This window comes from Rutidosis leptorrhynchoides, chromosome 1 (genome assembly GCF_046630445.1).
Source record: "Rutidosis leptorrhynchoides isolate AG116_Rl617_1_P2 chromosome 1, CSIRO_AGI_Rlap_v1, whole genome shotgun sequence".
NCBI lineage: Eukaryota > Viridiplantae > Streptophyta > Magnoliopsida > Asterales > Asteraceae > Rutidosis > Rutidosis leptorrhynchoides.
In genome coordinates this window covers 534,296,424-534,440,162 of record NC_092333.1, presented here as the reverse complement: position 1 = coordinate 534,440,162, position 143,739 = coordinate 534,296,424, and the positions used below count along the sequence as shown (strand labels likewise).

The window sequence follows — 143,739 nt, the reverse complement described above, 5'->3', positions numbered from 1 at the left end:
GATGTGGATTTTATAAATCCCGAGATCGTGGGTTTTGATTTGGGAAGTGAATCACGTGTGGATGCGGATTCACGATGACGCGTGTAGTTCGGTCATCTTATTGAGGTAGTGATCTCGTGTGGTTGCGGATTTACTAAGGCTCGTGTAGTTCGGCCAACCTCGATGTTGTTGTGTTATTGAAGATAGTAGTCTCGTGTGGATGCGGATTTACTAAGGCTCGTGTAGTTCGGCCAATCTTCATTTTGGTATTTGGTAGTTTGTTTCGGTATTGGGTTAAAGGGTTAACCTTGGGCGGTTTATGCTTTGTTATATATATAGATATATATATTGTCGTATTGTTTTGATGTAGCTAACCCTCCGGGTGTAGCTTGATGGCGTTGTACATATCGTTGTTGGTGTACTTACATTGTTGATATTACTAGCTTGTTGTATAGCGATCGTACGGTATACTTAGTTATACTAACCTTTATACTTGGATGCTCCGGTATGTGCTATTTGATTATTATTGTGTGGCGTGTCCATTTTATGTATATATATGTATGTAGTATATTCTCACTCACTAAGCGTTAGCTTACCCTCTCGTTGTTTACATTTTTATAGATTCGCATGTTGGCGGTGTCTCGGGTAAGCGTGGGGACTAGTGGGCTTGCGTAGTTGCTTAGAAGACGTGTTTTTGGATTGATTAGGATTGGGTAGCGTATCCCCAATCACTATGCTCGGTCTTTATTTTGTGTTAAAATCATGTGGTCGAAAATTGTATTTTGTACGTAATTCGTAAAACGGGCTGATGTGGGCCCGGTGTCGTAAATCTTGTTTTATTATAAAAATGTGTTAGTTTTACTTATTATAATGTGTGGTGAAAAACGTTTCGTCTAAAAGTGTCGGGAAGTGGGAGATCTTTAAATGAAAATTAGAAAATTTGGACAGCAAACTGTCAGGCCTTGTGCGCGCCGCACACATATGGGGTTGTGCGCCGCGCACCCTTTCTGTATAAAAAAAAAATAAAAAAAATTGCGTATTCGGTTGAATAACGGTTTGGGTCGTTACAACACAAGATGAAAACAAAACGATGCAAGTAAACTCAGAATCAAAACATTCAATCCATTGAATGTTTTAATTTTTTTCTTCGAGCGTTTTACCGCCAAAATTATAGCATTCATCACAAAGTGTCTTTTTTAAATGTTCATATTTTCACCTAAACTTGATGCCCGAAAAAAAAATTCGAAAAAGTTGAAAAAAATTTACCTCCCCCATTTCTCCCAGAAAAGTGCTTCCCTCTTGATTATGACCCTACATACCCCTACGTTTTTCATATAAACTATACATTATGTTACAATCTGTTTCGTCTCACTAGATGTTCCTTCTGATGAATCTGTACTTTTTATTTGAGATACATGAAATTAGGAAGTTCATTATTACATGGTATATGATTTAGATGTCCTTGTATCCTAGTGTAAATCCTAAGAAGATTGGAGTGAATAAGTGGTTTTAATTCTGTGAAGAACGTGACTAACCCGAGATCGATTGAGGGATACGATTAGGGTGGTTAGAGAAAAATTGCCGACCGATTTGGCGGGGTTGATCACAGAGGCGTAACTAGATTTTTTTTTTCCACCGAGGGTGGAAAATTTTTTAAAAGCGTAGCAACGGTTTTTTGGGAAAAATATGGAAGTTTTTGAACAAAATATGAAGGTTTTTTAGCGAAATAAGGAAGTTTTTTGGGCAAAATATGGAGTCTTTTAGACAAAATATGGAGGCTTTTAGACAAAATATAGAGACTATCACTTTTAGGCAAGAAAAATATTCACCGGGGGTAAAATATGAAAAAATCCAAAATTTTTGCATTAAAAATTACAAATTCACTAGATGCAGGTGTTGTTTCGCCCCCAGTGGGTTGTTCGCCCATAAAGCGGTACGTGACGTGAGCTGGGTATAGGCTAGTGGGGTCACCTCACTATAAAATCAATATATATATATATATATATATATATATATATATATATATATATATATATATATATATATATATATATATATATATACTGGTAGGATCATGGGGGAAGTAACCAATTGGGGGAAAGCGGGGAGAAGCAAATTTTTTTTTTTCATTTTTTGAAAAAACTTTGTTCACGAACATTATAGATTGAATGAAAATATGAACATTTAATAAAGACACTTTGTGATTGAGGTTTTTATTTTGGCGGGAAAACGCTCGAAAAATTAATATATAACAATTATTGTCTCTTTCGAGCGTATTTTGATGTTTTAGATATTAGGGTTTAGAAATTTAGGGTTTAGGGTTCAGGTTTAGGATTTAGATTGAGTTTTTTAACACGAACGGTTTGGAGTTTAGTCCCTAAACTCAAAACCCTAAACCCTAAACTCTAAATCTGGCTAAATTTTGACAAAAAGTACTTCACAAAACATGGAAAAAAAAAAGCGTTAACATTTTTCACGATCAATATTATCTTGAACGTTATTTTTGTCGATCGTTTTCCCGTCTAAATAATAACATTCATGACGAAGTGTCTTTTTTAAATGTTCATATTTTCGTGTGATCTCGATGCCTGAAAAAACAAATTCCAAAAAAACGAAGAAAAAAAATTGTTTTCCCCCGATTGGTTACTTCCCCATTGATCCTACCCCGACATATATATATATATATATATATATATATATATATATATATATATATATATATATATATATATATATATATATATATAAAAGCTATGAATTCATTTTTTTCTAAAGATCAACAGATTTTATTAAGAGAATATATTTTTTTTACATACAGATGAGAGCCCTATGATACATGGTGTATAACCGAAGGAGGAAACAACTACAAAATATATAAAAGAACACGAAAAAAATTGCACGGGCAGGAAAATGCTCTTGTCACTCATAAGCCACAAGGTAGAGATTGACTTGAAATCTCTAAGCTGGAGAGGAAGGGAAATGCAGTGTTGAATTAACAGCTACAAAGCAGTTCGAACCACCCTAATTAATGTCTTGCCTAAGCGAGCCTGTGAGGGAAGGAGCAAAAAAACCCTCTACTAACCGATTCCTTCTTTGGATCTAGGATTTGCATCATAGATCTTAGGGTTGGGTAACCATAGTTGCCATTCTAGATTAACCTTTTTAGCACGATAATTAATCCTCTCGAAGCTTTTTGTTTGGATGTTAGATACAATCTTTTCACAGCTTAATTTACTTTTCCCTATAACGTACTCGTTACGATTTTTTCAAATAAAATAACTCGAAACCCTCATTATTTCCTGCCAGATGGACACGCCTTCCACCAATTAGCAAGATGTTTAAGTGATCAAGCTTCCACCAATTAGCAATTATGTTCCAAATATATACTACTATTTTGCAATTTAGGAGTGTGTTTAAGTGTTTCAATTCCATCGTCGCACACCGGACACCTGGTTGAATGTAGGTCAATACCCCGAATATCGAGTTCGGATCTTACAGGGAGTTTATTTTGTTTCGCTCGCCATATATAAATACCAACCTTTTGAGGTAGCATAGGGTTGACCAACGTTGGATCTGGTAAAGGAGGGTTCACCAGGGATAATTCATAATTCATTGAGGATATTCACGAGAGATTTAGTGGAGAAAGCACCATAAATATTGTGCATTAAAAAATGAGCAGGGGTTACACTCATATTCCTAAAGAGTAAGTGGGTTGTAACACTAAAATTTAAATGGGCTTATCAAATAAAGGATTCATTCGTTCATGTATGTGTGTGTGAATACTGTATAAAGTTTACATAAAAAAATTATGATTCATTCATTTTTTAATAACCATTCATATTCACCGAGAGTTAATATAAGGGACTAAGGACAACCGAACTTTTTATCATCACCAAATTTTAAATCTTGACATTTGGAGTTCACTCAAGGAAATTATCTATAAGTTTCTTATGTATCAACGAAAGAAATAGCGTAAGAGACATTTGTGTTAGAATGTAACTTGATTGTGTTATAGTTTTTAAGCAAATTTTTGTGACCCGATATATTTTTGGTAATTTTTTTTTTTTTTTTTTTTTTTTTGCATCATCAGCAATTCTGACTTTGCCCTTGACCAAGCTAAGTGAAAATTCGATAGATATGTGTGTCACTAATTCCTCAAATTCAATATGACATGTTCATGTATGTAACATAAATTTTTAATAATCGCTAAGTGACTAATTTGAATGATTAAAAGGTTCTTAATGAATTTGGTTGTAAATGACAATATTTTGTTTGATTAATATTTATTTAGAATGAATAACATAAAATTAGATAAAATTACTTTATTAACGTTTTACATGAATAAAAATTCAATATAGTTGTTTGATAAGTATTATTAATATAATTTAAAGATGATATTTCAGAAACTTTACGGTTTTAGTTATTGAGTCGACATCAAGCGTCGATTTATTGGCGACTTGACTGACTCTTAAATTTCAGGCATGATTTAAAACACATGAAAATTTGATTTTACCATTTTCATAGCGTCTCAATTTCACTTTTAATTTAATTTAATTTTTTAAAATTTACTTCCTACTTATTGGCCGGAAGTCCACTCGTAAGCAATCTCTCTATCCGTCGAATAGAGAGAGGGATGAATTTTTCTACTTTTGAGAGTGCTTTCACTCTATGTGGAGAAATGACTTGTCTTTATTCTCGGATAGAGGAAGAATTGTCTACATCTCACCTCTCTCATACATCACTTATGTGGTATTTGATTTTGTTGTTGTTGTATATTTCAGAAACTTTATGTGCTTAACTTAAGCATCATATTTTATTCATATGTTAAAAATAAACGTGTTGAATGTTGAATGTTGAATGTTGAATGGTTTAACATTAACACAAACACACTCTAACTATAGGTCAACATAAATATTCAAAAGCTTGTTGCTTCATATTTTAAACGAGTAATATATAACTAACAATATAAAAACTAATCGAAAGGAACATTTCCATACATACTAACCACCGCATGGGATTTGGTCGTTCCACCCCACCCCCGCCTAAAAAATACCCGAAACGACATGCGAACAAACTTCCACCAAAAATATCCAAAAAAACCCCTTCACTATAACTCTACATACTAACCACCGCATGGGATTTGGTCGTTCCACCCCACCCCCGCCCAAAAAATACCCAAAACGACATGCGAACAAACTTCCACCAAAAATATCCAAAAAACCCCCTTCACTATAACTAACTTAAAAAAAATACCCTCAAATCCAGGGGGGTAAAACGCCGCTTTCCTAAATTAAAAAAAAAGCTCCACCCAAACATTTCGACAGTCCGTATCTTCCTCCTCGCCCCGAGTTAAATTTCACCGACCGCACCGTTAAACTCGAAATATTTCTGTGAACAAAACGAAACTAACTACGTTCAAAACGGACACTTTTTAAAAAACGCTAAATACACAACAGCCCGTATCTTCCCGCTCGCCGCGAGTTAAATTTTCCCGAAAGCAGCGTCGTACTCGAAATAATTTTATGAACAAAACGATAAAAGGTACGTTCGAAACGGACACCTTTTAAAAAACGCTAAAGACAACGACAGCCCGTATCTTCCTGCTCGCCGCGAATTAAATTTTTCCGCCAGCACCGTTAAACTCGAAATATTTTTGTGAACAAAACGAAACTAACTACATTCGAAACGGACACTTTTTAAAAAACGCTAATCACAACGACAACCCGTATCTTCTCGCTCGCCGCGAGTTAAAATTTTTCGACAGTAGCGTCTTACTCGAAATAATTTTATGAACAAAACGATAAAAACTACGTTCGAAACGGACACTTTTTAAAAAACGCTAAACACAAAGGCAGCCCGTATCTTCCTCTAGGACCGTTAAGCTCGAAATAATTTTATCAACAAAACGAATAAACACAAACACAAACAGAGCACCCACAATATGACCAGAACGCCACCGCCGCAACGCGCGGTCGATACCTTTCTAGTTTGGAATCAAAACGTAGATTTATTAGGAAATTGCGTCAGCCAAAGAGTTCACAATCAAAGAAAATACTTTAATCTATTTTTCATGTAACGTGAAATGTATCTTGTTTAATTTAAGACCGAGTATAAGAATTAGTAGAACGTTCATGTCACGAATTTATAAAAAAGAACAAAAAGACAATAGTTAGAGAAGACTAATAGTCACAAAAAGCTACGGAAGACTTCAAAGTCTCCTGATAGGCTTTTATTTATATGAATATTTTCTTTTAAAAAACAAAACAATATTATTTATAATGAATATTTTTATTTTTATTTATATGAATAGTTAGTCAAGAACGGTAACAACGTACATTATTTCACTTAATCATAACATAGACTTGAGAGTTGAGAGGCTTCTAATTGTCTTGTAATATATAGCACTACTAGTAGGTTTTTGAGCTCGTGCGTTGCACGGGTATGTAAAAACACAGCAAAAATTTAATTTGTAGTTCATATTGATATGTAAATAGCGATACTAAAAAAAATAAGAAAACGATAAGAATAATTTAAGAGCCCTTGGTGTTGACAAATTTTAAAAATTCTTTTGAGTTTAAAAACCCCAGGTGTTGACAAATTTCAGAATTCCTTTTGAGTTTAAAAGTCTGTGGTGTTGACAAATTTTAAAAGTTCTTTTGACTTTAAGAGCCCATGGTCTTGACAAATTTTAAAAGTAGTTTTGAGTGGTGTTAATAACTTAATGTCTACAATTTTTTTCCTCACCATTAATATCTTTTTAATAAATAAATTATATACTACGTAATATTTAGAACCAGTAAATGAGCCCCCGCGCTTCGTAGCGGAAGGCCAGAATGGATACTAAGGGAAAACATAATATTAAAAAAAACAATGTGTATGAATAATAGGTCGAGATATTTAGCGTTTTTTTGAAAAACGTCCATTTTGCGTATAGGTAGTTGCATTGTGTTCGTAAAATTATTTTGAGTTGAACCGTGGTTTCGGGAAAATTTAACGCGTGGCGAGCGAGAAGATGTGGTCCGTTGAAGATTTGAGTGAGTTATTTAAGTTTTTTTATTTAGAAATATGTAAGTTTTACTATAGCTCTTGAAGTTTGGGGTGTTTAACATTTGTTAGTAAATGGTGCTAGTGGGTACGACGATTTAAGCGGAACATACAACTCCTCTAAGCATGGAAGTGGGCTACTATTCATCAATAGTAACCCACTTTTGCTCAAATGTAATAGTAACAAGGTGGTGGTCAGCCGCGCGTTGCGGCGACGGCCACCACTCTGACGCGTACAAAAAGCCTTTTGTAGTCGCAACCATTATCGCGCTGCTTCGAGCACACTATTACATACAATTAACGTGTAAACTAAACACTTATTATAATTACCAACGCTATCTAATATTTTAAATTACTAAAGTATAAATGCAAGGAGTGAAACAAAGTATCGCTTCAGGAAACATGTGTATTGAAAATCTTAAAAAGTTGTAGGTTCCCAATTTTAAGAGAAATTTTCTACGTTCAGTCAATCTACGCAGAGTGAATCGGTTCCTAAGGAACCCGCGAAAGGGATGCCGTCCGATGGGTACATGAAAGTGCCGAAGTTGCTTTGACTACGGAAACATGCAAGTCTGTTGGAGCGAATTGGATGATCGTTAATTTAACGTATAAAAAATGGCTATCTGCCCGTTAATTGAACATGTGAAAAAAGAAAGTGAAAGAAAGTTGTAAAAAAAAAAATTTACTGCAAGATGGTTTGATCGGTTAATTTTTTGTTAATTCAGCGTTTAAAAAAAGATTGATGGTCACGAAATTCTATATGTTTATTTATTAAATGTGTAAATAATATATATTAACCTGCACCATTTGTCCATGTGGAAGTGATAATCAAAATAAGTTGATTAATATATGTAAAAGTTTATCATTTGTAAGTGGTAATTAGTTAGGAAAAATAATATGATCGAATATCACCTATTACCTCTCACCTATATATATATATATATATATATATATATATATATATATATATATATATATATATATATATATTTGTTAACCCTTTAACATTTAAGAAAATAAAATTAAATAAGTTGTTTGAAGTAATCTTGGGACCACAAAAACAACTACACCGTTAAAAATACGGAGCAAACATATTTCACCAATGTAGTTTCATCATTGAACCATGTGCCATTTCATGTCCATCATGCCTCTTCTTCTGCAAAATTTTCTCCCAAAATATGAAGCAACACCTTCATTACTATCATATCTATATCTATTCCCCTAAAAAAGCAATTTCATTTTTCCTCCCAACCATGGACTCTGAGACGACCCGTCCAAATCCATAAGGACGAATACAATAACATATGATTACAATGCGAGATATATGACCTCTATATGATATATTTTACAAACATTGCGTTCGTTTTAAAAGACAAACTTTCATTTCATCGAAAGTTGACAAGCATGCATACCATTTCATAATATCCAACTATAAATGACCCAATCTGTCATTTACTTAATCATAATCTTTATTTAACTCAACGACTTGAATGCAACGTCTTTTGAAATATGTCATTAATGACTCCAAGTAATATCTTTAAAATGAGCAAATGCACAGCGGAAGATTTCTTTCAATCCTGAGAATAAACATGCTTTAAAGTGTCAACCAAAATGTTGGTGAGTTCATTAGTTTATCAACAATATTCATTTCCATCATTTTTAATAGACCACAAGATTTTCATTTTCATTTCTCATAAATATACATCCCATACATAGAGATAAAAATCATTCATATGGTGAACACCTGGTAATCGACCTTAACAAGATGCATATAGAATATCCCCATCATTCCGGGACTCCTTTCGGACATGATAGATTCGAAGTACTAAAGCATCCGGTACTTTGGATGTGGCTTGTTGGACCCGATAGATCTATCTTTAGGATTCGCGTCAATTATGGGCCGGTTCCCTAATTCTTAGATTACCAGACTAAAAGGGGCATATTCGATTTCGATCATTCAACCATAGAATGTAGTTTCGATTACTTGTGTCTATTTCGTCAAACATTTATAAAAGCGCATGTATTCTCAGTCCCAAAAATATATATTGCAAAAGCATTTAAAAAGGGAGCAAATGAAACTCACAATACTGTATTTTGTAGTAAAAATACATATGACGACATTGAACAATGCAAGGTTGGCCTTGGATTCACGAACCTATATTAAGTATATATATTTATATAATGGTCAATATTTGTCTAACAATTAAGGTCAAGTCATAGTGTATCACAATCCTAATGCTCGAGATTATCATGCAAAAGTCAACAAAAGTCAATTTGACCCTAAAATGTCTTCCAAAATTTATACACGTTTATTATATAATTTAAATAGTCATTTTATATATATAAATATATTTATTAGATTTTATTAGAGTACAAGTCATTTATTAATAATAGTTTATATTAAAATTTATATAAAAAAATATACTTTGTGTTAATATCTTAAGTAATATAATTTATAAAGTTCATTTAATATCATAAAAAAAATATAGTAGTATGTATTATTAATGTAATTATATTGCGTGTGGTAAAAATATCTTTGTATCACGTATTTATTTGATAAAATAATATTGATAATAATAATAATAAGTAAAAGTTGTATTATTTTGTAATAATAATAATTATTATTATTATTATTCTACTAACAGTAATAATATTATATATAAAAATAATAATTCTATTCAAAATAATAATTTTTAATAATAATAATACTAAAATGATAATAATAATGATATTTTATAATGACAATGATATTTCTATTAAAATGATAATTTTTAATAAAAATGATAATTTTAATATTAACGATACATTAATAATAATGATAATGATAATTTTCAATAATATAATTTATCTTAATAATATTTATTATATATATAATTATTATAATAAGAATAGTAATAATAATATTTTATAAAAATAAACCTATCAAAAATGATAATTTTTAATAATAACCCTATAATGATAATGAAAATGATAATTTTATTAGAAATGATAATTTTAACAAAAGTGATAATTTTAATATTAATGATACTTTTAATCGTAACAATAATGATAAAAATAATAATTTAATAGTTTTTATAAAAATGTTAACTTTTAATAATAACTATAGTAATAATAATAACAATAACAATTTTAATGGTAATACCTATATTGATAACGATAATAATAATAATAATAATAATAATAATAATCACGACGATAATAACGACGATAGTAATAATAATAACCATTTTTAATAACAATACAAAAATTAATGATAATTCAGTTGGTCATATCTTTTAGTCCGTTCATCGAAACCACACGACTTCTAAAGGAAAAGTTATTAATTTTTCGACAGCTTTTCAACGACATGCATATCATATACCTTATCTCAGCAGCATATGTATTAAATTCATGATTTATCATAACTTATATAACGACGAAAATAAACATTCAAGCATGCATAATCATATATACTCAAGCACTAGTCAGTGATACACTATTAATATATAAAAGATAAGATATGAATGCTCACGTATCAATATTGAGATTCAATATTGCAGAAAAGTACGTAGACGCAACGGAGATGATAAACACTAGTTTGACCTCACGAACAATACCCCCGAATAATACTCATCACCTCCATAGCTATAACTCATAATTTCCTTAGCTCTATCCCGCTCAAAAAACCCGTTTGAAATAACTCGCTCATGACCTCGTCGTAGTATTTTATGTATAATAATACTAATAGTAATACTCATACTTCTAATAATAATAATAATAATAAGATTAATAATAATAATATTAATTATAATTATAATAAATATAAATATATATAGAGAGAACTCGAGACAGACATATGAATGAATGAAGTTGAAACTGAAATTGCTCGTTTTAAAGGGATGTGGCTGCCATCAACCCCCCATGCGATCGCATGGGGGTTGTGCCTTAGAGCCATGCGATCGCATGAGCTCTCAGGCCAGCTCACATTCGATCAATCATATTTGCCGACAATTTTATTTATATTATATATATATTTAATTAAATTATATAATTATATATATATTATATTATATTTACGAGCATAGGTGACTTGTAACTTTGATTCGGAAAACTTGTACGTTAACGTTCGACTTATGTCTCGGTTCCGGTTTTTCGAACGACGTTTCGTACGCTTAGAAAACTAGCTCTTAACGTTTCGCTATGTGTACCATTATCAAAAAATTAGACTTAATCATCGATGAATCATATTATAAGAAATGTAACTTATAAATTTGAGGGTTGTGGTCATTCGCTTCTTTAATTCATCGTTTGGTTATTCAATAACATGATAATATTAATTAAAATCCAAAACGTTTTTGTATCCATTTAAAATCTTATTACATTGTAAAATATATATATATTTTAAAATAAAATTTGTACATTTATATATAGTTGAAATATTTATATAATATTTAGTTTTTCAAAAACAATTATATTTCAAAGTGTCATTTAGATCGTTTACGTAATAGAAAATATTATATCATATAACGTTTTCATTTTAAAACTTAAATAGATATAGTTCATTTATGTACTAGTGTTTATTTTAATTTCTCAAACGTACAAATTAACATATATAAATATCAATCGCATCACTAAGCGAGTGTTACTATCGTTTACTTAACTAATTTGAAAACATATATATTTAATATACATGAACACGTTTTAAATACATGTTGCAAGTTATTTATATATTTAGTTCTAATAATAGATCTTCCAACATATTGTATATATTCAAATTATGTTATTTAAACAAAGCATTTTAATAATTAAATTCTATTGAATCGAAAAACGTTTCCGCACGTTTGAAACTAAATCAATTAAATATAATGAACTTTAGTTTTCCACTAACTTTTGTCTAACTATCGTTATCTGACATTTTGTTCTCACTTGTAAATCACTTTACCATTTTCCGAATATCGTTAAAAAGAATGATTTCTCAAATCAACGTGGACCTCGTAACAGAGACCCGTAACAACTCATCATGTATCTGATAATTCAATCATTTGATATTATCTTTAATCCCGTCGATAAATATATTAAACATATAATGAAACAAATATATTCATGTAAAGTATTATACATCTAATACTTTGTTAACGTTTTCAATTAATATGCCTATATCTTATATATATACATGTCTATACACATAAATGTTTGTGAATCGTCAAGCACAGTCCAAGGGTAATTGATTACATGAACTCAGTTCAAAGTTTTTGAGATTTCAACAATACAACATTTGCTTATCGTGTCAGAACATATGAAGATTAAGTTTAAATTCAGTCGGAAATTTCCGGGTTGTCACAGACTCCGGCCATTTTTCAGATCTATTCCTACCTTCTTTTTCAGATCTACTCCAATTTACAAAAAAAATCATCAGACACCGCCTCCACGCTCCACCACTCTCTGCGCCGGAGTTTTTTCCTTAGATTTTTTCAGATATGAGGTTTTTATGTTTCTTTATCGCTTTTTTTTCCTCTCACACTGAAGGTTTTAAAGTGGCCAATCGACTTTTTCTCGTTTTTTAAAGTCGCAGCTGAAGGTGGTGGCCGATGGAGGTGGCCGACGATGGTCGTTGGTGGCCGACGGTGGTTGTCGATTGCTTGTCTATAGTTTTTGTGAGGTAACTTGCTTATTTAAAAGTAACAGAATTAGTGATGGTTAGAAGTGGTGGTAAACGTTATGTGACCGTGGCAGTGACAGGTGAGTGAGGGTGGTGGTGACAAGTGTTTGGTGGCGGTGGAGTGGTGGTGTTGGTGGCAGGAGGTGTGGTGGTTGTGGTGGCAAGAGGTGTTGTGTGGTTATAATAGTAATTAATAGAGGTTGGGAGTGAATAGATGAAAATGTCCTCCTATGAGTTACTATTCATGAATAGTACTCAAAATTTGCTCTATTGTAATATTATTAATAAAATAATACATTGAAAATTTTTAGGTACGTAATATTAGTAAAGTATAAATTATATTATTTTAGAATTATTATATACAATTATTTTTTGAATAAAAGTGTAACCCGCGAGTTTAATTTTAGAAAAGTTGTAAGTCATTTCAGCAAAATAATGGTACTTGCGGAATCGACATGTATAATTAATATTATAATAGTTATATTTGTATTTTCATAAATATTTTAAGGACTTAAACTGTAAATTCAAATCACATTCATATTTATTGTTAAAAAGAAATGCTTCGTTAATAGTGTATCAAAGCTCCGTTTCGAATTCAGTTTATTGCATTTTGTTCCTAAAATTATTTCGAGTTGAACGATGATGGCGGTGGAACCTAACTCGCGGCGAACAGAAAGATAAATCCGTCAAAAAATTTTGGTGGGTTTTATTTGGTAGGTTTATATTAAGTAATCCAATCTTGATAATATTTAATGTATTATTTTAATATTAAATGACATGTAGGACAATTTAAATTTGATTAATTGAGAAGATGACACGTAAGTATTATAGCACGTGCTTTATAATAATGTATGTATAGAATAGAATAGAATAGATATAGATAGATAGATATTTTTTGTAGTGAAATCACTATTTGTCTTTTTTAATATGTCTAACTATTATTATTAATTAAATTTTACTCGATAGAAAAAAATAACCTATAACATGTGTAGTAATTATTAAACGTAATTACAACGGAATAAAACATACACATAAATGTTAAGTAGAAACTAAAAGATATTTAAAAATGAGGGACGACGTAAAGAAACGATCAAAAATGAAACACATAAATGCAAGATGGAAGTAAACAAATTTGTATCAAGTTCACCAATTCGTGTTTTTTCTAAGGGCCAAAATTTTATAAACAACCGACTCTCTAAAAAAATTGTAGAGCAGCCGCAAAGCAACCAATTACAACAGATTAATGAGCCAAGATGCCCAAAATACATTACATTTTCCTCTATATCTAATTCAATAAAAAGAAAAAATACAAATAGAATCAAACAACTCGGACTTCTTCACCATTTGATTATTGAAAACGATCTCATTCATATGCCTCCAAATGAACCCAAAAAATCCAGCAGTGATCACGTAAACCTTAGTCTTGACTTCCTCTGAACAGCTCTAATGCTCGAACCAAAGCACCCAATCTGACCAAGAGGTAAAAACCGGCATGTTGCAGTCGAGCCATCTTCTAACTTTAACCCATTTTTGAAACGCCACTTCACAATCAAATAATAAGTGATCTCTTGATTCCACACTATGGGAACATATAGGACAAGCTATAGAAATGATCTCTAATCCACGAACTAATAGATTTAACCGCATAGGTAACCTATCAACACCTACCCGCCATAAGAACACGTTAACTTAAGGCACACCAATTCGTGTGCCTTAAATTAAGATATAAATAAACAAACTTATCTTGTAATAATAATACGGAGTATAAGACGGTTATTAGCAGAGCGTGATGGATATATTTTTATACCATCACGCCACCCTTAAACCAACTAGTGCGGCGTGATGCAAACAAAATATCTTCGCGTGAGTGATGCTGTCACGGGCAGAAAATTAGCATAAAGGAAATATTAACGAATCACATTTAACCATTTTAATAACAAAATAAAAATAATAATATACATATCCTCATTTACACTACAAATGGTGGGACCTACTCTGTATCACACAACTATCGCCACATACCATTACAAACTTCATCACGTTGTCACACCACACACTCTTGTCACATAAGCACTATACTCCACACACAAAAAAAAAAAAAAAAAAAACGATATCAGACTCTATCACGCCATCACCATTAATAAGTGTCTAAATAAACTTGATTAGACATACCAATTATGCGAGGTGAGAGAATAATTAAATGTCACATGGCATAATCTTATATGATTATGAGGATTATTAGGATATTGTTTGCGAGAAATATATTATTCTACAGATAACTAAACTCTCAATACTTTTTGAGTGACTTAAAGGTTGAAATTAAGTTACCTATTGACTTGTATTGCAATAACAAATCAACAATGTTGAAGGTTGAAACTCTTTTCTACATAAAAGATCAAAACATTTGAAATTGATTATCAATATATCGAAGAAAGAATAGCTTTTGGGTATATTTTAAAGTGCAAAGTAAACACCAAGATATTTCTCAATATTGTTTACATTTTTGGGGTTGTTAAAACTATGAAGTTATATATATATATATATATAAATATATATATATATATATATATATATATATATATATATATATATATATATATATATATATATATATATATATATATATATATATATATATATATATATATATATATATATATATATATATATATATATATATATCTCCAAATTTAGTAAATTGAAGTTTGTGCTCATTTGTTATTGTAAGTATGTTTCAGGGGTAGAAGTTGTTATTGTGGTTTCCTGAAGGGTTGCTGTGTTGATTTAGTGAATCTTTTGTGGTTAAAGTCTAAAGGGTCAAAAGGATTGATGGCATATTGTTGAAGAAAGAAAGTTACTGCTGACCAATTGTATTGTATACCCATTCAAATTAAGCATCTTTGATTTAGGGTTTGCATTCGATCGTCTAATATCTTTTTTTTTTCCGAAAAGCCAAATATATTACTCGAAAACAAGGGCAGCACTCAGTACAACACGAAGGCCCCAATCAGTTTGGGCCAGGAAGCTACAACATTAAGCAACTAGTTGCGGAGAAAGCAACTAGTTGCAGAGAAAGTAACTTATACACCTATATAACTCGAAAACAATCACAACAGAATGAACAAATGGACTACGCATCTACACGACTCGACATACAATTGCAAGTAAACAGGAACGAACACAGTGAGGATCACATGGCATATACCAACGGGTCAGAGATCCATTGCATCCAATCGATCTTCGATTTCTTCCAACACGAAGCGATCCATTCGAAAGACTTGAGCTGAATTTCCATTAACGCAGTAGGACCACTCCAACTTTTATTTGCGAAGACTTTGAGATTTCGGTTCTTCCATATTAAATACAAACACACCCATTCCAATGCTTGCCAAAGGAGACAACCGTTACGAGACATAGGTGAATTGCTATTTCCCCGGCACGCTTCGTTGATGCTTAGATTTGACACCGGACCCAACCCCCACCATTTGTACACCCTTTCCCATACCTCGATCGTCTAATATCTTCCTTCTTTAAGATACTGGAAATCATGCCTATAAAAGCTGCTATCCGCTCACGTTGAATGTTATACAATCAGTAGACAAAAATTGGTTTTATTCTCTTAAATTGATCTTATGCAAAACATTCTGTCACGTGGACTGAATGATTCTGAAGTGTTTAATTGTTCTTATTTCAGTCATTATATAAAATTCAGCTTGTAAGCATTTGATTATAAATTGTTCTGGGCATTTTTGCATTATGTTCGTTGAATGAATCTGCTCCTGTTCGATTGATCAACTCTGCTTGTGTTGAGAATTATTTGGTTGCTTGTCATTTGCCATAATTATATCAGTTTTAGCCTTTGTTAATTGAGCTTTTATAAATAGAACACTCATACTGCTTAGTACATAATACAGTACTATTAAACATCAGCTATCAAGCAACATGAGTTCACATGTAATTTTCTTACATGATTTAAAACTGAAAATTACATAGAAGCAAGATATGCTATTATTCATTTCATAAACACCAATCATCAATAGACTTAGTTTCTCCTTTGGTGACCTAGTGGCCTTACCCATGTGTCCTTCCTCATCCCAAATCGCTCAATGAACCAATCGTGATACCTTCCATATAGAAAGTTCCCCAAAAGAATCCCTATTACCAACCCACTTCCACAGCCTGAGAATACGACGACCCAATCGATTATGTCACTTGGGAGAAGAGACTCGTACTCATCGATTGTATTCAAATGTGTTGATGTGGTTGAACCTAGACAATCATTGGATAATGGTTTTCCACACAGTAGAGGATTACCCACGTAAGAGTTGTTCTCAAATGTATTGAATTGTTCTTTAGTTGGTATGCGCCCTTTAAGATGGTTGAACGACACATTGAACATGGAAAGGAAGCCAAGTTGTAACAATTCTTGAGGAATTTCCCCTGATAGGTTGTTACGGGAGAGATCCAAAGATTCAAGATTCTTTAGGTTACCCAATGATGATAACACATAACCCGTAAGATGGTTGTTGGAAAGATTAAGTGATTGAAGGCCTTGAAGATCTGTGAGTGATTGTGGGATATCTCCTTCAAAACTGTTACACGAGAGGTCAATTGCAGTAAATATGTTTAAAATCTTTGGGTACTCTGTTTTGACACCTTTGTTGGTTAACGTCATCGAGTATGGAACCTCACTGGGTAAAAATGTATAAAAGGAAATCTCGAATCCCATAGTAGACGAATTGCTGGAATAAACAGATTTCATTGCCTTCCAAATCTTGAAGTACTTGTCAGGTAGTCGACCACTGAAGCCATTATTTGAAAGGTCCAAGATGCGTAACTTGGGGAACTCCGCGCTAAAAGTAGACAGATCTTGAATTGCACTGGCAAATTTGTTGGCCCTTAAGATTAATACTTGAAGCTCAGTAAGAGTTCCTAACCAAAATGGGAAGACACCATCAAAAGAGTTATCTCCAATGCTGAGAACCTCCAAGTTATTACAATTAGCTAATGATTTTGGTAACGGGCCCGAAAATTGATTTTCACTTAAATCAATCATCTTCAACTGGCTTTTATCTGTAAAGGTATTTGGAAATTTTCCATGAAACTTATTTCGTTTAAGATTCAAGGACAGCAGTGGGTTGCTAAAGTTGACTAAACAAGTAGGAATGGTTCCGTTCAAGCTGTTAGAAGATAAATCTAGCAATCGAAGGGATTCTGCTTGACATATTAATGGTGGTATCTCTCCGATCATCTTATTCCCTGAGACATCATAATAAAGTGTGGTCTTTGGAGGAATTGGGAGTTTCCCTCGTAGCTGATTATCAACAATAAAAAATGATTCCAAATGAACCCAAGGCAGAAAAAGAGGAAATCCAGAGATAAGGTTGTATGAAAGATCAATATACAACATTGTTTCATGATTGTTGTTTAAAATCCACGAAGGTATGACACCGCCAATTTCGTTGTTGTCAAGATCAAAACCGATCATTTTGTTTTGAAAGCGTAGGAAGGCAGGGAACTCCTTCAACTCACATGATGATAGTTGCAATTGTTTCAGTGCAGGTAGGGTGCCATCAGTGTAGTTGTCAGTGGTGACAACTGATATTCCTGATAAATGCAATTCTTCAAGATTTTTGAGTCCCATGAACGTGTCTAGGTCTACACTGCCGATAAAGTTGTTATCAGCTAGAGCAAGTTTGTTTAGCGTTTTGAAGTTGGAAAACGCACTGGGAATTGGACCGTTCAATGTATTGTTGTGAAGGTCTATACGTGTTAGTTGAGTGAGGTTCATAAATGAAGATGGAATACGACCTGGAATAAAATTTCCGACTACTGAGACCACTTGAAGTTTGGTTAAGTTTGCAAGAGAGGGTAGTATTTCGTGGTATATGTTGTTACGATTAAGATACAACTCATCAAGGTTTGTAAGTTTTCCAATCCATTCGTACTTACATCCCTTCTCAAAATTGTTATGACTAAACTCCAAAACAGTGAGTTTCGATAGACTTGCTAATGAAGGAACTGGGCCCGTGAAATTGTTTTTTCGAAGACTCAAGAATGTGAGTTGTGTCAAATTAGAAAGTGAACCTGGAATGCTACCCGAGAAGAAGGAATCTACAAGTGCCAAGAATTCCAAGTGATTTAGCTTACTTATGGATTCTGGTATTATCCCAAAAAAACTCGTTGTATACAAATTCAAATACTCGAGTAATGAGTTGTTGTGAAACTCGGGCAAGGAACCAGAGAGGTCAGGATTCAGTTTCAAGTTAAGATACTTCAGATTCGGTAAGTGAAGTATTGCAGCTGGAAATTTTCCTTGAAGGTGACAATCTTGGAAATTTATTGACGTCAAGGAAGAAAAATTGGCCAAGAAACGCGGTACGGAAGAACTGATGTTCACCTGTGAGAGATGGAGTTTGTCGAGCCTGGTCAAGTTTTGCAATAAGCTAGGAGTTTGAAGCTTTAGTGAATTCAATGACAAATCTAACAAAGACAACCATATTAAATGCGAGATTTTGTTTGGAACTTTGCCACTGAATCCTGAATCAGAAAGATCAAGGCTTCTTAGCTTCTTTAGTCGAGCAATTTCAGGTGGGATTTGAGAATCAGCGAAATTGTTTTTGGAGAGGTTGAGTTTAAGAAGATGAACAAGGTTAAATAGAGTACTGTTAGACGTGAGAGGTCCATGGATCGCGCTTTGGCTCAAATCAAGTTCGATCACATGACCCTCATTTCTGCTACACACCACACCATCCCACAAACAACAATCAGAACCATTATCTGACATGTTGCTAATTGTGGGTCTTCTACAAGAATCTAGCTTTTGAAAGCCATTAAAAGATGTAGTAATGTAATCTTGATGAAGAGTTGTTTGCTTAAACTGAAACAAAGCTAAACACTCTTCATCATGGCTTATTAATAATGATGATGATGATGATGATGATGATGCAGCAGTGGATGTGATGAGGACTAATAAGTATACATAGGAAATCATAGGCATTGAGTTTAAAGCCATGGAGAGATGATGTAATTTAATTTACTTTAATTCTTTTTGCAGCTATACGATGTTCCGTATAGATAGATAGCATACGTATGCATAACATGCAAGTGCACAACCACAAAAGAAATGCACGGTGGTGGGCTAATGAAAAAGCTTATGGTCCCAATTATAGATAGAAATGGATAAGATATTGATAGGATTTTTTTTCCCTTTTTTGAACGTCAGTTTGGGATCACATGGTTGAATCATATTAAAGTGTTGGCTTATGAATCATATTTGATTACTTGGTTGAATCACACGATTGCCTTATTTATCATCATAAAGTTATAGTGATTTACAATCACATGTGATTGGAATCACTACAAGAAAAATGAGCTTTAGTGACGAAGACTATTGGTCACTAATAACACTAAAATGGTCACTGAATCAAGTTAGTGACCAAAATAGGTTGGTCACTTCTCGTCACTATAGATCCGTCACAAAATAATTTTAGAGACCAAAATACTAAAATTGGTCACTATAGTGACCATTTGTTTGGTCACTAATATCGTTTAGTGACCAAAATTTAGTGACCACTTTTTTAATGGTAACTAAATAGCATTATTAGTGACCAAATATTGAGTCGTCATTAAAAGTTAGTCACAAATGAGCAATTTTCTTGTAGTGGAATGCAGAATCACATGTGATTGGTATGTACTATCATGTGATTGGCATGTAGAATCACAAGTAACTGGCATGTAAAATCACAAGTAATAAGCATTTAGAATTACAAGTGATTGGCATGCAAAATCACAAGTGACTGGCCTGCAGAATCACAAGCGATGGATAAGTTAAATCACAAGTGATTGTGATGTAAAATCACATGTGATTGGTATGCACTATTACATATGATTGGCTTGCAAAATAATTTGTAGCTGTTTAATAAATTTAATCAACCATCAACAATCAAACCATCAACCATAGTAGAAAAAAAGAATACATAAATTAACATCTAAACCATTAGCATGTCATTTATCATCCAACAAAACATATATATATGTTAAATATCATGTACCAAATGACATATATGTTAAAACATAAGACGTAACTTCAACTAAATAAAATATGGAGTTTTTTGCATAAAACACTTCACTTTTTTTGTGCTAAGGACTCTTTTGATTTTTCAACACGGGCGTATCTCGATTTTTGTGCAGAAACAACAACCTTCCTATAGTCTTCCTTCTCATGAAATCTGTTGAATAGTCTTCTATTTCGTACCATCTTGTCGGCATGTTTGTTTAGAGGATGCGTTAAAATCTTCAATGCATACCGGACTCTCAACTTCCGAAGCTGATTTTTTTGTGCTGAACATTCAGCTGCCAATTCCTTAGCCCAGTCACTTTCGGGTGTGGCTTTACACATGTCCATGTGGTACATCGCAAAAACACCACAATCAACGATATTATCCCTTGTTCTCCATGGCATCTTCATTTGAACAGGCTTCAGTTTTTCAATCATGTATGCCAAAGGATGCTTATGGAGTTTGAGATGCTCCGCAAAGACATATTGCTGGAAAAACAATTCAGAAAAATAAACATGAGCTTGGTTTTCAAAATCACATGTGCTAACCTAACATAACCTCATTTTAGTTCAATACATGTGATTGAATGATATAATCACATGTGATTGAATAGTCTACTGACATATAAACATTTAATTGAATGGTATAATCACATATGATTGGCTTGTTACTGAAATATAAAGTGCTAATACGTATAAGCAATGATATTATGGGGGCAACAATCGGTGGAAAACTTATTTAATATACAATAAGTAACATTTTTTAAAAGGAAAACTAACCACAAGGTTGCAAACTTTCGCGTATTTTGATTGAAAGCTGTAACTATTGCAGAGTTGTCGATTATATGAAGCTTGGGAATAGTCAAGTCAAACATCAGGACAAAGAATTGATTGTGTCTGCATATGGTGAAAATACTTGTTGCAACGAATTAAAAAAGAATGAAATTTTCAGAACATAAATAATTGATTCTGATATTATAGAAAAAGGACATAAAAATGTAAACTAAAAAAACATACAAGATCAACTTTGCGGAAGGAGACAAGCTTAGGGTAAAATTTAAACAAAACTTCAACATTTTCTTGAAATATCTGCAGCTTCATTTTTTTCTGTAAAGACTTGTTGTCATACAAGTAAGACCACTGTAAATAAAAGAAAAAGTGTTAAAAACTGTAACAAATAAATGCAAAACAGATAACTTATTAGTACATAAAAATTTAAAAGTTAAAACTTATAATGACTGAGGTTGAGATGAAAAACTTTGATGAGCTAGCTGGATCTCTATACTGTTTTTCTTGATTGAGTATATAGCTCCAGACATCAATCACACTAGCATCAACGTATAATTCTGGACAAAGTGATTCCAAGCTAATGCGGTGAACGATGCAAGCACTCTTTTTATCTTCAAAAATAATTTCACTAAAAAAATACAATAAAAACAGAATTACTATATGTCGAAAGTGATTCTATGTTTAGTTTAATCACGTGTGATTGAATGACATAATCACGTGTGATTGAATGACATAATCACGTGGGATTGACTGATATAATCACATGTGATTGAGCAGTCTAATGAAATGAACATTTAATTAAATGGTATAATCACATATGATTGGCTGTTCTGCATCATGTTGTTTTTACTTAAATATAAAGTGCTAATTATGTTAAGAAAAGGTTTAGAAAACTCACTTTGGGTTATTCTTCATTGAAAACAACTCCATAGCCAAAGAAGTTTTGGAGTCAGTCAAAATGTCAGACACAATAGTCAATATGTTGACATATGGAGATTTAAGAACGGTTGTTAATTATCTTTTTATAACTTCTTTATAAAACTTCTTTGGCCGAGATCTCTGTGGGCTGGCTGCCAAATTTTCAACTTCATCATACTCCTTCTTCTCATTATTCTCTAACATTTTAACAGCTTCATCATACTCCTTCTTCTCATTATTCTCTAACATTTTAACAGCTTCATCATACTCCTTCTTCTCCTCAATAACCTCCTGAGATAAGAGATAAAAAGTTGGAGGGGTTAAACTCTTAAATGTTGGTGTATTATGAAGAGATAACACTGGAAGGCTTTGTGATACTGTGGGTACATAAAGTAAAGAAAGAATTTCACAACATTCAACAACCTCATTAACGTTGATATCAAACCATTGTGTCAAAGAAGCATTCTCTTCTACATTTACATCTACTTCAACATCTTCATTAGCAGCATCTTCACCTTTACCAACTTCTTTAGTTTCAACTAGATCAACTGCATCGACGGAACCAAGACAGATTTCTTAATCATCAGACTTAGCTTTATTCTCAACTTCATCACCCTTAACCTCATCATCTTGATCATTTTTATCAGACTCGATCGTTTCTTATTCATCATCATCATCATCAGACTTAGCTTTACCCTCAGCTATTTTATCAGAATCGACAATAAAATCAAAATCATCATCCTCAACATTTTCCTCCGACTCAGCCTGTTTATCATCATCATCAACATCAAAATCATCATCATTAGCTTGCTTCTCACACTCAACCTTCTTCTCGTCATCGTTACCCTTCATCTTGTCATCCACACCCTTCATCTCGTCATCCTCATACTTCTTGTCAAACTCCTCATCACCCTCATCGATTCTAAAAAATTCCTTCATTTTCCTTTGATAAGATATCAAAGTCTTCCCATTTGGATATTTTGATAACCCTTCATTTATTGTCCGTGACAAAAAGTGCTTCAAGTCATCAACCATTTTGAACTTCTCGTCAATAACTTGACAATAGCCCTGCATATAATGTGCAAAAGGTTAGAATAAGTATGAAAAATCATGTGATTCTGTAAATTCAATCAAACGTGATTGTAAACATAAATCATACTTGCACATTATGATTAAATTAGTGAAAACACATGTTTAAATTATAAAAATTGAAAAAAATACCTCAACTAAAGCAACATTATCCTTTTTATCTTCAACTCTTAAAAACCCCTCTCCATCTTCTGCTTCTTGATCATATTCCGGTGCAAGTTCCAAAGTACCAAATGATTCAAGGGAAGCCTCTTTCCTTGCAAGAATAGGAATGACTCCTTTCCAGTTTTTAAAAACTGGACGTCCGCGAACAACAGGAATGACATCGAACTTGGTCCGGTCCAGATAGAGCAGCTAAGATAGAAACACAAACAGGAAAAAAATCACAAGTGTTGTAGAACCATTTTGTTAGAATTATCTTTGTTATTTTTTTTTAACGGCGAATTTGCATCAGCGGATCATTTATTTCAACGACCCTCATCATTTGCACCCACACACGCTAGAAGGAAACTCATACCCGGGTTGCTTGGCAACTAATCGCGGGACCTGGGTTGCTTGGCAACTAATCGCAGAAAATTGGAGAGAAAACCTTCCGCCCCCAGGAATTGAACCCGGGTTGCTTGGCAACTAATCGCGGGCCCTTCCACACTGAGGCTTGATACCGTTGAAGCAAACGTTCATTGGTTTATCTTTGTTATTAATGCTTATATCACATGTGTTGGCTTATGAATCATATTTGATTGCTTGGTAGAATCACATGATTGCCTTGTTATATCATCATAAATTTATGGTGATTTATAATCACATGTGATTGAAATGCAGAATCACATATCATTGGTATGTACTATCACATGTGATTGACATGCAGAATTACAAGTACTTGGCATGTAGAATTGCAAGATGAACATTGAGTTGTAATCACAACTTAATGTGAAAAAAAACAAAGTTATCAACCAATTTGTCAAAAAAGATATAAAAAGCATAAAAATAATGAAAAAGATAACTCACAGTAAGAAAAGTAGCAGGACCATTGTAGTAAGACTCCGGATTGCTTCTGTCCCAAATTGTTTTTGCTATATTTCAAGCTTGTAAGAACAAACTGACACCAATTGACACTTGATATAGCAACACTATCACCCAACCTTGTCAAGACAAACAGACTCACCTTCCCGTTTCTTTCACATGAAACCATCATGTTTGCAAACAACATTATGAAATTCATCTCAAACATACTATCAGCTTCAGATGATCTCAAAATCAACTCACTAACTGCCGATGCACAAGTAAGCTTATCTCTTGGAAACTAATCAGCCCAACTTTGAACAAATGCACTATAACTCTTAAGTTCTAAAGTATCTATATCAACACCAGCATCTTCTATGCCAAAAACATCTTGGACTGCTTGAGAATCAACTTTAATATCCCCCTTCCGAGTAATTATAACCATATCAGTACCATCAAAATTATCTACAACATAGTATGCAAGATTACCCGACAATTGTTCTATGTTGACATCTAACAAAGAACGTAAGCCAAGCCTGTTCACACATTCTCTTTGTGCAGGTGTAAGAGAAGACATGACACTTGCAAACTGCTTAAGTGTGGTCCTAAGCCTGAGGGAAGGAAACGTATTAACTACTTCTACAACATCATCTTTCTCGACACGTACAACCTTCCATTTTAGTTTCGGTTTAACATCATCATTGCTAACAGCAGGTTGTTTTCTTTTAACTGTAAACATACATTTTACAAAAGTAAATCACTAACATTAAATCAATAAATCATAGGTGATGGCATTTGTTAACATCTAAATGTGACTTCTAAGTAATTTCATTGTATGATCACAGAGGATTGAAAAACAAATCACATACTTGAATACATACTGATTTTTTTAACAAACAAATATGCATATACTCATAACACAAATAAAACAATCACAACAAAAAACATGTGATTAGAGAAGCCAAAAACACATATAACAATATTGTATACGTACAAACAACAAATCACATGTGATTATACAACAAATGCAAATACTCATAAAACAAATAGAAAAAAATCAGAACAAAAAACATGTGATTAGAGAAGCCAAACACATATACCAATATTGTATACTTACAGCACATGTGATTATACAGAAAATACAAAGAAGAACTATATCACGAAACCCTAAAAATTAAAAAAAAATGTACACAAACACACTTGATCGATTATAAACAATCAACAATAAAACATGTTAAAATCACCAGAAGATTTGGCCGGAAGACGTTTTTTGACCGGTAGTTGTTTTTTAGCCGAAGGTACCACCGGAGGTACTTTTGTGACCAGAGAATCGTTTGAGATAGCCATAGGTTACATGTTGATCGATTAATGTTGATTGTTGTTGATGATTGTTTGATCTCTGGGGAATCATATGTTAGAAGGTGAAGAGCGAATAAGGTTAGAAGGTGAAGAACGAAGGTGAAGAACGAGATGTAAGAATGAAACCCTAATTTGGTAGAATGTTAGTGTATTGTGTATGATATAATTGTGACTGAATGGATAAAAATACCCGCCCTTTATTATTTTGTGTTTTAATCTTGGCCATTGATGAGATATGATCTAAGGGTTGATAATAATCCCCTTATGAAAGGACCCGTTCATATACATTATAAACGATTCACAATAGTTGATTACATCGCGAGGTATTTGACCTCTATATGATACATTTTACAAACATTGCATTCGTTTTTAAAAGACAAACTTTCTTTACATCGAAAGTTGACGGCATGCATACCATTTCATAATACATCTAACTATAATTGACTTAATAATAATCTTGATGAACTCAATGACTTGAATGGAACGTCTTTCAAAATATGCCATGAATGACTCCAAGTAATATCCTTAAAATGAGCTAATTCACAGCGAAAGATTTCTTTAATACCTGAGAATAAACATGCTTTAAACTGTCAACCAAAAGGTTGGTGAGTTCATTAGTTTATCATAAATAATCATTTTTAATATTTTAATAGTCCACAAGATACTCATATTTAGAAAACAATCTGTGCAGGTTTACTCCTGCTGTAAAATCATTCATATGAAGAACACCGGAACCTTTCAAAACAACTCACCAACGGTAGCTAGTGCGTCGTGCAATGCAAAATCATCTCACCGTGGTAGTTAATACAATATAATTTTACAACGGTAGCTAATGCGTAGTGCAATGCAAAATCATCTCACCGAGGGTAGCTAAAACGGTAGCTAATGCGTGCGTGCAATGTAAAATCATCTCACCGTTACTAACTACTAAATCGAATACAATACAATACAATACAACGGTAGCTAATGCGTCGTGCAATGCAAAATCATCTCACCGAGGGTAGCTAAAACGGTAGCTAATGCGTAGTGCAATGCAAAATCATCTCACCGTTACTAACTAGTAAATCGAACCATTTCGGTAGCTAATGCGTGCGTGCAATGCAAAATCATCTCACCGATGAGCGATAATACAATCTTTATAGAAATCGAACCTCTGAATCCAAATAATTCTATCATAGAATGTAGTTTTGAATCTTGTATCTATTTCGTCAATCATTAATAAAAAAACAGTTCATGTATTCTCAGTTCAAAAATATATCTCAAAAGCATTTAATAAAACAGTTATAAAAACAGCGCATGTATTCTCAGTCCCAAAAATGTAAGGAGTAAAAGGGAATCAAATGAACTCACTATACGATATTTTGTAGTAAAAATATGCATACGACTGAACTGAACAATGCAAGGTTGACCTCGGATTCACGAACCTATATCATTTGTATATATATTAAAACATATACTTATAATCAGACAGTTATATACATTATTATTAGTGTTATAATTTTTATATTAATAAACTATATATCTTATTAAGTATATTCATTTTATATATTTTAATAAATAAGATATTAATATAGTTTTATGATGTGTATTAAGTATATTGTTATATGAATATCATTTGTTAGTTAACTTTAATAAAATATTAAAATAAGGGTAACAATACTATTAGATTTGATAATAATAATAATTATGAAAATTTTATATAAATTGATAATTTTAATGATACTTATAATGTTAATAATAATGATAATTCTAGTATTAATGATAACGGTAATAATACTGATATTAATAATAACTATAAAAATAACCATTTTATTACTAAAGATAATAATTTTAGTAGTAGTTCGTTAAATGATAATTATGTTATTAATAATAATTCTAATATTTATAAAATAACACCAATACTAATATTTATGAAAATAATAATAACTTTCATTATCTTTATAAAAATTAAGATGATAATAATCATAATCATATTAATAATAATAATAATAATAATAATAATAATAATAATAATAATAATAATAATAATAATAATAATAATAATAATAATAATAATCATAATATTCGTAATACTTAGTAATAATAATACTAACAATAATAATACTAATACTTAATAATAACAATACTAATAACAATAATAAGATAATAATAATAATAATAATAATAATAATAATAATAATAATAATAATAATAATAATAATAATAATAATAATAATAATAATAATAATAATGATTATGATATAAAAATACAACCTTTGAAGAAAACAAGTTCCAAAAAAAGTACGCCACTGCCCGGGCTCGAACCCGAGACCTCTTGCCCATCCATCAACACTCTCAACCATCTCTCTGAATCGTCATATCTAATTAAAACCCCGTCCCATATTTTTTTAACTTAGTATTTCTGTTTCATCTTTTTCTTCTCTAACCCAAAAACTGAATCGACCAGGGAACCACTTAATTATACAGAAGTATCGTTTATTTGTTTTGAGCTGTGAAAATTATACATAAACGATTTATAATCGTGTTTTTAAATCAACAGTCGCGTAAAAAAATACAGAACAGCAATAGCTGTTCGTTTAAAAAAAATAAGAAACCCAAACTTTATTTCCAAGATTTAGACGTTTTTAGACTAAAATTTCTTCATGAAATAGATAGTAAATCGTTCCTGGAAACTTTATGAATCATCAATTTCAACAGAAACATCATCACTGATTCGAATTTCTCCAAGAACCATTCGTTTGACTTTTTTAAATTTAATCTTTGACTCGAAAATTCGAACTTGATATAATGAATTGGATTTTGAAACTTAGCAGATAGTTTTCAATAAAGATTCCTAACAACTCTGCAATTCTAGATTTTAACAAACACTTCGATTTCAAGTTTTGATAAAAATAAAAATGAAACAGAGGTATCGAGCTGAAAGACAAAAAGAAAAAAAATAAGTAATTCTATTTAATTTCAATTGAATTGACATTGTTTCTGTAATTGCAAAGTAATATAAATGTGGAAGAGTTGTATGGTTTATGATCAATGAAATAATCGGATATAAAAAGATTCAAGAAGTCGACAGGTTAAATTAACCAGTACAGAAATATAGAAAAATAATAAAAAATTGAAATTGACTCTAAACAGATTTTGTTTTGTTCTTGATAAAGGATTCGATTAGCAGACAACACTAATAGTACAGATAACGATTTAAAACTGATTAAATTCCTAAATTTGTGGATTAATTAAAAATAGATATTAATAAAAAGAATTCTATTAATTTTAATAATAATATTTAATAATAATAATATTAATAATTATTAATAATAATAATGTTAATAATAATATTATTAATAATAATATTTATAAAGAATATAATGTTATGCTAATAATAAAATTCTTTTAATTTCATAATATCACTAAAAATAAAGGTACTAATAATAATAGAAATAATGATAAAAATAATAAATATAATGATAATAAGAATCTTACATGAAAATGATAACTTTTAGTAATAACAATAAAAATCATAGAAATGATTATAATTTACTACTAATTATAACGATATTAATAATGATAACAGTTGTATTATTTTCTAATATATAATAATAATAACACTAGTATAACAAATCACATGTATTAAATTTTATTTCTACATATAATATTCATAATAGATTCTAATATTAATATTAGTATTTATTTTGATGAAAGTAATACTAACATTTTTAATATAATAATTATGTTTTAACTTGTAATTACATTTACAATTTATTAATTATGTAATATTTAATAGTTATATAACATGTATATAATAACATATATTTAATATTTAATAATTTTACATTACAATATATATATATATATATATATATATATATATATATATACTAGTAATAATAACAATCTATTTAATAACATTATTAATAATATTACTTACCAAAAATACTAGTAATGATGATAATATTAATATAACAATTATATTCAAACTTGTAATTAAATTTATTATATTACCATTTATTATATAATATCTATAATTTATTAAATCTTTAATATTTATTAATTATATATATATTTATATTACAATATTACTTATGTATAGAATTTATATATATTTATATATTTATTTACGCACAATTTGTTCGTGAATCGTCTGGAATAGTCAAAGGTAATTGAATATATGAGCATAGTTTCAAAATTTTCGAGACTCAACATTACAGACTTTGCTTATCGTATCGAAATCAAATAAAGATCAAGTTTAAATTTGGTCAGAAATTTTCGGGTTGTCACAGTACCTACCCGTTAAAGAAATTTCGTCCCGAAATTTGATTGGGATCGTCATGGCTAACAATAAAAATGTTTTCATGACGAATATGAGTTGATAAATAGAGTTTCATCATTATTGATAAAATGATTCGATTATGTGAAGCGTACGAGTGAAGCTGTCACAAAAGAGTGAAATTAGGAATCAAAGATTTGTCTTAACTTTTGACGTGGTAACGGTTGAATTCCGGAATTCAAGGGATTTAGAGAAAATTTTCGTAATAAGATTTGGTTCTTCGGTAATTAATGAAATTAGAATCCTCTTTGGTTAAATGAAATGATCTGGTTCGATTACTCTGTCGAATGTTTCACTATAAATCCACTCCCTTCATTTCCTTTATATTTTTGGAGTTCCATACTTTTGTTTTTCTCTTCCCGACTTTATATCAAGCGAATAATGGTCTAGAATTCGTAGGTATGAAGTTTTGAATGAACATGACTAATGTTCTAAGAGAGATTGTAATAGCGCGATTTTGATTGGTTAAATTACCAGAATTCACAAGAAACGATAGAACTATCAAGAAGATATGTTCTCGATATGTTTGGAGATTAGGTAGAATGTAAGAGTCATGTAACATGGCACATGATGACAGTATGGTCTGTGAATCATCACGTTTCATTAGAAACTCAGCATGACTTACTGTAATATAATCACGTTGATCAAGTGTCATTATATTATACTAACTCATGCATCAGTTCCCAACACTTCTTCAAAAGCATTCATATTTTAAATTCGAATCTTTCAGAGTTTAGAAACTAAAAACAGTTTCCTTTCTGATGTAACACTGATATCGTGAAAAGATAAATGATTTCAGATAATAATAGTTATGAAAATATCTTCAGAAATATCGAGGATATTTACGATGATATCTTAGAATTTCTAATATCGATGGATGATGAATAAGATTTGTTCGTAAAGGTTTAGAGTCAGAAGGAAGGTATTCATTAATAACTTTAGCAGATACTGAATCATTTGGATTCTTTGAAGGCAGGTTTAGTTTTTGTGAGTTGTCCACAGTCTCCCTCATGGTTTGCTCAATCCGTTTTCCAGTACCAAATTTTCTTTTGAGCTTTTCCAACGTATCCTTCTTTATCATCAAACTTTTGACTGTTAAAGTCATCTATAGTTTTTGCTGCTTCATTCAGTTTTTTTTTTCTTCAAAATTTAGAGTATTGATTCGTAGGCTAGGTGCTTTTCAGAATTTCAGAATCGGAAATCATAATTCTAAGAGATAAATGTTATATGTATACATATAACTGTTGATGTAGAAACGCTGCGAGATTCAAAATATTGTTTTGCTAATTCCAGTAATTGGTATGACATTTCTCGTTACAAGATGCGGCTGGGTAGATGATAGGGTTTCAATAAATAATATAATGACTTTTCGGAGAGGCTAAAGTCAAAGAGTAATGAAGTTGCTGGTACATATGCTGATAATGTGGTGGAATGTAAAAGGTTCCCCGGTAACGATGGCGAAAAGACAACGTGTATATCAAGGTTATAATAAGGTTGTTTCGAACGAAAAGTCGAAGTTGACTTGCTGGAGCTGTGACAAAACTGGCTATCTCGAACAGGAGTTGCAAATTTATTTTCGGTAATAATAACGCTAAAGGAATTAGCACAGCTACGTGTTAAACGTTCACTCAGTTTCCGAGTGTTTTCAGGTGCATAACTATATGCATCAATCTTTTCTTCCGTAGATGAAGTGCGGTTGGTTCATCCTCTAGATTGAGGTGTTTTCAAGAATCATAAAAGGTTTGAACGCAGATTGTAATTGTTAAGATACAAATGAGGTTTAAGATGAAATCAAGTGGCAAACTTGAAGAAATGTTTAGTTTCATATGTTATAATCAATATTTTAATTCATTTTAATTGTCCAATGTTATTAGTCCACAGTTAGTAGTCCACAATTAGTAGTTCAACAATTCCTATATAGTTTAATATATAATATTTGAATTAATTAATACATGTCGTGACCCATTGTATACATGTCTCAGACTCGATCACAACTCAAAGTATATATATTATTTAGAATCAACCTCAACCCTGTATAGCTAACTCGAGCATTACCGAATATAGAGTGTCTATGGTTATTCCAAATAATATATATAGATGACGTCAATATGATATGTTAAAACATTGTATACGTGTCCCGATATTTAAAGTGCGTAAAATAAATAACAGAAATTAAATGACGATAAATAAAATTGCAAGAATTAAAATTGCGATAAATAAATTGCGATAAATAAATGTAATAAGGAATTAGCAGTTAGCTAGGATTTGTTAGCATGGATTCTTAACAAAATTTCTCATTGTTAATTTGTTTGTTTCTAATAATTTTTATTTTGTCAAATGTTTTCTTCATTATGCCACTTGTTGGATTCTGATATGTCAAAATTCAAATATAAAATTGAATGAAAATGGTTATTCTGCAGTGAACGGATACGTATATCTGTGGATGTAAGTAGGATAGTAAATGACTTGTTGAATCAGGTTCGAAGAATGTACAGTGTAACTTATTAATGTGAAATCTAAATATTCCTCGGGTATTACCTACCCGTTAAAATATTTTCACCATTAACAGTTTGTACAGAAGAATTTTTAATTACAATCTTTATGAAAACATATATACATATATATTTTCTTCAGATGTAATCATGGATTTAATGAGTTAATATGATATTAATCTCATTTGATTTACTGTTAGAACTAGAATACATAATCTCTAAAACATTAGCGATTACATAATCGCCATGAAGAACGAAGATAATTGATGTAGAACGATACTTAGAACGATGATTATACTCAAGGTACAGAAAGAGATGTTGAGGCATGGATTGTTGATGATACTGGTGCTGTTATTGATGGTACTGTTGGTGCCGGTGATGTTGCTGAAGCTGGTAAATTTTTACACCATATTCTCCAAATTGATTACTCGAGGGCGAAGTTCGTTGACTTCTTCTATTATTCCGGGATGGTTGTCGGTCGGAACGAACGGGTGAATAAGATCCAGAATTTGAGATAGTATATAATCATGACGAGATACTCTGGAAATGAGAGAGAAAATGGTATTATGAACAGGTTCGCCGGTAAGTGCTTCAGGTTCTTCGCCAAGAGTGCAGTATGGTGGGTGGAAAGGATTACCTTCTTCTCGTCTTCATTGGTTTATTCGGCTACGAACCCATTCCCAATTCATCCAGAATTGATGATGACTGATTGGTTGATCCATTCCGGTTACACTGCTTTCGGAGCTTGAGTGGAATTCCATATCTGAATAGCTGTCGGAATCCGAGGGACTTGAATTGTGGCGAGTTCCATTTCGTACGATTGAATAAAGAGTTTTTCGATATTAAATGATTTTCGACTATCGAATAATATTCTAACTACATAGAATATTTATATATATAGAACAAAAGATTTCGTAGATTACGGAGGAATTTACGGAATATGTCAGACAAAGTTTACAGTAACAGATACGCTAAGATATGAATTTTGTCTATATACTATCATGCAATCAATGCAGTAAGATGTGTCTAGACTAGGAATGATAAACAAGTGATTCACTAAGAATGATAAGTAGGTAATTTTCGACACGAAATGATAAGCAAAAATTTTGACATGCAGACACGGTCGAAGTCCAGACTCACTAATGCATCCAAGCAACTATCAGTTAGACACACTATTGCAAGACCTGGTTCGCTAAGACCACCGCTCTGATACCAACTGAAAGGACCCGTTCATATACATTATAAACGATTCACAATAGTTGATTACATCGCGAGGTATTTGACCTCTATATGATACATTTTACAAACATTGCATTCGTTTTTAAAAGACAAACTTTCTTTACATCGAAAGTTGACGGCATGCATACCATTTCATAATACATCCAACTATAATTGACTTAATAATAATCTTGATGAACTCAACGATTCGAATGCAACGTCTTTCAAAATATGCCATGAATGACTCTAAATAATATCCTTAAAATGAGCTAATGCACAGCGGAAGATTTCTTTAATACCTGAGAATAAACATGCTTTAAACTGTCAACCAAAAGGTTGGTGAGTTCATTAGTTTATCATAAATAATCATTTTTAATATTTTAATAGTCCACAAGATACTCATATTTAGAAAACAATCTGTGCAGGTTTACTCCTGCTGTAAAATTATTCATATGAAGAACACCAGAACCTTTCAAAAAAACTCACCAACGGTAGCTAGTGCATCGTGCAATGCAAAATCAACTCACCGTGGTAGTTAATACAATATAATTTTACAACGGTAGCTAATGCGTAGTGCAATGCAAAATCATCTCACCGAGGGTAGCTAAAACGGTAGCTAATGCGTGCGTGCAATGCAAAATCATCTCACCATTACTAACTACTAAATCGAATACAATGCAATACAATACAACAGTAGCTAATGCGTCGTGCAATGCAAAATCATCTCACCGAGGGTAGCTAAAACGGTAGCTAATGCGTCGTGCAATGCAAAATCATCTCACCGTTACTAACTACTAAATCGAACCATTTCGCTTGCTAATGCGTGCGTGCAATGCAAAATCATATCACCGATGGTCGATAATACAGTTTTTATAGAAATCGAACCTCTGAATCCAAATAATTCTATCATAGAATGTAGTTTTGAATACTTGTGTCTATTTCGTCAATCATTTATAAAAAAAACAGTTCATGTATTCTCAGTTCAAAAATATATCTCAAAAGCATTTAATATAACAGTTATAAAAACAGCGCATGTATTCTCAGTCCCAAAAATGTAAGGAGTAAAAGGGAATCAAATGAACTCACTATACGATATTTTATAGTAAAAATATGCATACGACTGAACTGAACAATACAAGGTTGACCTCGGATTCACGAACCTATATCATTTGTATATATATTAAAACATATACTTATAATCAGACAATTATATACATTATTATTAGTGATATAATTTTTATATTAATAAACTATATATCTTATTAAGTATATTCATTTTATATATTTTAATAAATAAGATATTAATATAGTTTTATGATGTGTATTAAGTATATTGTTATATGAATTTCATTTGTTAGTTAACTTTATGAAAATATTAAAATAAGGGTAATAATACTATTAGATTTGATAATAATAATAATTATGAAAATTTTATATAAATTGATAATTTTAATGATACTTATAATGTTAATAATAATGATAATTCTAGTATTAATGATATCGGTAATAATACTGATATTAATAATAACTATAAAATAACCATAAAAATAACCATTTTATTACTAAAGATAATAATTTTAGTAGTAGTTCGTTAAATGATACTTATGTTATTAATAATAATTCTAATATTTATAAAATGACACCAATACTAATATTTATGAAAATAATAATAACTTTCATTATCTTTATAAAAATTAAGATGATAATAATCATAATCATATTAATAATAATAATAATATTAATCATAATATTCGTAATACTTAGTAATAATAATACTAACAATAATAATACTAATACTTAATAATAACAATACTAATAACAATAATAATATAATAATAATAATAATAATAACAATAATAATAATTATGATATAAAAATGCAACCTTTGAAGAAAACAAGTTCCAAAAAAAGTACGCCACTGCCCGGGCTCGAACCCGAGACCTCTTGCCCATCCATCAACACTCTTAACCATCTCTCTGACTCGTCATATCTGATTAAAACCCCGTCCCATATTTTTTTAACTTAGTATTTCTGTTTCATATTTTTCTTCTCTAACCCAAAAGCTGAATCGACCAGGGAACCACTTAATTACACAGAAGTATCGTTTATTTGTTTTGAGCTGTGAAAATTATACATAAATGATTTATAATCTTGTTTTTAAATCAACAGTCGCTTAAAAAAAATACAGAACAGCAATAGCTGTTCGTTTAAAAAAAAAAAAGAAACCCAAACTTTATTTCCAAGATTTAGACGTTTTTAGACTAAAATTTCTTCATGAAATAGATAGTAAATCGTTCCTGGAAACTTTATGAATCATCAATTTTAACAGAAACATCATCACTGATTCGAATTTCTCCAAGAACCATTCGTTTGACTTTTTTAAATTTAATCTTTGACTCGAAAATTCGAACTTGATATAATGAATTGGATTTTGAAACTTAGCAGATAGTTTTCAATAAAGATTCCTAACAACTCTGCAATTCTAGATTTTAACAAACACTTCGATTTCGAGTTTTGATAAAAATAATAATGAAACAGAGGTATCGAGCTGAAAGAGAAAAAGAAAAAAAATAAGTAATTCTGTTTAATTTCAATTGAATTGACATTGTTTATGTAATTGCAAAGTAATATAAATGTGGAAGAGTTGTATGGTTTATGATCAATGAAATAATCGGATATAAAAAGATTCAAGAAGTCGACAGGTTAAATCAACCAGTACAGAAATATAGAAAAATAATAAAAAGTTGAAATTGACTCTAAACAGATTTTGTTTTGTTCTTGATAAAGGATTCGATTAGCAGACAACACCAATAGTACAGATAACGATTTAAAACTGATTAAATTCCTAAATTTGTGGATTAATTATAAATAGATATTAATAAAAAGAATTCTATTAATTTTAATAATAATATTTAATAATAATAATATTAATAATTATTAATAACAAAAATGTTAGTAATAATATTATTAATAATAATATTTATAAAGAATATAATGTTATGCTAATAATAATATTCTTTTAATTTCATAATATCACTAAAAATAAAGGTACTAATAATAATAGAAATAATGATAAAAATAATAAATATAATGATAATAAGAATCTTACATGAAAATGATAACTTTTAGTAATAACAATAAAAATCATAGAAATGATTATAATTTACTACTAATTATAACGATATTAATAATGATAACAGTTGTATTATTTTCTAATAATAATAATAATAACACTAGTATAGCAAATCACATGTATTAAATTTTATTTCTACATATAATATTCATAATAGATTCTAATATTAATATTAGTATTTATTTTGATGAAAGTAATACTAACATTTTTAATATAATAATTATGTTTTAACTTGTAATTACATTTACAATTTATTAATTATGTAATATTTAATAGTTATATAACATGTATATAATAACATATATTTAATATTTAATAATTTTACATTACAATATATATATATATATATATATATATATATATATATATATATATATATATATATATATATATATATATACTAGTAATAATAACAATCTATTAAATAACATTATTAATAATACTACTTACCAAAAATGCTAGTAATGATGATAATATTAATATAACAATTATATTCAAACTTGTAATTAAATTTATTATATTACCATTTATTATATAATATCTATAATTTATTAAATCTTTAATATTTATTAATTATATATATATTTATATTACAATATTACTTATGTATAGAATTCATATATATTTATATATTTATTTACGCACAATTTGTTCGTGAATCGTCTGGAATAGTCAAAGGTAATTGAATATATGAGCATAGTTTCAAAATTTTCGAGACTCAACATTACAGACTTTGCTTATCGTATTGAAATCAAATAAAGATTAAGTTTAAATTTGGTCGGAAATTTCCGGGTTGTCACACCTTAATCTCAACTTAAAAGTTGGATTCATTTGAATATTTCACTAAAGTTATATATTAAAATTTATTAAATTGAAGTTTGTGCTCATTTGTTATTGCAAGTATGTTTCAAGGGTTGAAGTTATTATTGTAGTTTCCTGAAGGGTTGCTGTGCTGATTTAGTGAATCTCATGTGGCTAAAGTCTAAATGCTGAAAACGATTGATGTCATCATATTTTTGAAGAAAGAAAGTTACTCCTAACCAATTGTATTGTATTGTATACCCATTCAAATTAGGCATCTTTTCTCATCTTTGATTTAGGGATTTAGGGATTGCACTTTTCATTTCAAGATTACATATGCTCCATTCTCCCGTTAGCCGATCGTTTAATATCTTCCTTCTTTAAGATACTGGAAATCATACTTATAAAAGCTGCTATCCTCTCACGTTGAAGGTTATACAGTCAGTACAAGAAACTTGGTTTTTATTCTCTTCAATTGTTCTTATGCAAATCATTCAGTCACGTAGAATGAATGATTCTGTAACTGTTTAATTGTTCTTATTTCAATCATTATTAAAGATTTAGCTTGTAAGCATTTGATTAAAAATTGTTTGAGTATTTTGCATTCTGTTTGTTAAATAAATTAATCTGCTTCTGTTCGATTGATCAAATCTACTGGTGTTGAGAATTATTTGGCTGGTTGTCATTTGCCAAAATTATAACAGTTTCAGTATTTGTTAATTGAGTTTTTATAGATAGAACACTCATATTGCTTAATATTAAACATCAGTTATCAAGCAACATCACTTATCAAGCAACATGAGTTCACATGTACTTAAATTACGTGATTTAAAACTGAAAATTACATAGAAGCAAGATATGCTATTATTCATTTCGTCAACATTAATAATCAATAGACTTACTTTCTCCTTTGGTAATCGAGTGACCTTACCCATGTGTCCTTCCTCATCCCAAATCGCTCAAAGAACCAATCGTGATACCTTCCATATAGAAAGTTCCCCAAAAGAATCCCTATTACCAACCCACTTCCAAAGCCTGAGAATATGACAACCCAATCGATTATGTCACTTGGGAGGAGAGACTCAGACTCATCGATTATATGTGGATGTGTTGATGTGGTTGAACCTTGACAATCATTGGACAATGGTCTTCCACACAATAGAGGATTACCCACGTAAGAGTTGTTCTCAAATGTATTGAATTGTTCTCTTGTTGGTATGCGCCCTTCAAGATGGTTGAATGAAACATTGAACATGGCAAGGAAGCCAAGTTGTAACAATTCTTGAGGAATTTTTCCTGATAGCTCATTATGTGACAGATCTAAAGATTCAAGATTCTTTAGGTTCCCCAATGATGGTAGCACATAATCGGTAACATGGTTGTGGGAAAGATTAAGTGATTGAAGGCCTTGAAGATCTGTGAGTGATTGTGGGATCTCTCCTTCAAAACTGTTACAAGAGAGGTCAATTGCAGTAAATATGTTCAAAATCTTTGGGTACTCTGTTTTGACACCTTTGTTTGTCAGTGTCATCGAGTATGGAATCTCACTGGGTAAAAAAGATGTTAAGGAAATCTCAAATCCCATAGTAGACGATTTGCCGACATAAACCGAGTTCATCGCCTTCCAAATCTTAAAGTAATTCTCGGGCAATTGACCAGTGAAGCCATTATTTGAAATGTCTAAAATTCGTAACTTTGGGAACTCCGAGCTAAAAATAGATAAATCTTGAATTGCGCCAGAAAATCTGTTAGACTTTAAGATAAGTACTTGAAGCTCAGTAAGAGTTCCTAACCAAAACGGGAAGAAACCATCAAATGAGTTAGCTCCAATGTTGAAAACCTCCAAGTTAGTGCAATTAGCTAAAGATTTCGGTAATGGACCCGTAAATCTATTCACTTAAATCAATCATCTTTAACCGGCTTTCATGTGTAAACATATTCGTCATCGTTCCATGAAATTTATTTTATTTGAGATTCAAAACAATTAATGATTTACTTAGGTTGCCTAAACATGTCGGAAGGGTTCCATTCAAGTTGTTAGAAGACAAATCAATATACTGAAGGGATTCCAGCTGACATATCAACGGTGGTATCTCTCCTATGAAGTTATTGTTCGAAACAGAATAATAAAGTGTGGTATTTGGAGGAATTGGGAGTCACCCTCTTAACTGATTATTATCGATAAGAAATGCTTCCAGACGAACCCAAGGGAGAAAACGAGGATGTTGATGAAATCCAGTAATAAAGTTTTTTGAAAGATCAATGAGCACCATTTGTTCTTGACTATTGTTAAGAAACCACTCAGGTACGAGACCACCAATTTTGTTGTTGCTAAGATACAAGACAGTTATGTTCTTTTGGAAGCGAAGGAAGGAAGGGAATTCCTTCAAGTTGCAAGATTACAGTTGTAATTGTTTCAATTCAGGTAGGGTGCGATTGGTGTAGTTGTTATTGGTGACAACTGATATTCCTTCTAGGAACAAATATTCAAGTTTGTTGAGTCCTAAAAACGTGTCTAGGTCCACCCTGCCGTTAAACTTGTTTGCACTTAAGCCAATAACATTTAGCGTTTTGAAGTTGGAAAATTCACTGGGAATGGGTCCGTGCAATTGATTGTCGCCAAGCACTACATATGTTAGTTGGGTGAGGTTCATAAATGAAGATTTGATACCGAAAATAAAATTGTCATACATTGAGGCAACACTAAGTTTGGTTAAGTTTGCAAGAGAGGGTAGAAATTCTTGGTGTAGGTTGATACGGTTAAGATACAACTCTTCAAGGTTGGTCAGTTTGCCAATCCATCCGTACTCACCCCTTTTCGAAAAGTTTTCACTAAGCTCTAAGGTCGTGAGTTTTGATAGACTTGACAATGAAGGAACTGGGCCTACAAAATTGTTTTGAGGAAGACTTAAAAACGTGAGTTGTGCCAAGTTAGAAAGTGAACCTAGAACGCTCCCCGTGAAGAAGGAAGAAGCAAACGTCAAGATTACTAATTCATTTAGGTTGCTTATCGATTTTGGTATCAACCCAAAAAAACCTGTTGTTTCCAGATTCAGATACTTGAGTAAGGTGTTGTTATGAAACTCGGGCAAGGAACCAGTGAGGTCGGGATTCAGTGCCAAGCTGATATATTTCAATTTCGGTAAGTGAAGTATTGCTGATGGAAATTTTCCTTGAAGCTGACAATCTTGGAAATTGATTGATGTCAAGGAAGAAAAATTGGCCAAAAAACGTGGTACCGAAGAACTGATGTTCACCTTTTCGAGATTCAGTTCTTCAAGTCTGGTTAAGTTTTGCAACAAGCTAGGTGTTTGAAGCTTTAGTGAATTGAATGACAAATCCAACAAAGAAAGTTGGTTTAAACGTGAGATTTCATTTGGGATTTCACCACTGAATCCGGAACCGGAAAGATCGAGGCTTCTTAATTGCTTACGACCAATTTCAGATGGGATTTGAGATTCTGCGAAGTCGTTTTTCGAAAAGTTGAGCTTTTGAAGATGAACAAGGTTAAAGAGAGTACTATTAAACTTGATGGGTCCACGGATTGAACTTTGGCTCAAGTCAAGATCGATCACATGACCCTCATCTCTGCTACACACCACACCATCCCACAAACAACAATCAGAACCTATTCTGTTATCTGAAATATTTTTTAATTGTGGATTTTCTGCAAGAATCTAAGTTTTGAAGGCCACCATTAAAAGATGTAGCGGTGGAATCTTGATTAAGAATGGTTTGCTTAAATTGAAACAAAGCTAAACACTCTTGTTCATGGCTTATAAGCAATGATGATGATGATGATGATGCAGGGAATGTGATCAGGACTAGTAAGTATACAAAGGAAATCATAGGAATTGAGTTTGAAAGGACCGGTTATAGCCCAACAAGCACCAAACATATAAGCCATGAGCTCTCAAATTACTCTAAAACCAATTGGTAGTAGAGAGAGACACTCATGAGCTTATATGTTGATCTTGACATTTATCCCCAACCAATGTGGGATTGGGTTTGCACCCAACAATCCTCCCCTCAAACCGAAGACCACATCACCAGGCCTCCCCTTCAACGATATTCCGCACAGGATCCATTCATCTTATATCGCCGGCCATTACCCGCAACTCTCAACCTGACCAAGGCCAAATCAGGGAGATCTTTTGATATAAGGCACACACAATGATCCATTATCGTTGGCGAACTAGGGCGATTAATCCACATCATAATTTTGGGCTAACCCGCTCTGATACCACTGAAAGGACCGGTTATAGCCCAACAAGCACCAAACATATAAGCCATGAGCTCTCAAATTACTCTAAAACCAATTGGTAGTAGAGAGAGACACTCATGAGCTTATATGTTGATCTTGACATTTATCCCCAACCAATGTGGGATTGGGTTTGCACCCAACAATCACTCGTAAGCCACTTAATGTTCACTATCATCAACAAGGAGAGCAATACAATAATCCTTCTCTAGATCAACTAGAGGTATACAACATCATCATACTCTTGAACAACAATAATCAACAAGTATATGAAGAAATTAAAGACAAAAGATGAATGATTCACCCAACAATCTGCCCTCTGTTCCAGCAGCGAGAACACGAGCTACAGGCCTCTTTAGACGAATTCAACGGTTGAAAACCTTGGCACTGATGTCAGGAAGACACAGCCCAAATTTGATGAAGATCCAACGGTTAGATCTCCGGGGATCGTCTCTGTTATGACCTGCTATTTTCAAATCCGGGAATGGAATATCTCACACTTTTTCTTGATCTCTCTGATCTCTCTTATGACCAAAAATAGATGCACACTTGAAGTTTAAAATGCCCTAGAATGATTGACTAAGTCAACTAGCATCTTGGGCCTATTTTGTTGGGCTTGGGCCTTTCTCATTAATTGGAAACCAATAACCCAACAAATCTCCCCCTTTCCAATTATGAGGAAGGAATCGCCATCCCGGCGATCGAGCAACATACCTTGAGCTTCTCACTTGCTAAAGCCTTTGTGAACATGTCGGAACCATTATCATCGGTGTAAACTTTATCAAGTTCAAACGAACCATCTTCAAGACGTTCTCTAATCCAATGATACCGCACATCTATATGTTTTGTCCGCTTATGATACATAGAATTTCTAGCCAAATGAATCGCACTCTCATTATCACAAAGAACCACATATCGTGATTGCTTAAACCCAAGGTCTTGTAGAAACCTTTTCATCCACAATAGTTCTTTACACGCTTCTGTTGCTGCCATATACTCAGCCTCGGTTGTAGACAATGCAACACACTTTTGTAACCTTGATTGCCATGAAACTGCTCCCCCTGCGAAAGTCATCAAATATCCAGAAGTGGATTTCATGTTATCTTTGTTTTCTGCCATATCTGAGTCTGTATAACCAACAAGCACCGGCTCTCCATTTCCGAATGTGATACCTAACTTTGAAGTACCTCGTAAGTATCTCATAATCCATTTAACCGCTTCCCAATGCTTCTTACCCGGATTTAACATAAACCGACTAACAACACTTACCGCATGAGCTATATCTGGCCTAGTACACACCATAGCATACATCAAGCTACCAACTGCTGACGCATATGGAACTATATCCATCTCCTCAACATCCTCCTTTGAAGTAGGACAATCTCTTTCTGTTAGCTTAAAGTTGTTTGTAAGAGGGGAACTAACCACTTTAGCATTCTTCATGTTGAATCTACTTAGCACCTTTTCAATGTATTGCTCTTGTGATATATGTAACGTCTTAGCACCTCTATCTCTAGAAATTCGAATGCCAAGAATCTGTTTTGCTGGTCCCAAGTCTTTCATAGCAAAAGACTTGCTCAATTCTCGCTTCAACTGCGCAATTCTTTTAATATTTTTACCAACAATCAACATATCATCAACGTATAACAACAATATGATGAAATCATCATCACCAAACCTCTGAAAGAAAACACAATGATCTGAAGTTGTCTTTCGGTAGCCTTGCTTTCCTATAACCGACTCAAACTTCTTATACCACTGTCTCGGTGCTTGCTTCAACCCATATAAACTTTTCTGAAGTCTACAAACATAATTTTCTTTACCCTTAAACCGAAAACCTTCAGGTTGCATCATGTAGATTTCCTTATCCAAATCACCGTGAAGAAAAGCGGTCTTGACATCCATCTGTTCAACCTCAAGATCAAGACTAGCAGCTAATCCAAGAACCACTCGAATAGATCCCATCTTCACAACCGGTGAGAAAATCTCATCAAAATCAATACCCTTTTTCTGGCTGAATCCTTTAACGACTAACCTAGCTTTGTACCTTGGTTGTGAAGTAAGCTCATATGTCTTCACTTTGAATACCCATTTGTTTCTCAAAGCTCTCTTGCCTTTAGGTAACTTCACCAGCTCATAAGTATTGTTCTCATGCAAGGAATTCATCTCATCTTGCATAGCTTCACCCTACTCTTTCTTATGCTCATCTTTCATTGCTTCTGAATAACATTCTGGCTCTCCCCCATCAGTAACTAATACATACTCATCAGCAGAATATCTAACAGAAGGATGACGGTCTCGGGTAGACCGCCTAAGTGGGACAAATGGGGGCACATCTGGTACTGGAATCTCTACCTGCTCCGGAGCATAATCATCATCAGTACCATGTTCATTATTATGAACATCATCTCCAACATGTTGTGGAGTAACTGGATCCAAATCAACAAGATCAGCACTAGGTTGAGGAACTGAATCTGTCTTATCAGCATCTTTTAACATCTGATCTTCTGTAAATACAACATCTCGGCTTCGTACGAGTTTCTTCTGAACTGGATCATATAACCTGTACCCAAAATCATCTTCACCATAGCCGAGGAATACACATGGCTTAGTCTTCATATCAAGCTTTGACCTCTCATCTTTGGGAACATGAACAAAAGCTTTACATCCAAAAACTCGTAAATGACGGTAAGAAACATCTTTGCCGCTCCAAACCCTGTTAGGAACATCAAAATGCAAAGGAACACAAGGGGTTAGATTAATAATATGAACTGCCGTATTTAAAGCCTCACCCCAAAAGGAATCGGACAACCCTGCATGTGAAAGCAAACATCTAACTCTCTCAACCAAAGTTCTGTTCATCCTCTCTGCTAAGCCATTCAACTGAGGTGTCTTTGGTGGAGTCTTTTGATGCCGAATACCATTCTCCTTACAATAAGCATCAAATCTGCCAATGTATTCACCGCCATTATCAGTCCGAATACACTTGAGTTTCTTCCCCGTTTGCCTTTCAACTAGTGTATGAAATTCCTTAAACTTTTCAAATACTTGATCCTTTGACTTTAAGGTATAAACTCACACCTTCCTGGAATGATCATCGATGAATGTAACAAAGTAGGAACATCCACCAAGTGTCCTAGTCTTCATAGGCCCACAAACATCCGAATGAACTAGATCAAGTATGTTCTCCATTCGAAAAGGAGAATGACTCTTAAACGCAACTCTGGTCTGTTTCCCTGCCAAACAGTGAGAACACTTACTCAAATCAATACCACTAACACCCGACAACACATTCTTCTTGAACAAGATAGACACACCCTTTTCACTCATGTGGCCAAGTCTTTTATGCCACAACTCAGTAGAATCAACATTGTCCACTGCGTTAACAATGTTCTGGATAATCTTCGGACGCGTGATGTATAATCTTGAGTCTTTCTTGCCTCTTCCCACTATCATAGAACCAAGAGTTAGTTTCCAAATACCATTACCAAAACCGTTATAATAACCATCATCATCAAGAATGCCTGTTGAAATAACATTAAGTCTCATATCCGGAACATGTTTTACATTATGCAAAACTAACTCCATTCCCGTGTCAAATTTCAAACAAACATCTCCAATACCAACGATCTTTGATAACCCGGCATTACCCATCCTAGCAAATCCATAGTCACCTGGAGTGTAAGATGAGAAGTGATCTCTACAAATTGCAACATGACATGTAGCACCACTATCAACAATCCAACTCGTGTCATCATGAGTAAGATTGATCATATCATAATCAATACAAACAAAGAACGCATCTGTGATAGCGTTAACTTCAACCTTATCATCATCACCACCATCTCTTTTCTTTTGTTTATTCTTGTCATATGCCTTTTTCTTCTCATTCTTCAACTTTGGACAATACCACTTTGTGTGCCCCTTTTCATGACAATTATAACACTCAACGTTAGCAAATTTGCCTTTGCGTGAGCTGCTACGATGATTGCCTCTTTTACCCTGACCTCTACTATGACTTCTCCCCCGCGTTTCTGTGACCAAGATATCTAACTGTGAAGAGGAACCTTGTGACTTTCTTCTCATCTCTTCATTCAAAATACTACCCTTAGCCAATTCCATGGTGATAGTACCATTCGGTGCAGAGTTGGACAAAGATGTCCTAAAAGTCTCCCAAGAGTCCGGTAATGTACCAAGTAACCAGAGACCCTGAATCTCATCCTCAAACTTGATACCCATACCTGCAAGCTGATTTATAATACCCTGATATGCATTTAGGTGATGTGTAATAGGAGTCCCATCATGGTACTTCAAAGCCATCATCTGCTTAATTAAGAACAACTTGTTATTCCCAGTCTTTCATTCATATAACTGCTCAAGCTTTTTCCATAAGGCTTTAGCATCAGTCTCCCCAGTAATATGGTTCACTACATTATCATCAACCCACTGCCGAATATACCCACATACTTGTCTATGCAAAATTTTCCATTGAGCATCAGATTTTTCCTCAGGTTTATCCTCAGTAAAAACAGGCAAATAATAATCTTTTACATAAAGAAGATCCTCCATCTTGCCTTTCCAAACATGATAATTTGAACCATTTAAACTAATCATCTTACTTGTATTAGCTTCCATCTTTCACACAAGTCAAATCAAATAACCTAGCTCTAGATACCAATTTGATGGGAAAATGGTCACAACGGGCAAACTACAAAGCGGAAACAAACCCGTTTGACAAGCATTTCCCGACCCGTATGAACCCGTGAGGAAACTAACAAATAAGGTATACCACAATCACCACAAATCAGCCCCAATTCTGTCCCAAATCAGCAAATACGAAATAACAAAGCACACACAATACACACGAGACTTTTTACGTGGAAAACCCCTCAAAATCGAGAGTAAAAACCACGGGACTCGTAAGCCACTTAAATTCCACTATCATCAACAAGGAGAGCAATACAATAATCCTTCTCTAGATCAACTAGAGGTATACAACATCATCATACTCTTGAACAACAATAATCAACAAGTATATGAAGAAATTAAAGACAAAAGATGAATGATTCACCCAACATGAAGAATGCTAAAGTGGTTAGTTCCCCTCTTACAAACAACTTTAAGCTAACAGAAAGAGATTGTCCTACTTCAAAGGAGGATGTTGAGGAGATGGATATAGTTCCATATGCGTCAGCAGTTGGTAGCTTGATGTATGCAATGGTGTGTACTAGGCCAGATATAGCTCATGCGGTAAGTGTTGTTAGTCGGTTTATGTCAAATCCGGGTAAGAAGCATTGGGAAGCGGTTAAATGGATTATGAGATACTTACGAGGTACTTCAAAGTTAGGTATCACATTCGGAAATGGAGAGCCGGTGCTTGTTGGTTATACAGACTCAGATATGGCAGGAAACAAAGATAACATGAAATCCACTTCTGGATATTTGATGACTTTCGCAGGGGGAGCAGTTTCATGGCAATCAAGGTTACAAAAGTGTGTTGCATTGTCTACAACCGAGGCTGAGTATATGGCAGCAACAGAAGCGTGCAAAGAACTATTGTGGATGAAAAGGTTTCTACAAGACCTTGGGTTTAAGCAATCACGATATGTGGTTCTTTGTGATAATGAGAGTGCGATTCATTTGGCTAGAAATTCTATGTATCATAAGCGGACAAAACATATAGATGTGCGGTATCATTGGATTAGAGAACGTCTTGAAGATGGTTCGTTTGAACTTGATAAAGTTCACACCGATGATAATGGTTCCGACATGTTCACAAAGGCTTTAGCAAGTGAGAAGCTCAAGGTATGTTGCTCGATCGCCGGGATGGCGATTCCTTCCTCATAATTGGAAAGGGGGAGATTTGTTGGGTTATTGGTTTCCAATTAATGAGAAAGGCCCAAGCCCAACAAAATAGGCCCAAGATGCTAGTTGACTTAGTCAATCATTCTAGGACATTTTAAACTTCAAGTGTGCAGCTATTTTTGGTCATAAGAGAGATCAGAGAGATCAAGAAAAAGTGTGAGATATTCCATTCCCGGTTTTAAAAACAGCAGGTCATAACAGAGACGATCCCCGGAGATCTAACCGTTGGATCTTCATCAAATTTGGGCTGTGTCTTCCTGACATCAGTGCCAAGGTTTTCAACCGTTGAATTCATCTAAAGAGGCCTGTAGCTCGTGTTCTCGCTGCTGGAACAGAGGGCAGTTTATTGGGTGAATCATTCATCTTTTGTCTTTAATTTCTTCATATACTTGTTGATTATTGTTGTTCAAGAGTATGATGATGTTGTATACCTCTAGTTGATCTAGAGAAGGATTATTGTATTGCTCTCCTTGTTGATGATAGTGGAATTTAAGTGGCTTACGAGTCCCGTGATTTTTACTCTCGATTTTGAGGGGTTTTCCACGTAAAAAGTCTCGTGTGTATTGTGTGTGCTTTGTTATTTCGTATTTGCTGATTTGGGACAGAATTGGGGCTGATTTGTGGTGATTGTGGTATACCTTATTTGTTAGTTTCCTCACGGGTTCATACGGGTCGGGAAATGCTTGTCAAACGGGTTTGTTTCCGCTTTGTAGTTTGCCCGTTGTGACCATTTTCCCATCAGAGTTTACAGCTATGAATAGATGATATTTTGTATTTGTTTGATTAGAAATATACAATGTTCCTTATATACAAAAAGAGAGTGCATGCGCATGCTTGAAGTTCAATTATAACCAAATAAGAAATGAATAGTGGAGAAAGGAATCGTAATTCTTTATCAGAGATGTGCTTTTTCTTTGACAAAAGTCAATACATAGGAGCCATAATGGAAGGACACACCACTTCAGAACTTTACCCGGCCGCCACTTCCAAACTATCAATATGGAGAAATGTATATTAAAGTAAGTGTGAATTTCTAAATTTTATTAACAAAAAATATAATTTTTGTTTAAAATTCGTACTCAAACTAGCTAGACACATAATAGCCAAATATTCCAATTCCACATATTTAAAATTCAAAATACGAAGTAAAAGACAATGGTATTTGGATACGTATATTAAAATTATCAGATTCTAGTAACGGTACGTAAGTATTGAGGTGCAAGTATTGTGTGCTGAAGACCAAGTCATAATGATCCACATGTGTATGTCTTGAGGTGCAAGGTCTATCCAAACTAAGAAAGTAACGAAGAAATTAATAGAGAAAAAAGACACCATGGGCCATCGGTGCACTATATATCGATCATGGAAGAATAAACAAAGATCTCAAAATAGAATTAATAGTCGGTTAAACAATGGACAACAATGTCAAAGGTGACGGGCGGAAAAAAAAAACCACTACTTATAATCTTTTAGGTGGTCTTATCATGGTAGTGGAGCTAGGGTGTTTATCTTAATTTATAGGAAGTGATTTAATATTTGCACTTTCATTTTTTATAAATCCACTATAATTTTTATTTAACTTCTTAAAATACCCCTGTGTCGGTATTGTTAACATAGATTACATTTTGAGAAATTTATGCACAAACAATGTCAGAAACTATATACTCCTCCCTTTCTAGACCACTCAACCGCGGGAATACAAAACTAACTGGCGACCTGGCGTGACATTTAAATCGAAACACATTTCTCGAAGGATTTTACACACATCTTTTTATTTTGTTTCTCCACCTTTTTTACTGAAGTGTGATGTGTTTTACACATCTGCGTAGTCTTGTAGGTTTGCAAAGGTTGTTTCCGGATTTCAGTTCTATTTACCGGAGCAAATACGGTCTTGTTACCGGTGTGTTGAAAATGAAACATACGTCCGAAGATTAAAGAATCGGGCACGTGTTGGTAGTCGGCCCACAATGCCTCTGTTCTATACTAAAATACTATTTCGGATGAATGGGGAATTCAGTCGCTCTTCGTGGTTGGCTTAAAACACATTTCTATGAGAGGTTGATTTTGCAAAAACAAAACTAATTGTGCATATCCCCGATTTACAAAATTTTCGGGTATATCAATGCAAGCAACCCGATTGTTTGCAGGCACTTTAACATCTTTATCCCCTTTAATAGGTTTAGCCCTGTTCATGTTCATTTTTACAGTAGGGATAAGAACATATGGAATATATTTCACCATGTTTACTTAAAATCAAGAACGTTTAAAGAATTAAAAGAAGAAAGTATACAGACACAATACTACACAGAGAGCAATAGCAAAATCAGAGAACTTGAGAATGAATTAAGATGATTAAGTATGCGAAATGATGAAATATGTGTCCCAATCAAGGTTGAAAAAGACGTGAGACGGGGCCGAAACGTTAGCGATCTCAAAACGTCGCAACGGAAAAAACGGGGTCGAAACGGATGTTGACTAACGTTGACTTATATATATATATATATATATATATATATATATATATATATATATATATATATATATATATATATATATATATATATATAAAGTTGACCGTTTTTTTCCGTCTTTGACCGTTTTTTTCCGTCTTTGACCTTTTTTCCGTCTTTTACCGTTTTTTAGCGTTGTTGACCGTTTTTTAAGCGTTGACCGTCTTTTTGCCGTTTCAAGGTCCGTTGCAACGATAGTAAGACAAATCCGTTGCGGCGTCCGTTGCGGCGCCCGTTTCAGCCGTCTTTTACAACACTGGTCCCAATGGTACAAAGAAATTATTTATACGTGTTAATTTTAACCCTAAACCGCCAATTTCGTAGATTGGCCTAAAAAGGTAGCGTTTGAACTGATTTTACCGTTTTACAAAACGTTCTAAAATTAATAATCATAATCATTATAGACACACATAATCTACTATGAGAAATTACAAAATTCTTTTGGCATAGTTCCTACATAAGTAATGTGGACTTGATAGCCAGGAGGAGCATTTTCTGCCGGTGATCCAAAACTTGAGCTTGCTGGCCTCACATCAGGAAACGGTGTGAAGCTATCTTCACTTTTAGTAGTATGAGGCAAGCTTTTGTCGGGTCCGTAGTCCCAGTAACTTTGTGTTCATGTATTAGATGGTTTAGTCGATATTTGTCGAGTATTGACTGACCCAGATACAATCATAGTACTTGCTGGAGGCTTCGTCGTACCCTTACCCGGTGCAACAGGTGTTTGTGGGGTTTTCGACGTGCCTACGGGTGTATGAGATCTTGATCCTGTTGACGAATCTTTAGCAGTTTGCGGCAATTTTGAGCCCTTATTACCTCCAGCCATTGATGATAATCAAAGATTTTTCGTTAAAAACCTAAAAGTAACCGATTAATTAAACAAAAAAATTTATGGAAATAACGTCATATAAAACACATAAACGTAAATTCCAAGTGTATTTGTTCTATAATCGGTCCCACGGATGGCGCCAAATGATCAAGCATATTTTCACGAGATTAGGGTGAACCTACGCTTGAGTGCTATAAATAAGGTTTAAGGACAAACTACATTCAAACCTCCGACGATAGTCGTGGATAACCCACATCGGAGCCAGTATGATTCCGGTAGGGTACTCGATCGTAAGTTCACCAACAACCTAGCATACAAGGTTGAGTGGCCCCAAGACATGAAGGATTCATAGTTCGATGAACTTAACTGAAAGTCTTGAACAATGATGAAGATTGTACGAATGTAATTCGTACGTGAGAGTATGCTATGTGTTACGTAGAATGTAACGTCGTACCTTTTAGGGTTTTAGAGTCATGCATTTTTAGGCTAATGATTAGGGTTTGAATAGGATTCTATCCCCATATAATCGTTATATCCTTTCCTAACTAACATGAGTTATTTAAAGAAACCGAATAAGGTTGGTCTTATCATTTAGCTTAGCGTGCAAGGTAAACAGCTTGACCAAGTCATTAAAGACCGCATCCATTGGTATAGGCGCATAGTGACCGCGGCTATACCCTTAGTTTTATTCATTGCGTACGTGGATGGTGGCATCTAGTATGCAGGTTAGTACTTGGATGCATATTCCGCATAAGCATGAGGATATGCGTATCATTAGCATGTTTAGCAACCTAACAACAGATTCGGAATGGGCATAAAATGTTATTTTCGTGTAGGGTGTGTTGTGTGCCAGGAGGGGCGGTCTTAAATTTGTTAGCCGATATTATTATCATTATTATTATGTTTATGTTTTGTAAGCCCATCTCTATAAGGGCCCAGTTTCTTGTGTTAGCCCATTAAGTTAAGTTGTCATCTATTTATATGTGGTATTGATCATTCATGTGGACACAATCAAATTATCAATAATATTCCAAATTAACATGGTATCAGTCGCTAGGTTTTTCCAATTAAAATCCAAAATATTTACATTTTTTTTGATCCGGCAACGGTGCCCACCTTTGAAGATTATCTGCATCTCATCACAAAAAAAAAAAAAAAAAAATCATCGTGTTCATCTTTCTTTAATCTTTGAAGATTATCTGCATCTCATCACAAAAAAAAAAAAAGCATCATCAACACTAATTATCATTCTCTACCTATTTTATTACGGAGTATTATTATTGCTTATTTATTTTTGGATCTCGTGCATCTTTGTGCACATGTAATCGGTCGGCAAACATATTTGTTATTAGCAAACCTCTACAAATTTCTAACATTCAAGGTTGAAAAAAAAAATCATTCTTCTCACTTTCAATTGGTCAACAACTACGGCTGTTGTTAATTATTTATTTTACAGAAGGATATCATTAGACTTCAAATTTTCTCAATGTTGAACGTCGCTCAAGATTTCCAGTCGCAACAACTCTTGAATATTATTGAGGCCAACCAAAGATTACTAGCCCAATTTGAAACAAGACGTGCCCAGTCACAAGCCCAAGAAAATTATAATACTCCAGGTTACATCAATCATTCAAATGGGTCTACTAATTCTAGGCAACACGATCTTGGAACTGGTGAGTGGAACATGAATACAAGAAACAATTACTGGGCCTCACATTCTCAACCCAATTGGATGTACATTAGTGGGCCAGAATTGAATGCATCTAATATGCCAATATTACAAACCAATTATTGGCCTCCACGTCTGAAGCTGGTAATTCTCTGAATAGGCAAGCTACAACAACTCTACCACATGCGTTAAACACATTGACTGTACAAGATATTGGTAAAGCGGGTTGGAACATGGATACAGGTGCAATTTCCCACCTTACATATAGCATTAATAATCTTAGTACTGTCTTTAATCATTGCATATATCCTTCTGTTGTTGTTGGCGATGGGAATGCTATTCCTGTCACTAACACAGGTCATAGTGTGTTGCCTAACATCCATCGACCTCTTCACCTTAATAATGTACTTGTTACCCCAAATATTGTCAAAAACCTCATATCCGTACGAAAATTTACCCGTGACAATAAAGTTTCTGTTAACTTTGACGAGTTTGATTTTTCTGTGGTTGATTATTTTACTCGTCAATTACTCCTCCGATGTGATAGCACCGGAGATCTCTACCCATTCACAACTCCAGTATCGCAACATATTCAACATGCGCTCCTCACTACCTCCACTACCTGGCATCAACGTCTCGGACATCCTAGCGTTGAATCATTTCGCCGTCTTGTTTCTAATAACTACATAGCTTATAATAAAACGAAGCCTCCCGAGTTCTGCCATGCATGCCAACTTGGAAAACACGTGAGACTTCTGTTCAATAGTTCTAGTTCGCATGTTAATTCTGCATTTGATATTATTCATTCTGATTTATGGACTTCTCCAGTTTTAAGTCTTAGTGGTTTTAAATACTATGTTATCTTCTTGGATCATTATTCGCATTACTTATGGGTGTTTCTGTTACGCAATAAATCTGAAGTATTCAATATATTTGTACAATTTCGCACATTCGTTAAAACCCAATTCAACACTGAAATTAAAGCTTTTCAATGTGATCAAGGGGGGAATTCGATAACACCCATTTTCACCAGCTCTTCCAATCAAATGGCATTCAACTTCATCTATCTTGCACCCAAACTTCCCAACAAAACGGAAAATCTGAAAGAAAGATCCGCACCATAAATAACATAATCCGCACCCTCCTATTTCAAGCAAACCTACCTCCAACTTTCTGGACAGAGGCACTACACATGGCCGCCTACCTTCTAAATCTTCTTCCATCTTCCGCCATTAACTACGATATTCCTCACACATGACTCTACAAAAATCCACCAAACTATTTCACACTACGTGTCTTTGGTTGCCTCTGTTACCCTCATCTAAACACAACCAACAAACTCGCTCCCCGTTCTACTTCATGCATCTTCCTCGGATACCCATCCAATCATCGAGGCTATCGATGCCTTGATCTCTCCACCAACAAAGTCATATTATCACGCCATGTTACCTTCTATGAAAATTCGTTTCCATACGGTTCCTCTCTTCCCTTGCCTGCTCCTACCACCACTACCACTGCCTACGACTTTCTAGATCCACCACCTAACTCGTTCTCTCGTAGCTTCGCCGAAAATAACACCCCCTCATCACTACCTACCTCCAATCACACAACACCACCCTCACCCGAAAATGCCACACCTCCTTCACCACCACTACAACCACCCGAGATCCCAGCAAATACACCAAATCCAATCACTACTAACACTTCCTCCACTCATCCTATGGTCACCCGTCACCGCCTTGGCATCACTAAACCCGTAGACCGTCTGAATCTTCACGTATCCACCACCTCTCCCATTCCTACCTCTTACTCTCACGCGTTTAAGGACCCTAACTGGCAACACGCTATGATCGAAGAGTATAATGCTTTAATTAAAAATAATACTTGGACCCTTGTGCCCCGCCCTTCTGTAGCGACCCGTCCAAATCGTCATTGACGGCGCCGTCTACTTAGGTCCCGTTACGTGGTCATAAGTCTTTAAAACAACGTTTGACCAAAAGATATGTCGCCTTCATTTCAAAATAAAGATTGTTCCCAAAGTTTACAAGAATTGTTCAACCAATAGTTAAGTTACAACGTTATAATACGAATGAAATCTAGGCGACACGGTTTAAAGTAAGGTCAAAAGACGCTCCATGAAATGCACATATACTCGACATCCAATGCAAGTATCAAATAATGAGCGGAAGCATGTATCATGTATCGTTCAAGGACCTGAGAAAAACATAGAAATCTGTCAACGAAAACGTTGGTGAAATCATAGGTTTAAGTAAGTAAGTACAAGTGAACCACAAGATTTGCATCAATGAAATAATAGTAATACATTCCAAAAGTTTGTTTCACGAGCACCCAATTATCAATGCTTAACGTTTCCTTCCATTGAACCCCATCACTTAGTGCTAGAACATACACTGTTTCTCGAAAATATATTTCATTCGTAAACGGTAGCGAACCGTTTGAATGAGGGTTTGTCAAACCCATATGGATCCATACAACATAAGTTCTCGCTTACACCCGGCAAGTGTAACTAATGATAATCGAATTGAGGATTTTGTTCTAAACTCGTATGTAGAATGTTTGTTTTTCCTGTACTTGTGTTCACTTAGTAAAGAAATGTTTATGTTTTCTCATCCCAAATGTAAGTTCAAAAAGAGTAAAAGTGGGACTATGATCTCACCTTGAGTGCAAGAGTAGTAAAGTACTTCAACAAGTAAACGTGTGCAAAGAACAATGCTAGTCTTGACCTAAACAATAAGTTGTATCAATAACGGTAAACACGATAGGTCAAAGATGTTCAATTAGTCCTATGGCTCGTTACGACTCGATTATTTAGCATGTGAAATCAAATTGCCAAGTTTCATGCAAGATACAAGTATACAAATAAGTTAGGAAGGTTGCATAATCATTTGGTTAAGTTTGACAAAAAGTCAAACTTTGGTCGGTCAAAGTCAACGAAAGTCAACACGTTCGGGTCGGGTTCCGAACTATTTTTCTAATCTTAGAAATCATATATGAGCATGTTGGCCAAGTTACATGTTAATCGGAGGTGCGTAGCATGCCAAACATTATTCGAAATTTGACCAATTTGGACAGAATTCTGGCCAGGCCATTGGCGCGCCGCGCGGGGTAGGGGCGCGCCGCGCCACCCTGCTGCTTCAGCTATTTTTCTGCTTTTTAAATGTGCACGAACCAAAACCAATTCTAACACAATTCTTGACCCGCAAACGCTTATAACGCCTATCATACATCGTTGGAAAGGTATTTTGACAAGGAATGCAACTAAACACATATCATCAATCAAGCTTGCACTTATGACAAACAAAAACCGTAATTAAACGTTCATAATCAAAGTTCAAGTTCCAAAAACGCATTTTATGATTCGGGCAACCAATTTACATGAATGATATGCCGTTTCGAAGGTAATCAAGCATACAATCCAACTAAACACTTATCAATAATAATCCATGGCATTCAATGCATCAAAAGTTCATTTCAAGTTCATCAAACCCTAACCCAAATTCACCAAAATCAATAATCAAGTTCATGAAGTTTTTCTAAGGCAACCTACACATCAAATTGAAGCTAGTGATGCTAGTAACACAATTAAAACATCAACTTTTAACATCTAACAACATATGATCATCCAAAATTCAAGAATAACACACCAAAATTCAAGTTCATGCTAGTTACACTAAAACAACGAGATCGAGCATATAAATCATATATTCATGTTAGACTTGAGCCATAGACACTAATTAACACTTTTATAAATTAAAAACCTCAAGAACACAAGAATTAGTGATTTTAGAAAGTTACCCAAAATTGATGAAATCGGTATGGAAACGAAGAGGAGATCACGAGGAGTTCAAATATGTATTTTGTTTGGCAAGAAGATCACTAGCTCGGTTTTGGATGATGAATCCTTGTTCTTGAAGTTGAGAGGAAAAGTTGAAGTATTAAGAAATTGGAAGAGATGAATGAATGGATAGAATGAGAGTTTGACTCTTGACCTAGTCACAAGTTTCAACATTTGGCAAGATTGGTCCCTCAACTTAAATCGGGTGCGGGAATTACCTAACAAGATAATTCAAACGCGTATTAACGAGATGTGTTGTAAACATATAACGGAACTCAAATAGTTAAACGGAAAAGTAAATGGAAAAAGGCGGGATGTTACATTACCTACACCTTAAAAGAAATTTCGTCCCGAAATTTAAGTAGGCGTAGTAGTCGTTGGTTCTTCCTCGAGATCTTGCGTTTCCGAATTCACGAATAGATGAGGATACTTCCTTTGCATTTGATCTTGTCTTTCCCAAGTAAACTCGGGTCCTCTTTTGGCATTCCAACGAACCTTGACAATCGGGATTCGGCTTTGTTTCAATGTCTTGACGGAGGTGTCCACAATTTCAACCGGTTCCTCCACAAAATGAAGTTTGTCATCAATGGTAAGCTCCTCGAGAGGAATGACGATATCGGGTTCGGCAAGACACTTTTTCAAGTTGGATACATGGAAAGTAGGATGAACGGAGCTCAATTGAGGCGGAAGATCCAAACGATAAGCAACGGTTCCAATACGCTCCAAGATTTCGAAAGGACCAATATACCGCGGATTTAGCTTCCCGCGTTTCCCAAAACGGATTACACCCTTCCAAGGTGCGACTTTTAACATTACTCGGTCCCCGACTTGGAATTCAAGATCGTTGCGTCGTTTGTCGGTATAGCTCTTTTGACGACTTCGGGCCGTCCTAAGCCTATCTCGGATTTGAACGATTTTCTCGGTGGTTTCGTGAATGAGTTCGGGTCCGGTGATTTGCACGTCGCCTACCTCGGCCCAACAAAGAGGTGAACGACATTTACGGCCATATAGCGCTTCAAAGGGTGCGGCTTTAATACTCGCGTGATAACTATTGTTGTAAGAGAACTCGGCGAGAGGTAAGTGCTTGTCCCAAGCTTTTCCGAAATCAACCACGCAAGCTCGTAACATGTCCTCTAAGGTTTGAATTGTACGTTCGCTTTGTCCATCGGTTTGAGGATGATATGCGGTGCTCATGTCTAAACGCGTTCCCAACGCTTCTTGCAATGTACGCCAAAATCTAGAAACGAAACGGCCATCTCGGTCGGAGATGATCGATAAAGGTACACCGTGTCGGGCTACGATCTCCTTAATGTAAAGTTGTGCAAGTCTCTCCATTTTGTCCGTTTCTTTCATGGCAAGGAAGTGTGCGGATTTGGTGAGACGGTCAACAATAACCCAAATGGTATCATAACCGCCCGTCGTTTTTGGTAGCTTGGTGATAAAATCCATCGTTATCCTTTCCCACTTCCATTGCGGGATCTCGGGTTGTTGAAGTAGTCCGGACGGTCTTTGGTGTTCGGCTTTGACTTTGGAACATGTCAAACACTTGGAAACATAAGTAGCTACGTCCCTTTTGATGTTCGGCCACCAATATAGCTGTTTAAGGTCGTGGTACATCTTATTGGCACCGGGGTGAATCGAGTATCGTGATTTATGGGCTTCATCTAAAATAAGGCTTCGTAGGTCCCCATAACTAGGCACCCAAATTCTTCCGGCGAAATATCGGAGTCCGGTCTCCCTAATTTCGAATCGAGAGACGAGAATGTTCAAGAGCTCGTGTGAAAGGTTTTCATCCTTGAGAGCCTCATCTTGGGCTACCCGAATTTGGCTATTAAGGTTTGTGTGGATAGTGATGTTTAAGGCTCGGACACGAAGAGGCACCGCTCTTTCTTTTCGACTTAAAGCATCGGCTACTACATTTGCCTTCCCGGGATGGTAACGAAGCTCGCAATCGTAATCGTTTAAGGTTTCAATCCACCTTCGTTGTCTCATGTTTAGTTGCTTTTGATCGAAAATGTGTTGGAGGCTTTTGTGGTCGGTAAAGATAGTACTCTTGGTTCCATAAAGATAGTGTCTCCACATTTTAAGTGCAAAGACAACGGCTCCGAGTTCGAGATCATGTGTCGTATAGTTTCGTTCATGAATTTTGAGTTGTCGAGAAGCATAAGCAATGACTTTCGTTCGTTGCATCAATACACACCCAAAACCATGTTTTGAGGCATCGCAATATACAACAAAGTCATCATTGCCTTCGGGAAGTGACAAGATAGGAGCGGTGGTTAGCTTCGTTTTCAAGATTTGGAATGCGGATTCATGTTCGGTCGCCCAAATGAATTTCTTTCCCTTGTGAGTCAATGCGGTTAGAGGACGTGCAACCAAAGAGAAGTTTTCGATGAATCTACGATAGTACCCGGCGAGACCCAAAAATTGACGAATGTGAGTAGGAGTAGTAGGAGTCTCCCATTTGCTAATGGCTTCGATTTTCGATGGATCGACTTTAATACCTTGGTCACTTACAACATGACCAAGAAATTGAACTTCCTTTAACCAAAATTCACACTTGGAGAATTTGGCATAGAGTTGTTCTTGTCTTAAAAGTTCAAGCACAAGTCGGAGATGTTGTTCGTGCTCTTCTTCATTTTTAGAATAGATCAATATGTCATCGATGAACACAATAACGAATTTATCGAGATACGGTTTGCACACGCGGTTCATAAGATCCATGAATACCGCCGGTGCGTTAGTGAGACCAAATGGCATGACAAGGAATTCATAACTACCATAACGAGTTCGGAAAGCGGTTTTGGAGACATCTTCCCCCTTAACCCTCAATTGATGATAACCCGAGCGGAGATCGATTTTCGAATATACACAAGACCCTTGTAGTTGATCAAAGAGGTCATCGATGCGAGGAAGAGGATATCGGTTCTTAACCGTCAATTTATTTAGTTCGCGATAATCAATGCACATTCGTAGGGATCCGTCTTTCTTTTTAACAAACAAAATCGGAGCGCCCCAAGGTGAATGGCTAGGTTGGATAAAACCACGATCAAGTAGTTCTTGGATTTGACTTTGCAATTCTTGCATTTCAGATGGAGCGAGTCTATATGGTGCACGCGCTACGGGTGCGGCTCCCGGAATAAGATCGATTTGGAATTCAACCGGTCGATGAGGCGGAAGACCCGGCAATTCATCGGGAAATACATCGGAATAGTCACTAACAATTGGCACATCATCGATGTGCTTCTCATCGGACTCGACTTTCTTAACGTGGGCAAGGATCGCAAAACAACCCTTACGAAGTAGTTTTCTAACTTTAAGGCACGAAACGAGGTTGAGTCTGGTGCAACTCTTATCGCCATAAACAATCAAAGGTTCACCATTCTCGATAGGAATTCGGATTGCGTTAAGATCACAAAGAATGTGAGATTTCGTTTTGACTAACCAATTCATACCGATTATTACATCAAAGCTTCCTAGTTCCATGGGTATCAAATCAATTTCAAATTCCTTACCCAAAATGTTTATCGTACACCCCCGGTAATATGTGTCGGCACTTAATAGTTTTCCGTTAGCCACTTCAATGGTATAAGTGGTATCTAATGGAAGAGGTGGAGTGCTAAAAGAATGAGTCAAAGTCTTGGATACAAAGCATTTATCGGCACCTGAATCGAATAAGCAAGAGACATAAGAATTGTTGAGAAGAAACGTACCCGTGACTAGTTCAGTGTCATCCCGGGCTTCCTCGGTGTTTATGTTGAAAGCTCGGCCGCGCGTATTGGGGTTATCTTTCTTCTTTGGGCATGCATTTCTATAATGACCCGTTTGGCCACATTCGTAACAAGTGCCCGTCTTTGGTGCATTGGGCCACTTTCGAGCGACGGGAGTGGCACTTTTACAATCGTTGGCCTTATGACCAACTCCTTGGCACCGGTGGCAAATTATCTTACTACATTCGCCAAAGTGATGTTTGTTGCATTTGTTGCAAAGAGGTAGGTTCCCGGCATAACCTTTCTTGCCGTCGGAGGTGTAAGGCTTCTTAGCAAAGTTGTTGTTGCTTGATTGGGAGGGTTCCCACTTTCTTTTGTTGCCGCCCGATTTATCCTCGGCTTTAGGTGCCGAAACTACGATTTCGTCAACCGTTTCAATTAGTTGGCGAGCCATGTTCATAGCGGCTTGATGAGTAGTGGGTTTGGATGACATCACCCCTTGTTTGATGCTTTTTGGAAGACCGAGCATGTAGAGCTCAATCCTTTGAGATTCGGGGTTAACAAGATTAGGACACATCAAGGATAGTTCGGCGAAGCGTTGATTATAAGCTTTAAGGTCGTTTCCGACCGCTTTCAAAGCTCTTAGTTCTTCCTCAAGCTTTCGGGTTTCTTCGCGCGGAAAATATTCAACAATCATCTTTTCCTTTAGGTCGGCCCAAGAGAGGGCATGAGCTTCATCGGTACCCACCGATTGAACATAGGTGTTCCACCATGTTAGAGCAATTCCGGAGAAAGTGTGAGTGGAGTATTTGACCTTGTCTTGGTCCCGACAACCGCTTATGCTAAAGACGGCTTCCGTTTGCTCAAACCATCGGGTGAGCACGACCGGTCCCCCGGTTCCATCAAAAGTGTGAGGTTTGCACCCCATGAAAGCTTTATAGGAGCATCCCTCGTTTGAGTTTCCGGCTCCATTGTTGTTGTTGTTGTTGTTGTTGTTGTTGTTGTGGTTGTTATTATTATTGTTGTTGGATGAGTGACCGGCCATGGCCGCATCTACGGCGGTAGCTATCATCCGTTCGAGAGCTTGTTCGGGAGTTTCATTGCGGCGTACACGACGAGGAGCCATTGTTCCTTCAAGACACAAGAATATCATTGATTAGTATTCTCAATAATACTAACCGTGATATAGAATAAAGATAAAGAGAAGTTTTTTTTTTTTTTTTTTTTTTTTTTTTTTTTTTTTTTTTTTTTTTTTTTCGACTCGCCTTAAATTCTTTATGTCATAATGTCGGAACGTTCATACGAGTCACCGTAATATAATCCCGGAAATTATATTACCCTAATTCATATGTGCATTCGACATCATTTCATATAGTCAAGGTGGCGTGTCAATCAAATTAAACAACGTGAGATTAAGATGAACTAAGAGTAGATATGAGTAGAAACGTTCGAGTATAAATGCACAAGTAGTCAAGTAATTCCTACTTCAAGTCTATATGCCGGTTGTAGTCTAGACTCACCAATGTACCCTATGACTCGGGGTTGACACTAATGAACTCTAAATCCCTACAACCAACGCTCTGATACCATCTGTAGCGACCCGTCCAAATCGTCATTGACGGCGCCGTCTACTTAGGTCCCGTTACGTGGTCATAAGTCTTTAAAACAACGTTTGACCAAAAGATATGTCGCCTTCATTTCAAAATAAAGATTGTTCCCAAAGTTTACAAGAATTGTTCAACCAATAGTTAAGTTACAACGTTATAATACGAATGAAATCTAGGCGACACGGTTTAAAGTAAGGTCAAAAGACGCTCCATGAAATGCACATATACTCGACATCCAATGCAAGTATCAAATAATGAGCGGAAGCATGTATCATGTATCGTTCAAGGACCTGAGAAAAACATAGAAATCTGTCAACGAAAACGTTGGTGAAATCATAGGTTTAAGTAAGTAAGTACAAGTGAACCACAAGATTTGCATCAATGAAATAATAGTAATACATTCCAAAAGTTTGTTTCACGAGCACCCAATTATCAATGCTTAACGTTTCCTTCCATTGAACCCCATCACTTAGTGCTAGAACATACACTGTTTCTCGAAAATATATTTCATTCGTAAACGGTAGCGAACCGTTTGAATGAGGGTTTGTCAAACCCATATGGATCCATACAACATAAGTTCTCGCTTACACCCGGCAAGTGTAACTAATGATAATCGAATTGAGGATTTTGTTCTAAACTCGTATGTAGAATGTTTGTTTTTCCTGTACTTGTGTTCACTTAGTAAAGAAATGTTTATGTTTTCTCATCCCAAATGTAAGTTCAAAAAGAGTAAAAGTGGGACTATGATCTCACCTTGAGTGCAAGAGTAGTAAAGTACTTCAACAAGTAAACGTGTGCAAAGAACAATGCTAGTCTTGACCTAAACAATAAGTTGTATCAATAACGGTAAACACGATAGGTCAAAGATGTTCAATTAGTCCTATGGCTCGTTACGACTCGATTATTTAGCATGTGAAATCAAATTGCCAAGTTTCATGCAAGATACAAGTATACAAATAAGTTAGGAAGGTTGCATAATCATTTGGTTAAGTTTGACAAAAAGTCAAACTTTGGTCGGTCAAAGTCAACGAAAGTCAACACGTTCGGGTCGGGTTCCGAACTATTTTTCTAATCTTAGAAATCATATATGAGCATGTTGGCCAAGTTACATGTTAATCGGAGGTGCGTAGCATGCCAAACATTATTCGAAATTTGACCAATTTGGACAGAATTCTGGCCAGGCCATTGGCGCGCCGCGCGGGGTAGGGGCGCGCCGCGCCACCCTGCTGCTTCAGCTATTTTTCTGCTTTTTAAATGTGCACGAACCAAAACCAATTCTAACACAATTCTTGACCCGCAAACGCTTATAACGCCTATCATACATCGTTGGAAAGGTATTTTGACAAGGAATGCAACTAAACACATATCATCAATCAAGCTTGCACTTATGACAAACAAAAACCGTAATTAAACGTTCATAATCAAAGTTCAAGTTCCAAAAACGCATTTTATGATTCGGGCAACCAATTTACATGAATGATATGCCGTTTCGAAGGTAATCAAGCATACAATCCAACTAAACACTTATCAATAATAATCCATGGCATTCAATGCATCAAAAGTTCATTTCAAGTTCATCAAACCCTAACCCAAATTCACCAAAATCAATAATCAAGTTCATGAAGTTTTTCTAAGGCAACCTACACATCAAATTGAAGCTAGTGATGCTAGTAACACAATTAAAACATCAACTTTTAACATCTAACAACATATGATCATCCAAAATTCAAGAATAACACACCAAAATTCAAGTTCATGCTAGTTACACTAAAACAACGAGATCGAGCATATAAATCATATATTCATGTTAGACTTGAGCCATAGACACTAATTAACACTTTTATAAATTAAAAACCTCAAGAACACAAGAATTAGTGATTTTAGAAAGTTACCCAAAATTGATGAAATCGGTATGGAAACGAAGAGGAGATCACGAGGAGTTCAAATATGTATTTTGTTTGGCAAGAAGATCACTAGCTCGGTTTTGGATGATGAATCCTTGTTCTTGAAGTTGAGAGGAAAAGTTGAAGTATTAAGAAATTGGAAGAGATGAATGAATGGATAGAATGAGAGTTTGACTCTTGACCTAGTCACAAGTTTCAACATTTGGCAAGATTGGTCCCTCAACTTAAATCGGGTGCGGGAATTACCTAACAAGATAATTCAAACGCGTATTAACGAGATGTGTTGTAAACATATAACGGAACTCAAATAGTTAAACGGAAAAGTAAATGGAAAAAGGCGGGATGTTACACCTTCGGACACGAACATAGTTCGCTCCATGTGGTTGTTTAAGCACAAGTTTAATGCTGATGGGACTTTGAGCAGGTATAAGGCTCGACTAGTTGCTAATGGTCGCAGCCAACAGGTTGGTATTGATTGTGATGAGACGTTTAGCCAGGTTGTTAAATCGGCCACCATTCGGACTGTTCTCAGTCTTTCCATTTCTCGACACTGGCCCGTTCATCAGCTAGATGTCAAGAATGCTTTCCTTCACGGCCATCTTTCTGAGACTGTCTATATGCATCAACCTCCAGGTTTTCGTGACCCTTCACGACCGGATCATGTGTGTCTCCTGCAGAAATCCCTTTACGGATTGAAGCGGGCTCCACGCGCATGGTACTAGCGATTCGCAGGCTATGCTCAGAGTGTCGGTTTCCAGCAAAGCCGATGTGACACTTCCTTATTTATTTATCGACATGGTACTGATACTGCATATCTCTTATTATATGTGGACGATATTATTTTGACTGCATCATTGACAGAGTTTCTTCAGCGGGTTATTGCCTCTCTTCACCGGGAGTTCTCCATGACCGATCTTGGCCCGCTGAACTATTTTTTGGGCATTTCAGTTACTCGTACCTCTTCAGGGATGTTTCTATCTCAGAAGAAGTACGCTACTGAGATTCTAGAGCGCGCAGATATGATGGGGTGTCACCCGAGTAGAACCCCGGTCGAAACCAGCTCCAAGCTTAATACTTCAGGTCCACCGGTTGCTAATCCAACATTGTATCGCAGCCTAGCCGAGGCTCTTCAGTACCTCACTTTCACGAGACCAGACATTGCTTACGCAGTACAGCAGATATGCTTATTCATGCATGACCCACGAGAGCAGCATTTTTCCGCACTTAAGCGGATTCTCCGGTATATTCAAGGTACACTTGATCTCGGTCTACAGCTCTTTGCATCATCTACCACGTCTCTGACAGCCTACTCAGATGCTGACTGGGCTGGTTGCCCTACTACTCGCCGCTCAACCTCAGGATATTGTGTTTTTTTGGGTAATAACCTTCTGTCGTGGTCCTCAAAACGACAGTTGACGCCATCTCGCTCCAGTGCCGAAGCAGAGTACCGCGGGAATGCTAATGCTGTTGCCGAGACATGTTGGCTTCGTAATCTACTTCGCGAGCTTCATTGTCCTTTGTTTTCTGCCACTGTTGTGTATTGTGATAATGTGAGTGCAGTATACATGTCTGGTAACCCGGTTCAGCACCAGCGCACGAAACACATAGAGATTGATATTCATTTCATGCGGGATCTTGTGACGCAAGGACATGTGCGCGTTCTTCATGTTCCATCGCGATATCAGTATGCCGACATCTTCACCAAAGGCCTTCCTACTGTTCTTTTTGATGAGTTCCGAACCAGTTTGAGCGTTCGCTCAGCTCCCGCTCCAACTGCGGGGGGATGTTAGCCGATATTATTATCATTATTATTATGTTTATGTTTTGTAAGCCCATCTCTATAAGGGCCCAGTTTCTTGTGTTAGCCCATTAGGTTAAGTTGTCATCTATTTATATGTGGTATTGATCATTCATGTGGACACAATCAAATTATCAATAATATTCCAAATTAACAAAATTTTCATTTTAGGGGAATGGCTACCGGCTACTTGTGAGTAATAGTGACTTGCAATGCAGCAACACAAATGAACTCAAAATTTAATCATGTGAATCTTTCTTTAATAGAAGGCACGATGAGAAATTAGACTTACCTCATAAACTTCGTTAACAAACTCGAGGAGAGAAACAAAAAATAAATTATGGGCTGATTAGGCAGCTGCCCTTGCCGAAGATGCATATTGCCATCCGGATCATAATCAAGTGGGCCAGACATTTTGTATTCTCTAAGAGCAATGGAGTCTTCAACTTGGTTTCTCTGACCAATGGGCCTCGCCTAAGTAATTACCACCAAATATAAGCAATGCATTCATAACAATCAGATATGAAATTTAACACAAGGAATACAGACTGAATTGATGATGACAAAAAGTTTAAATCTTTAATAGCATAAACAAGCAAGCAGCTGCACACACACAAAGAGTCTATTTAATTAAACATCATTAAATGATAAGCTAATGGATCACATACACAATCATATATTAATGAAAAGATGGTAATAAACTTGTCTAACATCCAAGTTAAGTTGACAGAAAGAAATATGTACAGTCAGTATACGAGAAATGAAACAAATAAAATAAAGTCAGACTGAAATCTTATACTAAAAATCATGAAATGAAAAAAGTCAACTGAAGATAAAAGCTTAAACATGTGAGCTAACAATTTGAACATCCTGAGCGTCAAGTAGAATTGGCCCAAAATCGGGAAAATGGACCAGGTACATATATACACTATGTAAAAACAACAGCTAATATCAAAATATTTAAGCAGTCTAAGTAATCATCCCAAATATAATATAATATAATACTCCAACAATCTTATTGGTTATTGTTAACTTATCTCAAAAAACTCTAACAGTAGTTAACATATCATAATTTATTTATGTTGGATTGTGATATTACCAAGGTTGGAGAACTCGGATCTCGGGGAGATCTCGTTTGGACCTTTTTAGGGAGATCTCGGCATCTCGGAATAATCTCGGGGAGATCTCGGACGTTGACTTACGTTGACTTTATAGTTTTTTTCATAAAAATATACATAAAAACATAAATATATGTATTTTTTATATACGTTTTTACGAGATTTTACAAAAATATCCGAGAAATGATCGAAAAAATCTTACAAATTACGAATTTTACAAGAAAATCTTACAAATTAGCAAGAAAATCTGAGAAATTGTGGCTTTGACTAAGTTTGACCCCGTTGACCGAGAAATCTCGGGAGATTAACATCTCGTCTCGGTTGCCTTCTAAAAAAGAGATCTCGGAAGATTTACAACACTGGATATTACTAATCCTAGAACATATATAATCTTCATCAGTGTCAATATGAGATTCATAGAATCAATCACGGACAAAATTAAGCAAAATATGTAAATAGCTAGAGATAAAAGATACTAACTACTACGTATGTAATGTAACAAAAAAGTGGAATCAAATAACCTCTGGCATGCAGCGTGTAGTGACCCGTCCTAATCCATATGGACGAATACATCAACATCTGGTCCCAGTGCGAGGTACTGACGAACGACTCCAAATAATGTCTTTAAAATGAGCAAATGCACAGCGGAAGATTTCTTTCATACCTGAGAATAAACATGCTTAAAAGTGTCAACCAAAAGGTTGGTGAGTTCATAAGTTTTAATATTTCGCATAATTTGTATATAAAGGTGGACCACAAGATTTTAGTTTACAAATAACCATACACTCGCAAGTGTATAAAAGCATTCTATAAGTTGTGGGCACCCGGTAACTAGCCTTAACAAATAATAGTGATGACCCCTGAGTTATAATAATATGTGCACCGAATCAAGTGCGTTCCGTTAACCTCGAAGTACTAAACACCCGTTCTTCTAGTTTGTAGAGACATTGACTAGAACAACATCTGGGTGGGGGTGTAAAACCCGATAGATCTACCTTTAGGATTCGCGCCTACCAGTTCATAAACCAAATAGTTAAAGTTACCAAGCTAGGGGATTTTTGATTCAAACCCACGTAGAATAAGTTTTAGTACTTGTGTCCATAACGTCAAACAGTTATAAAACATTGCATGTATTCTCAGCCCAAAAATATATTTTGCAAAAGCAATTAAAAAGGGAGCAAATGAAACTCACGATACTGTATTTTGTAGTAATTACGCATATGACGACACTGAACAAGTGCAAGGTTGGCCTCGGATTCACGAACCTATATTAAGTATATGTTGGTCAATAAATATCTAACAAGCTAGGTCGGGTCATAGTGTATCACAATCCTAATGCTCGAGACCGACATGCAAAAGTTAACAAAAGTCATCTCAAAAGTCAACCTGACCCAATATGATCTTTAAATCTATACATGTTTATAACTTAAATATAGTCGTTTTATATATTTAAATATATTTATCAGATTTTATTAGAGTAAATAATACAAGTCATTTATTAATAAAAATTTATATTAAAGTTTATAAAGTTCGCTTAATATCATAAAAATATAGTGGTATGTATTATTAATGTAATTATATTACGTGTGGTAAAAATATATTTGTATCACATATTTATTTGATAAAATAATATTGATAATAATCATAATGAGTAAAAGTTGTATTATTTTGTAATAATAATTATTATTATTATTATTCCACTAATAATAATAATAACAATATTTATATTTACCAATGATAATATTAATTATGATAAAATGATAATTCTAATCATGATGATTTTAATAATAACGGTACTTTTAATAATAATAATAATAATGATAAAAATAATAAAATGATAGTTTTGATAAAAATATTAATTTTTAGTAATAAATATAATTTTAGCAATAACATCAATCAAATGATAACAATTATAATAACCGTTTTAATAATAATATTAAAATTAATGATAATTCAGTTGACCATATCTTTTAATCCGTTCATCAAAACCACAAGATTTTCAAATGAAAAGTTATTAATTTTTCGCCAGCTTTCCAATGACATGCATATCATATACCTTATCTTAGTAGCATATGTATCAGATTCGTGATTTATCATAAACTATTTAACGACGAAATTAAGTATACAAGCATGCATAATCATATATATACTCGAGCACTAGTCAGGGATACACTATTAATATATAAAAGATAAGATATGAATGCTCACGTATCAATATTGTGATTCAATATTGCAGGAAAGTACGTAGACGCAACGGAGATGATAAATACTAGTTTTGACTCATGATCGATACCCACGAACATTACCCATAACCTCCTTAGCAATAACCCATAATTTCCTTAGCCTTGACTCATGTGAAAACTCGGTTTGAAATCATTTGAGCAGTACTTCGTCGTAGTATTTTATGTATAATACTAATAATAATAATAATAATATTAATACTACTGATAATAATAATAATATAAATATAAATATAATACAGAGTAATTAATTTATGTGTGTGTGTGTCGAAGCAGAAATGTGCGAGTTTTATAGATGTTTGCTGCGATTGATCCCCATGCGATCGCATGGGTTTCATGCCCATTTGCCATGCGATCGCATGGCCAGCTGGTACGCACCCAATATGTTTTGTTTTCTTGTTTGTCGACATATTTTTTTACTGCAGCAAATAGTATTTACTGTAGCAAATAGTATTCACTGTAGCAAATAGTATTTACTGTACCAAATAGTATTTTACTGTAGCAAAGTCGTTTTTACTGTATCAAATAGTGATTTTCGAAAACACTGTAGCAAATTAGTGTTTTCCTTGTTCATCTTAAACATTTTAGTTAACTTATCTAAATATCAATCGAATCAAGAAACGAATGTTACTATCGTTTACTAAATAATTTGAAATTATATATATATATATATATATATATATATATATATATATATATATATATATATATATCTTTATTTAATATACATAAATCCGTTTTTAAATACATATTGCAAGTTATTTATGAATAATTAATATTCCAATTTAGATATATATATCTATTTACAAATAGATGTTCGTGAATCGTCGGTCAATAGTCAAAGGTTAACTGATTAGTTCAAAAATTGTGAGAATCAATATTACAGACTTTGCTTATCTTGTCGAAATCATATAAGAATTAGGTTTAAATTTGGTCGAAAATTTCCGGGTCGTCACACAGCGTATCGAGATATTTCAGAGAGCACGATCCCACCATATATTTTTTCGTACTGGAAGACATGCCCCACGTCCGAGGCGGAAGACATGCCCCACGTCCGAGGCGGAAGACATGCCCATGTCCGAGGCGAAAGACATGCCCATGTCCAAGGCGGAAGACATGCCCCATGTCCGAGGCGGAGGACATTCCGAATGTCCGAATGGAGGACATGCCCCATGTCCGAGGAAGATGACATGCCCCATGTCCGAGGCGGAGGACGTGCCCTATGTCAAAGGCGGAGGACATGCCTCTTGTCGGAGGCGAAGGACATGCCTCTTAGAGGCAATAAACCGTTACGCCACGTCATAGTGTAGCGTAAGATAAAAGCCAAATCGCACATTTTCAGGTATTGTTCCTTGTGATATTTTTTTATGTAAAACGCCATTAAAAAGCATATGTTATGTACGTTATGCGCATTGGTTGATGTGTTTGTCACCAGACGTATGTCATTAATTGGATGAAAATTTTAATTGGTGTTTCAGCAATCAGCAATCAGATCAGAAGAGCTGAGCTGAGCTGCTTTAATCAGAAGCGCCACTTGAAAATATTGTCAAAGGTTTCAAGGGAGAATAGAAGGCGCCGCTTTTCTAAGAAAAAAGGGGGTGTGCATGTGAAAGCGCTAAGGAAAACGTCGCGTTGTTGTTGTGATTTCTGGAAATGTTTGAAGCCAAGCACTATGTTCTATTGGAGAAGGTGGCGCATGCTGTGACGAAACCGCCGCTTGCTTTCTTCAAAGCGGCGCTTTGATGAGTCAGCCAAGTATAAATTCCATAAAGCATAATTTTAACCTATGCAACATCATTGGGGACTAGCCGTTGCGAGGCTGTTCTTTAATTTGGTTTATTCTTCCAAATTTCTTTATGGATTTGATCTTTGAGTTAGTTATGGATTTTTTGTAAAGTATGGTTGTTGACTAAACTTTATATGTCTATGTAGGCTAAAGATTATGTCTTTCTACTAAACTGATAGTAACCTTAATTCTCTGTTTTTTATTACATGACTCATCATCTAGCTAGTATCTCAACTTTTGAAAATCATGGCAGTTTTCTATATAGTACAGAGTGTTCTATATGGTACAGCCTGACCAATTTTGTTCTATTAAATAGCCCAAGTGATTGGAATTGACATAAGATGTTATTTTCGTGTAGGGTGCCGTGTGCCAGGAGGGGTGGTCTTAGATTTTCATTTCAGGGAAATGAATGAACTCAAAATTTAATCATGTGAATCTTTAATAGAAAGCACAATGAGAAATTAAACTTACCTCATAATCAAGTGGGCCGGTCATTTTGTATTGTCTAATAGCGATCGAGCCTTCTCCTTGGTTTCTTTGACCAACGGGCCTCACCTAAGTAATGCATTTATTTATAACAATTGGATATGAAATGTAACACAAGCAATACAGACTGAATTGATGATAACAAAAGTTTACCTCTTTAATAGATAAAAGCATATGTTATGTGATTTGTACGTTATGCACATTGGTTGACGTGTTTGTCACCAGACGTACGTCATTAATTGCAGCGAGCCCGCCAGGTAAAAATTCCAAAGGACATAATTTTAAACTAAGCAACATCATTGGAGACTAGCCGTGGCGAGGCTGATCTTAGGAGTCAGAGATTTAAGCTATCTGAAGAACATTTGGACATAAAATGTTATTTTCGTGTAGGCAATGCAGGGGAATGGCTACTGGCTACTTGTAACAGTGATTGCAATGCACCAAGACAAATGAACTCAAAATTTAATCATCATGTGAATCTTTCTTTAACAGAAGGCACAATGAGAAATTAGACTTACCTCATATACTTCGTTAACATACTCGAGGATGCATATTGCCATCCGGAGCATAATCAAGTGGGCCAGACAATTTGTATTTTCTAAGAGCGATCGAGACTTCAACTTGGTTTCTCTGACCAACGGGCCTCACCTAAGTAATTACCACCAAATATAACAATCAGATATGAAATTTAACAAAAGGAATACAGACTGAACTGATGATGACAAAGAGTTTAAATCTTTAATAGCATAAACAAGCAAGCAGCTGCACACACACACACACACACACAGAGTCTATTTTAATTAAACGTCATTAAATGATAAGCTAATGGATAACATACACGATCATATATTGATGAAAAGATGGTAATAAACTTGTCTAACATCCAAGTTAAGTTGACAGAAAGAAAATTGTACAGCCAGTATACGAGAAATGAGAAATAATATAAAGTCGGACTGAAATATTAAACTAAAAATCATGAAATGAGACAAATAATATAAAGTCAACTGAAGATAAAAGCTTAAACATGTGAGCTAACAATTTAAACATCCTGAGCGTCAAGTGGAATTGGCCCTAACAATGTAAAAACAACACCTAATATCAAATTATATAAGCAGTAGTTTGACAATAACGGTTTTGTACAGCAATATGAATAAAACTATCAAGCAGCATTTAACAAATCATAATTTATTTATGTTGGATTGTGGAATTACTAATCCTAGAACATATATAAACTTCATCAGTGTCAATATGAGATTCATAGAATCAATCAAGGACAAAGTTAAGCAAAATATGTAAATAGCTAAAGATAAAAGATGATAAGCAAAATATGCAATAAATGTAGGAAAACGCATCTAGACTTAAGAATGATAAGCAGGTAATTTCCTAAGGATGGTAAGTAGATGATTTTCGACTAAAAATGATAAGCAAAACTTTTGACATGCAGACACGGTCGAAGTCCAGACTCACTAATGCATCTTAACAACTATCAGTTAGACACACTAATGCAAGACCTGGTTTGCTAAGACCACCGCTCTGATACCAACTGAAAGGGCCCGTTCATATATATTATAAACGATTCACAATAGTTGATTACATCGCGAGGTATTTGACCTCTATATGATACGTTTTACAAACATTGCATTCGTTTTTAAAAGACAAACTTTCTTTACATCTAAAATTGATGGCATGCATACCATTTCATATTACATCCAACTATAATTGACTTAATATTAATCTTGATGAACTCAACGACTCGAATGCAACGTCTTTCAAAGTATGTCATGAATGACTCCAAGTAATATCCTTAAAATGAGCTAATGCACAGCGGAAGATTTCTTTAATACCTGAGAATAAACATGCTTTAAAGTGTCAACCAAAAGGTTGGTGAGTTCATTAGTTTATCATAATCAATCATTTTCGTAATAGTAATAGACCACAAGATTTCTGTTTATAAATATATGTACACTCGCAAGTGTATAAAAGTATTCTATAAGTTGTAGGCACCCGGTAACAAGCCTTAACGTTCATGTTTTACCCTCTGAAGTACACCAGATCAGGTGTGTTTAATATAACCTCGAAGTACTAAAGCATCCCATAGTCAGGATGAGGTTTGTCAGGCCCAATAGATCTATCTTTAGGATTCGCGCCTACCGTACATAGACAAGTAGTTTAATGTTACCAAGCTAAGGGTATATTTCTGGTTTAAACCCACGTAGAATTAGTTTTAGTACCTGTGCCTATTTCGTAAAACATTTATAAAAACAACGCATGTATTCTCAGTCCCAAAAATATATATTGTAAAAGCAATTAAAAAGGGAGCAAATGAAACTCACAATACTGTATTTCGTAGCAATTATGTATATGACGGCACTGAACAAGTGCAGGGTTTGTCTCGGATTCACGAACCTATATTAAGTATATATATTTATATGTTGGTCAATATCTGTCTAACAATATATGTCAAGTCATAGTGTATCACAATCCTAATGCTCGAGACCGACATGCAAAAGTCAACAAAAGTCAACTTAACCCAAAATGACTTCCAAAATCTATACATGTTTATTATATAACTTATATATAGTCGTTTTATATATTTAAATATATTTATCAGATCTTATTATACTAAATAATACAAGTCATTTATTAATAAATAAAAATTTATATTTAAATTCATATATGATAAAAATATACTTTTATATATCTCAAGTAATAAAATTTATAAAATTCACTTAATATCGTAAAAGTATAGTGGTATGTATTATTAATGTAATTATATTACGTGTGGTAAAAATATCTTTGTACGCATGTTTATTTGATTAAATAATATTGATAATAATTTTAGTAATAAAGATAATTTTAGTAATAATATCAACTGATAACAATTATAATAATTGTTTTAATAATAATATTAAAATTAATAATAATTCAGTTGACCATATCTTTTAATCCGTTCATCGAACCCACACGATTTCTAAATGAAAAGTTATTAATTTTACTTTAGCTTTTCAACGACATGCATATCATATACCTTATCTCAGTAGCATATGTATCAAATTCGTGATTTATCATAAACTATTTAACGATGAAACTAAGCATACAAACATGCATAATCATATATATTCGAGCACTAGTCAGGGATACACTATTAATATATAAAAGATAAGATATGAATGCTCACGTATCAATATTGTGATTCAATATTGCAGGAAAGTACGTAGACGCAACGAAAATGATAAACGTTAGGTTGACCTCACGAGCAATACCCTCAAACAATACCCATAACCTCCATAACTATAACCCATAATTTCCTTAGCTCTATCCCGTTTGAAAACTTATTTTGAAATCTTCTGAATATAACTCCGTCGTAGTATTTTATGTATACTAATAATATCTTGAAATAATACTAAGTAAATATATATATGTAATTCGATTGAGAGAGTTTAGAGAAATATATTTTGAAGTTTCTATGAAATAATGAAACATATTGAATTCTATTTATAATAGATTTTTGAATTATTAAAGTGAATTATTAAAGTATGAATTATTTAAGTGAATTATTAAAGTATGAATTATTAAAGTGAATTATTAAAGTATGAATTATTAAAGTGAATTATTAAAGTATGAATTATTAAAGTGAATTATTAAAGTTAAAGTAAAGTAAAAGTAAAGTAAAAGTAAAGTAAAGGTAAAGTTAAAGTATAGTAAAAGTATAAAACTATGTACGTATAATACGCGTATAAATATATTTAATATTAATTTAAATCGTTATATCATAAAACATTTTAGAAAAGTAGAATTATATATATTCATAATAGGTTTCAAGTTTTTAAATTACAGTCTGTTGGTGAAGCATGGGATAAAGTCCAAAGGTTTAATAAACGTATGAAATCATCTTAATGAAAAATGTCGAGTTACTTAACTTGTCGATATCCAACATCTAAGTTATTTACACTCCACGTTCTTACTTATAGATCACTTTACCATTTTCCGAATATTGTCAAAAAGAATAGATTTCTTAAATCACAGTGGACCTCATAACATTGGCCCGTAATCATATCATAATGTATCTGATAATTCAATCATTTGATATTATCTCTTAATTCTGTCGATAAATATATCGAAACAAATACGTTCATGTAAAGTATCATATATATCAAATACTTTGTTAATGTTTTCAGTTATTATATATTATATATACATATCTATATACACATAATTGTTCGTGAATCGTCGAACACGGTCAAAGGGTAATTGATTACATGAATGTAGTTCCAAACTTTTTGAGATTCAACATTACAAATTCTGCTTATCGTGTCGAAAACATATAAAGGTTAGGTTTAAATTTGGTCAGAAATTTCCGGGTCGTCACACTACGGGCGTATGAGATCTTGATCCTGTTGACGAATCTTTAGCAGTTTGCGGCAATTTTGAGCCCTTATTACCTCCAGCCATTGATGATAATCAAAGATTTTTCGTTAAAAACCTAAAAGTAACCGATTAATTAAACAAAAATTTTTATGGAAAGAACGTCATATAAAACACATAAACGTAAATTCCAAGTGTATTTGTTCTATAATCGGTCCCACGGATGGCGCCAAATGATGAAGCATATTTTCACGAGGTTAGGGTGAACCTACGCTTGAGTGCAATAAATAAGGTTTAAGGACAAACGACATTTAAACCTCCGACGATAGTCGTGGATAACCCGCACCAGAGCCAGTATGATTCCGGTCGGGGGCTCGATCGTAAGTCCACCAACAACCTAGCATACAAGGTTGAGTGGCCCCAACACATGAAGGATTCATAGTTCGATGAACTTAACTGAAAGTCTTGAACAATGATGAAGATTGTACGAATGTAATTCGTATGTGAGAGTATGCTATGTGTTACGTAGAATGTAACGTCGTATCTTTTAGGGTTTTAGAGTCATGCATTTTTAGGCCAATGATTAGGGTTTGAATAGGATTCTATCCCCATATAATCGTTATATCCTTTCCTAATTAACATGCGTTATTTAAAGAAACCGAATAAGGTTGATCTTATCATTTAGCTTAGCGTGCAAGGTAAACAGTTTGACCAAGTCATTAAAGACCGCATCCATTGGTATAGGTGCATAGTGACCGCGGCTATACCCTTGGTTTTATTCATAGCGTACGTGGATGGTGGCATCTAGTATGCAGGTTAGTACTTGGATGCATATTCCGCATAAGCATGAGGATATGCGTATCATTAGCATTTTAGCAACCTAACAACAGATTCGGAATGGGCATAAAATGTTATTTTCGTGTAGGGTGTGTTGTGTGCCAGGAGGGGCGGTCTTAGATTTTCATTTTAGGGGAATGGCTACCGGCTACTTGTGAGTAATAGTGACTTGCAATGCAGCAACACAAATGAACTCAAAATTTAATCATGTGAATCTTTCTTTAATAGAAGGCACGATGAGAAATTAGACTTACCTCATAAACTTCGTTAACAAACTCGAGGAGAGAAACAAAAAATAAATTATGGGCTGATTAGGCAGCTGCCCTTGCCGAAGATGCATATTGCCATCCGGATCATAATCAAGTGGGCCAGACATTTTGTAATCTCTAAGGGCAATGGAGTCTTCAACTTGTTTTCTCTGACCAACGGGCCTCGCCTAAGTAATTACCACCAAATATAAGCAATGCATTCATAACAATCAGATATGAAATTTAACACAAGGAATACAGACTGAATTGATGATGACAAAAAGTTTAAATCTTTAATAGCATAAACAAGCAAGCAGCTGCACACACACACAGAGTCTATTTAATTAAACATCATTAAATGATAAGCTAATGGATCACATACACAATCATATATTAATGAAAAGATGGTAATAAACTTGTCTAACATCCAAGTTAAGTTGACAGAAAGAAATATGTACTGTCAGTATACGAGAAATGAAACAAATAATATAAAGTCAGACTGAAATCTTATACTAAAAATCATGAAATGAAAAAAGTCAACTGAAGATAAAAGCTTAAACATGTGAGCTAACAATTTGAACATCCTGAGCGTCAAGTAGAATTGGCCCAAAATCAGGAAAATGGACCAGGTACATATATACACTATGTAAAAACAACAGCTTATATCAAAATATTTAAGCAGTCTAAGTAATCATCCCAAATATAATATAATATAATACTCCAACAATCTTATTGGTTATTGTTAACTTATCTCAAAAAACTCTAACAGTAGTTAACATATCATAATTTATTTATGTTGGATTGTGATATTACTAATCCTAGAACATATATAATCTTCATCAGTGTCAATATGAGATTCATAGAATCAATCACGGACAAAATTAAGCAAAATATGTAAATAGCTAGAGATAAAAGATACTAACTACTACGTATGTAATGTAACAAAAAAGTTGAATCAAATAACCTCTGGCATGCAGCGTATCGAGATATTTCAGAGAGCACGATCCCACCATATATTTTTTCGTACTGGAAGACATGCCCAACGTCCGAGGCGGAAGACATGCCCATGTCCGAGGCGAAAGACATGCCCATGTCCGAGACGGAAGACATGCCCCATGTCCGAGGCAGAGGACATTCCCAATGTCCGAATGGAGGACATGCCTCATGTCCGAGAAAGATGACATGCCCCATGTCCGAGGCGGAGGACGTGCCCTATGTCAGAGGCGGAGGACATGCCTCTTGTCGGAGGCGAAGGACATGCCTCTTAGAGGCAATAAACCGTTACGCCACGTCATAGTGTAGCGTAAGATAAAAGCCAAATCGCACATTTTCAGGTAATTTTCCTCGTGATAATTTTTTATTGTAAAACGCCATTAAAAAGCGTATGTTATGTACGTTATGCGCAATGGTTGATGTGTTTGTCACCAGACGTATGTCATTAATTGGATGAAAATTTTAATTGGTGTTTCAGCAATCAGCAATCAGATCAGAAGAGCTGAGCTGAGCTCAAGGGCCTCTAGTAGTATACCCGTGGGGTCACGGGATACCACTAGTATGAAAATTTTTAATAGCAAATACTCTTTAAATTGTATAGGACACCACTAAATTTAACCGCAGGACCCCATATATTTATTAAATTTATAGTTATTTTTCTAAATTGCTTAAGACACTACTAGATTTAACTACTCTGACACCATATATTTATCCAGTTTGTTATTTTTTGAAAGTAAACTACCACTAAAATAGCATTCAAATATAATTATAGTGGAAAAAAAAATTAGGACCCCATTGCGTTTTAATCCTGGAATCGCCACTGGCTGAGCTGCTTTAATCAGAAGCGCCACTTGAAAATATTGTCAAAGGTTTTAAGGGAGAATAGAAGGCGCCGCTTTGCTAAGAAAAACGGGGTGTGCATGTGAAAGCGCTAAGGAAAACGTCGCGTTGTTGTTGTTGTAATTTCTGGAAATGTTTGAAGCCAAGCACTATGTTCTATTGGAGAAGGCGGCGCATGCTGTGACGAAACCGCCGCTTGCTTTCTTCAAAGCGGCGCTTTGATGAGTCAGCCAAGTATCAATTCCATAAAGCATAATTTTAACCTATGCAACATCATTGGGGACTAGCCGTTGCGAGGCTGTCCTTTAATTTGGTTTATTCTTCCGAATTTCTTTATGGATTTGATCTTTGAGTTAGTTATGGATTTTTGTAAAGTATGGTTGTTGACTAAACTTTATATGTCTATGTAGGCTAAAGATTATGTCTTTCTACTAAACTGATAGTAACCTTAATTCTCTGTTTTTTATTACATGACTCATCATCTAGCTAGTATCTCAACTTTTGAAAATCATGGCAGTTTTCTATATAGTACAGAGTGTTCTATATGGTACAGCCTGACCAAAATTGTTCTATTAAATTGCCCAAGTGATTGGAATTGACATAAGATGTTATTTTCGTGTAGGGTGCCGTGTGCCAGGAGGGGTGGTCTTAGATTTTCATTTCAGGGAAATGAATGAACTCAAAATTTAATCATGTGAATCTTTAATAGAAAGCACAATGAGAAATTAGACTTACCTCATAATCAAGTGGGCCGGTCATTTTGTATTGTCTAATAGCGATCGAGCCTTCTCCTTGGTTTCTTTGACCAACGGGCCTCACCTAAGTAATGCATTTATTTATAACAATTGGATGGATATGAAATGTAACACAAGCAATACAGACTGAATTGATGATAACAAAAGTTTACCTCTTTAATAGATAAAAGCATATGTTATGTGATTTGTACGTTATGCACATTGGTTGACGTGTTTGTCACCAGACGTACGTCATTAATTGCAGCGAGCCCGCCAGGTAAAAATTTCAAAGGACATAATTTTAAACTAAGCAACATCATTGGAGACTAGCCGTGGCGAGGCTGATCTTAGGAGTCAGAGATTTAAGCTATCTGAAGAACATTTGGACATAAAATGTTATTTTCGTGTAGGCAATGCAGGGGAATGGCTACTGGCTACTTGTGAGTAACAGTGATTGCAATGCACCAAGACAAATGAACTCAAAATTTAATCATCATGTGAATCTTTCTTTAACAGAAGGCACAATGAGAAATTAGACTTACCTCATATACTTCGTTAACATACTCGAGGATGCATATTGCCATCCGGAGCATAATCAAGTGGGCCAGACAATTTGTATTTTCTAAGAGCGATCGAGACTTCAACTTGGTTTCTCTGACCAAGGGGCCTCACCTAAGTAATTACCACCAAATATAACAATCAGATATGAAATTTAACAAAAGGAATACAGACTGAACTGATGATGACAAAGAGTTTAAATCTTTAATAGCATAAACAAGCAAGCAGCTACACATACACACACACAGAGAGTCTATTGTAATTAAACGTCATTAAATGATAAGCTAATGGATAACATACACGATCATATATTGATGAAAAGATGGTAATAAACTTGTCTAACATCCAAGTTAAGTTGACAGAAAGAAAATTGTACAGCCAGTATACGAGAAATGAGACAAATAATATAAAGTCGGACTGAAATATTAAACTAAAAATCATGAAATGAGACAAATAATATAAAGTCAACTGAAGATAAAAGCTTAAACATGTGAGCTAACAATTTAAACATCCTGAGCGTCAAGTGGAATTGGCCCTAACAATGTAAAAACAACACCTAATATCAAAATATATAAGCAGTAGTTTGACAATAACGGTTTTGTACAGCAATATGAATAAAACTAGCAAGCAGCATTTAACAAATCATAATTTATTTATGTTGGATTGTGGAATTACTAATCCTAGAACATATATAAACTTCATCAGTGTCAATATGAGATTCATAGAATCAATCAAGGACAAAGTTAAGCAAAATATGTAAATAGCTAAAGATAAAAGATACTACTCTACTATGTAATGTAATGTAACAAAATTGTGGAAACAAATAAACCTCTTTGCGAATCGAGATATTTCAGAAAGCACGATCCCACCATATAATTTTTCGTACTGGCTAGCCTCTTTGCGAATCCCTGTAACCAAAAAGATCTGATCTTATTAAACAAATAACCATTAATTAGTCTTTGAGTCAGTCTCTCTCTAGTACATGATCATCAACATACACCTGCAAAAAAAGAACATGACCATATATAATGACCTAACATAAAAACTTCATAGATGAAGAAACTTAGAGCTGTGTGATATTGGATAGAGCTATCAAGGTGTTCCCAACCCAAAACAGCCCGCTTTTTACCGAATGTAAATTAAAGGATATATGTTAAGTTTCAAGGTATTCTTCATATGTACAAATTATAAGTTCTTATATTAACTTAATATAACATCATAATACATATAAATAAGTGTTATTAGAGTTAAGTTAGAAAGATTAGATTAGTTTTTCAAACAAGCTTGGTGTTCACCAAAACAAGTTCTAGTTTTTACAAGTTTTATAAGTATAATAAGATAGCAACTATACAAGGAATTGAACAAGGATTTTGAGAAGTATTTTACCTTGATTATGAAGTGGAAAGTTGCTGAGATTAAAGTATGATATGAGAGCATTCAAGTGTGTGTTTTTTTAGTTTAAGAAAATGTGGAGTAAAAATGAGTTAAAATGGTCCTTATTTATAAGCTTATAATTTTGGCTTTTAGTGAAAATATCTAAGATAAGTTAAATTGTATTAAGTCATGCATGACATATTAAATTGATTAGGTCATGAATGACATATTACACAAATAATTGCAGATTTTTATTGGTATATACTAATAGTAAATACTTCTAGAAGCTGTGTATAATATGGGTAAAAATACCGTATGAATGCGAGTAGAATTCTTTGAGGAAATTGAACGGAAATACGAGTATAGCTATCCTTTATATGTATTGGTATATTATAAAGTGTATTCAATACTTGTAAGGATGTATTTACACTCGTAATACATTATATGTAAATACATTTTAACATAAGTTAATTACGTCGTTTAAATAGTAATATATATATTGTTTGAAAACTCTTTAAATTAGTAGTATGAAAATATATATATAATACTTTGTTAATATACTTAATGAGATATTTAATTATCATATTTTCAAGTTAAATATATATAAATCCATATATATACACAATAATTAAACAATTACACAATTAAATCAAGTTATGACGTTCGTGAATCGTCGGAATAAAAGGGTGACCAAAAGCTTGTGTAAAACTCTTTCCGGAGGTTCAATACTTATTAAAATTCATTGCTTATCAAGTCGGTATTATATAAAGATTAAGTTTTAAATTTGGTCGGAAATTTCCAGGTCGTCACAGTACCTACCCGTTAAAGAAATTTCGTCCAATTTGATCGAGGTCGTCATGGCTAACAATAAGATGTTATTATGACGAATATAAGTTGATTCATAGGGTTTTATCATGATTGAGAAATATGGATAAAATAATTTTGATTACTCGAAACGTATGAGTGAAGCTATCGAAAAAGAGTGAAATGAGAAAATAGTGATTCGTCTTATCTTTTGACGTCATCACGGTTGATCTCCGGATTAAAGAAAATCTTTGTAATCTATATAAGATTTGATTCTTCGGCGATTAAGGAAATTATGATCCTCTTCGATTTAATGCAATAATCTGTCTCGATTTCTCTGTCGAATATTTTACTATAAATCAACCTCCTACGTTTCCTTATTTCCACATCTCCCATCTTTTATACTTTCTTCCTTTCTTCGTAATTCCAAAACATTCGTCAATATGCTCCATCCAGTTTTAATTCTTGATATATTCTTGACTATCACATCTGTCATTCTTCTTTTTCATCTTCCACCGGAGGAATCCGTTAATTTCTACTATGCTCTTGGGTTTATAGTGTTCTTAGTTTTCCCGTGTCTTTATATTGCTATACGCATCGATATACATGGTTTGTAATTTCTGCATTGTCTTCGTGCTTATATTTTTCCTTATATTTTGGAGTTTCATGCTCTCGTCTTCTTTTCCCGACTTCAAGTCAAGCGAATAATGGTCTAGAATTCATAGATATGAAATTCGAAATGAACATAGCTAATGCTCTAAGAGAGAAATTGTAATAGCACAATTTGACTTGTGAAATTACCAGATTCCAAAGGAAAAGATAGAACTATCAATAGAATATGTTCTTGATATGTTTAGAGATTAGATTGAATGTAAGAGTCATGTAACATGGCACATGATGACGTTATGGTCTGTGAATCATTACGTTCCATTTAGAAACTCAGCATGACTTACTGTAATATAATCACGTTGATCAAGTGTCATTATATTATACTAACTCATGCTTCAGTTCCCAACATTACTTCAAAAACATTCATACTTTACACTCAGAGGTTTCAGATATTTGGAAACTAAAAAAGTTTTCTTTATGATGTGATACAGATAACGCGAAGGAATAAATGATTTCAGATAAGAATGGTTATAAAAATATCTTCAGAAATATGAAGGATATTTATAATGGAAGATACGATGATATCTTAGAATATTTAAGATAAGAGGATGATGAAGAATATTGTCCGCAAGGGTTTTAGAGTAAGGAGCAAGGTATTTGCTAAGGATTTTAGCAGACACCGAATTATTTGGATTCTTTGAAGGTAGATTTCGTCCTTGTGATTTGTCCACAGCCTCCTTCAGGGTTTGCTCAATCCGTTTTCCAGTTCCAAACCTTCTCTTTTTCTGTGCTTTGCTAACACAATATTCTTTATCATCAACTTTTGATTGTTACGGTTGTCTACAGTTTCTGCTGCTCCATTCAGCTTTTTCAAAACTTCATAGTGCTGATTCGTAGACTGAAGTGCTATTCTGGATTTCAGAATTATAATTCCAGAAAATAACGTTATATGTATATGCAGAAATGATGTGAGATTCAAGAATAATTATTGATGCTTCCTGAGGTTTGGTATGACAATTATTGTTACAAGATGTAAATGGGTACATGATAAGGTTTTATAGTGATCTTTCAGAGAGATTTAAGTCAAAGAGCAATAAAGTTGCTGGTAAGCTTACTACTAATGTGGTGGAATATAAAAGGTTCCCCAGTAACGATGGCGAAAAGACAACATATATATCAAGGTTATAATAAGGCTACTCCGGATGAAAAGTCGAAGTTGTCTTTTTGGAGCTGTGATAAAATTCGCTATTTTGAAAAGGGGTTGTAAAGTTATTTTGGGTATTAATAATGCTAAAGGATCTGACACGGATACGTGTTGAACCTTTGCTTAGGTTCAAGTGTCCTCCGAATGCAATCTATATGCATATATTCTTCATATGTATTGTGTGATTGGTTCATTCTCTCGATTGTTCCTTAATTGAGATGTTTTCAAGAATTTTGAAGGGTTTAGACGCAGGTTGTCATCATTAATATCTGTATAATGAATTCGTCATGAATTTTGAATGATACGAATATCTTTATGATTTCTGTGAATGAAAGTGATGTTCTAGCATAGTTTGAATTTAAAGTATGATTTTGAAGGATGTAGGAATTTAAGATTGATGGCACTTCTTAAATCTTGACTTGGATTTTGATCTATCAAAATCAGAATATGTAATTGAATTGGTATGGAAAATGGTTATCTTGAATTTTGTAAAATGATGTATATTGCTATGAAAGGAGAGAGTATAATTAACGATTGTCGAAACATCATTGAAAATGTGCAGTGTAACATATTAATGTGAACTTAAGTATTTCTCGGGTATTACCTACCCGTTAAAATAAAATTTCACAAATAATATTTTGTACAAAAGAATTTTTATTACAGTCTTTATGAAAATATATGTATGTATATTTTCTTCAGATGTAATATGGATTTAATGAGTTAATATTATATTAATCTCATTTGGTTTACGGTTGGAACTAGAAATAAATAATCCCTAAAACTTTAGAGATTACATAATCGCCGCAGAATATTTCTTCAACGTAAATGAAATAATTAATTAATACTTCATCACTCATTATTGTTGGTATCCCTCAGTGCCTGCGGTGCGTATGATGTTGATGCTCGTAATGCGGCTTGCGATGTTGAGGCTTGAGATGTTGTTGGTAATGATGTTGCTGGTGCTGGTATTGGTTTGATGTGAGTATAGATGATGAAAATTTGTTTTGTTTTGTATTGTATTGTGAAAGAAGATGTTTAAAGTTTCTTGAATAATAAGAGAGGTCAAGAGCTTTATAAAGGGAATGAAATGATGTAGGATGCACTTGCTAATGAAGTTTTGCTTCTCATGACAGTAAATTTTTTTTTTTTACTAAATAATTCACCATGAAAGATACGGAGTAAAGGTCGGATAGCCTCAATAATATTAGTAATATTATACTCGTTGCGGCATATCCTAGAAAGGAGAGAGAAAATGGTGTTACGAACGGGTTCGCCGGTAAGTGCCTCATGTTCTTCACCAAGAGGGCAATGTGGTGGATGGAAGGGATCACCTTCTTCTTGTCTCCAATGATTAAGTAGACTACGAACCTATCCACAATTCATCCAAAATAGATGATGGCTAATTGGTTGATCCATTTCGGTCACACTGCTTTCGGAGCTCGAGTGAAATTTCATATCGGAATTCGAGGGACTTGAACTAGTGGAGAGTTCCATTTCGTACTATTGAATAAAGAATTTTTCGATATGAAATGATTTCCGACTATCGGATGGTATTCTAATTAAATAGAATATCTATATATATAGAGCAAAACATTTCATAAATTACGGAGGAATTTACGGAATATGTTAGGCAAAGTTTACAGTAACAGATACGCTAAGATATGAATTAGCATATACGCTAAAATATGAACTTTGTCTATACACTATTTATGCAATCAATGCAGTAAGATGTGTCTAGACTAAGAATGATAAGCATGTAATTTTCTAAGGGTGATAAGCAGATGATTTCCGACTAGAAATGATAAGCAAAACTTTTGACATGCAGTTAAGGTCGAAGTCCAGACTCACTAATGCATCTTAATAACTATCCGTTAGACACACTAATGCAAGACATGGTTCGCTAAGACCACCGCTCTGATACCAACTGAAACGACTCGTCCATATTACTATAAACGTGGTACATTATTCATTGGTCCCATAGCGAGGTATTTGACCTCTATATGATACGTTTTAGAAAATATTGCATTCGTTTCATAAAAAGCACACTATTATTATACATAATGCATGTTTTAAATAATTGGGCGATTATTTAAGGAATAATCCCCATAATACATCGATTTTCAAATACTACACACGTGACATAACAGTCAAATACAATACATGACAAAGGTTTTATTGAATGCAACACTTTATTTAATTAAAAGCATGAGACTCCATGCACAGCTTGCTCAGATAATACAACAGCGGAAGACTTTCTTAAGGACCTGAGAATAAACATGCGTAAACAGTCAAAACAAAGGTTGGTGAGATATATAGGTTTATCATCGATATAAATATAGACCACAAGATTTCATAGTTATAAATATATGTACACTCGCAAGTGTATAAAAGTATTCTATAAGTTTTTGAGCGCTTCGGTAATCATACTTAACCATTAATGTGGCATATTCCCTTTATTATGAAATCTCCGTACACTGTACCAAGTGTAGTAAAAATGAAGTACTATGCAACTGTTTACGATACTAGAGCGACTAGCCCGATTGGGGTTGTCAAACCCGATAGATCTATCAATAGGATTCGCGCTTACATGTTCTTACAACATGTAAATATTAGTTACCAAGCTATTAGGGAAGATATGCAATGTGGTACAACTCAACGTACAATATATTTTAAGTACTTGTGTCCATGGCGTAAAACATAAAATGCATGTATTCTCATCCCAAAATATTTTTTAGAGTTTAAAAATGAGACTATATACTCATGGTACTAAAAGTATATTAATAATAAGTTTTCAACTTATTAAAAATATAACCGTCGTCCTTGAATTCACTAACCTATAACAATAATAACGATTCAGATAATAATACGACATATGAATAAAATAAATCAAGTTCATAGAATACTTATATAATAATTTTTAACATTTTATGTTAGTAGTCCATTGTTAGTAGTCCTTTGTTAGTAGTCCAAAATAGTCCGAAAAGTCCAACAGTCCAATAATCGGTATATATATATATATATATATATATATACATATATATATATATACATATATATATATATACACATATATATATATATATACATATATATATATATAATCTTAGAATTACCCCACGACGTATTGTATACGTATTGTCTTAGAATTAACTAAGACATATTGTGTACATATTGTCTTAGGATTTATCAAAACGTATTGTATACTTATTGTGTTAGGACGTACCAAGAATATTATTATACATATATACAATCACAGAATTAACCAAGATTATAATATTTTGTTATACTACTGATAACATGTCCAAATATATATAGGATATGGGTAAAGTTAACTAGGATATGGTTAATATAGTTTTTATAATATAAATTTCGTCCATACAACGTTAATTTTAGCAGATTTTGTTTTGCTCGCCAAATATTCATTACAACTCCGTTTAAAGTGAATCAAATTGCTATGGATTCATTAAGAAGTAAATTTTACAAAACCAATTCGAAAATTTCATCCCAAGTAGAAATTTTTAGAGCTTTACCCTCTTTTTGTGTCGGTGGACAGATTTGGAATAATCCCGGCATCCACCCAATATATGATTCTTGATAAAATACTTCCACTTTGTCTAAAATCATGAAAAAAATACTGGAAGTCTTATTTACATATATTAACATATTTTCAAAGTCTTAGCCTGGAACTCAAAGTCTAAGATAGGTTTTTAATTCCCAACCCAAAACAGCCCGATTTTTACCGAATGGAAATTAAATGATATATGTTAAGTTTCAAGGTGTTCTTCATATGTACAAGTTATAAGTTCTTATATTAACTTAATATAACATCATAATACATATAAATAAGTGTTATTAGAGTTAAGTTAGAAAGATTAGATTATTTTTTCAAACAAGCTTGGTGTTCACCAAAACAAGTTCTAGTTTTTACAAGTTTTATAAGTATAATAAGATAGCAACTATACAAGGAATTGAACAAGGATTTTGAGAAGTATTTTACCTTGATTATGAAGAGGAAAGTTTCTGAGATTAAAGTATGATATGAGAGCATTCAAGTGTGTGACGACCCGGAAATTTCCGACTAAATTTAAACTTTATCTTTATATTATTCTGACACGATAAGCAATGCTTGTTAAGTTAAATCTCAAGGATTTTAAACTATGTTTATACATTCATTTAAAATTCACGAACCATTAAATGAACATATATGAATATGTATGTATATGTGTATATGTTATAAATTGAAAATGTCAACAAAGTATTTAAAAGTATAATGCTTTATATGAACGTAATTGATTCAATATGATTATTGACGAAATTAAAAAAATATATATTAAATGATTGAATTATCAGAAACATTGAATTATGATTACAAGTCTCTGTTGAGAGGTCCACTATGATTTGAGAAATATATTCCTCTTAACGATATTCGGAATAATTTGTAAAGCTATTTATAAATATAAATAAAAAGTGTCATTTACGAAAGTTAGACAAAAGCTAGTGGAGAATTGGTTTCCATAATATTCTATTAATCTATTTTCAAACGTACAAAAACGTTTTCAGTTTAAAAAGAACTTTATTATTAAAACGTATATAACTTTTATAAATATCTAGAATCACTTTTGACAACTCATTACTTAACCAGTATAATAAATATAACGATATTTATATTTTATTTCATTAAATATATATAACGGTTTAAATTAATATTATATATATTTATACGCGTATTATACATACATAGTTTTTATACTTTAACTTTACCTTTACTTTACTTTTACTTTACTTTAACTTTAATAATTCACTTTAATAATTCATACTTTAATAATTCATACTTTAATAATTCACTTTAATAATTCATACTTTAATAATTCACTTTAATAATTCATACTTTAATAATTCACTTTAATAATTCATACTTTAATAATTCACTTTAATAATTCATACTTTAATAATTCACTTTAATAATTTATACTTTAATAATTCACTTTAATAATTCATACTTTAATAATTCAAAAATCTATTATAAATAGAATTCAATAGGTTTCATTATTTCATAGAAACTTGAAAATATATTTCTCTAAACTCTCTCAATCGATTTACATATATATATATTTGCTCTGTATTATTTCAAGATATTATTAGTATACATAAAATATTACGACGGAGTGATGTCCGAGTGATTTCAAAATAGTTTTTTGAATGAGTCGAAGCTAAGGAAATTATGGGTTATAGCTATGGAGGTGATGGGTATGGTTCATGGGTATGCTCGTGAGGTCAATCTAGTATTTATCATCTCCGTTACGTCTACGTACTTTTCTACAATATTGAATCTCAATATTGATACGTGAGCACTCATAACTTAACTTTTATATATCAATAGTGTATCCCTGACTAGTGCTCGAGTATATAGGATTATGCATGCTTGTACATTCGATATTGTCCTTAGATAGGTTTGTTGAATCCTGAATTAGATACATATGCTACTGAGATAGGGTATATGATATGCATGTCATTGGAAAGCTAGCGAAAAATTAAGAACTTTTCATTTAGATATCGAATGGTTTCGATGAACGGATTTGAAGTTATAGTCAACTGAATTTTAGTATTATTGTTAAAATGATTATTATTACTATCGTCGTTATTATTTTAATAGAAATATCATTGTTATTATAAAATATCACTATTACTATTATGTTAGTATTATCATTTTATCATAATAACATTTTTAGTAAATATAAATACTGTTATTTTTTTATAGAATAATAATAATTATTATTACAAAATAATACAACTTTTACTTATTATTATGATGATCAATATTATTTTATCAAATAAATAGGGGATACAAAGATATTTTTCAACGCGCGTAATATAATTACATTAATAATACTTACCACTATAGTTTTAAGATATTAAGTGAACTTTATAAATTTTACTACTTAAGATATATAAAAGTATATTTTATCATATATAAACGTTAATATAAATTTTTATTAATAAATGACTTTTATTATTATAAAATCTAATAAATATATTTAAATATATAAAACGACTATAGTTAAGTTATATAATAAACACGTATAAATTTTAGAAGTCATTTTGGGTCAAGTTGACTTTTGTTGACTTTTGCATATTAGTCTCGAGCATTAGGATTGTGGTACACTATGACTTGACCAAAAATTGTTAGACAAATATTGACCAACATATAAATATATATAATTAATATAGGTTCGTGAATCCGAGGCCAACCTTGCACTTGTTAAATGACGTTATATGTATTTTTACTACGAAATACAGTATGGTGAGTTTCATTTGCTCCCTTTTATATATATTTTTGGGACTGAGAATACATACGCTGTTTTTTATAAATGTTTTACGAAATAGGCACAAGTACTAAAACTAATTCTACGTGGGTTTAAACCAGAAATATACCCTTAGCTTGGTAACATTCAACTACTTGTCTATGTACGGTAGGCGCGAATCCTAAAGATAGATCTATTGGGCCTGACAAACCCCATCCTGACTATGGGATGCTTTAGTACTTCGAGGTTATTTTAAACACACCTGATCTGGTGTACTTCAGAGGGTAAAACATGAACGTTAAGGCTTGTTACCGGGTGCCTACAATTTATAGAATACTCTTATACACTTGCGAGTGTACATATATTTATAAACGGAAATCTTGTGGTCTATTAATATATTGAAATGATTGTTATGATAAACCTATGAACTCACCAACCTTTTGGTTGACACTTTAAAGCATGTTTATTCTCAGGTATTAAAGAAATCTTCCGCTGTGCATTAGCTCATTTTAAGGATATTACTTGGAGTCATTCATAGCGTATTTTGAAAGACGTTGCATTCGAGTCATTGAGTTCATCAAGATTATTATTATGTCAATTATAGTTGGATGTATTATGAAATGGTGTGCATGCCGTCAACTTTCGTTGTAAAGAAAGTTTATCTTTTAAAAACGAATGCAATGTTTGTAAAATGTATCATATAGAGGTCAAAATACCTCGCGATGTAATCAACTATTGTGAATCGTTTATAATGTATATGAACGGGTCCTTTCAGTTGGTATCAGAGCGGTGGTCTTAGCGAACCAGGTCTGCATTAGTGTGTCTAACTGATAGTCGTTAGGATGCATTAATGAGCCTGGACTTCGACCGTGTCTACATGTTAAAAGTTTTTCTTATCATTTTTGTCGGAAATTGCCTGCATATCATTCTTAGTCTAGACACGTCTTACTGCATTGATTGCATGAATAGTGTATAGACAAAATTCATATCTTAGCGTATCTGCTAATCCATATCTTAGCGTATCTGTTACTGTAAACTTTGCCTGACATATCCCGTAATTTCCTCTGTAATCTACGAAATCTTTTGCGCTATATATATAAATATTCTATGTAATTAGAATACCACCCGATAGCCGAAAAATCATTTCATATCGAAAAATTCTTTATTCAATCGAAGGAAATGGAATTCGTCATTAGTTCAAGTCCCTCGAATTCCGATATGGAATCCCACTCAAGCTCCGAAAGCAGTGTGACCGGAATGGATCAACCAATTAGCCATCATCTATTCTGGATGAATTGGGGATAGGTTCGTAGCCTCCTCAATAATTGGATACAAGAAGAAGGTGATCCCTTCCATCCACCACATTGCCCTCTTGGCGATGAACCTGAAGCACTTACCGGTGAACCGGTCCGAAACACCATTTTCTCTCTCATTTTCAGAGTATCTCGTCACGATTATATACTACATCAAATTCTAGATTTTATTTATCCGTTCGTCCGAACCGACAATCACCCCGATGTAATAGAAGAAGTCAACGAGCTTCGCGCTCGAGTAGTGGCTTTAGAGAATATGGTGCAAGGGTTACAAACACCAACAAATAACGAAGTATTAATTCATAATTTCAATTTTATTGAATAAATACTCCGTAAAAGTTATGTAATTTCTAAAGTCTTTAGGGATTATTCAGTTCTAGTTTCAACCGTAAATCAAATGAGTTTAATTTAATATTAACTCATTAAATCTATGTTACATCTGAAGAAAATATGCACATATATATTTTCATAAAGACTGTAATAAAATTCTGTTGTACAAAATATTAATTGTGAATTTTTTTTAACGGGTAGGTAATACCCGAGAGATATATAAATTCACAATTAATATATTACATTTTTCGAATCTGATTAAGCAAATCATCAACTATACTCCCAAAATCTCACAACAATATACATTCTTGTATAGAAATCAAAGCAACCATTCTCACCCAAATTTGATTACGCATTCTGATTTTGACAAATCAAAATCCAAGTCATGATTTAACAGAAGACATCACTCTTAGATTCCTACATCTTTTAAAGCTATACTTTGACTTCAAAACCATGTTAGAACATCATATGTATATTGACAATTACAAACTGTGTTCAAACTCTTCGAAGTTTTCGAAGACACTTCAAACAATGAACAATCGAGATGATGATCCAACCACATATTACCCACATTTATGTACCTAAAAAGCTCTCGAAGCCAAAGTCATAGTTCGACGCGTATCCGTGTCAGACCCTTTGGCATTTATTAGCTAAAATGACTTTTCAATTCCTTTTCAAAGTAGACAGTTTTGTCACAGCTCCAGCAAGTCAACTTCGACTTTTTAGTCGGACTAGTCTTATTATAACCTCAATAGATACGTTGCCCTTTCGTCATCGTTACTGGGGACCTTTCATATCTCGCCACCTTAGCAATAAACTTACCAACAACTTCAATTATCTTTGACTTTTCGAAAAATCATTATATTTATTGAAATCACATCACTTACTCATTCGCATCTTGTAACGAGAATTGTCATACGAATCATCGAAAAACAGTAACCAGTATTTTGAAATCTCGCAGCATGTCTACGCCAACAGTTATATGTGTACGTAAAACGTCTATCTCCTGGACTTACATACTTTGAATGTGAAGTTCTGAAAAATATTTTGAACTGCAAACTAGTTCTTGAAATGCTGACGAAGCATCAAAAACTGTAAACGATCTTAACAGTAAAAAGTTTGATGACAAAGAATAGTAAGGTGGAAAAGCTGAGAAAAAGAGAAGGTTTGGAACTGGAAAACGGATTGAACAGACTATGAAGGAGGCTGTGGACAAATCATAAAGACTAAATCTGCCTTCAAAGAATCCAAATGATTCAGTGCCTGCTAAAGTCATTAACGAATACCTTACTCTTTATTCTAAACCTTTACAGATAAATCTTCATCATCATCCATCAATATTAGAAATTCTAAGATATTATCATATCTTTCATTATAAATATCCGCGATATTTCTGAAGATATTTTCACAACTAATCTTATCTGAAGTCATTTATCTCTTTACGCTATCAGTGTTACATTATATAAGAAACTATTAGCTTCTATATTCTATAAACTTTCGAGTTTAAATTATGAATGTTTAGGAGAAGTGTTGGGAACTGAAGCATGAGTTAGTATATAATATAATGACACTTGATCAACGTGATTATATTACAGTAAGTCATGCTGAGTTTCTAATGGGACATGACGATTCACAGACCATGTCGTCATCATGTTCCATGTTACACGACTCTTGTATTCTATTTAATCTCTAAAAATATCAAGAATATATTTTTTTGATGATTCGGTCTTTTTAGGGTATTCTGGTAAATTAACAAATCAAGATCGTGTCATTACCATTTCCTTCTTAGAACATTAACTATGTTAATTCTGAAATTCATATCTGCGAATACTGGACCATTAAAAACGTTGCTTAATCGCAAGAAGAAGAAACGAAAGGACAAAACTCCAAAATAGAAATTGGAGTATAAATCGCAGCAAATAGAAGGGAGCATTAACTGTGGATGTCAATGATTATAGAAGACAAAAGCAGGGGCTTTGAAATATAAGGGAAGATATAAAACCCAACAACCACCCAAAAATTATAAACCGTATATATCGATGCATATAGCAATATAAAGACACGGAAGAACTAAAAACACTATAAAACCGAGAGTATAGTAGAAGTAAATAGATTCTTCCGGAGGCAGATGAAAAAGAAGAACGACAGATATGAAAGTGAGGAGTATATCGAGAATCAGTACTGGATGAAGCATATTGACAAATACTTTAAAATATGAGTTGAGGGAGAAAGAATAGAAGGTGTGAGTTGTAAGGAAACGAAGGAGGTGGATTTATAGTGAAATACCCGACAGAGAAATCAAGATGGATTATTGTATTAATTCGAAGAGAATCATAATCTCCTTAATCACCGAAGCATCAAATCCAACATAGATTACAAAGATTTTCTTTAAATTCGGAGATCAATTGTGATGACGTCAAAAGATATGACGAATCACTATAATCTTATTTCCTCATTTACGATAACTTCCCTCATACGCTTTGAGTAATCGAATTATTTTATCCATACTTCTTAGACATGATAAAACTTCATAATCGTCATAATAACATTCTCATTGTTAGCCATAACGACCTCTATCAAATTTCGGGGACGAAATTTCTTTAACGGGTAGGTACTGTGACAACCCGGAAATTTCCGACTAAATTTAAACTTTATCTTTATATTATTCTGACACGATAAGCAATGCTTGTTAAGTTAAATCTCAAGGATTTTAAACTATGTTTATACATTCATTTAAACCTCGACCAAATTCCAATGATTCACGAACCATTAAATGAACATATATGAATATGTATGTATATGTGTATATGTTATAAATTGAAAATGTCAACAAAGTATTTAAAAGTATAATGCTTTATATGAACGTAATTGTTTTAATATGATTATCGACGAAATTAAAAAATATATATATTAAATGATTGAATTATCAGAAACATTGAATTATGATTACAAGTCTCTGTTGAGAGGTCCACTATGATTTGAGAAATATATTCGTCTTAACGATATTCGGAATAATTTGTAAAGCTATTTATAAATAAAAATAAAAAGTGTCATTTACGAAAGTTAGACAAAAGCTAGTGAAGAATTGGTTTCCATAATATTCTATTAATCTATTTTCAAACGTACAAAAACATTTTCAGTTTAAAAAGAACTTTATTATTAAAACGTATATAACTTTTATAAATATCTAGAATCACTTTTGACAACTCATTACTTAACCAGTATAATAAATATAACGATATTTATATTTTATTTCATTAAATATATATAACGATTTAAATTAATATTATATATATTTATACGCGTATTATACATACATAGTTTTTATACTTTTACTATACTTTAACTTTACCTTTACTTTACTTTTACTTTACTTTAACTTTAATAATTCACTTTAATAATTCATACTTTAATAATTCATACTTTAATAATTCACTTTAATAATTCATACTTTAATAATTCACTTTAATAATTCATACTTTAATAATTCACTTTAATAATTCATACTTTAATAATTCACTTTAATAATTCATACTTTAATAATTCACTTTAATAATTCATACTTTAATAATTCAAAAATCTATTATAAATAGAATTCAATAGGTTTTATTATTTCATAGAAACTTGAAAATATATTTCTCTAAACTCTCTCAATCGATTTACATATATATATATATATATATATTTGCTCTGTATTATTTCAAGATATTATTAGTATACATAAAATATTACGACGGAGTGATGTCCAAGTGATTTCAAAATAGTTTTTTGAATGAGTCGAAGCTAAGGAAATTATGGGTTATAGCTATGGAGGTGATGGGTATGGTTCATGGGTATGCTCGTGAGGTCAATCTAGTATTTATCATCTCCGTTACGTCTACGTACTTTTCTACAATATTGAATCTCAATATTGATACGTGAGCACTCATAACTTAACTTTTATATATCAATAGTGTATCCCTGACTAGTGCTCGAGTATATAGGATTATGCATGCTTGTACATTCGATATTGTCCTTAGATAGGTTTTTTGAATCCTGAATTAGATACATATGCTACTGAGATAGGGTATATGATATGCATGTCATTGGAAAGCTAGCGAAAAATTAAGAACTTTTCATTTAGATATCGAATGGTTTCGATGAACGGATTTGAAGTTATAGTCAACTGAATTTTAGTATTATTGTTAAAATGATTATTATTACTATCGTCGTTATTATTTTAATAGAAATATCATTGTTATTATAAAATATCGTTATTACTATTATGTTAGTATTATCATTTTATCATAATAACATTTTTAGTAAATATAAATATTGTTATTTTTTTATAGAATAATAATAATTATTATTACAAAATAATACAACTTTTACTTATTATGATGATCAATATTATTTTATCAAATAAATAGGGGATACAAAGATATTTTTCACCACGCGTAATATAATTACATTAATAATACTTATCACTATAGTTTTAAGATATTAAGTGAACTTTATAAATTTTACTACTTAAGATATATAAAAGTATATTTTATCATATATAAACGTTAATATAAATTTTTATTAATAAATGACTTTTATTATTTTAAAATCTAATAAATATATTTAAATATATAGAAGAATATTCAAATGAAATCTATATTTAAGTTGAGATTGAGGGGACAAATCTCAGCCTTTAGATTGAGATTGATCAACGGATCAGATTAAAAGTCCCAATATATGGCGGAGGGGTATTTTCGTCCACACAAGCAAAATATGTTATACACCCACCGCTTGGAATTTCATTCCATCGTATCTGTATTTCACACACAAACACACACTTCTTTCTAGGGTTTCAACATCGACCGCTAATTTCCTTCGATCAATACCGATCAAAGCTGCCATTATCAACAATCATCAACAGCTATACACATTAATCGATTATCTTCCATCAAACATGGCTAAATAGGAGCATTCTCTAATCAAAAAATCGTCGTCGGCTGAAAAGCATGTTCCGGCTAATAAAAAAGCTCCGGCCAAAACTACTGGTAATTTTAACAAGTTTTTTTGATGTTCGTTTATAATCAATCAAGTTTGTTTGTATTCCTTTGATGATTTCAAATTTCAGGGTTTCGTCATATAGCATTCGTGTGTGTGCTTCTTTAAGCACATGATTTTTGTTGTGATTGTTTAATATGTGCTTTTTATCTTCTTTATGAGTTGCACATTTGTTGTTCTTAAATCAGATTGTATGTATAAGTTTTGTTATTACCTTTTAGGTTTTATCAATCACATGTGATTATTACAAGAAATCACTTTCGAATACACATTTAGCTGTTATATTTGCTTCTTTAATCACATGTTATTCGTTGTGATTGTTTAATATGTGCTTTTTATCTTTTGTATGAGTTGCACACCTTTTAGGTTTTATTCAATCACATGTGATTATATAATAAATCACTTTTGAAATCTGTTAACAAATGTTATTTGCTTCTTTAATCACATGTTATTTGTTGTGATTGTTTAATATGTGCCTTTTATATGTGTATGAGTTGCATATCTGTTGTTGCTAAATCAGAGTGTAAGTATAAATTTTGTGAGTATCTTCTAGGTTTTTTCAATCACATGTGATTATACAAGAAATCACTATGGAATTCACATTTAGCTGTTAACAAATGATATCACCTTTGATTTGTTTTGCTCAATGTTACTGATTTACTTTTGTAAATCACATTTTTCAGGTAAAAGAAAACACCAGTCTGTTACCAATGCCGTTGATAATCCCAAACAGAAACACAAAGTTAAGGATGTTCCTTCTGATGATGAAGTTGAGTCTAAGCTACCTGCTCTTAGGCTAAGGACAACACCGGCGCAGTTTGCAAAGGTGATGTGTTCGTTGACCCCCGAACAAAAAGTTTGTGTCACGAGACTTGGGTTTCGTTCTTTAATTGGGTTTAATATAGACCAATTGCCGGGTAATCTTGTTTACTATGTTGTTGACAATTTTGATGGTGATGAGATGATAATAAAGACTCAAAAAGGAAACATTAAGGTTGATTCCCAAGCTGTCCACGATGTGTTTGGACTCGAAGATGTTGGTACTGATATAGACACCTTGGAACTCAAGCTTGGTAGTCTTTTTGTTCAAAATTGGTTGAATCAGTTTCCACCACCCCCGTTTGTCACCCGTTCATCTTCACTGTGTTCTAAGATCCTGACCTCAACGGAAGTTGATAGTATCTTTCAGATGAACTTTATCATGTTGTTTGCAAGCACGATGGTGTCATGTGAAAGAAATGGGAAAGTGAGTTCGTATGTGTTGATGAGGTTGTCTGACGATGTTGATATTTCAAGTATCAACTGGTCCATGTTTCTTCTTTCTTCATTGAAATATAGCAAAAATGGATGGAACAGAAATGATCCCAACTGTTTCTACACCGGTGCTGCTACTTTTCTCACCGTGAGTTATCTTTTCATTATCTATATATCATATATGATTTTCAACAATCTTTTTTACGAATTGGTTTGATAACTATGATTTTTTTTTCGTGTTTGTTTCTTAGCTGCTCTATCTCGACCGTACAAAGTTTGATTCTTTTCCTGTTGTTCGTGGGCGTCCAGTTTTCAAGAACTGGAAAGGAGCCATTGCGGTTCGTGCAAAGAAAGAGGCTGAGCTCGGATCATTTGGGCTGTTGGAACTTGCAGATGAATATGACGAAGAAGCAGAAAATGGGGAGGGTTTTCTCAAACTTGAAGATGAGGATAAGGCTGATCTGCGTGCGATTGAGGTAGGTTTTTTTTTTTTTTTTTTTATAATTCAAACACCTGTTTTTACTAATTAAATCATGCTGTGTTAGTATGATTTTTTGTATACAATCACCTGTGATTGAATTTTTGTATACAACCACATGTGATTTTATGATAAAATCACATGTGATTGATTTTTTGTATACAATCACCTGTTTTCACTAATTAAATAATACATGGTCTGATTATACATTCAGTAAATAATATTATATTATGCGATAACTTTGATCTTTTTTTATAACTATTCTAAGCTTTTTGCACATTATATGCAGGGTTATTGTGAAGTTATCGAGGAGAAGTTTAAATTGGTCAATGAGTTGAAGCATTTTTTATCACGGACAATACGTGAAAGTTTGTCCAAGTACCCAGATGAGAAGATATTGATATCTTATGAAAAGAAGTTGAACGAAGTCTTTAAAATGGATGTATGTGATGTGAAGACTGACGATGAGATGGAGGATGAGTCAGAGGGAAAAGACGATGATGATGTCAACAATGATGAGTCAGAGGGAAAAGACGATGATGATGAGAAGAAGGCCGAGTCAGAGGGAACTGACGATGATGATGATGACGATGATGATGACCACGATGATGATGAGAAGAATGCTGATTCGAAGAAAAAAGATGATGAATGTGTTGATGTAAACAAGGTTGAGTCTGAGAAAAAGATTGATGATGGGCAATCCAAGGCTGATGATGATGTGAATGATGAGCAAGAAGTTAATCTTGATTCCGATGATCCAATTGTTCCAGTTGTGACAGAAGTTGTAGGTCCAAAGGTTGCTGAGAAAGATGTTGACAAATATCAAAATGAAGAAGAGTACACATCTTTGACACAATGGTTTAACAACAACGTTAATGAGGTCGTTGATATTTGTGAAATTATATCTTTACTTAATGCACCAACAAGCCTTACATGGTTACCTGTTCATAATACTCTAACAATGATGAATTTAACACCACCTACTTTTCATCTCTTATCTCAGGAGGATAAATATGAGAACAAGGAGTATGATGAAGCTGTGAAATTGTTAGACAAGGGCAAGTTGGCAAGCAGCCCTGAAGTTGGAAAAACGTTACCGAAACAAACGGCTGTCCAGTCAAAGAAATTTTGTAAAAAAGCTATAAAGAAAGATCGGACAATCGTTCTTAGATCTGCTTATATCAACAAGCTGACTGTTGTGTCTGACATTCTGACAAACTCTGAGCTTATTTTGGCTATGGAATTATTTTCGATGAAGCTTAGCCCTTCGTGAGTTTTCTAAAATTTTTCCTTTTAATACATACAAATCCTTCTGCTTTATAAGCCAATCACATGTGATTATATTATGAAATAACATGTGATTTTATTATGAAATCACATGTGATTATATTCTGAAATCACATGTATTAAACTAACCCCCCCCTCCTTTTTTTTGTTTGTTAGTGAGACTGTTTTTGAATCAAGAAAAGGCAGCATGATACACCGTCTTAGTTTGGAATCACTTTGCCCCTATGTTTATGTTGAGGCTAGTGTAATTGATTTATGGAGCTTTATACTGAACGAAGAGCAAAAGTACAGAGGACAATCTAGCCCGTCTAGGTTTTTTTTCCCTTCTTCAATCATTGTAAGTTTTATCGTTTAAAAATTTTTATGTACTATATTAGCTTGCTGTTTCTATCTGTGTGTTATGGTTCTTAATACTTAGTCACATGTGATTGTTATATATAATCACATGTGATTGTTATATATATAATCACATGTGATTATTATAGATATAATTACATATTATTGTTATATATGATCACATGTGTTATTTTATTTACAGTATTCTTACTTGTATGACAACAAGAACATGAAAAAGGAAGATAAGCTGATGATAATCAAAGAAAGTGCTAATGCTTGGTTTCGATTTTTTCCAAAGCTTGCGTCACTCCGAAAAATTGATCTTGTATGTTATTTCTAGCTTACATTTGTAGGTCTATTTGCCTTTATATCATAATCAATTATTTGTGTTCTAATAATTTCTTTCTTTTTTGATTTTTTACAACAGGTATTTTTCCCAATCTGCAGACATGGGCATTTCTTTGTCTTGGTGATTGACATGAAAGTTCCCAAGCTCTACATACTTGACAACTCTTCGGTAGTTAAAAACTATGCTGCAAGATATGCCAAAGTTTTCAATCTTTTGGTTAGTGTTTATTATAATATCATTACTTGTACGTTTTCCACTTCAATATCAGTTTTTTTTGCTTCCCCTGTTTACACTTAATATTTTTAAACATCTGCTCAATCATTAATTTAATAACTATTCATTTTTTATGATTTTGTTTTTTCCAGCTATATGCTTTTGCTGAACATATGAAATTTCATAAGCATCCTTTTGCAAATCAAATTGAAAAATTGGAACGAATTAGGATTTCGCTGCCATGGAAAACAATAGATAATGTTGTGGATTGTGGCGTGTTTGCTATGTTCCACATGGACATGTTTAAAGCAAGATCAGAGAATGAGTGGTCTGATGTATTGGTGCCTGAGTCGGCTGAACAAAAGAATCAGCTACGGAAGCTGAGGATTCGCTATGCATCGAAGATTTTGTCGCATGATCTAAACATACATGCTGAGCAGATGTTAAGAAATGCAAAAAATTTTGCCGCATTCCATGAAAAGAAAGATTATAGGAAGGTTATCATTTCTGCAAAACAATCAAGAGGTGTCCGAGTTGAAAAAGCTAAAAATCAAGAGGTGCATGACCAGCAATCTAATGAAGAGTGAAGTTTTTTGAAGATGTATTTTATTGTTCTGCTTTGATAGTTCAGTGTATGGTTAGATGTAGATGGTTGGAAAGATGTGTTTTGGTTAATGACATATTAGTGGTTAGATGTTGATGGCTCTTTTGGTCAAGATGTTTTTTGGTTAATGACATGCTACTTGATATTTTAATGCATGGTTTAGATGTTCATATATTTATTGTCTCTAATGCTTGGATGGTTATGATTCTTGGTGGTTGATGGTTGATTAAAAATACTATACAGCTACAAGTTATTCCTCATGCAATCACATGTGATTTTTGCATTTGCAATCACAAGTGATAATACATAACAATCACATGTGATATTACATATATAATCACTTGTCTTATTCAATCAAATCTGATGGTAATATAAAATCACATGTGATTGAACTACTTAATCACATGTGATTTTAGTATATAATCACAACCGTTAACATACTTTATGTGATATAAAATCACATGTGATTGAACTACTTAATCACATGTGATTTTAGTATATAATCACAACCGTTAACATACATTATGTGATATAAAATCACATGTGATTGAACTACTTAATCTCATGTCATTGTCTTATTCAATCAAATCTGATTGTAATATAAAATCACATGTGATTGAACTACTTAATCACATATGATTTTAGTACATAATCACAACCGTTAACTACATTCTTTTACAAATTGATTTTGCAAAGACCTCTCACCACCATTAGGACCCATCACATGGTTTTTGGGTTTAGGGACTAATTGATTTTACAAATGATTCTTAATGTCATTGGCTTTATTCAATCACATGTGATTATAATATAAAATCACATGTGATTGAACTACTTAATCACATGTGATTACAGTATATAATCACAACTGTTGATATACATTCTGTAAAATCAAAACCATAAATAAAAAATGTTCCAAACACATTAACAATTTTTAACAGTTGTTCTTGAAATAAAGTAACAAAATATAAAAAAATGAAAGTCAAACATTTAATAGGAACACCAAAATTAACAATTGTACGAATATAAAAAATAAAAAATAAAAAATAAAATCAACGTTTGTCTTTGTCACAACCCCTGCAATTGTGTTCATGTGATCCACAATTACTGCAAGTAATCTTTCTTTTTTTGCTTTCCAAAATTCCTTTCTCTTTTTCACTCATGAGACGCTTATCTTTTCCACAACCTTTGTATCTCCCAACCGGTGGGTTTTGTATGTCTAATGAATTAGGTTTTGAAACACCAACCATTTCTTGTATGACATCATCTTTTTTCTTAAACTGTTTTGGCACTTGAGCCTCAACTTCTTTCTTCACCATTTTATCTTTTTCAAGAAGCACTTGTAGCATCGTTTCATCCTGCCCAATTAGTTCAACACAATCATCAACAACTGATGTGATTTCATTAATAGAATTTTGAACAGCAATGTTTTCGTTGCCATATCTGTTTCTCCTTGATCTTAACTCTGGTGGTATTATATCCCTTCTCCAACGCCTCATTATGTATTTTTCAGGGATTTCATCTATATTATCGTTCTTCAATACCCAAAAACAATGTCTACAAAGAAGACCAAATCTTAGATAGTGTCTACATGTACATATTATTGATCCATCTTGGCAGTTATGAAGTACCTTCATAATGAAAAAAGTATGAAACTGATTTATAAGCCAATCACAAGTGATAAGTACCTATTTAAATATGACAACTGATGTATAAGTCAATCACAAGTGATAAGTACCTATTTAAACTATTTTAACAAGTGAGATTCAAACTATTGCACAAATGTTATTCCATACATGAAAAAATATGTAAATTAGTTTACCTTGTATTTGAAGAACTCTTTTTCTTCATTCGAGCCTTCCCTTTTATCCTCCATACGTGAGCCTTCATCTTTTTTTTCCTTCATTCGAACCTTCATTCGAACCTTCATTTTTCTTCCCTTCATTCGAGCATTCCTTTCTCTTTTCCAATTTCTCCTTAACAACAAATATTTCCGTGTATTCCTCTTTGTCCATTTTATCCAACGAACATTTATACAAAGCTGCAACAATCTCTTGTTGAATAATCAGAAAAATTGTATTTGTGTATACCTTCGATGCATGTTTTTCAATTCTTAGCAACGTTAATAATTTTGGGTTTTTCTTGATTGTCTGTACATCCAAAGATTCTTGTTTTGACCTCTGTTTTAACATGGCAGATTCAAAGCCGTCCATAAAAGTCAACAGATTTGATGCAGATCTTGTAAAGTGTGAAAAAAAAGTATTTTCACTCTCTGATCTTGAAGTAGTTCGCATCAAACCAAACATTTCAGTCTCGATGAAATATGCTGGTATCCAACTTGATCTAACATCAAACATATATTTGAACCAACTGTCATTCTTCAATGAAAAATCGTCCATCAACTTTTCCCATTTTTCTTCAAAAACAGTTGGTTCTATGTACATATTCCACACAATTTTATCAAATCTCTTCTTGAAGTCTTTTTCTTGTTTGTCTTCAATATTAGGATTTGCTTCTTGAATCTGTAATCACATTTGATTGGTTAATAATTCATATTAAGAAAATTATGTATATGTATCATTAACCATTTCAATCGCATGTGATTAGTTACATGTAGTCTTCAATAACAAAACTCATACCTTTGATGGCACCTTCCTCATAATGTGCCACATGCATAGTCTATGCTTTGCCGTCTTAAAGACCTCTTTTATGGCTATCACCATTGATTTATCCTGATCGGTCACAATCATGTTTGGCTCTTTCCCGAATGTCTTCATGAAGCAATTAAGTAGCCATTTGTAACTCTCGGCTGTTTCATCCCTGATCATTGCCGCAGCAACAGTGACACACCTACGGTGGTTATCTATTCCAGTAAATGGTACAAACTTGAGGTTGTACCTGTTAATAAAAAGACAATGTTAGAAACTCAGATAAGCCAAACAACCTGTCAATCACATGTGATTAGAAGCTGTAAAAACCAGGTATCATACCTGTTAGTTCTATATGTTGCATCAAATGAGATAACATCACTAAACTCCTTGTAGTTGCACTTTGCAACTTCATCCGCCCAGAAAATGGAATGTAATTGACTTTTTTCAAGCTTGTACTCAAATGAAAAACCAGGAACATATTTTTTCCTTTCTTCCATTTTGTTAACGAGCATTTGAGAATCAGTTGCATTGATAAACACATTCAAATCTCGTTTCCAGTTTCTGAAGTCAATTACAGTTCCATGAACATTTTTTTCAGACCCTTTCATATTGCTGTAAACTTCGTATGCCTTTGTTGGACCAATATTTGATACCGTCGAATGGTATACAAACAACTTCTCTGCATACCTCATTTGTCTTTCCTTTTTACTTAAATGTCTGTATTCTATCGGTAGCAACTCATGATTATGTTGTTCTTCAAAGTCAGCAAGAACGAAAGTATCTGTTCCATACACCCGGTCGAATCTAACTTTAGCCCTACATCCTGTGCATTCCATGTTGCTTTTCCGAATTGGCTTTTTAGTTTCTTGTAATGTGTCAAAGTAGACTTCCTTTGGTGTGCCAGCCTTGTTGCATAAGTAATATTTTTGTTTCACTAATCCAGATTTTGCAGTTTTTTGTCCAGCCTTTCTTATGTCAAAACATGCATGATATGCATATAACCTATACATCTCTTCACATTGATCAAGTGTTCCATAATTATGACCAATGACCGGTAAGAAAAGTTTGTCAACAATTGGTGCATAATACAATGATCCACCCGGTGTTTCGTTTTACGTGTTGCAGTTGCTTTTGGTGAATTATAATCTGTGGAAAACAAATTACAATGTTAATTAAATGTTTAATTGAAATAAGAGACAATATACATATCACATAATATATTATCATATAACGCAATCACATGTGATTCAATAAGTAAAAATTTACAATAATTCTATTTTCAACTTCATCTTCATTGTATTCATCAGTAATCACTTTAAATCCCAGTAATGTATTATCATAAAACAATCACATGTGATTTTTACAAGAAATTACATGTGATTTTACACCAGATATTACTTAAAGTCACAAAAACACTAATTCATTAAAAGCTAATCACATGTGATTGAATGAGTAAAAATTTACAACAATTCGATTTTTATCTTCATCTTCATTGTATTCATCAGGAACCACTTTTAAATCCCAGTAATGTATTATCATAAAACAATCACATGTGATTTTACAATATATTACATGTGATTTTACACAAGACATTACTTAAAGTCACAAAAACACTAATTCATTAAAAGCTAATCACATGTGATTGAAGACGAAACGATATACATACCATCATCATTCTGGATTTCGTTGATGTCTTCATCACTGATATCGTATTCCCTCTCTGGTTCCATTGCTTAAATTGAAGGTGTATATGAATTGATTGATCAATGAATTCGTATGTTAAGCAATTCGGAGTGAACGAGTGATTATCAATCTAAGTTAATGACGTTAGGTAATCCTATAATCAAGCAATCCGACTGAATTAATCAGAGTTAATGACGGAATCGAACTGATTGTTCGCCGGATAATCGTCAATCGCCATCACCAGGATCGTTTAGGGTTTTTGAAGGTTTTCGTTCGAGAGTGATTTGTTTCGTAGTAGGATTTCTATTTTTTGTAAAATGACCATAATACCCTCGCTGTATTAATTGGTGCTTTAATCTGGATCATTGATTAAAAGTGATCCAAAGGCTGAGAACCGCCCCTTGGATTTCAACCTTTTTAATGGTTTCTTTGGAATACAACTCTAAATATATAAAACGACTATAGTTAAGTTATATAATAAACACGTATAAATTTTAGAAGTCATTTTGGGTCAAGTTGACTTTTGTTGACTTTTGCATATTAGTCTCGAGCATTAGGATTGTGGTACACTATGACTTGACCAAAAATTGTTAGACAAATATTGACCAACATATAAATATATATAATTAATATAGGTTCGTGAATCCGAGGCCAACCTTGCACTTGTTAAATGACGTTATATGTATTTTTACTACGAAATACAGTATGGTGAGTTTCATTTGCTCCCTTTTATATATATTTTTGGGACTGAGAATACATGCGCTGTTTTTTATAAATGTTTTACGAAATAGGCACAAGTACTAAAACTAATTCTACGTGGGTTTAAACCAGAAATATACCCTTAGCTTGGTAACATTAAACTACTTGTCTATGTACGGTAGGCGCGAATCCTAAAGATAGATCTATTGGGCCTGACAAACCCCATCCTGACTATGGGATGCTTTAGTACTTCGAGGTTATTTTAAACACACCTGATCTGGTGTACTTCAGAGGGTAAAACATGAACGTTAAGGCTTGTTACAGGGTGCCTACAATTTATAGAATACTCTTATACACTTGCGAGTGTACATATATTTATAAACGGAAATCTTGTGGTCTATTAATATATTGAAATGATTGTTATGATAAACCTATGAACTCACCAACCTTTTGGTTGATACTTTAAAGCATGTTTATTCTCAGGTATTAAAGAAATCTTCCGCTGTGCATTAGCTCATTTTAAGGATATTACTTGGAGTCATTCATGGCGTATTTTGAAAGATGTTGCATTCGAGTCATTGAGTTCATCAAGATTATTATTATGTCAATTATAGTTGGATGTATTATGAAATGGTGTGCATGCCGTCAACTTTCGTTGTAAAGAAAGTTTGTCTTTTAAAAACGAATGCAATGTTTGTAAAATGTATCATATAGAGGTCAAAATACCTCGCGATGTAATCAACTATTGTGAATCGTTTATAATGTATATGAACGGGTCCTTTCAAAGTGTGTGTTTTTTTTAGTTTAAGAAAATGTGGAGTAAAAATGAGTTAAAATGGTCCTTATTTATAAGCTTATAATTTTGGCTTTTAGTGAAAATATCTAAGATAAGTTAAATTGTATTAAGTCATGCATGACATAATAAATTGATTAGGTCATGGATGACATATTACACAAATAATTGCAGATTTCTATTGGTATATACCAATAGTAAATACTTCTAGAAGCTGTGTATAATACGGGTAAAAATACCGTATGAATGCGAGTAGAATTCTTTGAGGAAATTGAACGAAAATACGAGTATAGCTATCCTTTATATGTATTGGTATATTATAAAGTGTATTCAATACTTGTAAGGATGTATTTACACTCGTAATACATTATATGTAAATACATTTTAACATAAGTTAATTACGTCGTTTAAATAGTAATATATATATTGTTTGAAAACTCTTTAAATTAGTAGTATGAAAATATATATATATATATATATATATATATATATATATATATATAATACTTTGTTAATATACTTAATGAGATATTTAATTATCATATTTTCAAGTTAAATATATATATAAATCCATATATATACACAATAATTAAACAATTACACAATTAAATCAAGTTATGACGTTCGTGAATCGTCGGAATAAAAGGGTGACCAAAAGCTTGTGTAAAACTCTTTCCGGAGGTTCAAGACTTATTAAAATTCATTGCTTATCAAGTCGGTATTATATAGAGATTAAGTTTAAATTTGGTCGGAAATTTCTGGGTCGTCACAATCATTCCGTCACCAATAAAACCACCACACACCACCACAACAATCCACTACAATCCACCATTGTAAACCCACCATAAACCTCAACAAACAACCAAGGATTGCTGCTACTACATGTTTCTGTTTCAGCCGTACACCTTCCTCTCTCTTCTCTCTCTCTCCCTACTTTCTTTCTTCCTTCCTTCATAAACCCACACACACGTACACCAATCTTGTTCAACCTACTGCTCGAACAGCTTATATTTGTTGCTGTAACATTCCTTTCTGTGTGAAATCACGATAAAAACAAACGATGTTAATACAGTAATCGATGGCTACACACATCGTGTAAAAGTTTAAGTTACACGTTCGCCTGTAAGTATACACTATTCACGTAATCTGGTGTCCACATTAAACGTTTTGCGTAAAACCTACGAGTACCACGTAATTTAGAAAACCTTGATGACAAACGTTTACGGCTATTTCTAGTTTTCTGTTATTCTATTCAAACTCCACAGGATACTAGTCGATTGCAGTTACTATTGCTCCTCTTTTGTTTGCTTTAGTCGAAACCCACCTTGCAACACCTATATCCCCAACTTCTTATGCACCCAAAACAAAACCCATTTGAAAAACCCACTGAAAATTCGCTGATTGAAGCTTCCTTCTATTTCTGTTTTCGATATTCTGTTTTCGATACAATGAATAACAGAAGTTAAATAGACAGAATGATGATTGCTGCTATCTGTTTTGGTTTCAACTCGACAAACCACACCATTGAGATGCTTCTGTTTACTTCCATGTGCAACTATTCTTTTTTCTGTTTTCATTTTCAATCAAGCATCCCAAAACCCATCTATTGATGTTACTGCTACTGCACTTATAACCTATTCAAACTGCCTCTGTTACAGTGCAGTTATTTTCTTGTGTTTCTATTCGATGCAACACCAACCGAACAAGACCACTGCTACTGTTTTGTTTTCAAGTTCATCACCACATGAACCGTTGTTAGATGCTTCTGCATCCTGTTAACCGTTGTTCGAGCAACACAAGACCACCTGATAGTTTCTTTAAGTACGAACCAAAATTTTAAGAAACAAAAGAAGGAAGAAGTAGTACGCGTATTTTGTTAGATAATAGGTTTGGCCCAAGTCCGATATGTGGGCTTGGGTCCATTAGGGTTTCAGGTTATTAGGGTTTCCAGAATGTTCTATGTACTCTATAAATAGTGTTTGATATCATCAATAATATTTACGGGTTTTAGTGTTCAACATGGTATCAGAGCTTAGGTCTGATCCCGAGACCTAGGCGGTCGCCACGAGCCGCTATCTTTGTAATACCCGTCAATTCTCTTCTTTTTATCTTTCTCGTAGGTTGTAAAAACCTAATACTTTGAAAATCAAAAACCCAAGAATTCTCATCTTATTACATGTACAACATCAAATCGGCAGCAATATTGCTAAAAATTGGGGTTTTGACAACTTGTTAATATAGTATGGTATACAACAATTTCAAATATGCAAGTGGGACATGATGGCCGACCGAAAGGGATTACTTAAAGGGACGTTCATTTTTTTTTTTAGTAATCATGATGATAAAGTAAGGAAAAGGAGGTTACAGTGAATTGATATAGTGATAACGATGTTACAATAGGATGATGAATATGATTAGGATGATGATGATGATGGCCTGATTATAATGATGATGATAAGCCGAAGTCAGTCAATTGATTTGTTATTCGCTGCTGGTTACTAGGTTATCCATCGAAGTATACAGATAAATTATTAAAGGATCAGTTTGATTAAATGGGTTACAAGTATTGGGCCGTAAAAGATCAAGATATTTATTAGTGGGCCGAGAGTTCCTTTATCTGCTGGGCTGTATTTTTAACTTGGGCCATTTGGGTTTGATAAAGAAGAAGTAGAAAACGAATCATAGGTTAAATAAATTAAGCTGTGAATTAAATCAGATAAAATGAGACAGAGGAACGGTTTAGTGGAATGTTTGTTAAGCGAGAGGTTTTGGGTTCAACTCTGGGCAGTGGAGTTCCTTTTTAAATGCTTGTTTCTTCAAAGGATGTCTTCTATTATTATTATTATTATTATTATTATTATTATTATTATTATTATTATTATTATTATTATTATTATTATATAACAAACAAATTTTTATATAAATAACTACACTTAATACATGTAACATAACTATATTAATATTTTTACTAATTATTTATTTAAAGTATATAAAATAGATATATTTAATTAAATTATTAAAGAAACTTATAAATTATTAAATATAATAATTATATCACTAATAATAAAATCTAAATTTGTTCGATTACCATTATGTGTGTTAATGTATATACAAATGATATAGGTTCATGAATCCGAGGCCAACCCTGCATTGTTCAGTTCAGTCGTATGCATATTTTTACTACAAAATATCGTATTGTGAGTTTCATTACTCCCTTTTTATATATATTTATGGGACTGAGAATACATGCGCTGTTTTTATGAATGTTTTACGAAATAGACACAAGTGATCGAAACTACATTCTATGGTTGGATTGTCGAAATCGAATATCACCCCTTTTTAGCTTGGTAACCTAATAATTAGGAAACGGGTATGGCCCCTAATTGACGCGAATCCTAAAGATAGATCTATGGACCTCGACAAGTCCCATCCGGGGTACGGATGCTTTAGTATTTCGAGATTATTATTATTATACAGACGAGAGGTTCTGTTTGGGGATATTTTATGCATTAAAGTTAAGTCGGTTATCAAGCGTTCACCATATGAATGATTTTTAATTCGTAGGTTATGCGTACTATTTTGTACTCGGGTTACGTGTACAATTAAATATCCGAAATCTTGTGGTCTATTAAAATGAAGAAAATGAATGTTTATGATAAACTAATGAACTCACCAACCTTTTGCTTGATACTTGAAAGCATGTTTATTCTCAGGTATTAAAGAAATCTCCCGCTGTGCATTTGCTCATTTTAAAGATATTACTTGAAGTCATTCATGGCATATTTCAAAAGACGTTGCATTCAAGTCGTTGAGTTCAGTAAAGATTATGATTAAGTAAATGACAGATTAGATCATTTATAGTTGGATATTATGAAATGGTGTGCATGCCTGTCAACTTTCAATGTAATGAAAGTTTGTCTTTTAAAACGATTGCAATGTTTGTAAAATGTATTATATAGAGGTCAAATACCTCGCAATGTAATCATATGTTATTGTATTCGTTCTTATGGATTAGGACGGGTCTTTACAGTTATTATATCTATCATTATTGTTATTATTACTGTTATTATTATTAAGTAAGTTAGTTTTAATATTAATATGATGATCTAAAAATATTAGCTAGAGGTTAATAAAATTATAATTAGATTATAAACATAATATATATATCCTGATATTAAAATAAAAATGGCGTAAGATATTAATTACTACTACAAAGTTTATAAGTCATAAAGATCAGTATAAAGATATATAAAATTATTATTTTTAACAATAAAATTATTAATTTTAACATTATTATTATTAGTATCATTTTCATTATTACTAGTATCATTATTATTATTATAACAACTACATTATCATTATTATTATCATTACTTTAGTACTATTATAATTATTATTTTTGCAAACAAAAGATATTTATATAACAATAGAATTATTACATATATCGTAAGTATATCTAATTACTACTTTCATATAAAAATAACATATATAGATATATATAACATTTGGGATAATAAATACATTACTATTTATATAAGTAATATATTATATAATTAATATATAAACTGGGTTGAATACCATTATATATTCATTATATGTTTTAATATATATAATTGATATAGGTTCGTGAATCCGAGGCCAACCATGCATTGTTCAGTATCGTCGTATGAATATTTTTACTACAAAATATTGTATAGTGAGTTTTCATAGCTCCCTTTTTAATTGTTTTTGCAATATATATTTTTGGGCTGAGAATACATGCGCTGCTTTTATAAATGTTTGACGAAATAGACACAAGTACTTAAAAACATTCTACGACTGAATTATTATGTTTGTACAGATGAGTGTTCCTGTACTTTTATACAGATGAGTGTTCCTGTATGTTTGAGGATATTCTATATGCATTATGTTAATGTCGGTTATCAGGTGTTCACCATATGAATGATTTTACCTATATGCAGATGAGAGGATTTTGCTATGGGAATTATATTTATAAAATGAAAATCTTGTGGTCTATTATATTATTGAAAATGATTATTTATGATAAATTAATGAACTCACTAACCTTTTGATTGACACTTGAAAGCATGTTTATTCTCAGGTATTAAAGAAATCTTCCGCTGTGCATTAGCTTATTTTAGAGATATTACTTGGAGTCATTCATGGCATATTTCAAAAGACGTTGCATTCGAGTCGTTGAGTTCATCAAGATTATTATTAAGTCAATTATAGTTGGATATATTATGAAATGGTATGCATGTCGTCAACTTTCGATGAAATAAAAGTTTGTCTTTTAAAAACGAATGCAATGTTTGTAAAATGTATCATATAGAGGTCAAATACCTCGCGATGTAATCAAATGTAATGTATTCGTCCAGATGAATTAGGACGGGTCATTAAATTTTTTGTAACTCGAATTCAAAACGAAGCCCCCGACGCGAAGCGAGGGCTTCACAACTAGTTGTTTTCTTAAAGCGTGTTATTACCTCACCGCGTATTTATTACAGTTGATTAAATATTTGCCCTAATTACCATACTAACTATTAGACAAAACTTATGCATAGCACAGGGGTATAATTGTCATTTCACTAAAAAAAGGGTACAACGGTCTTCTCACGCCTCCTTCTACGCCTCTTCCCACCTACATATGAACAACAAAAGAATACAACTCTTAAAGCAACTACTACAACTCCTTAATGCACACTTTTAACACTCTCTTAAAAAAAATCTCTTAAAGCACCTATTACAACTTCTTAATGCACACTTTTAGCACACCAGTTCATACTACTTTTAATAATGCATTTGGTACAACTTCCTAATACACTTGAAACATACCAAACACCACTGCCAACCATCACCGTCATCCACCACCGGAAGCCAATTCCGGCAACAATCACCGCCGGCAAACTCCGTCGCAACGTAGATCTGAAAAAAATGGTTGAAATAAATGCAAAACCAAAAAATTTAACAAATCAGCTTATCAGATGATCTGATGAACAAGATCTTCGAACAAATTTGATAAAAAAGATCTTCAAAGCAACGTAGATCTGGAAAAAAATGGTTTGAAATAAATACAAAATAAAAAATTTAACAAACCAGCTTATCAGATGATCTGACGAACAAATTTGATAAAAAAAGATCTTCAAACAAGATATGCAACATCTTGAAACAAAATAAAATTCCAATATTTCATCTACAACAGGTGGCTCTTTCCGGCGACATTTAACACCGTCAATCGCAACCACAACAAAAACATAAATTTTAAAAAACATATTGATATAAATGGATCTTAACAAAAATTACATATCTAAAAAAATCTACCGATGGTTAGAATTGAACGGAGAAGAGCAACAGCACATGTTCGGTGGTTGGAGCGTTGTAAGGAGTGGCGAAGGGAATGCCGATCGGGATGCCGACGAAAGTGACGGTGGTGGTTGGTGACGGCTGGGAAAAAAAAGGAGCTAATGAAAAGTGTGGTTATTGTAGTTATGAATACAAGATACTACTCCAATTGGGTGTCGGTTATGATTATGAATACAGATATTGGGCCTTGCAATAAATATCTTATGGCCTTTCCACTAACATATTAGATAAAGCCCATTTTTAAAAGTTAACACCCATTATTTATTTTATGGACTTGAGTATTAAAAGTTAAAGGCCTATTAACATATTAACGTATTAAATTGATGATAGGAAAAAAAATGTGTATAACTTTTATTTTCTTCATCTAGGTAAATAGCTAATTATATATTACTGTATTAACCACAAATTATCGATATTTCATAAACCCGACGTGAAACGAGAGTTGACCACTAGTTAATTATTATTCCGGAACTTGTTAACTTACTCGTATCTACTTGGTGATTACGGGAACGTTAACATTACCGTTAAAGCATAATTTAAAGACTAGTGTCATGTCATGCTTAATTTTTTTTTAAACAAATTGAATTATGTTGTGTCACTCTTCTTTTTTTCTCTTTATTTAATTGGTCTTGCCTCATTTATTTACAAATTAAAATAAATGTAAAGTGGAAATATAATTGAATAATGAATATAACTGTTTTTTTATCCTTTTGAGAAATTCTACAACCACACACTTTTTTTACACAAATAAATTCACTCGGTGACATGGCAAAATGACCAGGACCACTTGCTAGTAACTATTGTTGGAAGCTTCGACGAGCCCAACACACCACTATAGAGGATCTAGACTATACTAGACTCACTACACCAACACTTTGACGTTGGTTAGCCTTTAATTTTATAAATCCTTAGTGCACAATGTACTTAGGCGACAGTGTCGACCATATATCTTTAGGCGGTATAACCGACCATGTATCACTTAGGCGGCAGAGCCGACCATATAATAAGAACAACACAAGTGCACTAAGAACTTAAACACAAACTAAGGCTTAACCGGGAAACTTAACAAAGAACACTTTTATTAATACAAAATACAATTACAATATTACTTATAAGTTTTCTCTTCTCTAACTCACACTCTTCTTACTTCCTCACAACTCTCACACCTTACTTCACAACTTATACACAAATGAAATCTTCACCCCTATTTATACTACTCCATGGAAGTTTCTAGAGACTAGATATTTCCATGGATATATATAAATATCTAGATATTTTTATACATATAAATATCTAGATATTTCTTACACATATAAATATCTAGATTTTTCTTTACATTTTAATATCTAGATATTTTTCATATATATATTAATATCTAGATATTTTACCCATATACATTTACTAATTTCATATTATTCTAAATTTGCATTGTATTTTAACACTCCCCCTCAATGCAAATTTTCTTCCAATGATGTCTTGCAGACCATTCCAAGTGCTTCTCTGAATTTTTCAAACTTTGGTTTACTTAGGCTCTTGGTGAATATATCTGCAACCTGTTCATCTGTCTTTGTTGGCACCATCTTGATTTTTCCTTCAAGGACCTTCTCACGAACATAGTGATAGTGCACTTCTATATGTTTTGTTCTTGCATGAAAGACTGGATTTTCTGCTAGTCGTATAGCTGATAGGTTATCGTAAAGAAGATTTACTTGATAATCTGTTGATTGATGAAGATCTTCCATTAGTTGTTTCAACCATGTAATTTCTTGTGTTGCTGATGATGCCGATCGATATTCTGCTTCAGTGCTTGACAAGGATACTGTTGGTTGTCTCTTGCTGCACCATGATATTACTCCTGATCCAAGACTAAACATGTATCCAGTTGTTGACCGTCGTGTATCATAGTCTCCAGCGTAATCGGCGTCACAATATCCAGTCACGTGACATTCTTTTGTTTTCTTGTATAAAATACTAAAGTTGATAGTGCCTTCAACATACCTTAAGATGCGTCGTACAACATCAAGGTGAGGCTTCTTCAGATTGCTCATGTATCGACTAACCACTCCAACTGCATAAGATATGTCTGGCCGGCTTAGTGTGAGATAAATAAGACTTCTGACCATCTTTCGATACATGGTAACATCTTGAAGAATTTTTCCTTCATCTGCTCGTAGTTTTGTATTCGGATCCATCGGAGTTGAGATAGGTTTGCAATTAAGCATTCCGTACTTTTGTAAAAGATCCCGTGCATATTTTTGTTGTCCCAGAAATAATCCTTCTCTTTTCTGCTCTATTTCGAGTCCAAGAAAATGTTTGAGTTCTCCAAGCTCCTTCATATGAAATCTGATAGACAGATTCTCTCTTGTTCTTTGGATCTCCTCATAGTGATCTCCCGTGATGATTAATTCATCCACATATACTAGCACTATGGCTAGTTTTCCTTGATCTTGTTTCACAAATAAACTAGAATCTGAAGGAGCAACTGTGAAACCACTTTGTACTAAGAACTCGCCAATTTTCCCGTACCAAGCTCTTGGAGCCTGCTTCAAGCCGTATAGTGCTTTCTTTAATTTGCAGACATGGTCAGGATGGAACTTGTTCTCAAAGCCTCTTGGTTGCTCCATATAAATTTCTTTGTCAAGTTCTCCATGTAACAAAGCGTTCTTGACATCCATCTGCCATAACTTCCAAGATTTGCTAGCAGCTAAAGCTAGTAGAGCTCGAATTGTTGTGATCTTCGCCACTGGACTAAACGTTTCTTCATAATCCAGCCCATATTGTTGAGAAAAACCTCTAGCAACAAGTCGAGCTTTATACCTTTCAATGGAGCCATATGATCGAGTCTTCACCTTGTAAACCCATTTACAAGATATTGGTTTTACATCTTTTGGCTTTGGAACTAAACTCCATGTCTGGTTTTCTTTTAGTGCATTAATTTCTTCTTCCATCGCTTTCTGCCACTCTCGACTTTGTGCTGCTTCTTCATAAGTAGAAGGCTCAATAGGTATTGATTCATCCATATGAGCAGCATTGGCATACCTCGGATTAGGTTGCCTCGGCCTTGTTGATCTCCGTAATTCTTGTACATGCTCCTCGGCATCCATTTGGCTTGGACGAACCTCTTCGGATGTAAATTGGTGTACCCCAGTTTTCCATGGACTCGTTTCCTTAGAGTACGATCCATCTCCTTCTTTAATTGGATCCGATATGTGCTCTTTATGTTCTTCTTTTTCTTCTGGACCTTCTTCTAATCCATGAGATTCTGGAAGCTCTATCTTTTGAGGTGACCACCATGAAGACGCTTCATCAAATACCACATTTCTTGAAGTATGACACTTTCCGGTATTTGGATCACAACATCTCCATCCTTTTCTTGATTCATCATAACCGACAAAAATGCACCGAATTGCCTTCTTCTCAAATTTGCTTCGTAGATGATCTGGCACAAAGACGTAGCATACACATCCAAAAACCTTGAAATGGTTGACGGTCGGCTTGATCTTCCATAATCTTTCATATGGTGAAATATGCCCCAAACTTTATTTGTGGAAGCCTGTTAATCACGTACGATGCCGTCCTCATACATTCGGCCCAAAATCTGCCTGGTACATTCTTACCATGAAGCATACTTCGACAAGTTTCGGCAAGGTGACGATTCTTGCGTTCCGCCACTCCATTCTGCTGTGGAGTATTGGGACAAGTTAATTGTCTTCTAATCTTGTGCTTCTCAAGATAGATATTGAACTCAGTCGATAAATATTCTCCTCCATTATCTGTGCGTAAGCACCGGATCTTAGTATTGAGCTCACTTTCTACCTTGTTCTTGAACTCTTTAAACTTCAGAAAAGTCTCCGACTTCTCCTTCATGAAGTAAACCCACACATATCTTGAGAAGTCATCAATGAATGTCACCATATATTTCATACCTCCAAGTGATGTTTGTTTCACTGGGTCGAAGACATCTGAGTGTATGAGCTCTAGTGGTGTCTTGGACTGATGCTCTGACTCCTTGAATGGCAATTGGTGAGCTTTGCCAAATTGACATCCAGCACATATTGTATCTGTTCGGATATCAATTTGAGGAAGCCCATTTACTATGCGTTTCACCATCATCTCCTTTAACTTATTGTATCCCACATGCCCAAGACGTTCATGCCACAGATCAGCCGTCTCATTCTTTCGAGTCTTATCCACATATGCTGTTTCAGCAGATAGTACATAGACCGACTCTATTCTTTTTCCTTGCATAATTGGATTGCCAACCACCTTCACTCTCTTGAATACAGACACATCTTCTGGTCCAAAGAGTACATAATTTCCTTCTGCTGTCAATTGTGGTACTGACAGTAAATTCTTCTTTAGGCCAGGGACAAGATACACCTTCTCTAGTTGGAGCTTATGAGAGTCGCCTTCATTTGGAATTATTGTCTTTCCAATGTGAGAAATAGACAACCTTGAATTGTCGGCTGTCAACACGACTCTCTTTCCTTTGTAATCCTTCATTTCTTGCAGCTTCGTCTCATCATTGGTCATATGATTTGAGCACCCAGAATCAATGATCCAATCATATTTATAGTTTATTTTTGACTTTAAGGTTGCTGCAAGAGCTTGATCATCCATGTCAGCTTCAACGGAGAGTCCTGCTTCTGCATCCCATGTTTCCTCATTAATGGTTGCTTCGAATGTGACCTCTTTCTTCTCATCTCTTGCGGCGGCCACATTTCCTTCGAAAGTTCGCCTTCTGGGGAATCTACAATCTCGAGCAAAATGACCCTTCTTGCCACAATTGAAGCATTCACCATTCTTTCTCTTATCATTTTCCCCGTATTGTTGGCGATGATCTCTTCTTCCTTGTTGAGCTCCCCCTGAAGCGTTGCCTTTTGATTTTGGGTGACCCTTCCACCCATATGTCTTACTTTCTTTCATCGCCTCTTGTCTTCGAGATGTTGCTTTCTTTTTATTGGTGAAGAGCGCATCTTCTCCGTCTTTTATGGTTACTTCATTCATCTGCTTGGCTAATGCCTCTTGATTAGCCAACAAATTCTCCAGCTCTATTAATGATGGTTGAGTAGGCCATCCTCTCACAGCGGCTACAAATCCATTATACTCGGACCTTAAGCCATGGATGATAATTCTCTTCATCCTTGCATCACTCACTTTCTCTTCAGGAGCAAGTTGAGATATCTCACGGCAAATTGATTTCACCTTGGTGAAATACTGAGAAATAGACAGACTTCCTTGTGAGATACCCGCGAGCTCATTTTCCAAGAGCTGGAGGCGTGCTTCATTCTTCTTTGAAAATAATTTTTCAAAAGTTTCCCAAGCTGCCTTTGGTGTTTTCTCGTCACGGATGTGCTCCAATAGATCCTCCTCAATTGTAGTCTTCAATATAAATAAAGCCTTCCCGGCCTTGATGTTCCATTTTCTCAAGGCTTCAGCATTTTCTTTCGGTGGAGGCGTTGTGTCACTGCCAGCAACTATTTCCCATAAATCCTGTCCTTGTAGGTAGGATTCTATACAAGTCCGCCAATAACCATAGTTGTGGTTATTGAGACTCTTGATTCCACTGCTCGTACTTGCAAGATCTGCCATCATGACGTCCAACGTCCAATAAGCTTGGTCCCTGACCGATGAGCTTTCACAGTTCCTAACTGTGCTCCGACAGAATCTCCCTTAGAGCCTTGGTGAAAACAAGTCGATGTAAACGTCCAACGTTTACCGATTTCCTCCACTAGAAATGGTCCAGAACGACCCGCTCTGATACCAATTGTTGGAAGCTTCGACGAGCCCAACACACCACTATAGAGGATCTAGACTATACTAGACTCACTACACCAACACTTTGACGTTGGTTAGCCTTTAATTTTATAAATCCTTAGTGCACAATGTACTTAGGCGACAGTGTCGACCATATATCTTTAGGCGGTATAACCGACCATGTATCACTTAGGCTGCAGAGCCGACCATATAATAAGAACAACACAAGTGCACTAAGAACTTAAACACAAACTAAGGCTTAACCGGGAAACTTAACAAAGAACACTTTTATTAATACAAAATACAATTACAATATTACTTATAAGTTTTCTCTTCTCTAACTCACACTCTTCTTACTTCCTCACAACTCTCACACCTTACTTCACAACTTATACACAAATGAAATCTTCACCCCTATTTATACTACTCCATGGAAGTTTCTAGAGACTAGATATTTCCATGGATATATATAAATATCTAGATATTTTTATACATATAAATATCTAGATATTTCTTACACATATAAATATTTAGATTTTTCTTTACATTTTAATATCTAGATATTTTTCATATATATATTAATATCTAGATATTTTACCCATATACATTTACTAATTTCATATTATTCTAAATTTGCATTGTATTTTAACAACTATAACTACTCCCTATTATTTCAGTACTTATTTATGATTATTATCTCCACTTTTAAATTGATTATATTTTCCAAAACAATTGATTATATTTTCCAGACTCTCTTTCTGACCCATGAACGTATTGAGGCCAAAGAAACTGTGTTTCCAAATTCACATTTGACATGAACTATAAAAAGTTAGAAAATTACAATTGATAATTCAATATTTAAAATTGTTACCCATGTGAAAGAAACAGATTGCTATATGTTGTTTTCAATTTATCTTAAGAAGTAGTCTCTTCCTCCACAAATATGTCTAACTGAATCCACAATTTTATAAAGAAAAGTAACCAAGAGTCAAACACTTAAAAGACACAAAAGTGCAAAGAAATATCAAAAAGATATAGACCATCAATGGAAGATAAAATGCCTTAGTTGGTGGTATAGAGTAGCTAAACAAACAATCATAATCATGCCATAAACTGATAGAACACTGAAACTAAACTGCTACACACCATCTATGGATGATAAAATGCCTTAGTTGGTGGTCCAAATGGCATATTTTGAGCGTTAAATGTTGTACTCATGGAGTCGGTATATGATGATTGCGGCATTTGGACACCTAACTGTTGCAGTTGCGGAGATACTTGCTGAAAAATATAACCGTTTGGTGAAGAATACAGTGGTTGTTGCATATTATAACTAGGAATGAATCTACCATAATGAAGCGGGAAATTTGTATACCCATGATTTATATCACTTGGAGCATAATAGTCAAATTGATTTGCCTGCAATTAAAATTTCAAATGTTTAAATATGAGGTCATACACATTGAATGATAATGACACACATTAGTTTTACTATGACTAAACTCATACAAATTCAACATCTAAACTAAACCTACTTTGACTAAACTCAGTCATAATCTAACATTTAAGAAAGTAAAAATCAAACATTCAAAAAGGTCATCATCGAATATTCAAGAAATTCAGACTCAAACATTCAAGAAATTCAATCACGCATTCAACAAATTCGAAATCAAACATTCAAGAAATTCGGAATTGAAACTTGACAGAACAATTTTGCCCTAATTTTGATCGAATAGAACAATTTTGAAGGAGTAGAAGTTGCTTGGAGTATGTATGGTGGAGAGTAGTTGTCTACAGGACACCATCGCCGGTTATTGATCGGAGTAGAACCTGCTACGTGGACTATGTATGGTGGAGCGTAGTGGCTAATATACAGGAGGAGACCATCGCCGGTTTTAATTTGATCGGAGGAGGGTTTGGGGGTTAAGTTTGGGGTGTTTTTATTTATAGTTTTGCTAAAGCGAGTTGAGTTATTAACGCGTATTTATTTATTACCGTTAATTTAATATTTGCCCTAGTTAATTAATTATTACTCCAGAACTTGTTTTTTTTTAACGAAAATATTAATATATAAATTTAAAGATCGTAAAGATCCGGTGAACATACAAACGACAATGATTGAAATTGAAAGGGCTCACTCTTATCGTCCTAGGACGAGTACAATGATTGAAAGAGAGCGAACAAATTGAAAATGTAAAGACACTACAAGCGTATAAATCTAAATACGACATAAAACTAGGCTCGTATCTAACGCCACAATCTCCACCACTTAAAAGCTGCACACTAAAATGAACGGTGGGCACTCCAGCAGCACCAAACACGAGGCCTGCAAATCAAAGTAACCTCTCGTACCCGAAAAACCCCAAAGTAACTCCGAAACTAGAGAACCACAAGCCCGCCGAATAAGATCAAATCCCCGTTCGAGCGGAAAAAAGGACCCTGAGAGAACCACTCCAATAAACATCAATTTCCGAGGTCAACTAAGTCAACACACGTCGGTAACGACACCGAGTCTACCCGAACAGACTCGACTACGGGAAAAGTATGAACACAGCAATGTAGCAGCAACCAAACCGTGCAAATCACGAAGTCAAACCAATAGAAGCCAAGCCATCATCACCGATTTTTCAAAAGATCTACAAATTCGTGGACCCTAGAAGCCAACACCCACCAGCGACCGCCAAACAACAGTCACCAACAACCACCAGCTGGCGGATTCCGGCACTCGCAGGCCGCCGATAGCCTCCTATAGCCGCCAACAGCCTCCTATAGCCGCCAACAGCCAGAAGATAACCTGAATTATCTTCAGCCGCCGGCAACCACAAGAAGCCGTCAGGCAGCACACAATCACCAACCTAACACTATACGCCGCCAATAGCAGCCGCCGAGGACCGGCTGTATTTGTTAGAGACACCAAGGCCACCGACAACCACAACCACCTCTTTAACCGCCGTTAGCGGCATAAGGCGGTAAGACAACCGCTGGAAACCACCGGATTCCACCAGAAAACCGGAATCCATCGGATTTCAACACAAAACACACCATCGTCACCCTAACAACAACAATTGACAAAAAACCCCAAAACGAAAGCGGAAACATACCAAAAGTGAAAGGTAGAATTCCAACGGAATTCGTCGCCTACCCACACCATCAGAGAGCAACCATCAACGACGAGAGGAAGAAGCGAGAGATGGCAGCAAACCGACCCGATAACCCTGACGCCGGAACCCTAGTACCTGCAACCCCAGACCCATACCGAACTCCAGATCCCAAGAGTAAACATCACGGAATCATCGCCTGGAGACCCAAAAATGAACGGGGAAGCTGAAACAGAGAATCCCATCACCGGAGAAGGAAGAAACGGCGGCGAAACGACTTATTACAAAAAAGTATAAAAACCGAACCACCGGCGAGATGCCGGTGGCCGGAGAAGGCTAAGAATCAGAAGATAACAAACCGGCAGAGGATATAGAAACGGAAAAAGGATCTAGATGAAAAGGAGACCCTTTTTTGAAGAAATTCCGATGAAAAAGGTTGGTGGTGGTATATTGTACGGAGAGAAATTATTTAAGAGAGAGAGTGTTTTTTATGTTTGGATATAAATTGATAGTGTTACTTCGGAACTTGTTAACATAATATTTACTTGGTGATTACGGAAATGATAATATATTACTGTTAAAGCATAATTTCAAGATAAAGACTACTGTGTTGTCATGGTTAATTTTGTTTTTCATTTGAATTATGTTATGTCACTTGTGAAATGACTCGTGAAATTACGGGTTTGTTTTAACGAAACAGTTTAATGATATGTTTTAAGTATTAAGTGAATATAAATACTAAAGTTATTTAGTTTAATGAACCGTGAAACCAAGGATTCTGACTTAGAAACTTGTCGTTATTTTTACAAACATATTGATATACTTAATTTGGTCAAAATAAATAAACTACATTTATTCTCCCACCAACCTCTTCCAATTTTCATCACAATTACTATTTTTCTTGTTATAAAAGCCTACATTTATAACCTTTTATTGAGACGTGTATATCTCATACATATGTAACGTAGTAAAAAGAACTCATATTTGAATAATAATAATTATAATAATAATAATAAGTTTGCTTTAAAAATGAGTGTTTATATTTTTAATAATAATTATTAGTAATAACAAATGGCTTTTGAAATTTTTTCAAAAATTAAATACAATTATTATATGAAAATTGTACAATGTTGTGATGACCCAGAAATTTCGACTAAATTTAAACTTAATATTTGTATGATTAACATTTCCGACACGATAAGCAGAGTCTGTAAAACTGAATCTCAAAATTTTTGAATTACTTTTATATATTTAAATACCCTTCGGTTGTTTTCGACGATTCGCGAACAATTATATGTAAATAGATACATATATGCTATAACATGAAAAGGTAACAATGTATTAATTGTTTGATACCGTACATTAAACTTATTGGTTTAAATATCTATTTGAATGTATATGATAAGTTGAAAAATTTATTATTAAAATTTATTTATAAATAACTTCCAATGTGTATTTAAAAACTAATTTATGTATATTAAAAAGATATATACATATATATAATAAACGATAGTAACATTCGTTTATTGATTCGATTGATATTTAGATAAATTAACTAAAGCGTTTAAGATGAACCAGTTAAACACTAATTTGCTACAGTGTTTTCAAATTGCCACATTACTCAAAATGCTACAGTGTTTTCGAAAATCACTATTTGCTACAGTGAAATTGACTTTGCTACAGTGCTTTGCTACAGTAAAATACTATTTCAATATGAAAATGTATATATTATATATATATATTAACAAATAGCGAGACGATAATTTATGGAAGTAAATGACCAAAACATTTGAAAGTTTAAGATATACTATGAGTGGTATAGTTTATGAATAATTTAAGGCTATATTTTGACAAAGGTACGTGACACGAAACTTAAAATGCAAGTGTTCTAAAGGTACGAAAGGACATTCGAGAAACCGGAACCGGGGCATAAGTCGAGTAACAACTTACGACTTATCGGAACGAAAATTACAAATCAACTATGCACGTGAATTTAATATAATATATAATTAATTATATAAATTAAATATATTATATTTATATTTATATTATAAAAACATGTCGACAAGCAAAATGTTAAAAAAATGTGAGCTGGATCCCTTAGCCATGCGATCGCATGGCCAAGAAGGCTAAACCCCATGCGATCGCATGGGGTACTTTTTCAGGCCAAGTCCTATAAATTGAATGATTTCGGGTTCTGTGATGCACTCCATTCACTTCTCTCTCGATATATTTATATATTATTATTATTATTATTATTATTATTATTATTATTATTATTATTATTATTAAGATTAATATTATTATTAATCTTATTATTTTTAGTATTATTAATTAGTATTATACATAAAATACTACGACGAGGTCTTGAGCATGTCACTTTCAAAATGGGTTTTCAAGCGGGATAGAGCTAAGGAAATTATGGGTAATGTTCGGGGGTATTTTTGTGAAGCAAACCTCCTGTTTATCATCTCCGATGCGTCTACGTGCTTTCCTGCAATATTGTATATCAATATTAAACAGTGAGTTTCATATGATCCCTTTTTCTCTTTACATTTTTGGGCTGAGAATACATGCAATGCTTTTATATCTATTTTACTAAATGGATACAAATACTAAAACTGATTTTGTGTGAGTTTCATATGATCCCTTTTTACATATATTTTTGGGCTGAGAATACATGCGCAGTTTTATAAACTGTTTTACTAAATGGATACAAATACTAAAACTGATTTTGTGTGAGTTTCATTGCTCCCTTTTTAATTGCTTTTTGCAATATATTTTTGGGCTGAGAATACATGCAATTTATTTTTAAAAACAATGGACACAAGTACATACTAAATTCTACACTGAGTTTGAACCGAAAATCCCTTAGCTTTGGTAACTAGTAACTGCCGGTTATAAGAACTGGTGGGCGCGAATAGTTGTATATGGATCCATAGGGCTTGACATCCCCGTCCGAGCTAGTAGCGCTAGCCTTTTAATGGACGTATGCTATTTGAGAAGCGTACACGTTGGTTTGCGTGTATTATTAAGATGATTATACAAAGGGTACAAATTATATAAACGTTAAAGTTTAGTTACCAGGGTGCTCAACTTTGTAGAACCGATTGATAAACGTTTCGGATGAAACAACTGAAATCTTGTGGTCCACCTTTTATGTAAAACCTATTGATAAACGTTTTGAATAAAACAACTGAGATCTTGTGATCAACCTTTACATACAGATGATTTGAAATGTTAAAACATATTGATAAATGTTTTGAATAAAACAACTGAACTTTTGTAATCCACATTGATATACGGATTATGTGTAATATTAAAACTATGAACTCACCAACCTTTGTGTTGACACTTGAAGCATGTTTATTCTCAGGTTTCTAGAAGTCTTCCGCTGTTTGCTGATACGTGATACAAGTTATGTGCTTGGAGTCATACATGCTATATACACGAAACTTGCATTCACCAAACCATTACCATGTACCTTATTTTGACTGTATTGTCAACAGATGTATTATTGTAAACCATTTAAATGGTGATTGTCTATACGTAGAAATCATCAGATGTTAAAAACCTGGAATTTATATATACATTTATGAAATACCTTCTCACACGAATGCAATGTTACAAAACGTATCACATAGAGGTCAAAACCTCGCAATGGGACCAGATGTTGATGTATTCGTCCAGGTGGATTAGGACGGGTCATCACAAATGTGCTTCAAAGTTACATGTGTTCATGAGTTGTTTTGTAAAAGATTGTACAATTAGTTTTAAAATTTGTACATAAGGTCATGAAAGTGTTTTATTATAAGGTTGTACATAATGCTTCAAATATAGTACATATGTTTATGAGGGTGTTTACCATAAAGTTGTACATAATATTTCAAATATTGTACATATGATGATTGAGTGTTTTATTATAAGGTTGTACATAATGCTTTATATATTATACAATTAACATGTTAATATTTTATTTTTATTAAATGCAATTAATTATTTTAATGACATCATCATGGAGGCTTAGATTTTTTCTATTTATTTTTGAATTTTTTTAAGCTTGAATAATCCTTATTTATGACATCACCATTTTAGAGATTTATATGATCCTGTAGATTCTTTTTTTTCTCTTTATTTAATTGGTCTGACCTCATTTACAAATTAAAATAAATATAAATATCTCTTTAAAGTCCCTAAACCCCAAACCCTAAACCCAAACTCTAAACCGTTCGTGTTAAAAAATCAATCTAAACCCTAATTTTTAAACCCTAAACCTAATTTCTGAACCCAAAATCCTAATTTCTAAACCCTAATAGCTAAACCCAAATTTTTAACCCTTAATTTCTAAACCCTAATTTTTAAACCCTAAAAAACTCAGAAGCAAAACATTTAGTGCAATGAATGTTATCATTTATTTCTTCGATCGTTTTCACGCCAAAATAATAACAGTCATCACGAAGTGTCTTTTTTAAATCTTCACATATCCATGTTATGTTAATGCTTGGAAAAAACGAATAGCCTATATGATACACATGCTAAATATATGCAATCTAATACACCCACGCAGTTGGAACGAGAGTTAAAAACGAACATTAAAACTGGATGTGAATTCAATAAGTAATCGTGTAGGAAAACCCTTAGTAAAAATATTTGCATACTGAGAAGAACAAGGGATGTGAAACACACGAACAACGCTTGTAGCAACCTTGTTATGCACAAAATGTATGTTGATCTCAATGTGTTTTGTGCGTTGATGTTCAATAAGTATATATGAATATTTTTTAAGGGAAAAATATAATATAATATTCATATCTTAAAATACCAAATCGTTACTAGTATATTACGGAAAAAAATTCACTACTTCCTAGTAAAGCGAATGGATGCAATCAAGTAATTAAGTAAAACCGGGATGCGGTAGTCTAAAATAGACAAATGCAATTTTGATTTTACACGATTGCATTCGTCCGTTTTACACGATTTCATCCATCTGTTTTATGTGATTGCATCCATCCGCTTTACTTGATTGCATTCTGGTTTTACTTATTTTCATTCTTTCGTTTTAGATCATTGCATCCGTTCATTTTAAATGATCGCATTAGTCCGTTTTAGACGATTGCATTTGATTTTACTTGGTTACTTATTTCATCCCTTCGTTTTACTATAACGTAAAGAAATGATTTTCCGTCTTCGTAATTTACTAGTGACAATTCACTAATTAAAATATATATTTTTCCCGTCTAATTTACCTATGCTTTTTACCTATCATAGAGAATAGCCTAAGCTAATTATTTGAAGGAAGAAAAAAAATTAGAATAGAAAAGATTTTATTTGTTACACACACACTACTCCATATATTAGTTATAGGTTAAAAAAATTCTGTATTAAAACTTTCTTATTTAAGTGATTGAAGATTCTTATTCTTTATTAATATGGTAATAACTTACTTAATAAATTTCTAAATGTAAAATATAACGTATGTTAAGCTGTGACAACCCGAAAATTTTTGACCAAATTTAAACTTTATCTTTAAATGATTTAATGTTTTCGACACGATAAGCAAAGTCTGTAATGTTGAGTCACGAAAGTTTTGGAACTATATTCATGTAATCAATTATTCTTTGATTGTTCTCAAAGATTCATGAACAATATATATATAACTTAATGTGCATATATATATATATATATATATATATATATATATATATATATATATATATGATTTCAAGTTATTTAGTAAACAATAGTAACATTCGATTATTGATTCGATTGATATTTAGATAAGTTAACTAAAACGTTTAAGATGAACCAGTAAAACACTAATTTGCTACAGTATTTTCGAATTTCTACAGCACCCGAAAAGCTACAGCGTTTTCGAAAATCACTATTTGCTACAGTAAAACACTATTTTAAAATGAAAATGTATATATGTATATGTATATACTACGAGACGATGATTTATAGAAGCAAATAACCAAAATACTTAATTGATTAAAGCTACACTTCGAGTGACATAGTTTATCAATGATTAAGTTTAATTTTTGATAAAGGTACACGTCGCGTAACGAAAAGTACTAGTTTTCTAAGCGTACGAAAATGCATTCGAGAAACCGGAACCGGGACATAAGTCGAGTGACAACGTACGAGTCAACGGACCAAAAATTACAAGTCAACTATGCACGTGAATATAATATAATATATAATTAATTATATAAATTAAATATATTATATATATTATATTTAAATATGTCGACAAACTAAAATACAAAAGCATTGTGAGCTGTAAAACCCACCCATGCGATCGCATGGGAAAAGGGCTTGGAAGCCATGCGATCGCATGGCAGCCCTATACAGGCCAACTCTATAAAAGCTCAATCATTTTTGCTTCTGATTTCATTTCATTACTCCGTAAGTATTTATTTATTTTATTTTATTATTATTATTATTATTATTATTATTATTATTATTATTATTAAGATTATTATTAATATTAATCTTATTATTATTAGTATTATTCTTATTATTAGTATTATACATAAAATACTACGACGAGGTTATGAGCGTGTCACTTTCAAAATGGGTTTTCAAGCAAGATAGAGCTAAGAAAACTATGGGTTATAGCTATGGAGGTTATGGGTAATGTACGTGGGTATTATTGGCAAGTCAAACCTAGTGTTTATCATCTCTGTTGCGTCTACGTACTTCCCTGCAATATTGAATCACAATATTGATACGTGAGCATTCATATCTTATCTTTTGTATATTAATTGTGTATCCATGTCGAGTGCTCGAGTATATATATTTATGCATGCTTGTATGCTAAATTTCGTCGTTAAACAGTTTATGATGAATTACGAATTAAATACATATGTTACTGATAAAAGGTATATGATATGCATGTTTTTGGAAAGCTGGCGAAAAATCAATAACTTTTCATTTAGAAATCACGTAATTTTGATGAACGAATCAAAAGATATGGTCAACTGAATTATGATTGACGTTAATTGGAATTGCTTTTGAATCTGCAATTAATATTTAAACAACTTGTTTGTAAGATTGATAAATTGAATTTTTGAATATTACCAACCAAGTAAATGAATCCTTATATAAGGCACGTCTCGTCTTGTTGAGCAATTGTCAAAACTGATTATTTTATCATATTTTAAAGCCTTATAAAAACTATAGTTTAATTTTACAAGAATTGGGAAAATATGTGAAATGTTAAAATGTTTCGATTGACATGATCATTCAACTATAGTATTAAGTCAAATTGACTTTTTGAAACGACTTTTGATAACTTTTGTATGTCGGTCTCGAGCATTAGGATTGTGATACACTATGACCTGACCTAGCTTGATAGACATTTATTGACCAACATATGTTCTCTAGGTTGAGATCTACGGTTATTTGGTATTCCGAGTTTCGGTCACATTGTGGTGAACAACTTTATGTGCTGCTAAGGTGAGTTTCATTTGCTCCCTTTTTAATTGCTTTTGCAATCTATATTTTTGGGCTGAGAATACATGCACTTTATTTTAAATGCAATGGATACAAGTACATACTAAATTCTACACCGAGTTTGAACTGAAAATCCCTTAGCTTTGGTAACTAGTAACTGCCGGTTATAAGAACTGGTGGGCGCGAATAGTGGTATATGGATCCATAGGGCTTGACATTCCCGTCTGTTCTAGGTATAGAAACCCTAGCCTGAACTATAAAACAGATGTATACTATTTGAGTTTAGTACACGTTGGATTGCGTGTATTGTACATGTTGATTGCATGTATGATAAAACAGGGGTACTTATTATAACGTTAAAGTTTAGTTACCAGGGTGCTCAATTTCGTAGAATAATTTAATAAACGTTTCAGGATGAAACAACTGAAATCTTGTGATCCACCTTTATATACAGATTATACGCAACATTAAAACTATGAACTCACCAACCTTTGTGTTGACACTTGTTAGCATGTTTATTCTCAGGTTCCCTAGAAGTCTTCCGCTGTTTGCTTATATGTTAGACAAGCTATGTGCATGGAGTCTTACATGGCATATTTTTTCAAGAAAACGTTGCATTCACCAAATCATCACCATGTATCTTATTTTGACTGCATTGTCAATGGAAGTACTATTGTAAACTATTATTTACGGTGACTGTCTATATGTAGAAATCATCAGATGTCGAAAACCTTTGATTTAAATATTCATTTATGGTGTGCCTTTTCAAAAGAATGCAATGTTTACAAAACGTATCATATAGAGGTCAAATACCTCGCAATGAAATCGATGAATGACATGTTCGTCCATATGGATTTGGAGCGATCGTCACATAAGCGGACATGAACATTTATTTAAATGTTTAAATGATGTTACATTTAGCAAAATTTATGTATTAGTTTTGTAAATCACATATATTTCTAATGGTAATGAACTTTGCTCGGATGTTAAGCGGACATGAACATATAGAAATCCCGTTAAAACACACACAACATAACCCTTCATAAATCACCACTAAATATGTATGACAATGGTCACCCGATCCACTAGATATCTACCTGATCCTCCCAATTTATAATGGATATGAATGATATTAATGGATATGAATACTGATATGGATAAGACTAAATATACGAATATGGATACAGATGAAAAAGTTTTTATCGATGGATATATCCATTTACACCCGAAATACATTTATAAATACATAAATATAGATGTAAACACATTTACTATTACAAATACATTTACGATTACACATAGGTTTTTCTTTAAATCATATAATGAACTAACCATGATATATTACAATAAAACACACATATTTAATCAAATAAACATAGAAATTACATATTTTAATTTGTCATAGTCTATGTTTAATAGTAATTTAACAAATTGTTTTATATCTTCGAAAACCTTTACATGTTCCTATGGATAGATTTCAATTATGTCACATTATATAAGTTTTTGTTATATGGGTATTGATCCAGTGAGAACGTTCTCATTTTATACATTGGTGAGAACACTTATCAACCACTAATTTATTTAACTAATAAAAGGGTATCTAAGTAATTATCTTCTCTCCTTAAAACTTGGCATGAACAATTCCACTATCTTCTTTAAATTCACGTGGGTACTACAACAAAGAAAATTACTAATTTAACTTTTCAATTACAAGTTTGGTGTTGAATCACTTACTTAAAATTAATAATGCTGCAAATAAGTTCTCTTATTTTTAGATGCACATACTTACAAATGCAAATATGTATGACATTGCATCCTTTAATTTCAGTAATCTATAAAAATGATGATGATAAAGAGTATATGCATCATACACAACTTTGAAAAATTACGGATGCAAACGCAATAAATCTAATATAAATATATTTGAAGAATATTTATAATCCTATTTGTTGATGCATTTAGTTGCAGTATCAAATGTAAAATCATCCTCATCCCAAATTTAGTCATGAAATGCTATCTTAATATTAACAAATCTTTATTTATATTTATATATGATTCTTAAATTATGGATGCATGTAATAATGGATAAACTTAATTTGCTAATGTGACTATTGAATACGCATCTTATGCCGGTAAAAAAACAAGAGAAAAATTTCAGTCAATTTTAAATACATAAGCATTAATGCATGCATCCTTCCCAATCATGATTAGGATGTGGCATCCACTTAATTAATATTTTATTTTGATAATATATATTATAGTAAAATAGGAAAATTAATCTGATTATTTTAAAGCTTGATAGGAATCCTATTATTATTGGGATTATATATAAGTTACAACCACAATTAATTTGATATTGAATACAGACATTGATGAAATATATTTTGATTAACTAAACAAAAAACAAAAAAAGGGTGAAATTGAATGTGAGACGTCATTTCCTTGATTTGAGAAGGAGCTAACCTATAAGGAGCCTTAGCTACTGGAGTTGTTCCCGGAACCAACTCAATCTTATACTCTACTTCTCTAACTGGCGGCAACTCCGGTAACTCATCAAGAAATTCTGAAACCACCGGAATATCGGTAACAGATTTCTTCTCTATCTTAGCATCAATAATATAAGCCATAAAAGACTCACACCCCTTAGAAAGTGACTTCTTCGCCTTCATCATAGAAATCAATGGAAAATTGAACCCACCCCGTTCCCCTTGGGCCACAATTTGGGTTCCATCATTCAATCGAAAGGTCACAATCTTCTTATCACACTTGATGTGAGCCTTATGTAGGCTCATCCAGTTCATCCCTAACACTACGTCGAAACTAGGGATAGACAACACTAAACAGGACATAGCAAGCGGTCTACCATCAATTTCTATACTAGCTCCAGACACATACGTTGTGACTGGAACCGTCTTACCATCAGCTACCTCTACTATAACAGGCTCAGGCAGCACAGTAGCAGGTAACCCTAACTTAGTACAGAAATCTATAGAAATAAACGTCCTATTTGCACCCAAATCAAACAATAGTCTAGCAGGTATTGAGTTGATCAAGAACATACCGGTTATGATGTCATCAGTATTAGTAGCGGCCTCCACTGTCATCTGAAAGGCCCTTGCTTCTGCAGTCGGTGGGTTCTTTCTCTTCAGTCCACTAGAGGCTGTGGAACCCCCGACAGATGCCGAACGCGCCCCTGACCCTGCCCCAGAACTTGCGCCCTTTGACGCCTGACAACTTGCTGAGCGATGACCCGGCTGATGACAACTTCAACAGATATTTTCCCTGAAGGAACACCCCTGAGACTCATGACCTACCATAGCACATCTTAAACATCTCCTCGTTGCCTCTAACACTACCCACTGTGAGAAGACTTACAACATTTACACCATTCTCTCTTTCCAGAACCAGACCCTGAACTTGCTTGATTACCCTTACCCCTTTGTCTAAACTCAAATGATTTCTTAGACTTAGAACCTGACTAACTGATAGCCTGACTACCATGCGATACAACATTTTCCAAATTCATACCCCTTGCTGCTCTTACATCACTTTCCACCATCTTTGCCATCACAAAAGCCTGAGATAACATTGGTGCGGACCTCACAAATGTCCTGTATTCCGGCGGGATCATATACACAAAATGTTGGATTCTTGATTGTTCATCAGGCACCCATTATTGTACAAACCTTAACTTGTCCATGTATTTCTCAATCACCTCATCAATTGACATCTGAGGTATCATCCGCATTTCCAAAAACTCCATCTTGATTCTGTTCATGTTCAAACACATTGCAGTACTGTTCACATACCTTACCGTAAAACTACTCCCAAGTGATCATTCGAACTTGTTCTGAAGGAACACTTGCTATTACCCAATCCTACCACACCATAGCCCTATCTTTCAACAACTTACTAGCATAAGTTACCTTCAGGTTCTGATTCACACTGACATGCCTCAAATTGTAACACCCTAGGCAAATCCCACATCGCCCACGAACATGAGTGATCATGGGATTATAAGGTAATACTCACGCTTAAATGACACAACGCGTTTTGGGATCACAGGCTGAGTAGAAGTGCGAGTACGTTGTGGTTAAGCGTGCTCGGGCGAGAGCACTACCAGGATGGGTGACCTCCTGGGAAAGTGCTTCTCGTGTGTGGTCGCCAAGAAAAAGCCGTGCGCCTGCGGGCAAAGCGGACAATATTGTGGTCATGTTAAGCTGGGGTGTTACAGAATGGTATCAGAGCCACTCATGTGCCGTTGGGGGTGGTGGGGCAAACCTCATCGAGGACGATGAGTCCCTGAGGGGGGGTGAATGTAACACCCTAGGCAAATCCCACATCGCCCACGAACATGAGTGATCATGGGATTATAAGGTAATACTCACGCTTAAATGACACAACGCGTTTTGGGGCTGAGTAGAAGTGCGAGTACGTTGTGGTTAAGCGTGCTCGGGCGAGAGCACTACCAGGATGGGTGACCTCCTGGGAAAGTGCTTCTCGTGTGTGGTCGCCAAGAAAAAGCCGTGCGCCTGCGGGCAAAGCGGACAATATTGTGGTCATGTTAAGCTGGGGTGTTACAGAACTGATAATATGAACAATCAAATTAGAATATTAGCAAAGCACAATGCATAGAGCGCATGTGATTTCGGTACATACATATCTACCAACTGCATTGAAGCTAAATAGCGATCTAAGAACGCGAAACGTAAGTAGAGACAGGAGTTTCCGTGAAGACAAACTCGGAAACACGGTACTGACACCATAAACAACAGAAGAATCTCCGGGCCTAGTACCACTACGGTTGCCTATCCTCTGTTTCTTTCTACACGACATGACGATAGACAAAGCTAACTTTGCACAACACAATACATTAATCACCAAAATCAAAGATGCAATCATAATCATAATCATAATCATACAATTCACAAAAGCAACAATTATAAAAACACTAACATAAGGCTGCAAATATTTGCAAATCATAATCATAATCATACAATTCACAAAAGCAACAATTACAATTCCGTTTAGTGGCTGCCATTTCAAAGACATCATCATTATGAGTACAATATTTTTGCATCAGAAGCGTGTAATCAGTCACCATGGCTGCAAATAATACGGAGGTGACCGGAAGCATACATATTTAACCATCACAACTTCAGTAAGCTGTGAAAATGCAACAACACAAAAAAATATCAGCATCTTTACACATACACCAACTTCAGAATGAAAGATTTTCAAGCATATACTCCAATGTTTACAGTATATTAATTTTGTTATTTCGAAGAACATATTACAGAATCTGTTATTTTTGTGTTTGATTAATGTATAATGAAAGGGTAAATCTGAGTTTTTACATACACATCCTTTACTACTTTTAGTCTGGAATTTTATTACATTCAGCTGTTGAGGTAAGCTACAAAGTATATATACTAAAGGAAGTTACATGTTCGATATTAAGTCAGCTGGCATATATCAGAATAGCAATAGCAGCTAATGGCACTATCAGTTAAACAATTACAATGACTATCACCTAAAATGTAACTAAATAGAAATATACAATCGGTTAGAGGCAGTAAAATATCAATTAGAAAGTTAACTACGTTTTATCATATCCATACTATATTTGTAAACAGAGTTGAAGTTGATTATTGTAAAATGAAAACAAACAAAACAGAAGGAAGAAAGCAAATCTCAAATTACCCTCAAACAAAAATCAATTGAGAAGTAATCAAAGATACAACAAAAACCGGCACACATGCACATAACCCAGTTCTAATCAAACCATTATCCTATTTATCTGAGGCAATAACAAAAAACAACATAAATACATATATGTTATTTAAAATCTGCTCTGCCTGTGGTCCCAAAACGCGTTGTGTCATTTAAGCGTGAGTATTACCTTATAATCCCATGATCACTCATGTTCGTGGGCGATGTGGGATTTGCCTAGGGTGTTACACAAATGCCTTTTCAACCTCCCGTTACCAATTGAGAGTCACGACTGAGTCTGAACTTCTCGAGAACGAAGACGGTCCACAATCTCTGAATTGTTTAAAAGTGCATCTTTTTGGTGGCTGGAATTGTTGTTGGAATTGCTGTTGTGGAAATGATTGGTGATATATGGGTGGTTGAACTTGGTTCATCATCATTGGATTTGAGTACTGGTAGTTGATCTGTGGTGGTGTGATGTACTGAGGGAATTAATTCTGGAATGGGTATTGATATTGGTTCTGGTTTATTTGTGGTACGGTGCGTGAATGAGCAGTGGCAAAACCCGACAGTGTATCCTCATTACCCTACTGCCTTGCTAATTCAAGCTCAGCAACATTATCCTGAGCTTCTTTGAGTTTACTTTCAAGTTCATGCACATATTCAGCCTCATAAACCTCTGCCTCATCCTCCACATCTGGAGCATTGAATGTTCCGGGGTGGATCGGGTTTGTAGCGTTCACATCCCTGTTATCTGCCATCTGTGCTACAAAACACTCGCACAAAAGCTTAGTGGATAACTGTTAGTTTACTAAATACTAACATGCACAATATCCTACATTCACTTAGCCCCACCCCACGGACATGTTAGACTTAACTCAGGGTTTAAGAACAAATACGCACACGTACTTGCTGCTAAACTACGCTCTGATATCAACTTGTAACACCCTCATTTTTTTTAAACGCAGCGGAAGTAAATACTTAATTACCAAAATAACCTTAGTTAATGTTTACATAACATTGTTTACAAACCAACTTTATACAACAATGGGGTTACGTGAAAACATCCTTAAAATAGAAAACATCAGAGTAAGCTCATAGTCAAACATGTCTTCTAACCCGTCCGCAACACTCATCCTAAAAAGCAGTACCTAAACCTGCAAGGGGTGAAAATGTGGGGGAGTTAGCACAACTTTCTAAGTGAATGGATACTATCTAACAGACCAAGCATAAGTAACTAAACATGCAAGGATCACATATATGCTTGAAATGTCCCGTTCATAATAATTATAAACGTTTCATATTAATTGATTTCGTTGCGAGGTTTTGACCTCTATATGAGACGTTTTTCAAAGACTGCATTCGATTTTTGAAACAAACCATAACCTTTATATTTGTGATAAAGGTTTAAAATAATACAAAGATTATCAAATAATGATAATAAAAAATGTAGCGTTTTCACACGACCATTACATAATAGTTTACAATAATATTACACAACAACTTAAGTCTTCGAATGCAGTTTTTAAACAATATTGTACAAGCATGCAGACTCCAATCCTGTCTTTATTTAGCATGCAACAGCGGAAGCTCTTAATAATCACCTGAGAATAAACATGCTTTAAACGTCAACAAAAATGTTGGTGAGTTATAGGTTTAACCTATATATCAAATTATATTAATAGACCACAAGATTTCATTTTTCATAATTAACTGCAGGAACACTCATCTGCAAAAAAATATAATACAGGAACACTCATATGTATAAAAATCATTCATATGAAGAACACCTGGTAACCGACATTAACAAATACATATAGAATATCCCCAAATATACAGGTACACTCATCTGTATATAAAAATCGAAGTACTAAAGCATCCATAACCTGGATGGGGTTCGTTAGGCCCATAGATCTATCTTCAGGATTCGCGTCAATTAGTGGCGTTCACTAATTCTTAGGTTACCAAGCAAAAGGGTGATATTCAATAAGATAATTCAATCATAGAATGTGATTTTCAAGTACTTGTGTCTATTTTGTAAATCATTTATAAAACTACATGTATTCTCATCCCAAAAATATTCGATAGTAAAAATGGGACTATAACTCACTTTCACAGATTATCCCTTCGTCGAAAAATAATACTTGGTCACTGGTCGATTCACGAACCTATAACAAATATATACATATATATCAAAGTATGATCGAAATATATTCACAATATGTTTTATTATGTTTTAACGATTTAAGTTTGTTAAGTTAACAGTCCAACGTTCGTAGTCCATAATTAGTTGTCCACAGTTAGTAGTACAGAAATAAATCAATATATATTATCTCAAATCAATCCACGACCCAGTGTATACAAGTCTCAGACTCGATCACAACTCAAAGTATATATATTATTTTGGAATCAACCTCAACCCTGTATAGCTAACTCGAACATTACCGCATATAGAGTGTCTATGGTTGTTCCAAATAATATATATAGATGACGTCGATATGATATGTCAAAACATAGTATACGTGTCTATGGTCTATCAAGATTACATAATATATGTTAGAATACATGTATAATACAATATAAGTTAGTTAGGATATGGTTAGTATAGATTTTTGTCATTTCATCCCGTAGTCAAATTAACCATTTTTAACCAATTTTGTTTTACCCATAACTTCCTCGTTTTAAATCCATTTGAGTGAATCAAATTACTATGGTTTCATATTTAACTGAAATTTATGAATCTAAACAGAAAAAGTATAAGTTTATAGTCAGAAATATAAGTTACAAGTCGTTTTGTAAGAGGTAGTCATTTCAGTCGAAAGAACGACGTTTTGATGACCATTTTGAAAAACATACTTTCACTTTGAGTTTAACCATGATTTTTGGATATAGTTTCATGTTCATAAGAAAAATCATTTTCCCAGAAGAACAACTTTTAAATCAAAGTTTATCATAGTTTTTAATTATCTAACCCAAAACAGCCCCCGGTTTCACTATGACGGCGTATGTCCGGTTTTACAGTGTTCTTCGTGTTTCCAGGTTTTAAATCATTAAGTTAGCATATCATATAGATATATAACATGTGTTTAGTTGATTTTAAAAGTCTAGTTAGAAGGATTACTTTGTTTACGAACAAGTTTAGAATTAACTAAACTATGTTCTAGTGATTACAAGTTTAAATCTTCGAATAAGATAGTTATATATATATGAATTGAATGATGTTATGAACATCATTAATACCTCAAGTTTAGTAGGTAAACCTACTGGAAGTGACAAGAAATGATCTAGCTTCAAAGGATCTTGGATGGCTTGAAAGTTCTTGAAGTAGAATCATGACACAAAAACAAGTTCAAGTAAGATTTCTACTTGAATTAAGATTGTTATAGTTATTGAAATTGAATCAAAGTTTGAATATGAGTATTACCTTGAATTAGAGATATAACCTACTGTAAATAACAAAGGTTTCTTGATCCTAGATGATTGCTTGGAATGGATTAGAAAGCTTGGAAGTAAACTTGCAAACTTGGAAGTGTTCTTGATTTTATGAAACTAGAACTTATAGAATTTATGAAGAACACTTAGAACTTGAAGATAGAACTTGAAAGAGATCAATTAGATGAAGAAAATTGAAGAATGAAAGTGTTTGTATGTGTTTTTGGTCGTGAATTATGGATTAGATATAAAGGATGTGTAAGTTTGTTTTCTTGTAAATAATTCATGAATGATTTATAATATTTTTTGTAATTTTGTGATATATTTCATGCTAGTTGCCAAATGATGGTTCCCACATGTTTGATGACTCATTAAGGCTGATAAGAGTTGATAATTTAAGTGTATATACCAATAGTATATACATCTAGGAGCTGTGTATTGTACGAGTATGAATACGGGTGCATACGAGTAGAATTGTTGATGAAAATGAATAAGAATGTAATTGTAAGTATTTTTGTTAAGTAGAAGTACTTTGATATGTGTCATGAAGTCTTTCAAAAGTGTAATATTACATCTTAATACACTACATGTAAATGCATTTTAACGGAGTCGTTAAGTCATCGTTAGTCGTTACATGTAAGTGTTAATTTGAAACCCTTAAGTTAACGATTTCGTTACATGTAAATAATCCCATTGTTAATATATCTAATGAGATATTAAATTGTTACATTATCATGATAACATAATGTATTAATATATCTTAATATGATATATAAATAGTAAGACGTTATTACAACGATAATCGTTACATATAGATATCGTTTTGAATTCGGGTTAAAGTCAAAAATAGGCTACAAACTTACACAAATGTACCGATATCGCCCACAAACTCATTTCCGTCCTACTGTCGCCTACAAACTTTTAAAAAATGTGCTAATATCAACATTTTATAGTTTTGACCTGTTACATACTATTTTTGACCTGATAAATTTTTTTTTTAAGAATTAAGATCCAATCCACGAACGACACGTGTTGATTTTAACCAGTTTAGCCGGTAACAAGTCATTTTTGTTTACATTGGTACACTTTTTGAAAGTTTTTCGTTTACATCGGTACACTTTTTGAAAGTTTGTAGGCGACAGTAGGACGAAAATGAGTTTATGGGCGACATCGGTACATTTGTGTAAGTTTGTAGCCTATTTTTGGATTTAACCCTTTTGAATTCCTTAAGTTAGTAGTCTTGTTTTATGTATATAGTTTGTTGTTAATATACATAATGAGACACTTAAATATCATTTCATCATGTTAAACATATCTATATGTCCATATATATATATATATATATATATATATATATATATATATATATATATATATATATATATATATATATATATATATATATATATATATATATATATATATATATATATATATATATATATATATATATATATATATATATATATATATATATATATATATATATATATATATATATATATTAACATGTCATATACGAGTTATAACGTTCGTGAATCATCGGACAAACTGGGTGGTCAAACGTTAACACAAAATCCGTTTCAAGTAATCAAGTCTTAACAAGTTTGATTGCTTAACATGTTGGAAACATTTATTCATGTAAATATTAATCTCATATAATATATAATCATGGAAAAGTTCGGGTCACTACAATGCTAACGTCCTGAACTAGCATAAAACAACAACTGACAATGTGAGGATCGGCGGCTTGTACGAGCACACGACTTAGCTGATCAGGCTACAGTCTACCGATAGTCCGCTTTACTGAATCCACTGCATAACTGTCCAAACGCAACACATGGGTCCTTCTATGCTATACTGAACAATAAGTAACTTCATGACCCGACCAGGCTACCACGGTCGACCTCGCACAAACCCTACCTTGCTGCCTCGGTGGGTTCCCAACCTTGCCGCCTCGGTTGGTGTCCAACTAACAATGCGCACATAAGATCATGGATAATCAGTCATGCAATCGTCCTAACTAGCATGACAATATCTAACTACACAGAATATTCATATTAAGCATAAACATAATAGTAAAGAGTCTGAACAAGTAGCGTGTCAGCTACTTAATACTCTATCCGGAGATAGACCCACTCATCGAATACCAACAACTAGCTCAGATAATCTATCACTAAGCTGCTTGCTTATCCTTATCACCTGAATATAAGATAAATCAAGTTAGTTTCTGTCCGTTAGCACAAAACAGCACAATACAGTAAATCAGTATCAAAAGCGTCGCTAAAATGTCTACTCAACACTTATGCATTTTCAGAATTTACATTCTGATTATCATAAGTTACGCGGGCAGCATAACGGCTAGACATCAACACTTAATAAAATTTCCACTGCCTAAGTCCATCGGCCGACTGACCAAGACAATCGGCCGACCGTCGCCACACCATCGGGCGATGGTCTCTTCCACCGACCGAACATCTAATGTAATTTCATTAACCGAAGGACTTCCACCATCGGTCGATGGTCCATGACCATTGACCGGTTGTCAGTCACCATCGGTCGATGGTCAAAGACCATCGGCCGAAGGTAGTTCATCAGCTACAGCAGCAGCAAAGTGACGGGTTTCAACCCAAAATCACCAAATCTCGATTTTGGACAAGTTTTTGACCTCAAAACTGAACACATCTTATACACTAAACCTTTTGGGACATAAACCCACAATATTCAAACACAAATAACTACTAATTGTATCAATTTTGACATCAAAACCCACTTTTATAAAACTTAACCAAAACACCCATTTTGACATTAATTTGATCACAAAATTAAATAAACTTTACCTTGTTAGAATCACAACAACACAAGGAACGATTTGAAACTAAAATCAAGCTTCAATTCGAGATCAAATAATTTAGGGTTGTTTGAGATGGTGAAGATGAAGTTAGGTGAAAGTGTGAGTGAAAGGAAGGTTCAAGAAACAAAAGAGGGGAAACAACTGCACTTTCACTTAATTGGGGTTAAAACCCTATATTCCACAACACACGGGTATTTACCAATTATCAGATAACTTTCGTACTTAATTTGACAACCCTAACGGAGTCCAAATAAAATAAACGAACATGTTCTGTGACACTTGTTACAAACTGGTCTTAATCAAATAATAAAATAACATAAAATATACAACTAAAATAAAAGCATAATTAACCACACAATTATGCCTAAGGGAAAAAAGTTCATCTTACATCTATTCCCGATCTGAGGATGTTACAGTAAGGTAAAATATAGTTTAGACAGATACATGAATTACTCTAAGTTAGGGTATGAAAATTACTGTTTTATTTCAAACCTAAGCAAAGGGCATGAACTAAAATCATTCATAGACGCATCTCAAGACCCACATTGGGTTGAAGCAATGAATGAAGAGATGGAAGCCCTTAATAGAAACTGTACATGGGTTTTAACTGAACTTCCTTTAGGAAGAAAACCCTTTTACACAATTAAATATAAGTCTATTGGTGATATTATATTGATAGATATAAAGCTAGACTTATAGCAAAAAGCTATAATCAAAGAGTAGGCATTGATTTTGATGAAACATTTTCTCCTGTTTTAAAGATGGTTTCTCTTAGAATGATTATATCTATTGCATATCAAAAGAACTGGTCTTTGTTTCAAATTGATATTAATAATGTTTTCTTATATGGTGATTTGACTGAAGATGTTTATATGTCTTTACCTAAGGGTTATTTTGATAAATATGATACAAGAGTGTGTAAATTAACCAAGTCTTTGTATGGTTTAAAACAAGCTCCCAGAAAATGGAATGAAAAATTTTGTGATGCTCTATATGAATTTGGATTTATACAAAGTATTAATAATTATTCTTTATTTGTTAAAGTTTCTAGAACTGATTGCTTATATCTGCTTGTTTATGTTGATGATATCATCTTAACTGGGAGTAACACCAAATATAGATGAATGTAAATTGTTTCTAAAAACCAAGTTTAGAATAAAATATCTAGGACATCTTAAGTACTTTCTTGGCATTGAATTACTTGATAACAATGATTGTTTAGTTTTTTTCTCAAATAAAGTATTGTCTTGAAGTTATTTCTGAATTTGGTTTGTTAGGATGCAAACCTGCTATAACTCTATTAGAAAGTGGTGTTGTGTTCTCTAATATTAATGACCATGACTCAACTGACTCACCTCTTGAGAATATAAGTGAATATCAAAAGCTTGTTAGAAAATTGATTTATATAACTCTCACCAGACATGATATTGCTTATGTGTACACTATTTGAGTCAGTTTATGAATGCACCACTTAAGTCTCACCGAAAAGCTAATTTTAGGGTATTAAGATATCTTAAAGGTTGTCCTGATAAAGGTGTTACTGTTAAAAGAAATAATGACTTTGTTATCACTGCTTTTGTTGATTCTGACTATGTAAAAGGTAGTATGCTTAGAAAATCTGTTACAGGATTCTGTATTTTTTTAGGAAATAATTTGATTTCTTGGAAAAGCAAAAAACAATCAACTGTTTCTAGA

At 33.5% G+C, this 143,739-nt stretch overlaps 5 protein-coding genes and 1 pseudogene across 5 annotated transcripts; 3 read left to right on the top strand and 3 right to left on the bottom strand.

Moving 5' to 3' along the window:
* Positions 1 to 16,580: 16,580 nt before the first annotated feature.
* LOC139877678 (receptor-like protein 6) lies at positions 16,581 to 19,665 on the bottom strand. Its single transcript, XM_071865111.1, has one exon. It carries the CDS (start codon positions 19,659 to 19,661, stop codon positions 16,704 to 16,706), a length of 2,958 nt encoding a protein of 985 aa, XP_071721212.1. The 5' UTR covers positions 19,662 to 19,665; the 3' UTR covers positions 16,581 to 16,703.
* A 1,124-nt stretch (positions 19,666 to 20,789) lies between these two features.
* LOC139842468 (receptor-like protein 7) lies at positions 20,790 to 42,024 on the bottom strand (annotated as a pseudogene).
* Positions 42,025 to 64,958: 22,934 nt separating this feature from the next.
* LOC139842456 (uncharacterized mitochondrial protein AtMg00810-like) lies at positions 64,959 to 66,094 on the top strand. The gene is made up of 2 exons (XM_071832597.1): positions 64,959 to 65,804; positions 66,023 to 66,094. Exons 1-2 carry the CDS (start codon positions 64,959 to 64,961, stop codon positions 66,092 to 66,094), a joined length of 918 nt encoding a protein of 305 aa, XP_071688698.1.
* Positions 66,095 to 97,518: 31,424 nt separating this feature from the next.
* LOC139842450 (uncharacterized) lies at positions 97,519 to 101,533 on the top strand. Its single transcript, XM_071832589.1, has 7 exons — positions 97,519 to 97,552; positions 97,713 to 97,855; positions 99,765 to 100,030; positions 100,205 to 100,385; positions 100,587 to 100,709; positions 100,812 to 100,949; positions 101,099 to 101,533. Exons 1-7 carry the CDS (start codon positions 97,519 to 97,521, stop codon positions 101,531 to 101,533), a joined length of 1,320 nt encoding a protein of 439 aa, XP_071688690.1.
* On the top strand, positions 97,855 to 99,712 carry LOC139886415 (uncharacterized). The gene is made up of 4 exons (XM_071870231.1): positions 97,855 to 98,431; positions 98,535 to 98,759; positions 99,051 to 99,641; positions 99,689 to 99,712. Exons 1-4 carry the CDS (start codon positions 97,859 to 97,861, stop codon positions 99,710 to 99,712), a joined length of 1,413 nt encoding a protein of 470 aa, XP_071726332.1. The 5' UTR covers positions 97,855 to 97,858.
* Positions 101,534 to 103,433: 1,900 nt separating the features above from the next.
* On the bottom strand, positions 103,434 to 105,928 carry LOC139842442 (protein FAR1-RELATED SEQUENCE 5-like). The gene is made up of 5 exons (XM_071832581.1): positions 105,865 to 105,928; positions 105,315 to 105,344; positions 104,538 to 105,210; positions 104,187 to 104,445; positions 103,434 to 104,069 (listed from the first exon to the last, which is right to left on the bottom strand). The coding sequence occupies exons 1-5, from the start codon at positions 105,926 to 105,928 to the stop codon at positions 103,434 to 103,436; spliced, it is 1,662 nt and encodes a 553-aa protein (XP_071688682.1).
* Between the last annotated feature and the right edge of the window lie 37,811 nt (positions 105,929 to 143,739).

Bases quoted from the DNA above. Each gene is read 5' to 3' on its own strand.
- LOC139877678 (XM_071865111.1), bottom strand. From the start codon at position 19,661: ATGCCTATGATTTCCTATGTATACTTATTAGTCCTCATCACATCCACT.
- LOC139842456 (XM_071832597.1), top strand. From the start codon at position 64,959: ATGACCGATCTTGGCCCGCTGAACTATTTTTTGGGCATTTCAGTTACT. The intron at 65,805-66,022 runs GTTCGCTCAGCT...TTTTCATTTTAG, and splicing joins AGTTCCGAACCAGTTTGAGC to GGGAATGGCTACCGGCTACT.
- LOC139842450 (XM_071832589.1), top strand. From the start codon at position 97,519: ATGAGTTGCATATCTGTTGTTGCTAAATCAGAGT. The intron at 97,856-99,764 runs GTGATGTGTTCG...CTCTTATCTCAG, and splicing joins CACCGGCGCAGTTTGCAAAG to GAGGATAAATATGAGAACAA. The intron at 100,031-100,204 runs GTGAGTTTTCTA...TTTGTTTGTTAG, and splicing joins TCGATGAAGCTTAGCCCTTC to TGAGACTGTTTTTGAATCAA.
- LOC139886415 (XM_071870231.1), top strand. From the start codon at position 97,859: ATGTGTTCGTTGACCCCCGAACAAAAAGTTTGTGTCACGAGACTTGGG. The intron at 98,432-98,534 runs GTGAGTTATCTT...TTTGTTTCTTAG, and splicing joins GTGCTGCTACTTTTCTCACC to CTGCTCTATCTCGACCGTAC. The intron at 99,642-99,688 runs GTCGTTGATATT...TGCACCAACAAG, and splicing joins TTAACAACAACGTTAATGAG to CCTTACATGGTTACCTGTTC.
- LOC139842442 (XM_071832581.1), bottom strand. From the start codon at position 105,928: ATGGAACCAGAGAGGGAATACGATATCAGTGATGAAGACATCAACGAA. The intron at 105,211-105,314 runs GTAAAACGAAAC...ATCAATGTGAAG, and splicing joins ACCAAAAGCAACTGCAACAC to AGATGTATAGGTTATATGCA. The intron at 104,070-104,186 runs GTATGAGTTTTG...ATGTGATTACAG, and splicing joins TGAGGAAGGTGCCATCAAAG to ATTCAAGAAGCAAATCCTAA.